Genomic DNA, 144,179 nt, shown 5'->3' on the forward strand with positions numbered 1-144,179 from the left:
TTCAAAGCTCCCTTCATCAGGGTTTAGAGTGTCAAACTTGAAAGGCCCGGGTTCAAATCTAGAATCAACTATGATGCTCCTTGGATGATCTTGGGCAAGCTGCTCTATCCTAATAAAGAAAAAGAGGATAGCTGGGCCTTCACTAGGCTTGCCAGGTCTCCTGAGATTCAAAGGAGGGGCATGATGGGAGCACCTACCTACCTATGTCATAAGTGATGTAATGTGGAAGCAATGGGTCAAATCAAGGGCTGATTTGGTAAAAAGCAGCCCCCAATCTAGTGCTTGGAGCCAATTTTTATCAAATTGGCCCCTGGCACGACCCCCATTTCTGCATCACACAGAGCAACACGGAAACATTCTGGAGCATGTGAAAGCATGGCCTGGTGGTATCTTGGCCCACTTCCTTGCCCCCTACCCCCTCCAGCCAAGTGAGAGGTGACTGGGGCAGAGCCTGGGAGCGGAGATCCCCCATCCCCATCAGGGGCTGGTAGCTTTAGTCTTCACTTCATTCCTCCTTTTCCTTTGCTGGGTTTTAACTTTTTAATGACCTTTATAGCAAATTTGATTTGCTGTGCTATATCCTCAACACATTAGTAGTGGTCAATATTTACTTTTATGTTCAGCTGAAGTTTTTAGTGGGCATCTAAAGTAGCTTGCTTAAGCACCACAGCTGTTGCTGGCCTATTCTACTTCTACTTCTCTCCTGACATGTCCTCAGATGCACAGAGTCAGAGAGAGGGGGGGAGGGAATATAAAAGCACCTCATTTTGATTTTACTTTTTTGCTAGCTATTAAGTAACAAGCAGACATCACCTTTGCTACTGATTTGCCCCAACATCTCAAATAATGATGATGATGATGACGACGACGACAACAATAACATTTGATTTATATACTGCCCTTCAGGTCAACTTAACACACATTCAGAGTGTTCTACAAAGTATGCTATTATTATCCCCACGACAGTCAACAATCTCCACAACATTATTTTCCCCACAACAACCACCACCACCCTGTGAGGTGGGTGGGGCTGAGAGAGCTCTAGAAAAGCTGTGACTGACCCAAGGTTACCCAGCTGGCTTCAAGTAGAGGGGTGTGGAGTCAAACCTGGTTCCCCAGATTAGAGTTTTGCTGCTCTCAACTACTACACCAAAATGTGACATACCCAAATGAATACACAGACACGGTTATGTGGGGTCAACTACTTGTTTATTTATATTCATATATTTAATTATTTAAACAGCTGATCTATGTCATTAATTATATGAACATAATCTGACTATTTTAAGGGCAGGCTGTGCTAGGCAGCCTCCTTAGGTGCCCATCAGGCAAGTCCACCCTGGGTCCAAACTTGGGTGGTGTTTTCACCAGCCTTGTTTATCCCAGCCTGCACAGTCAGTCTATGCCCAGAGATGCCCAGTGTCATCTGCTTTCCCTGACGGGCCACAAGGTTCAAGAGATGATGCTCAATACCAAGGATGCAACTTCATAGCACCACCCAGCCACATAGCCTGTGATGGCCTGTTCTGGACATGCCACCATCACTATGATGCCTCTGGGTGTTTGACGATTAACCATACCTATCCTGAACAGCCCACCCTTGCCCTTTCAATTAATTGTGGCCTAACCAGTAAAAGGATACTAGACCTTTTTAGACAGCTTCCACCATCCAAGAAAGCATGGAGCAGGCAAAAAAAGGGGTCACACTGCAGCCAATTAGGCACAACCCCCCCCCCCAAATTCCTGCTTGGCCCCAACTGGCAACCAGCCATTCCCATGTTGCTCCTTAGGTGGGAAGGTGGGTAAACCACAGCAAAATGCCTGCCAAGGGGAAGGCACCGTGTAGCAAGTAGCTCCCGCTGGCTCCTCTCTGATTGGCTGACCCTAATAGTTACCTTGCCTATGTTGCCTTGTGCCACATCTGGGTTAAGGTGGGCTGAGGCAAACTGGTCCCATGGCTCTTAAGGCCATGAACCCCACTTCTCCTAAAAGTGTTTCTAACCAGGGAACTTTGAAGCTGTTCTGACTAAATATAGGCATGCTACCTCAGAAGTAAATCCTATTGAATTTAATGGGGCTGACTCTCATATAAAGGTGCTGATAGGACTGCCACCTTGAACATGGTTTCAGTTACACATTATTCTCAACCCCCTTACCAAAGATAAATTTATGTGGAGATGAGAGATTCTCACCTGAAGCATGCTGTACTGCTAAGCTGCCCCACTCGCAGGCTGGAAATACTTGCCACCAAAAATATTAGTCTTAAAAGGTTTCAAGAACTCCTTGTACTTAGAAAACCTGTGAGTCCTTTTAACTTTGGTAATTCTTTTTGGTAGGAATTTCCAGCAAGAACTAAAAGAATGCAGGTGACAGCACTGCAGTTTATGGGTGCAACTCATATACACAGCATTATCAAGGATTCAGACACTGAGGGCCAAGCTACACATGACGAACGACACTTGAACGGCAAGTGGATTTAGTGGAGGGCAAGTGAACAGGGAGAAATACACTTGCTGTTCAAGTGTCATTCGTCATGTGTAGCTTGGCCCTAAGAATAAATTCTTAAAAACTATTCTTGACCTCTTTGCCATATTTGTGCCTTCTGAGGGTTGGTAAGAATTGCCAGTGGGTGGGGGTGGCTTGTATCAGCAGCCCATGTTTGCCAGGAGCATTGGTGAGAGTGAAAGAGATGACCTCTGTAGCTGAATATTAGGAGAAGCTTCATAAATGGTGAACAAAGGGCCAAGCTACACATGACGAATGACACTTGAACGGCAAGTGGATTGAGTGGAGGGCAAGTGAACAGGGAGAAATACACTTGCCGTTCAAGTGTCATTCGTCACTTGTAGCTTAGCCCAAAGTGTGAAACCAATTAACTGAGGGAACCAATTAACTGAAGGGGTTCTTCACTGCTAGCAGTTTTCAAGCTGAGATGGGGCAACGGATTGCTGAGAATGTTCTAGCTTTGGACTTCCTGCATGGAGCAAGTGTTTAAATAAACCAGAAAATGATTGAAAAATAGCTGTTCTCAAAAATTTGTTTAAAATCCAGTACTGACTCTCATGTCCCCATTCAGGGTGTGTGGGAACATTTGATGCAGTCGTACACAATAACACATCAAGATTTTTAAAAGGCAATGTATTCATAGTTAGTATATGTCATCCAAGTTGGAGGAAGATGCATATGAACTTAAGGGACTCAAAGAAGTAGCAGGAACCTCAACTCAACCATGTGTAGAATTAATATTAGATATTTTTCCAATTAAGCCAAAATTAAGGTGGAATGAAATGAAGATCAGAGTGAACTCTGAGCACGCAAACACAATGGAATGGGAGAAATCCATTTGTCTCTACCAATTCTGCACTCGGGTTGCCAAGCTCTAGGTGAGGCTTGGAGATCTCCCAGAACTGAGATCAGTTTCCCTGGAGAAAATGGCTGCTTTGGAGGGTAGACTTCATGGCACTATACCCCTCTGAGGTCCTTCCCCCTCCCCAAACTGCACCCCCAAATCTCCAGGAATTTCCCATCCCAGAGTTGTTAACCCATGCTGCACTGAGAGCTTGGATGTGCAAGATCTGGACAAGACCCGTTTCCCTTTCCACACCATTTAACCAGGTCACGTTAATATGTGCCAAGTTGGCATTCTCATTCGAGGTGAAATTCTGGATGAGGGCGGTGGTGTATTTGCATGTGACAATGGCCTGCCAGACTTACCTGGGGCTCGGATTGCAGTCTGCAGGCGGCGGAGTGGATGAGGCATGGTGGCTGCCATGTTGGTAGACTCGCCCAGCTCCTGGGGCAAGCCTGCAGCCAGTCACTTTGAATTTCCTGGCTGTCTAATCAGAATGGCCAATGGGAAGGCATGCAGGGGGCAGGCCCCTGGATCCAGGCCAGAGGGACACAGTCTTCCCTCCAGCCCAGTAGCCACGTGTTTAAATGGCTACTGGCCTGGCCCCACATTCTTCACTTCTGCCAGCAATTCCTGCCCGGCCATCCCTTTATTTTGTAGTTGGATTCGCTGATGTTCAATGTATTTCATAATTTGCTATCTGTCAAAAGATCCACAACTTTGTCTGGTGGTTTGTCATGGAAATTCCCATAAGGAAATTTGGGAGTGAGTTCTGGTAGTGCATGCCCAGCTTGGGGGCTGCTGGGGCATATTTACTTCTAGGTGGCAGGGGAATTACACAGAGGTGTATACCCAGGTGATCTCTCACTATCTGTCACTCCTTGGTTCCCCTGCTCAGCTGCGGTCTGAGGGGGCAGGGGGTCATTGACTGGCAGGTGGGTCAGCCAATATACAGGATCTGACCCACATGTATTCTTCCAATCCACTGTGTGTGCCTGGATTCTGCCACTTTGACCTTCTCCCCTCCTCTGCCATCAAAGCTGGTCCGCAACCGATTGGCATTTTAACATTTGACTGTGTACCCGTATGGCAGCCCTGCTTTACTAAAGCTCAGTGCCCTATTAAACAGAGTATCAAAAAGGAGCGGAATCAGAAATTCCTGGCCAGGTTATCTGAAAAAATCCACTTCCTGACATACACACATGATTGGCAATGGAAGTTTAATGTTGTCTGTGACAGGCACAACTCTTCTTCTCTAATAATAAAATATCCCCCAAACGCTAGTTCTTGAGAGTGAGGGGTTACACAAGAACAAGATTTGGGAGGTGGGGTTCAGACTGACATGAGAAGAGGCAAGTGGAACATTCTGGGTGCTTGCAGCAGAAATACTTGCACTCACAGAAATGTTAGTCTGGATGCAACCCAGGCATAGGTTTACCATTTCAGGGGGAGCTAGGCTGCAAATACAGTAGTTAGAAGGTTTGTTTGTTTTGTTTTTATATTACTAAAAGATGAGCATTTCTTTGAAAATTCCATAGGAATAAGCTGGGAGTCTAGCACTGGGAAGGCCATCTGGGTAAATTCTGAAGTATATATTCTAAACCAGCTTGATAACTGTGCTTCGCTACAGTATTTAACTACTTTAAATCCAGTTATAATACTTACAAGTATGTAACTTTTTTGCAGCCATGTATCTTGCATGACATCATCCATGAGGCGTCTTGGGGGCAATAAGGTGATGGCTGTGAGAGGTGTGAGGTGGAGTTGGACTGAGGGAGGGTTGGTGGGGTGGATACTTTGGCAGGTTCATGTGAGAGGTTCACATTGAAATGGCCCCTAGAAAGGTCATGCACCATCTCCTCATGCACATTTAAAAATCCAGTTGCCATACTGACTTTTATATAAAGTCTCTATTTCAGGCGTCTTGTAACATCTTTCTTCAACTGTCTGCAATTTCCTTTACTTGATTTTTACCTCAGAACACAGAGTTCCGCAGCTGACTAATCAGAGAGAGGGGGTGCAAGCAGGCAGGAGCCTGCTAGCCTCACAGGAAAGCCAGGCTCCACAGGGAGACTGGCAACCCTAAATTTTAGGGGAAGACTGGGAAGTGCATTTTACCTCAGGACACATTCAATGACTCCCAATAGCAACTGCATATGGTTTAGGCCTGGTTTGATTTCTCCGCAAACCTGAGGCATTGCATCTTCTCTTTACAGAATCCTGTTTTGTTGTTACATCATCATCCAGACTGTGTTTCCTTTCCCTTTAAGGCAGCATTGATGTCCTTACTGTTCCATGGCATAACTCCATGCAATGAAAGGCTTACCATCAGAACAAAGAATAATTGTAATTATTGCATTGAACCAGGTTGAACACACGATGGCAGTAAATGAAAAGAAATCAAAGCAAACAACCTGCCTTGCAACTCTGATGATTAGATTGTCAGTGAAGCTGTTGTTAGCTCAATTTCTGGATGCATCCTGTGCCTTTATGCTTCTGTTAGCCCATGAGCACAAGTACATAAGTACTTGTGCTCATGGTCTTCTGGTTCAGACCGAAGGTCGGACTCCAGTCAGATATTTTTTTTCTAGGAAGCCTATACACAAGACATGGAGGAAATAGTTTTCTCTTATTTCATTGAACATGGAAAAAACATTTTTTTAAAAAAAGTTAAGATGGGTAGCCATGTTACGCACTGGCCTCAGCCCATGAGCTGAACCCAGTATAGGGTCTGTCAAACTGGCAGCTGTCATTCTCCTCCTACTCGGGCAGCAGAACAGGGCAGCCCTGTTCTGCTGCCCGAGCGGGAGGAGAATGACAGCCGTCAGTTTGACAGAGCTGGCAAGGGGTTTGTCAAATGGATAGCTCTTGTTCTCCTGCCACTCAAAGGACAAGAGAAGAGGCCTGTCAGTTTCACTCACCTCACAGGGGTTCAGCCAATGGGCTGAGCCACGCATGGGGTGAGTGAAATTGACAGCCCTGTTCTGCTGCCCAAGCAGGAGGAGAACAAGAGCTGTCAGTCTGACAGACCCCATGCTGGGAACTCCACATGGGGGGGGGGGTCTGTCAAACTGACAGCTCTTGTTCTGCCATCCGAGTGGGAGGAGAACAACAGCTGTCAGTATGACAGACCCCACATGGGGTTCCCAGCATGGGGTCTGTCAGACTGATAGCTGTCGTTCTTCTCCCACTCGAATGAAAGAACAGGGCTGTCAGGCTCACCCTGCGCCAGGTTCAGCCCATGTGCTGAACCTGGCATGGGGTCTGTCAAACTGACAGCTGTCGGTCTCCACTCACTTGTGAGACAAGAGAACAGGGCTGTCAGTTTCACTTCACCCATGGGCTGAACCTGACGCATGGGGTCTGTCAAACTGACAGCTGTCATTCTCCTCCCGCTTGGGCAGCAGAATGAGAGCTGTCAGTTTGACAGACCCCATGCGGGGTCCCCGGCGTGGAGTCCATCAAACTGACAGCTCTCATTCTTCTCCCAATCAGGCAGCCAAACAGGGCTGTCAGTTTGACTCACCCTGTGCCGGGACCCCTGCGCGGGGTCTGTCAAACTGACAGCTCCTGTTCTCCTGCCACTCCCATGCGCTGAGGCCAGCATGGGGTCTGTCAGCCCTGTTCTGCCACCCTGAAATTGATAGCCCTGTTCTGCCGCCCAAGCCAGAGGAGAATGACAGCTGTCAGTTTGACAGACCCTGCGCCAGGTTCAGCCCATTCTCCTGCCACTTGGAGGACAGGAGAACAGGGCTGTCAGTTTCACTCAACCTGTACTGGGTTCAGTTGATAAGCTGAAGCCGGCACGGGGTGTGTGAAACTGACAGCCCCATTCTCCTGCCACTCACTGGCTGTAGGAGAATGGGGCTGTCACGAACTGCTCATAAATCGCATGAACCTGGCCAAAAAAGTCGTGGGGGTTCGTTAACATGTGGTCGCATGAACCGCATGTTAACGAACCACAAATGGGCCAAGTTCATGCATTTTTTTGGTTTGTATTGCAGTTTGTGCCCACCTTTAGTGACTGTAAAGAGTATGTTAAAATAAGTGTATGTCTGTGTAGAAAAGTATCATCTAAAGGTGCCCTCAGATTGCTTGCCAAGTTCCTTCTGCATTTGCCACAAAACCCCACAGTGTTATGCTCATGGACTGAGCAGAAAAGGAACAAAAGTTTTACCATCTGACGAGGTTTACCATCTGACACCTTAGCTAGATAGAGGGACTAGGGAAGCCAAACGCTCAATTGTAGCTCTTCCATTTGGGCCTGGAAGGAAGGAACAACCCCAAAGAGAGATTACAAATTCTCTGGAAAAAACAGAGAAGGTTCTCTTCTGTTCATTGATGGGAGCATCTTCAACTTGCCCAGCCATGAAAGGCTAGCTTTTACATCTTGACCACAGGTCAAGGGACAATGGGAAAAACTCCTAAACTGGAGTACAGAGGAATTAAGGACTTTTAAATTGCTGTAACTTCAGGATTAAGTAGCCTATCCTAATAAAACATTGTTAGGATATGTGTAAAGCATTAGGGTTAGAAGACTGCATGTTTTTGCCTTTAATATGCATTTTTAATGTGTATTATTTTCTTATAATTTGAATGGTTACTGCTCTGTGACCTACACACATGTTAAAACTCTTCTGAAGTTTGGGAAGCATGTCAGTATCTAAAATAGACTGAGAGCTTAAAAAAAAAAAGAACGGTCTCAGACCAAAGGACACCCAGCACCCTTCACTTCTCTCAAGGCTTGTAGATACAACTATCGCCCACAAACGAAAGAATCCCCTTGCCTGCTTTAAGTAATATTAAATGTGTGGCAAAAAGAAAGTGGGCAGAGTGAAAGATTTTATTTTTTTAAATGAAAATTAATAAATCCTCTTCATTTATCCGTGGAGTATTGAGAAACCTGCATACTTGAATGACCTCTATTTGAATGCTTGGAGCCTGATCCCTCTGTCCATTCCATGCCTGATCCAATCATTTGATCCAAAGAGCAGTAAAGGGGAAAAACCATTGGTGAGCGCACTATCCCCAAAGAGCAAAGTTGCAAAAGTGAAATAGATTGTCCCAGCGCCACTAGTATGAGTGAAACAGGAGACACAGCAACCAGGCAGAGCCTTTAAACAGCACGATATAAATGAAAATCTACCATCCATCTCTTTTTTTTTTTGAAAAATTTTTATTGGGTTAGAACATTTTTATTTTTACATTACAGTCAATTTTCCCCTAATTTTTCGTTTCTAGCCCCCTCCCTTTCCCCCCCTTTTGTTGACTTCCAACAGCTTTCCCACCCTCTGTCCCTTTTCCCTTACTTCTATTAAATTCCTCTGTCTAAAACAGATATACATTCTCCATTATATTAAGCAGTACATCTTTAACTCCTTTACTTATTATACACCCAAACTATACGTCTTTAGATAAACAATTTATCCCATTTTCCAGTTTTGAATATTTCTATATAAACCTATATATCATAAACCATAAAAATTTCCCACATTTAAATCAAACAATTTGATTTGTTCTCTATATATTACTCATTTCAACTTTTTATGGTAATTCTATATAACTCCTCGCATAATCAATCAATTTAACTCTTCTGTACATTCAGTTTGGTGCATATAAATCTTATCAAAGAAATATTGTTATTTACTCGATCCTCATGTTTAAACCTTATCATTAATTATTCTCTATCAATGTTCTATCAGTTAACCTATACATATCTATATATATCTCAATCAATTAATCTAACTGCTTATAAATTCACATTTCTCTTCCTCCCCCGGTAAAGTCACCCCTCTCTTTTATACTTTTATTATACTTCAGTAGTTCTCAAACTGCCACAGTTTTCCTCCCACCTCCCATTTCTTCTCCAGATATTGTTTCAGCTTCTCCCAGTCTGTGTTAAACTGCCCTGAGTCCAGATCTCTCAGTTTTCTTGTCATCTTGTCCATTTCAGCCATATACAGCAATTTGTAGATCCAATCTTCAATAGTTGGCACTTCTTGTACTTTCCATTTCTGCGCATACAAAAGTCTAGCTGCTGCAGTCATATAAAAGATCAACGTCCTATGATGGGCTGGAATTCCCTCCATTCCCAAGTTTAGCAGCAGGAGTTCTGGGTTCTTATTTATTTGAAACTGTAAAATTTCACTCATTTCTCTTATTATTTCCCCCCAGAACTGCCTAGCTACCTCACACGACCACCACATATGATAGAGGGAGCCCTCATGTTTCTTACATTTCCAGCATTTATTAGAAGTATTCAAGTTCCCTAGCGCAATCTTCTTTGGTGTCATGTACCAACGATAGATCATTTTGAAAATGTTCTCTTTAATATTAATGCATGTCGTTGCCTTCATTGTAGTTTTCCACAAGTATTCCCATGCCTCCATTGTTATTTCTTTATTGAAATTTATAGCCCATTTCACCATCTGTGTTTTGACTATCTCATCCTCAGTATACCATTTCAACAGTACTTGGTATACCTTGGATATTCTTTTCTTGTCTTCTTTAAGAAGGGTCTGCTCTAGTTCCGAGTTCTCTGTTCGTATGCCCCCTTTTGCAAAGTCCGAGTTGTATAAGTCTCTAATCTGTCTATACTGGAACCAATCATAGTTAGGTGATAGTTCCTCTTGCGTCTTTATTCTAAGTTTAGATACTTCAATCTTAGTTATTTCTTTGTACGTTAAACATTGTTGTTCATTATCCACAGCTCTCGGATCTATCACCTCATATGGAACCACCCACAAGGGGGTTCCTTCTTGTAGGTAAGTTCTGTACTTCTTCCAGATTGTATATAGACTTCTCCTTACAAAATGATGCAGGAACATCGAGTTGACCTTTACTTTGTCATGCCATAGGTATGCGTGCCATCCAAAAATTTTTTTATATCCCTCTAGGGCTAATAGTTTCTTATTCTTTAATGTCATCCACTCTTTTAGCCAAACTAGGCAGATTGCATCATGGTAAAGTCTCAGATTGGGCAGTTGCATTCCGCCTCTCTCCTTTGCATCTTGTAGAACTTTTACTTTCACTCGAGGCTTCTTGCCTGCCCAAACAAAATCTGATATTTTCCTCTGCCATTTTTCAAATTGTTTAGAGTCTCTGATGATTGGTATTGTCTGTAACAAAAACATTACTCTTGGTAACACATTCATCTTAACTGCTGCAATCCTGCCCAACCATGACAAATTCAGTCTATTCCATTTGATCAAGTCTCTCTCTATCTGAGTCCATAATTTTTCATAATTATTCTTGAACAAATCTATATTTTTTGCAGTCAGCTCAACTCCCAAATATTTCACCTTACTAGTTACTTCACAGTCCGTTGTTTCCATTAACAATTGTTGTTTCTGCTTAGTCATGTTTTTACATAGTATCTTTGACTTCTTTTTATTAATGAAGAAACCTGCCAAGTCACCAAACTCCTTAATCTTATCTATCACTTTTGGCATGTTCTCCAATGGATCTTCTACAATTAACATTATGTCATCTGCAAATGCTCTAACCTTGTATGAATAGTCCTTTATTTTTATTCCTCGTATTTCCTCGTCTTGTCGTATTTGTATCATCAGAATCTCCAATACTAATATGAACAACAATGGAGATAACGGGCAACCTTGTCTTGTTCCTTTACTAATCGTCAATTTCTTGGTCAGTTCATCATTCACTACAATTGCTGCAGTCTGGTCCCTATATATTTCTTTAATTGCTCTGATGAATCTTTCTCCCAATTGTAGCTTTTCCATAGTGGCAAACAAAAAATCCCAGTTTAAATTGTCAAACGCTTTTTCAGCGTCTACAAAGAAGAAACCAACCTCTTTATCGCAACGCTTGTCATAGTATTCAATAGCATTGATCACTGTCCTTAAATTGTCTCTTATTTGTCTGTCCGGCAAAAAACCTACTTGTTCTTCCTCTATAACTTCCGAGAGCCACCCCTTCAGTCTCTCCGCCAATACCTTTGCAAAAATTTTATAATCATTATTAAGTAATGATATAGGCCTGTAATTTTTCACGCTAGTCAGATCTTGGCCCTCTTTTGGGATCAATGATATATTCGCTTCGCTCCAGGTGTCTGGAATTCTTTGATCCCTAAAAACTCCGTTCATCACCTCTTTTAGGAATGGTGCCAGTTCATTGGCCATTGTCTTATAAAATTTAGCCGTAAGTCCATCTGGCCCTGGCGCCTTTCCTAGATTTGCGGATTGTATTGCCATGCTTATTTCCTCGTCAGTTACTTCACTGTTCAACTTATTTCTCCAAGCTTCCGAGATCTCTGGAAGTTTGGTTTTCTCCAAATATGATGCTATTGATTCTTTGTTTACTTCTTTTTTATTATACAACTTAGCGTAAAATTTATAAAAGGCTCTGCTAATGGTAGTCTGCTCCAAATACGTTTTGTTGTCTTCACAAATTTTATTTATTATTTTCTTTTCCCTTTTCTTCTTTAATTGCCATGCCAAATATTTCCCAGGTTTATTAGCACCCTCAAAAGCTTTTTGATTCAGTCTTTTAAGGTTCCACTCCAATTCTTTATTACTCATTGCTGTTAACTGTTCTTGAAGAATTTTGATTTCCTGATATATTTTCTTTTTCCCTGGTCTCTTTTTTAACTGTACTTCTTTGGCCTTTATTTTCTCCTCAATCTCTTGTCTTTTCTCCTCTTTCTTTTTCCTTGCTCTACCATTTAAGTCCATTAGTATGCCCCTTACAACCGCCTTATACGCGTCCCAAACTTTACTGGTTGGTACTTCTTTATTCACGTTGTATTGTATAAAAAACTTAGTCTCTCTTCTCAATGTTTCCATATTCTCACTTTCCTGTAACAAGTCCTCATTTATTCTCCAGGCTTTCCTTTTTCTCCTTTTTCCAAATTTCCACATAATTGGGTTGTGATCTGAGCCTACCATCGGCATTATTTCTACCTCCTTAGTCCATAACGCTAAGTCCTTTGAGGCCCAGATCATATCAATTCTTGATAATGTAAGATGCCTTGCAGAATAAAAAGTAAACTGTCTGGATTTAGGATATTCTCTCCTCCATACGTCTTCGAGAGTCTCTTGTTGAATCAACTCAAAAAAAAAAGCTTTGGCAATAATCCTCTTTTCTTTTGTGCTTTTGTAGTCTTTTTGTCTAGTTCCAAATCTGTCACTCCATTGAAATCTCCAGCAAGAATTATCTGGTCATATACAAGATCGTCTAAGTGCTTCCTTAAGTCCTCAAAGAAGCTTTCCTTTGCACCATTAGGTGCATAAAGTCCGACTACCAACACTCTCTTTAAGTTCCAATTACATTCCACTGCTACAAATCTGGCTTCCACATCTCTCATAACAAATTTTGGCTGCAGCTCCTCTTTTATATACAACACCACTCCTCTCTTTTTCTTGTTGGAAGCCGCTACAAATTCTTTGCCCAATTTTCCAGATTTTAAATATTTTACATCCTGTTTTCTAATATGGGTCTCCTGCAAACAAACAATATCACATTTTTGTTTTAGTAGCCAATGAAAAATATTTTTTCTCTTATTCGGTGAGTTTAGTCCATTTACATTCCAAGATAATACTTTACACTCCATATTCATGGTTTTGTTGGTAAGTCTTTTTCATTGTCCTTAATAAATCTCTCCATCTCCCGCTCAGATCTGATACGCTTTTTTGCCCCTCCAAACTCAAAGGACACTCCTTCCGGTAACTCCCATCTGTACCTAATGTTCATGTCCTTCAAAGTCTGAATTAACACTCTATATTTTTTCCTGTCCAGTAACACTGATCTGGGCAATTCCTTCATTATGATAATCGTCTTGCCATCAATCTCCAATGGATCTTGAAATTGTTTTGTCACAATCCTCTCTTTCATATTTCTAGTTGTAAACTGCACGATCACATCCCTTGGTAGTTTCCTCTGGGTTGCAATTCTCGAGTTCACACGATACGCCACATCTAGGATAGCCACAATTTCCTCCTCCTCCTTCCCCAGGTATTCAGCCAACACCTCAGTCATCTGTTCTTGCGCTGACTTCCCTTCAACTTCTGGCAGACCACGAAAACGAAGCTGCTTCTCCATGTGTTTAGTTTCTGCAACTGACATCCTCCCCTTTACCGATCTCATCTCTGTTTGTTGCGTTTCTATTAAATTCTCCATCGCGTCTTCTACTGTTTTGACTCTCTGTTTCGTTCCTTGTAATTCACTGCTAATCGTTTCCACGCCTTTTTTCACTTCTGACAGCTCCGACTTTACTGTCTGTGTAACTTCTTTGACCTCTTTAATAAGCTCCAATTTCGTGTCCTTAAGTTCTTTCATCATGTCTATAAGTTTTTTGTCCAAATTTTCTATTGCCGATTGCCACTCTTTTTTCGACATCGTGGGGCTTGCTTTAGCTCGCTCCCACGAATCTGCTCTCTTCCTCAGCTCCGTGGCGTATAATTAAATGTTTTCCTTTTTTTCAAATATCCCAATCTTTGCCAAAATTAATTTTTTATATCCAAAATGTCGGGCGTCTTTTCTCTATGGTTTCTCTATGTTATTATAATCCAAGATGGCCTACTTCCTCTTCCGCTGAAGCCACGACCCTTCCACTTTCAAAAATGGCGATTCCCCACTTCCTGTCCCTTGGCAAGGGCCGCTTCCCTCCAGCCACTCTATTGTTGTTACGCACTTCCTGTCTCCCGTCTTCCCACAGCAGGTCTCGCGATGGTGTCTTTTTCCCACAGCTCCAAAACCACAGGTATTCAAAACAATAGTCCGATTTTTGTAATAACTTCTTTAAACTTAGTCTCTTTTAAAATACAACTCCTGCCGAGTCTTCACCTCCTTTTCACTAGTCTGTTGCAGTTTAAAAATCTACTTTCTTTCCTCTCTGTTTTTGTCAATCTGTCCCGTTTCAAGAGATAGCGATCTTTACCTTCTCTTCAACTTTCTCGGGTTGTAATCGCTGTTTCGATCTTAAATTTTCCTCTCGACTTCCCTCCCCGATCGAAGCTTGGGTATGTAGGTCTTATGCCAGCCGAATTGGCCCCAAAATTGCCGCAGAGATTATAGCCGACCCGTCGCAAGGTGGGACCTCAAGGATCGGGGGGGAGACTCCTTGTGTAGAGCCCCCCCTCGTCCGAGATCTAGCTCACCCTAGGGTCTTGAGCGTTCTTTGCCTGCTCCCCGCCTGAGAGCAGTCGGCCGCGGGTTATTTTCACCCCTCCGGCCGGTTAAAACGGCAATCCGGTCAGCTCCGCAAATGGAGCTGCGTTAGACCTCCATGAATCCCAAACCGGAAGTCCAAAATCTACCATCCATCTCAATGTGGTATAAGAGGCTATGGGATTTTCTTATTATGGATAAGATCTTGGACCATCTCCATCAATATTTCCATCAATAGTTCTCTTAAAGAGCAACCTTTTCCTTGACACCTTTGAAATGTATATGTTAAAATGTTATATTAGTTTGATGTTAGTGTATTCTTATAAGGGTTATAAAAATAAAGTTTTTTTTAAAAAAATAAACAGCACTTTACAGTGTTGAGAGTATATATCTTCCATCGAGATATACCCTTTCAGATTTGTTGCTGGCAATAGTTACTACACAGAGAGAAGTAGATGACTCCTCCAGGAGTAAGGGGAAAGGAAAGGCAGTGGCTTGTTGGGTGGAGAACTAGGGATGCTGCAGAATTCTCCAAACTCCAAGAACCATGCAAGTCCATTCCTCACAGGGTCTAACCAGGCAACTACTTAAATAATCAAAGTTTTCATTAAGATCTTCATAGGCACTGTGGAACAGGTTTATAAAGGCCATTCCCTTTTGGTTAATCTAGAAAAGGAACCCCAACATTTCTGTTCAGTTAGACCCCAAATAACCAGCCAATCCCACATTGCCATCTCAGATATGGAGGTGTGAGAATACAGTATCAAAATGCTCGCTTAGAAGGAATAGTGTTGCTTAAATACAGTCCCAGGACTATCTCTAATTGACTTAGGTACTCAAGGGGTTTTTAATCCCTCAAAGAGATAGCAGCAAAAATTCCTTCTTCTCCAAGCTGGGGGCAGAAGTGGGCTTCAAGTTTGTGATCTGATATATGTAGGAGTAACTTCTTTTGACCTCATTTCTGAGCATAAATGCAAAACGCGAATCTTTCTTTGGAAGCCTGAAATGGCTGTTGGCAACCCTGACAATCAATTAATTGTTAAACTAAACTAAAATGGTTTTAACCCAAATACCCATATGGGAAAAGAGCTTTAAAGAACTTCCTAGAAGCCATGAAGAAAATATCTGAATGATCCTCGCTAGGTAGTAAATTCCTTAGTCTTCTTACTGCCTCCAAGAAGTCTTGTCATTTGTGTAGCCTGACTATCCATTGTAAATATTGTTTATTAATCAACTAGGATTGATTGTATGAGCTTGCTTTGCCCCACATACCAACCGTCCTCAGGAATGTGAATAAAGAAACTAATGGATGATTCAATGCATGTGGATTTGCTCACAAACTCAAAAACATACACAAAGTTGAACCATATCTTGATTTTTAAAAATTTAATCTAAAAGCATTATAACTAGAAACATATCTCGCAAATGCACGGTGTCATAGCTTACATCGTCATAATACAACATAAGCAGCTAGCAGTTATTACATACAATATTGCATGAATGAAACCAAGTCTCTTCATGATGGAGTAATAAATCCCTTGGGCTATTGCTATGATACCTATGTTTTACAAAAAAGTTCATGATTTAAATACAAGAATGCAAAATCTTGCCCATCCTTCAGAGATAAGCTGTTCGAAACATATTTGAACATATCTTTTCCTGGACAGCAGCAACAAAATCTCGTCTACAGGGCCATTTGATCATACTTGTACTAAATTACAGTCAGCATAAAAGTACATTATTAGAGCCATTCAACTTTTTCATTCAATTCTCCTCCATTTTACAGACCCCAACCCACTAGGTTTTTTCTATGCAAGTCCCATGATCCCCACCATAGCTTTAGTTGGTCAGAGGGGATCCTTCCTTCCATTGACGCCGGCTAAATCCAACCCACAATGTGTTTATCCTATTGTCACATATAATATTTCAAGCCTTTGGGTTTAGCTATGTTAATATTGTATTGATGTTTACATATGCAAATAAGACAAAAATGTAGTTTTAGATAACAACTGGATATAGATAACAACTAATCTTTCTTGAAAAGCCAACATTTATCTTTCAGTTTGATGAGAGCCTCTTTCACATCAGTATTTCTCAAAGAATATATGAGAGGGTTGAGGACAGGGGTAACTACAGAGTAAAGAATGGCTATCACTTTGTCTTCTTCAAGGGAATAGGCTGAGGCAGGCCTAAGAAAAGTATAGATGATGGTGGAATAATAAAAACTGACAACCAAGAGATGAGAAGAGCATGTAGAGAAGGCTTTCTTCTTCCCTTCAGCAGAACGGATTCTGAGGATGGTTCTCAGGATAAACCAATAGGAAGCCAGAGTCAACCCACAGCTACCAACTGCAATAATCACAGAAGCTGCAAAGACCATAATTTCATTCAAACTAGTGTCTGAACAAGAAATCTTGAACATTGGGGGCAGCTCACAGAAGAAGTGATTGATGATGTTGGAGTCACAAAAAGACAGCTGGAGCACAAGGCCTGTGTGAACGGAAGAGTTGATCGCACCAAAAAGCCACAGTCCGGTCATGACCCCAACGCTAATGTCTTTCTTCATGATGACTGTATAGTGCAAAGGATGGCAGATAGCAGCATAGCGGTCAAAAGCCATAAATGCAAGAAGTAGGAGCTCAGTTCCCAGAGCCCAGGTGAACAGAAAAACCTGTGCAATACAGCCTGAAAGTGTGATGGTCTTTGTCTGAGCCAAAATAGTTTGTAGCATTTTGGGAATGGTAGTGGAGATAGAACACACATTTATTACAGACAAATTGATGAGCAGGAAGTACATGGGTGTGTGGAGTTTATTACAACTGCTGATGGCAAGGATGATAAGGAGGTTGCCCACTATTGCAGCTGCATAGAGGAAGAAAAATGCCCAAAAGATGAACATGTTATGCTCAGGATAACTGGAAAGACCTACCAAAATGAACTCTTGGATGGTAGAATGGTTCTTCATTTTGATGATTCTGGCACTGCTGGCCTAGGCAAAGAAATCACACTCTATGAAGAGATTGCTTCAGGCGTTAGAAGAGAACCCTCACATCAATAAATATTTTTGTACAATGTAAAGAGGCCAGGAAGCATAAATCCTGAATTATGGCAATCAAGATAATCCTTTGAAGCCAATAGCCTGAAATGTCATAGGGAGGGGCATAACCACTCACTGAATGGGGGAGGGATACAATAAGTCAACACGAAACAGCAAAACCTTAAATAAGTCCAATGGGGGGGGACTTCAGTAATTTTATTGAACCGTTTTTTACATGCCAGGTCCCAGCATGATCTTTTACCGATAATCCCATTCAAAACATATCTGTCCAATGAACCATTATCTTTTGTGTGTGTGTATGTACTGTCAAGTCACAATCAGCTTATGGCTACTCCAGCAAGAGGCAGTCAAGGCAAGTGAGAAGCAGCAATGGTTCGCCAGTGCCTTCCTCTCCCATCCAAATACCAACCCTGCTTAGCTTCTGAGATCTAATGATATCAGGCTACACCATGCTGCCTTCCCTCCCATGCCATTATCTTTTGCAAATATAAACATGATAGGGCGAATCCACACTTACCGGCACAGTGCTAAGCAGGCAGAGTGAGAACGCCTTTCTGGCGCGACTTATGACGTCATTGCACCATGATGCCGCTCTCGTGGTGCGATGATGTCATAAAACGCACCAGAAAGATGCTCTCACTCCACCTGCTTAGCGCTGTGCTGGGTAAGTGTGGATTCGCCCATAGTCTTTCTAGTGGGAGGAATAAACTTTCATCCAATCATTTAGAAATTAATGCACTCTAATGTGCCTTTGAAAAAAGATCCAATTATTTAAATTGGTCCAAAATGTAGTGACAAGGATATTAAGGAGGAGAGGTGTAGTCACAGGAATCTTATCACTCCTGTCATGTGCCAAAAGATCTACACTGGCTGTAAATCTGTTTCCAGACAGAATTCAAAGTGCTTATCTTTAAGGCTTAAGCAATTTGTGGGGCAGGGTACCAGTAAGACAGTCTGCTCCCTGATTGTCTAGCCCACTGGTTAAGATTAGCTTCCCTTTTCTCTGTGCCTCCTCTTTCAGAGATGAGGCAGGTGGTGACTAGGAACAGAGTATTTTTAGTGATGGCCCCTCTCTTCCGGGATGTTCTCCCCCCATGGCTGGACTACTATACTGTATTTTAGGTACTGGGCCAAAAGAGGCTTTTAATATAGTTTTTTTTAAAAGAAATATTTTTAGCAGTGTTATTCTATGCTTCTGGTCTGAGGTCTGTCATCTTTATGACATCCCACAAATTGTATGGTTATTGTGCACTGAACTAGACTTTGTCTAGTTGAAGACCTGGCATTCATAAAAGGATTATTGAAAAATTGAATTTCGCTTGGCTTCACTAATTAAAACTAGGTTCCCTTTGCTATTATTCATATTTCAAATGAGGGCAGCAGATGAGCTTTTAGGGGGTTTGTATTCCCCCCCTCAAAACTGATAATAATATCATCAATGCCCTTTTTGTGGTCTGAAGGGGGCTAACCTTCCTCTTTCTCCAGCAGAAAAGCTTGTAGGATCTAGCCCAGTCTTTTTGAAATCCTTCACCTTCCATTTTAAAACCTTCCATTTTATCATCTATTTATCAGAATCCAGAAACAAAGATAAAAAACTCACCTCAGTACCAGTTTGTCATGAGGACATGTTCATTTTTGTTGATTTTTTAGTCCACTCTTCTCCTGAAACGCATCATTGCTCATGCTATGTAAATCTGATGGCTGGAGAGAGCTATGGTGTTACTGATGATAATTTCCACCCTCCTGAAAGCTGGTTCAGTGGATGGCTTATTTGACAAACGAGCAATGTGTAAGAGGTTTCCCAATATGTCTTTAAATGAAGTATTAATCCACTGGGCAAAATACTTTAGAGACTCTACTAAAAAACAAATAATTCTCACCTAAACAGAAGGACGTGATCTGCATAATTTGCATGTGTCAATGGACCATTGAAGTTGGAGTGATTTCATAGTTTTAGATTAGGAAATTGATGAGAGCTGATAGATGAATAGATTGAACTGAAAGATTGATAGATGCGCCACAGTTGATAATCAGCTCACTAAGCAGAGATAATCTCTTTGAGAATAATTTTAAACTAGTCTCTGCAAGATCTTAGTGACATGTTTGAACAGCCAGAGTAAGTGCGACACCCCAGTCATCTCCTAGAATCCATCCTGATGTTTTATTAATTGGAGCTGCACTTTACTCATGCTCCAGAGGCTGCAGTGCTGTTAATAGACTGGCAAAATGAAAGCCATAGGAGATAAGTCCCAAGCACAGAATTTCCCAGCTCAAATCAGGGTGGGAACCTCTGGATCATTAACCAACAGAATCCTATTAGCAGAGGTGTGAAACAGGGTTGTGTGCTGGCCCCTCTACTATTCAACCTGTACATCAATGATATCAATGAGTCTCTGCCAGGCCCCCAATTTATGCCACCTTCTCTGGGACAACAGAAGATTTCAGTTCTCCTTTACGCAGATGACATGGCCCTAACCTCCCTGACCAAGATCGGCTTGAGGAGACTCTTAGACCAGTTAGGCCATTATTGTAATGAAGAAGCTCTCACTGTCAACTACACAAAGACAAAAGTAATGGTCTTCAGGAGAAAGCCAAAAATCTCCCGCTGGAGCATCCTTGGCAACCCAATCCAACAATGCAGATCCTTTAAATATCTAGGGGTAACCTTTAAAGAGACACTGAATTGGAAGATACATCTTGCGTCGGTTAAATCCTCAGCATCAAGGATTGTAGGGTCAATCATACATTTCTTTTATACAAAGGGGGGGGTCGACTGATAGATCCAGCACTGAAATTATTTAAGAGCAAGGTAGTCTCTCACCTCCAATATGGAGCTGAAGTGTGGGGTTGGAAGGAAGACATTCTAACCAACCTTGAGGTAATCCAAAACCAGTTCTTGAGATGGATTTTGGCTTTACCCAAAGGCACTCCTGCCACCCTGATGAGGGATAAAACAGGACTCCCCTCCCTTAGGGCGCAGGTATACCTTGCAGTTTTAAAATACTGGAAAAGGATCAAATTTTCCAGTTCTGACTCCTTAAGTTGCCAATCAGTAAATTACTTACTGTCCAAAGACCCCACACGGCCTGGCTTTCTATCCACCATTTGCCAAAGGTATACCATCCCAGATGACCTGTTAGGGGTCTCAGCCAACAACCTCCCACTTAAGGAGTGGATCTATAAGTCAGATGCAGGACTTAGAGAAACAACTAGATGAACTGTCCTATGATCACGTAATTTTGGCGGGTGACTTCAATGGAGTTACAAACTTGGAGAAAGACAAGCAGTCTAAAGTTGCTCACAAAAAAAGAGGACTACTGCCAAAGGCGTTTTTTACGCTTAAGGAACAAGAAAGCTTAGAAGACGTGTGGAGGAGACAATATCCTAAAAACAGACAATATACATTTTACTCTGCAAGGCATTTCACACTATCAAGAATAGACAGGATCTGGGCCTCTAAAGAACTGGCACTATGGACTAGAGATGTGGAGATAATGCCAAAGGTAGGCTCAGTTCACAATCCAATTATGTGGAGGTTTGGGAAAAACAATAAAAGAAAAGGATGGAGAATAAATGAGGACTTGTTACAAATAGAAGAAAATATCGCGTTGCTGCGGAGGGAGACCAAATTTTTTATACAATATAATTTGAACAAAGAAGTGCCGACTAATAAAGTATGGGATACATATAAGGCGGTGATAAGAGGCATACTAATGGACTTGAATGCAAGAAGTGGGAGGAAAAAGGAGGAAAAGAGATCTGAAATTTTGGATAAAATAAAAGCCAAAGAGGTACAACTTAAGAAAAGATCGGGGAAAAAGAAAATATACCAGGATATTAAAATTCTGCAGGAGCAATTGACGGCAATGGACAATAAAAAACTAGAGTGGAATTTAAAGAGGATGAATCAGAGGTCGTTTGAAGGTGCAAATAAGCCCGGGAAATATTTGGCGTGGCAATTAAAAAAAAGGAAGGAGAAAGAAACTAAGTAAAATTTTAGAAGATGACAAGGTGTTTATGGACCAAGCGGCCATTAGTAGAGCCTTCTTCAAGTTTTATGCAAAACTGTATATAAAAAGAAGAAGTGAGTAAAGAGTCAATAGTGGAATATCTAGAGAAGGTGAAAATCCCGACAATTTCTGAAAAATGGAAAGAGAAAATAAATAAGGAAGTGACAGAAGAAGAAATAAAGGAAGCTATACAATCAACAAAAATAGGAAAGGCGCCAGGACCAGATGGACTAACGGCAAAGTTCTACAAAGTGATGGCTAATGAACTCGCACCTTTCCTGAAAGAGGCAATGAATGGAGTGATGCAAGATCAAAGGATTCCTGATTCATGGAATGAAGCCAAAATATCGCTGATTCTGAAGGAAGGTCAAGATTTGACCAATGTTAAAAATTATAGACCAATCTCGCTGTTGAATAATGACTATAAAATATTTGCAAAGGTGTTGGCAGAGAGGTTGAAAGGATGGATGTCGGAATTCATTGCTGAAGAGCAGGCGGGATTTTTACCTAACAGACAAATTAAAGACAATTTGAGGACAGTAATAAACGCTATTGAATATTATGACAAACACTGTGATAGAGAGGTTGGTTTTTTCTTCATAGACGCGGAAAAAGCATTTGACAATTTGAACTGGGATTTTATGTTTGCTACCATGGAAAAGTTGCAAATGGGAGAAAAGTTCATACAAGCAGTTAAGGAAATTTATAGAGACCAAAGTGCAGCAATTATAGTGAATGAGGACTTGACTAAAAAACTGAAAATCGGCAAAGGAACTAGGCAGGGTTGCCCTTTGTCTCCATTGTTGTTTATTTTGGTTTTGGAAATACTGATGATTCAAATACATGAGGATGATACAATTTGAGGTATGAAAATAAAAGAGTTTTCCTACAAGGTCAGAGCTTTTGCGGATGATATAATGTTAATAGTAGAGGATCCAATTGAAAATATGCCAAAAGTAATAGAGAAAATAAAACTATTCGGAGATTTGGCTGGATTTTATGTGAATAAAAAGAAGTCAAAGATTTTATGTAAGAATATGACTAAACAGAAGCAGCAAGAGCTAATGGAGATAACAGACTGTGAGGTAACTAATAAAGTAAAATACCTTGGTATTGAACTGACTGCAAAAAATATAGACTTGTTCAAAAATAACTATGAGAAACTGTGGATACAAATAGAGAGAGACTTAATAAAATGGAACAAACTGAACTTATCATGGCTGGGAAGAATAGCAGCAGTAAAAATGAATGTCTTACCACGTGTGATATTCTTGTTGCAAACTATTCCAATTATCCGTGACTCCAAACAATTTGACAAATGGCAAAGGAAAATCTCATATTTTGTGTGGGCAGGCAAGAAACCACGAGTGAAAATGAAGGTCTTGCAAGATGCGAAGGAAAGAGGCGGCTTGCAACTGCCCAACATAAGACTGTATCATGAGGCAGTATGTCTTGTATGGCTGAAAGATTGGATAACGTTAAAAATACCACAAGTTGCTGGCCCTGGAGGGACACAAAAAAATATTTGGATGGCGTGCATACATGTGGTATGATAAAGTAAAAGCGGACTCTATGTTTTTGCATCACTATATTCGGAGAAGCCTCTTCACGGTCTGGAAGAAATACAAGGTGTATATGGAAGATGGAATTCCTTCATGGGTGGTTCCGTACGAAGTAATAGATCCGAGAACTGTGGATAACGAACAGCAATGCTTAACATACAAGGAGATCACACAAATACAATATTAAAAGCTGAGAATAAAGACAGAAGAAGAATTGTCTCCTTGTTATGGATGGTTTCAGTACAGACAGATCAGAGATCTTTATAATGCAGACTGCCTGAGAGGAGGTACAAGACTGGAAAACTCGAAACTAGAGGAAGTGATACTACAAGAAGGCAAGAAGGAAATATCTAAGATCTATAAATTACTTCTAGAATGGTTTACGGCAGACGAAACAGTAAAAGTCCAGATGGTGAAGTGGGCAATAAACTTTCATAAGGAAATAACAATGGAGGCATGGGAGTACCTATGGAAAAAAACAGTGAAGATTTCAACTTGTACGGACATTAAAGAGAATGTGTACAAAATTATTTACAGAAGGTATTTAACACCAAAGAAAATTGCACTAGGAAATACTAATATGTCAGACAAATGCTGGAAATGCAAAAAACATGAAGGATCACTATATCATATGTGGTGGACATGTGAAGTAGCTAAGCAGTACTGGGGAGAAATAATTGAAGTAATTAATGAGATTTTACAAATACAAATAAATAAGAATCCAGAATTGTTGCTACTGAACTTGGGAATGGAGACTGTTCCAATGCAGCATAGAACATTGTTATTTTACATGACTGCAGCGGCAAGACTTTTGTATGCGCAGAAATGGAAGACACAAGAAATACCAACTGTAGAAGACTGGATTTATAAATTGCTGTACATGGCAGAAATTGACAAAATGACAAGGAAACTCAAAGATCTTGACCTAGGGCAATATATTGTTGATTGGGGGAAATTGAAACAATTTTTGGAAAAAAAATGGGATGTAAAAGGAGAACTGTGGCAGTTTGAGAATTTTTAAAGAATAATGTTGGAAAGGGGAGAGAGAAGGGATCTTACCATTTAGGGGGAATGTAATTACAATCTAAGCTAGCATAATATTCAGGGGAACTTTACATAGAATATATGGGATAATGAGAATGGTTAAATAGATATATTATTACTATATATGTATATTATTACTACTATATATTATAGGTATGTTATATACAATATAAAACGATGGGTTAATGGATCAGATTTAATACAATATCAGGTTGCTGTGTTATACTATGTTGTGTGCTGTGTTACATTGGTGGCATAGCATACAATATATGTTTTATAATCAATACTATATTGATAGTATATTTGACGGAGTATATGTTTAAAAGAAATAGAACATGTTTAAAGTAAGAGACACTGTGATCCTTGCTATATACTAAGCTATATGGTTATGCTTTATTGAAACGATATATATCATATGGATAGTATGCTTGATAGAGTCTATGTAAAAGAATCAGAATGTGCTTAGAGTAAGAGATATTATGATTTATAGAGGGTAGGAAAATGTAAATGAAATAGATTTAAGCAATAAGAAGGGTTAAGAGTTGGAAAGCTGTTGGAAGTCAATAGGGAGGGGGGAGGAAAAGGGTGGGGGACAGAGGGGGGGGGAAATGGGATTATATGTGTTAAATTTGAAAATTCTTTTCTTTTTTCCACTCACCAATAAAATTTTATTTAAAAAAAAGGATAAAATGAGGGAGAAGAGAACCATGTGCACTTGCCTGAGCTTCGTGGAGAAAAGGGCACAGATAACAATGTGATCAAGGCAACATAATTTCAGCTTAATGAATCTTCCAGGAAAGAACACAATGTAAGTGTAATCACAATGAAAGCGCAGATCACATTTAGCAATGTGTGTTGGATTCAACCAGATTTTTCTCTGGTAAAAAAGGAAGGAGGGATCCTCTTTGGCTATCTTAAAGGGGCATGGGTACTAAGGGGCAGCTGACTGAGACTGAGTAAAAAAGGATCCCACCTAAAATATCTGTGAGAGAAGAACCAGATAGTATCAGGTCCAGTGTGTCTGGATTTGTTCTGTTTTTTAAACAAGGCAGACAAGCTTTTGCATATAAAGTTTGGAATAATAAAATTAAAAATTATTTATTTAATTTAATTACATTTCTAGACTGCCCTCCCCATCAGACAACCTTTTCCCATTAATTTCAAATAGTTAGTGAACATATTAAAATACAAGACTCCACATATAACTATTTATTGCAAACTTATCAGAATATACATTCAACAGATAAATATTACATCACAGATATTTCACATAAATTGCATACAATGTTCTTCTCATCACTGTTTCAATTTCTTCTCTAAATAACACTACATTATCATCTAATGTATCTCCCAATACATTACATTTTAACCTTAGTGTAAAGCAGTTAATTTGAGCGTGTGTAGCATTTATTAACCACTCTTGTTTATAGGGTATGAAATTAGTATTCTAATATTTAGTATACCTTTCATGATGATACAACCAATATATTCACAACATTTCATGATAGGATTCCTGAACTGTTTTTAGATCATTTAGTTAAAAAAAAACAAAACAAGGAATTCAATTCAATAGAAAATCCACTGAAAGAGAAGAACTTGGGGTTATAGAAAAAAAATTGTTTCCTCATCTAGATCGCATCCCAGATCACGATGCGATTTATATATATGGTTTTTGAGTGAGGTGGCATCACAATTAAACACAATCAATAAATTGTGGATTTTTTAAAAGTATCTCTTTTGTATGTGTTACAAACAACTCTCAAAAGTAGTTGAGTCTCTCCTTCCCTTTCTAATCTGGGAAATTCAACAACTTTTCAGCAGCATAAATTAAAGATACTTATTTTCCTTATCAAGATGGGTAGCCAACCATGGTATTCTCTCTCTAGCAGTGGAAAAGCACAAGAGCCCAGTAGCATCTATAAGACTAACAAAATTAGTGGTAGGGTATGAGCTTTCATGAGCCACAGCTCCCTTCTTCAGATACCTCTTTTCCACTGTTATTTTCCTTATGTTCGTTATGAAGATATTTTCATAAGAAATTACCTTATCACTGTTGATAAGTTCAACATATCTAACTGTACTAATTTTGTCTCATTCCATGAATCTGCCCATTGGGTTGGATCCTCCTGACAACTTTTTATCTATCCTGCCCAATTCCCCTCTTTGTTACAGCCCCCATCCTGCATTACTTTTGTCCAAGCATAACCCAGGTTGCCTAACGTAACTTATGTAGGGTGGTCAAAGACGACTCCTTCCTCCCAAAGAAATGTGTATAGGGGCACTCCCACAAACTCCTGTTCCATTGCTATTCTCCTGCTTTTAAATCCATTTCAATATCCACATCCTTCTTACTGCAATGTTGTAGGTCTGGAAGTTAAGCAAATTATGTCCTACTTTTTATGCCTATCTTGTAGAGTTTCTGTTTTCTCCTGAGCTTCCTTTCTTCCCAAATAAACTTGTTGGCCATCTTCTGTCATGCTTTTACAATTTGGTACAAAGTATATGTGCATATATTTGTCAATAAATCTTAGGAAGAACCACCATTTTATTGCATTTATGCATCAGAAGTAAGATAACTTTACAGCAGACCAAAATCTCTAAAAATTTATTTTAATGTTATTTATTACTGATCCTTTACCTCTTTAGGAATCAATACTGCCAAGTATCTAATACACTTCAAATGAATTTTGTAGTGCACAGTGACAAGATTTGTTTTACCTTAGATATATCTCAGGTGATACACGTGTATTTTGTATGAAATATATTACAGGTGTATAGCTAGATGTACCCTTCATAATTAGTCCAATGCTATATTGCGTGCATTTAATATTCTGGAAATGGATGCCTCAATACAAGATCATCAAATGAAACACTAAGGGCCAAGCTACAAGTGACGAATGACACTTGAACGGCAAGTGTATTTCTCCCTGTTCACTTGCCCTCCACTCAATCCACTTGCCGTTCAAGTGTCATTCGTCACTTGTAGCTTGGCCCTAAGTTATCATTAACATTCACCAGTTTTGTAAAGTACTTAACAGTGCAATCCTAAGGACGCTTTCCTAAGCTATTGAGTAGACTTAAGCAGGATTCTGAGCAGAGTTTAGGATTGTACTGTAAAATAATTAACTATAATCTGGGTTTTCGTTATTATTAAAATTTGAATAGATCAGTCTTGCAGTCCTTGAGGGAGTCGGCCTCTCAGATTAAGTTTCTTGAGTGCCTCTTTAAAGTCTTTGTTTCTCAAGGTGTATATGAATGGATTGACAACTGGGGTGACCACTGAATAAAGGAGAGAAATCATCTTGTCTTTGTTCAGAGTGAAGACTGAAGCGGGCCTAATATATGTGTAGATGACAGCAGAAAAGTAAAACGTAACAATAATGAGATGGGAGGAACATGTCGAGAAAGTTTTCTTCTTTCCTTCAGTGGAGCGGATTCGAAAGATAGCTCTCAAGATAAACCAATATGACGTTAGAGTCAGTCCACAGCTACCAATTCCGAAGACTAGATCAGCCACAAAAGCCATGATCTCATTAAGGCTGGTGTCTGAGCAGGAGAGATTTATAATTGGGGGCCAGTCACAGAAAAAATGGTTGATAACATTGGAGCTGCAAAAAGACAATTGCAATAAAAGTCCAGTATGAATTGCAGAATTTATCATTCCGGTAACCCAAACTCCAGTCACTATTGTGATACACACTTCTTTCTTCATGATGATTGTGTACTGCAAGGGGTGGCAGATAGCAGCATAGCGATCAAAAGCCATGAATGAGAGAAGCAGAAGTTCTGTTACTAAAGCCCATACAAAGAGATACATCTGAGTGATGCAGCCGTAAAATGAGATATTGTTTTGATGAGCCAAAAGAGTCTGGATGAGTTTGGGAGTTGTAACTGAGATAGAAAACACGTTCACTATGGACAAATTGATGAGTAAGAAATACATGGGACTGTGGAGTTTTCTGCAAGTGCATATGGTAAAAATGAGAAGGAAATTGCCAGCTAGAGCCATAGCATAAACAAATGTGAAAACCACAAAGAGAAGCATCTGTAGTTCAGCGGAATCGGTTAGGCCAACCAGAGTGAACACTGTAACGGTGGATTGGTTGCTTGGTTCAGTGAGTCTGATATTGGTGACCTGGGTAGATACATGCTGTTATTTTCAGTTAATGATAAATTTATAACTTTACATAACTTCTCTCTCTTGGCAATGCATGATTTCGCTTAACTGGTTATTGGCTGACTTGATTTAGAATATGGCATGATAAACTATTTGGGGGGGGGGAATAGGGAACCTGTTAATTTTTGAGCCCACTTCTGTCTTTCAGTGTTCTCACATATTTTGACTTGTGTTAGCATCTAACAGGCCAAAAAATTTTTTTGATGCTAGTAGAGTCTGACTTAATATTCCCTCTCATTTTTGACAATCTTTGTGATTAGAGTGCTTTCATAAGAGATGGTTTATCAGCTAGCAGAACAGGTTTCAAAGGAAGGGACATAGTTGATGTGATCTATGGATGGGTATGTGTGTTTAGACTAAAAGACTGCAGATAGTCAATGTGGGGTGGAGATACGTACTATAGGCCTTGACCAAAAACAGAGGAAGGGACTGGGTGCATCTGACAATTTGCATAGGGATACAAGTGACTTGCAAGTCATAAGAACTACTGGTTTTCAGAGAAGTGGTAGAACAATCATAGTCTATAGAAAATATGCTAATCACACTATGGTTTTCAGTGAAACTACTTTTTTGCATTTTGGTAGCAGTACTTCAGAGTATACCATGGAAGAGGCAAAATGTACCAGAATAGATCCTTTAAAAAGTCTAGTTATGCCAAATCCATGACTACACAATTGAACAAGGGAAAACAGAAGTAAATTACAGTCAATGCTAGATTGCATACTTTGTTTAAAAATGCATCCAGCTCATAACAACACTTTCAGGATGCTCTCAAGCAGAGAACATTTTCAAACAGATATTGTGGCTGTAGTTTGAGTGCTATCAAATCAGTAACTCATGTTTTATTTGAATGTCCCTGTTACAACAAGGCGAGACAAAAATGAATTAAACCCCTGACATGACACTGCATAGAGTCTACAATAGCTTATTTTACTTCCTAAACAGCTAGCAGAGTCAAGAGTATAAAATGTACTCATTTTAGCCAAGTTTTTAGTTCAGGGCATGAGAACTTAGGCAATTTATAAGAAATTAGCCTTTTTGTAGTTTACGTATTAACCCTCTGGCCTGAATTATTTTTTCTTCTTCATATTTTCAGTTATGATGAACTTAAGGCCTAAGACTCATATGTCAGAAGAGTAGATTTTAAAAGAAAGAAGAAGAAGGAATCTGTCTAATCCCCTCTTAAAGCTGTCTACACTCATGGCTTTAACAACTGCCCCAGTAGTGAATTCTACGATTTAATTGCCTCTAAGTGCAATAAAAGAATCAGAGCAGAAGTAGATAGAGGTACGCACAGTACCTTCTCCCCTCAATGCATCTTCCAGTTAGACATGCATTAGAAGCTTGTGTCATAATGATGATGGTAAAGAGCAGCACTTTCTATTGAATGCAGGGAAATTGATGCGTTCAATTCAGGAAATCTCGATTACGAGGTCAATTGATAGTCTATACATCATGTCAGTCCTCAAAGCATGGGAGACCTCCAGCAAAGAACAGAATCACAGAGGCAGGCAATGGAAAATCACCTGTTAGTCTCTTGCCAGGAAAACCCCATAAGGGGTCACCACCATAAGTACGCTATGACTTGAGGGCACTCTCTACCACTGTTCCTTTTAGCACTTCCTTTTAACACCATTCCTTTTAACATGTTTTAATGGTGAGAAGTATGCCTCTAGTTTTACTCCTAAGGATAATATTATTGATGCAAATGTTTACAAATGAAAACAATGGACCACAGTTTAACAGAACTGCATCCACTCATTTTCATTTGTTTCAACTGAAAAATTAGTCTTGGGTACTATTCCATAACGATGATTTAAGTGGAAGATCAAACTTCATTTTTATTTTTAATAAATATATTTCAATGCATTAGAATCCAAATATTTACTACCTCGATCTTCTAAATGTCAGAAGGAAGGGGACCAGGTAGAAAGATGAAACAAAATACTTACATTCATTTCCATTTGTTGTTTTTTTCTTCTTGCTGTGTTCCCTTCCCCCTAGTTCTTAAGGCTTAAAAATGTAAAGTATTTTGTCATCTGAAAGAGACAGCCAATTTTCTGAACAAAGCAAATGGTTAGCTTTTGAAATATTCCTTTTAACAAAGTTATAGCGCCACTGGGAGAAATACCTCTGAGGTATGTCTAGGAAAATTCTGATTCATATTATTGCTGAAGCTTTTTTTTTTTTTGGCACAGAAAGACATTGGACAGATTCATGGAGGATAGGTTCATCAATGGATACTAGTTACAATAACTAAGAGAACATTCAGAGAGGCAACCAACCTCATTGGTTGCCTTTGGCAGCCGTTAGTCAAGCCAGACAGTCTGGCACCTGCTGCAATCAATCCCCTTGGCAACCGGAGGCAGGGACTGAACTCTGTCTGAACTCCTTCTGCCTTTCCTTCTGGCTTTAACCCTTCAAAGTACTTCCAGCAGAGAGTCCCATTTTTGCCACTGTGAAGAGAAAATGACAGCCAATGGGAAGATCCATGGATCATGCCTTTCCTGGAGTGCAATCTCTCTGAAACTTGGGGGGGGGGTCCTTCAGAGGAGAGTGAGGACTATGTCTCCTGCAAATTTGGTGGGTATTGGACATTGGGAAGGTCAGATGGTAACATCTCAAAGTGGCTGCCAGCAGACACTGCTGTTTTTGCCAGGACAGGGCCCTTTAAACTATCAGCTGGCAGGCAGCAGGGGGGAAATCCCCCCCTGATGCCTACCAGCTGATAGTTTAAATGGATCTTTAAAGGGTCAGGTAAGTGGGTTTGAGGGGAGGGGGGCTAAGTCGGGGGGTGGGGGTAGTTCTGGCCCCCATGAACAACAAACATGTCCAGGAACAGTTCATGTTCATCCATGTTCGTTGTTCGTTGTTTGTGGATGGCAATGAATGACGAACAGGGTGTTCAGGGTTTTTTTTTTCCATTCGTGCCCATGTCTACTTAGGACATTCAGTGAAAGAGTTATAATATGTTAAGGTAGCAGACATTTGAAGAACAAGCATAAAGCTGAGAACAAAGATGAAATTTTTCTGAAACAAAGTATAACTAATCTACATGGCACATTTAGCAAAGTGATGACTCCCTGGAAGGTGCATATCTACATCAGCAGATAATACCCAACAGAGTAGCATATAGGTTGTCGGAAAAAATACAAGGGGCACTAGAAGGGAGAGAGCGGGCAGGAGGGCATTCTCTTCTCCACTGTAACTGATCCCAGCTGGATGAAGTAAGGGGGGCAGGCATGGCCACCTCCTCTGCACCTGATCTCTGCCAGGTGAATGGGCGGTGGGCATTGCCTCCTGCTCCACACCTGATCCTGGCTGGGTAAAGGAGGGGGGGCAGGCATTGCCACTGCTCCATTCCTGATCCTGGCCAGGTGAAGCAGGAGTGGGCATTGTCACCTGCTCCACTCCTGATCCTGGCTGGATGAATGAGGATGGGCATTGCCACCTGCTTTGCTCCTGATCCCAGATGGGTGAATGTGGGGGGTGGGCATTGCCACCTGCTCTGCTCCTGATCCCAGCTGGCTGAATGTGTGTGTGTGGGGGGGGTGAGCATTGCCACCTGCTCTGCTCCTGATCCAAGCTGGGTGAAGGTAGGGGGCAGGCATTGCTGCCTGCTCTGCTTCTGATCCTGGCCTGGGCTTCCCACCACAGCATGCTCTCTGGAGGTCTGGCTGCCTCATCTGAGCTTCCCTCACAGCAGCACCCTCTGGTGGCTTCCTACTAGGGTAGGAAGTGAGTTGTCCTGAATATGCTTAGCCTTTTATATAGTAGGATGGTTTTCCCTTCAAAACCTGCAAGTGTCTCACAAAAAGGCACCACATCTCACTAGTACATATTTTGAATGAAAAAGTAATTAATTATATATTTGTTTAGTGGCTCTTTATAACTTATGCTATGCTGAATGCATGTTAGATTTTCCGAATTTGATAACTCAGTACAATATAGCTTATGAAACATGTCCCCTCCCCACCAGTCCAGTAAAATTCACCTGTGCTGCCAATAATTTGTATCAGTTCACTATTATTGGTTTTTCAATTATTAAAATGCCCATACATCAATCTTGCAGTCCCTGAGGAAGCCTGCCTCTCCCAATAAGTTTCTTAAGAGCTTGATTAAACTCTTTGTTTCTCAAAGAATATATGATTGGGTTGACAACGGGCGTCACCACCGAATAAAAGAGAGAAACTAGCTTGTCATTGTCTATAGAGGCAACTGAAGTAGGCCTGATATATGTGTAGATGACAGCAGAAAAATAAAAACCGACAACAAAGAGATGAGAAGAGTATGTAGAGAAAGCTTTCTTTTTCCCTTCAGTGGAGCGGATTTGGTAGATCGCTCTTACTATAAGCCAATATGATATTAGGGTCAACCCACAGCTACCCATCCCAAAGAATGCATCTGCCACAAAAATTAATTTCTCATTATGGCTGGTGTCTGAGCAGGACAATTTTAAAAGTGGGGGCAGATCACAGAAGAAATGGTTGATGATATTGGAGCTGCAAAACAACAGGCGCAATATAAGTCCAGCATGAACGTGACGGTACATCTTTAGGGGTCCATCCCTTTAAGAAGCCAACAGACCGCAACTCCTATTTACATTACTCTTCCTTTGACCCCCCTCCCCCATCTGAGGAACAACATCCCGGCAGGTCAATACCTCAGAATTAAACGTAACTCGACTGAATCGAGGCATTATGAAGAAGGAAGTAGGGCTCTTGATGCATCCTTCTTAAAGCGGGGCCATTCTCGAGCTATATTAAGCAGGGTGAAAGATAAGGCGGGCGACTTCCCGCGCAGCCAATTGTTAACACCCAGGCATAGGGAACGAGATCAGCATTTGAGCTGGGCGTTAGATTACACCCATTTGGCTCCTGCCATTGTAAAAATCATTCGGAGACATTGGCATTTAGTATCCAGCATAAGGGGCTGTGAGACCGCCCCTTGGATTGGTTACTGGAGAACCAGGAACTTGAGGGACTTTTTAGTCCATTCAGAATTTAAACAAGAGAGTACCACCGGAGTTCTCCCGATTGGACATTTTTCTCGCGGGGACTGTAATGTATGCCAAAATATGGTTAAATTACAGGACATTGCCACCCCAGATAGGAAGTGCCCTTTGTTTGCTAAGTCCTTTTCCACCTGCAGAACGGCCAATGTCATTTACATTATCCAATGCAACTGCCCTTTGTCCTATGTGGGGAGCACCAGCAGACCCCTGAAAGTAAGAATTCAAAAGCATCTTTCGCGCATTAGAAATCAGGTCAGAGAAGCCCCTTTGGTAGATCATTTCCTGCAGAATAATCATCGCTTTAAAGACCTCAAGATCTCTGTTTTGGGGACGATTGACACTACAGGGAGAGGGGATGGGGAGTAGGCACTCCTTAGACAGGAAGCGTCCTGGACCTTTCGTTTAAACAGCCTTGAACCTTATGGGTTAAATAATGAATTAGACTTATCGTGTTACGTTTGAAGGGAATCAACATCAGGTTTGTGGTATTGGAAGCTGTGGTTTGAGGTGTATTTATTATATTATGTAATATTGAATAACAATGTGTATCTGGGTAGTTTAGTTTTGTGATTTTTGGCGATTGTATGTATGTATTGCTTTAAAATTGTAACACAGTGTATATCTCTTTAAGTAATGTGAACCACTTAGTTCCAGTACCTATATTAAGTAGCGTGATTGGCAATTAGTCCCGACACGACATTGTTCGTAGATGAGACTTTGGGTCGAGTAAGAACTAGAAAATGAAGCACGTGGTGACCAGTAAGTTGCACATAACTTTATTGTATTAATTTTATTGTTATTAACTGTTATATATTTATTAAATGTTTTATATATATATATATATATATATATATATATATATATATATATATATATATATATAATATTTATTATATATTTATTACAATGATTATGATTATACATATAAATGATTACAGTCCAGTTGGATTATTAGCCTGATGAAGTGACCAACGAAGCGGGTATTGGTAATTCTGCTGGCTGAAACGCGTAGCAGAGGAGGAGACCCAGCTTGATGGCAGTGGAGGAAACCTGCTTGTCATCTTTCATTACCTCTGGAATACGCCATCTCCACTTGGACTACTGTGCAATAGACTTCATGTTGACCCTGCCATTGTGCATATGAAATATTGGGTATTTCTGTTCTTCACTCCATTCTTGAATTTTTGACTTATGATTTGTACTTCATTTACATGTTCATTGTTATATTTTGCATTTTGCACTTTGCTTATTTAATAAATTTCACAAGATATGATTGTTGATTTTTGATTTTTGACTCCTTAGTCACTGGGTTCTAGTTGTGTTGTTCCACTCCTGATCCTGGCTGGATGAATGAGGACGGGCATTGCCACCTGCTTTGCTCCTGATCCCAGATGGGTGAATGTGGGGGGTGGGCATTGCCACCTGCTCTCCTCCTGAGCTGCAAAACAACAGGTGCAATATAAGTCCAGCATGAACTGCAGAGTTGACCATTCCAATTATCCAAACTGCAGCTACCATCCCTATACACACTTCCTTCCTCATGATATTTGAGTACTGCAAAGGGTGGCAAATAGCAGCATACTGGTCAAAAGCCATGATGGAGAGAAGCAGAAGTTCTGAGCCCAAAGAAAATATAAAGAAATAGGCTTGGGCGATGCAGCTGTAAAAGGAGATGGTCTTTGTGTGAGTTGATAGTGTCTGGAGCAGTTTGGGAGTAGTAACAGAAATAGAGAACATGTTCAGTAGGGACAAATTGGTGAGCAGGAAGTACATTGATTTTAGTTTTTGTTTTTATCGATTTTAACTGTTCACCGCCCAGAGCCCCTGGGGATGGGCGGTACATAAATCGAATAAACAAACAAACAAACAAACAAACAAACAAACAAACAAACAAACAAACAAACAAATAAATACATTGGAGTGTGGAGTTTCTTGCAACTGGCTATGGTAATTATGAGAAGGAAGTTACCATCTATGGCCATAGTATAAATGAACGTGAATACCCAAAAGAGAAGCAGTTCAGGGGAATTCGTTAGGCCAACTAGGATAAACTCCATAACTGCAAACTGGTTTGTTCTTTCAGTGAATCTTAGCATTGATGACCTAGGTAGAGAGATTGTAACATTTTGAGTTTAATATCAAACTAATTCATTAATTTTTCTCCTCTGCCCCACCTCCCCCCAAAAGTTGGCAACACTTGACTTAACCAGTCATCATGCTTGCTCAGATTGGAATGGACTTTATAATCCTAACTGGGGTGGGGGGGCATTGCTTTTTTTCCAAGTATACAGTTGTGTTTCACATCTTTCTGAACTCCCAATGCATGTCAGCATTTCTTAGTCTGATTAAACATTTATTTCCATTTTGTGGTCAGCGTGGCTGTCTAGAAACTAGTGTCTTCGCTAGCAGAACTAGTTGCAAAGGTAATCAGTCACACATGGGAAAATGTTTCTAGAGAGTCAGTCACAGTTTAGGTGGGGAGATACTATCAAGAGCTTTTATCAGTTTGGGGCCATCTGACAACGTGGATAAGGCTGGACACCTCTGTGTGGGGCGACTGTATTTTCAAATACATGGGCTGCAATCCCAAAGACACCTTCCTAGGAGGAACATGGTACTTTTTCTGAGGGCCAAGCTACACATGATGAATGACACTTGAACAGCAAGTGTATTTCTCTCTGTTCACTTGCCCTCCACTCAATCCACTTGCTGTTCAAGTGTCATTCGTCATGTGTAGCTTGGCCCTGAGTAATTTAGGGTTGTTGCTATCGTAGGGTCCTCATTGTTCCTGGAAAATATGATAATCTAATCATGAACTCTGTAGCAGTATGATGGAAAATTTACCAGGATACATCTAGCCTTGCCAAATCTACCACTATATCGATTCATCTGAGAGCAGGAAAATCAGCTGCAAATTATATTCAGCACTAGATGGTAAACTGTTGATGGGCTTTTAAAAGAAATGTGTATGGCATGTAGCATAAAATTGTGTATGACACAAGGAAAATAGAGCAAATGGACTAACCATTTAGTTTGGGTTCTTCTTTCATTGTATTTGGTTTATATTTACCAAGTTACAGCGATGGCTCAGTGACAAAGCTGTCACAGCAGAGAGAAAAAACCCCTACCCTACCCCTTTCTTTATGCAGCCTTAGATGCAGAAGACTCGCTGCAGAAGTATGAAGCAGTATGCCTGCCCATTTACCCTTAATGTATCTTCCAGCTAGACATGATGTTGGTTCCAGCCAGTTTTTCACTCAATCTCACCCTATCCCCCCCTTATTATAGATATTGCATCACTGTTTTTTGCTTCAGATCCATCCCACGATGGCCAGCATAGTCTGTTTGAGTAGTCAGAGGACCCCACATTTTTTTGAGTAAAAAATTGGGTGAGAAACAACCCACAGACTTCTGTGGTCATGTCCATGGTGGTTAGAGACAGCATATTCTCGTATACTGATCCCACCTCCACAGATCCGCTTAATTCCAACATCAATATTAGAGAAGTCTACTGGTGGTCCATTGGTCAGATCCAGTCCCCAAAGCGATGTTACACATTCATTACCTCTTACTGCTTACCACCTCTTAATAAAGTCATGGTAGGATTATTGAATTAACTTCTTATAAAGGGTAACCATGTGCCAGACTTTTACAGAACTTTATTCTCCCATTGTGTTGCACGCTTCAGTTATAAATTCAGTCTTGTGTTCAGTTCTTTAATTTTGATTCAAGTGAAGAATCTAATTTCAATTTTATTTTTAAACAGATTATATTCAGTCGAAATTCAACAGCTAATACCCAGATCTATACACACACACACACACACACACACCAGACAGAAGAAGGGAAGGACAAGAAATGAAAGAAAATGCTTACCTACCTTCATTTCTATTTGTTGCAAGTTTTTTTGTTGCTTCCCTTCCCCTTGCTTCTTACAGCTTAGAGTTATGAGCTATTTTGACATGTGGAAAACTGCCAGTTCTCTTTCATATATTTGCTGCATGGAGACCATTTGTTCAGTCGTGTTGAAAACTCACTTTATCAACAACAGTGAACAACTTGCTCTGAACAAAATATTCCTTTTAACAACGTGATGCTGCCACTGGGAGAAATACCTTTGAGGCATCACTAGGAAGAAGATAATGATTCATTTTATTGCACCTGAGTGGACTGGTAGGATATGATCCATGGCGTGGTTCCAAAGAACCACAATCCCCTTCCTTGACATTACCTTATACTTGACCTCTAGGGTTGCCATTCCCTCAGTGGGGGGGGGATCCCCTGCTCCCACCCTCAGCCCCCCACCCTCACTCACCTGCCCAGTGGGGGAGAAAGGCAAAGGAACAGGCCTTCCAGGCATGCTCCCGGGGAGGCTTAACAATGTCATTCCTGGGACTGGCATAGCACTGCCCTGAGACTGCTGATTTGGGCCCCAGATAGGCTGAATAGGGCCTGTTTGGGGCCCAAATAGACCTGGTGCGAAGCATGCATATGTTTCCATGCATGTGATGACATCACTTCCTGGAAGTTGCATCATTGCATAGGTCCGGGAGCACACAAAGCACTCACGCAGTGCTAAAGAGTAAGGCGAGTTCTGGGTCCCCTCTCCCACCAGGAGGGTAAGGGGACCTGGAAACCCTAACGATCTCATACAGAAGGCAAAACTCTCATTGCAGGGCATCATAGATGTCCATAGATGTATATATGACAGTGACAATTAAGGCAGGAGTCCCCAATGTGGCGCCTGCTGAGCTGACACCTGTCCTGGTGCTCACGAAACATTTTTTAGAAATGGTTGTGGTTGGGTAAAGATCTTGCCCAGTTCAGCTTCTGATTGGCTGTTGGAGATCTGATTGACGATGCAGATTAAAATAATGTTTCAGTAGCAGCTACTATAACCACATTGATTTTATTCAGCAAAATGCTACGAAGAGTTACTCAATCAATGGGCTTTGACTGGAGAAACTCTTCTTATGATTGCACTGCTTCTCTCTCACTCCTTTTTCCCAATGTATTTTTTTTTAAATCCCTCTTCTCCCTTACATTTTGGCTTTGTCTGTGTTTGTTGCTCTACCTCCTGTGGCAGCCATGTTGTGGCAGGTTCACCACCTGTGACAGCCATTTCATACTTGCACCTACCACCCTTTGTCAGCATTCCAAAAGTTCCCATAGGCCCAAAAAGATTGGGGACCTGACATAAAGTATCAGATTATTAGGTTATAGTCTTGTTTTAGTCTCTCTATAAACACCAGTATTTTATTTTTATTTTTTTAAAAATGTTATTGGATGGGTTAACAAACATAAACATAACAATCATTATCATTTTCTACCCCATTGCATTTCCCCCATGCTTTCCCCCCTCCTTTATCTAATGACGCTCAACAGTTTTCCATACCCAACTTAGCCTAAAGAATATATACTATAAACTCTTAAAATCTATAATAATATGTATAATATATATCTATATAATACATACTAATCTACTCTATTTAATTGTATTAACTATGTTAATATAATACTTATCTAAATTAAGAGTGTAAAATATATATAAGTATATAATTGGTACATATACTAACTACGAAAAAAATATTTATAATATACTAATCTTTAAATACCTATTATCTATATTATAAATCTATTACTTCTAATACATCACTAAAATATTATATATACTCCCTATTACCTATTCAACCTTGTTATTCAACTTTATTTCTTCCCATATAAATACACTGTCTTACTCTTAACTTTATAATACCATAATACTATAATGCTATACTAATCCAATAAAATATAATAAAATATACCCCCTTCTAACCTTAAGTAAAGTTCTATCTCCCCCTTAACAACTATCCAAAGACCACAATTTCCCCTTCATGTCCCACTTTTTCTCCACATATTTCTTGAATTTTTCCCAACTTAATGTATATTCCAATACTTCTTGCTCTTTCAATTTCCTCGTTAGTTTGTTCATTTCTGCCATATTCAGAACTTTCAAGATCCAGTCTTCCATAGATGGTATCTCCTGAGTCTTCCACAACTGTGCATAACACATTCTGGCCGCCGTAATCATATAAAATATCATAACTCTATTCATTTTATCAAAGTCTTCTAGGTTCATACATAATAACAACAGTTCCGGGGTTTTAATTACATTCCTTTGTAAAATATCTGACATAACCTTTACTATATCTCCCCAGAATTGTTTTGCCTTGTCACAAGACCACCACATATGATAAAATGAACCTTCATGTTGTTTACATTTCCAACATTTATCAGACATCTGACTATTACCATTGGCCAACTTCTTCTGTGTTAAATACCATCTATACATCATTTTATAAACATTTTCTCGCACCGTGGTACATGCTGAAATTTTAACTGTATCTTTCCATAACTTTTCCCAAGCTTCCATTGAAATCTCCCTATTACAGTTTATTGCCCATTTAACCATCTGAACTTTAACAACCTCCTCCTCTGTAAACCACTTCAATAATATCTAAACACCAGTATTTCTTTATTTAGAGAATTTATATACCACCTCTTCAGAGATCTTCCCAAGTATAGTACAAGTGCACCGATTAGGAAAATGGTATGGGTTGGACCTATGGGTTCTCTCAGTAGGAAATCTTCTATTGGAAAAATCATTTTCTTAAGGGTCTTCTTCCTCCAAATAAAGGACTCTTCCTTCAATAGAAAATGTTTTTCATAGTGGTAGTGAGTGTGACCCACTGGATCTATATAGGGCCAGGTCACCACTCATCTGTGACATCCTTTATTAACAATGTTCCTTCAACTTTACAAGCAGTACAATATTTTTAAAATCATATTTATAAAATCATATATCAATAACAGAATAACAAATAAAGAAACTTGTACTGGCAATACATAATGATCGTGTTAATATATAGCAAAGGAATGTCTCAAAGGTACTACAATAAATAAAAACTTGGCTACAGATTGCGTAAATTCAAGGTTAACAGCCAGCAAAAAGGATACTACTTGACACTCAGTAACAAGTTAGTTTCTACTCAAAATAGGAAGGAACCAAAGGTCCTGAAATTAAAGTTCACAAAACAACAGAACATGATCGTGTCAGTAGCACAGGAGAAAAGGCAGCCAGAAAGTGGAATGTGTGTGAATCGTCTCTTCCATTCAGCTGTGGGAAGAATGTTCCATTTGCCAAGCATGAATGCACAGCAGTTGCTAGGAATAGTAAGATATTTTAAGAATAGAGAACAAAGACATTTTAATCAGATCTACACAGATTCCAGTTGAGGTCTGTTCAGTAGGCCATATTCCTAGGAAAGTTTTCTTAGAGTTGTGCAGCAAATGACACAAGCAGCAGTTGGATCACCAAATCAGTGGAGGGTGTTGGTGTGAAAGGTGGGTCCTGGTGTGGCTTTTGTTTGGTGTCACCTCCCAGTCCCACTGTAGTCCATCCTGGCTGCAGTTGTTGATGACCCTTCCTCTGCAGACCATCTTGGATTTGCTTTGCAGCTTGGGAAGAAGAACCATCCCACATGTGCTGCCATCACCAGAGCTCAGTGAAGATGCCTCTGGAACCCCCCTCAGTCCAGAGGTGGAGCACAGGAGGAGGCACCTGCTACTGCATTTGCTGCTGCTTTGGAGCTGATAACTGCTTTAACCAGCCTTGGATCAGTCCTTGTATTCTATGACTGTGAGCTTGCACAGAAAAGATGGTGATGCCCTGAAGAACTGCTTGGAAAGACTAATTCACTGTACACAGTTATTTGATTTCCAAAATGCAGCCGCTTTAGTTGTTTTCATTTGACAATGTCCCCCAAATTTTATTTTTTTGCAAACACAGATTATCCTGTGGGGTTGCATGTCTTTGTAATTTGATGAGGCATTGAAGTGTTTACTTGTGAAAAAAAAATGACAGTTAAGTGTGCAGATTTCTGTAACTATTTGCAGTCCTTCTTGCTTGGATCCAGCTTAAGGTTTCTGCAGGTGCAAGGTTTTCGGTCCGCAGAGTGGGATTCTCTTGCCTCTTCCTTCCCACAGCAGACTGAAATGCCTTACAAATCCCTGGCCTCTAGAAACATAATTCCAGGGTGAAGTAAAGGCTTCTGAGGGAGAGGGAGTGAGAGAAAGTGGCACTCTGAGAGTGGAAACCCTTGCAACCAGTTTCAAAAATCCCATTTTCAATATAAGAAATGCTTAGCCACATCATTTCCTGTTTTAAAAGACCTCTGATAGATACTGGAAAAGATCTTTGTCTGCTTGAGACCATGGAGCACCCCCCCCCATGAACCAATAGAATAAGGAACCAACACAATACAGAAATGATGTTTCTTTTAGAGTTCTTCTGTGTTTGAATTCATTTTTATGCCAAATAGATTGGTTTTAGAGTAATCATTTTTCCATATTTAGAGCTTCCACCATGAAATTTAGCATTTCCTTAAGTGTAAATAGCCTCAGCGCCTTCTGTCACTAAGAGAAAATTTGGTACTTAGTGATTATCTCTTTTAAAAGTCAAAATACCACTGAGCACAATTAACCAACGTACAGCCAGCAGAACTGCAGGATACAAAAGTCTACTTCTTAACACACACACACCCCTAATTGAAACAAATTGGACAAACTTTTCTGCCTAGGGTTGCTCTAGAAGTAACATTTAACGTGTCCTTCCTTCCCCCCCCCTCTCCCCGCATGTTCATATTTAAACAGGCTGGGACTAGGCTGACCAACTGGACTGAAGAGGGGTTCTGTTAATCTGTTTAGAAATAGGAATCCATATCAATATGGCTGAAATAGAGGATTAGGATGTATTTCATAATCAAATCTAACCACCACCACCACCCCACTCTCCACAGACTAGCCTCAATGTGAAATCCTGACATACAGGTGATCCATGGTTGGATCCAGCTAGCTTTATCATGGGTGGAAAAGAAAAAAAAATGGTGGGCAGGATGGTAGTGGTTCTGGTTTAACCACCAAAAAAGTTATGCTAGAGATCATAGGACATGCATGAACAAAAGGCATGTGGGAGGGGGGCCCTGATAAGGAAAGGAACTCAGTAAGGGGTAAGATTGTGCAGAAAAACCCAACCCAAAATCTGGCTGTATCCATTCTACAATGAGCAGTTTGTACTTTGGTTTCCTGCCCCCCTTCATCCCTCCCAATGTTTGAAGAAACTGTAGCCCTGTTCACAAGGTCCAATAACACAGACATTCATTCTTCAGGTACCAGCATACATATAATTGTAATAAAGAGCCAAGGATCTGATTAGATGATACGTTAAACACAAGTTTGGTTGGGGTTTCCCAACTTGCGTTTAGTGTGTGACCTGGAGCTTATCTTAAAAAACAGAGTGTGGGGAGAATTAGTTCCAAGCATGGTGCTCATCAAGAGGGGCTTCAGTATTCCCTCCTTTCTAGCCAGTGTACTTTCACTAGGAGAAAATATCCATAGGAGGCTGTCTCACTGCTGGTTCTATGTGTCTCCTAGGCTGACATATGGAACAGAATGGAGGACCCATCCCACAGAATGTGGGAATGTGATGGCTCATGATCATCATCATCATCCCTTATCTGATTGTGAAAGTACACCTGGTGGAAGGGAAGGAATGATGGTGCCTCCTGCCACTGTGTTCGGGAACTAATTTGGCTCCCACACTATTTTTAAAGGTGAGTCCCAGGTCACATGTTAAATGCAACACACATTCCCTTTACAAATGAAACCAGAGAGCAGTATCTGGGGTTTATATCACATATTTAGTATAAGTGTAACATGAATGTAACATGAGATTTACTCAATACATGTAGAAATAAAAACCAAGTGTATGCTGTACATGGGTTGTATGTGTATCTACTGTTATTTGTGAACAGGATCAATGAGCCCCATGATTCTTTGGTCTCTTAAAGCTATGCAGATGCACCATTGATTTATGGAACCCTTAAAAAGCACATCCAGTGTGCTGCTGTAGACACAACAACAAAAAAGATAACAATCCTTCTATAAACAGCTCTTTGTGTACTGAAAGAAATATTTATTTGTAGAAAGCTAATGGGTATTTTAGAAAGGATCTTCCCTCTTTTTCTGGGAGATAGATCAAATCTCTATTCAGCCATGAAACTAATATGGTCTGTTCTCTCAGATACTAACCTACTTTATAGAATTGATATGAGGCTATAAAATGGAGGAGGGGAAAATCATGTACACTGTCCTGAGCTCCCGGAAGGACGGACAAGACAAAAATGTGATAGAGAACAGCATGCATTCAACTAAAGGGCTTTTATGAAGGAAAAAAATATACATGTGGACAGGGCTTTTTTTCAGGGGGAACAGAGTTCCAGCACCTCTTGAAAATATCAGCAATAGTGCTTGAAAATAATATGATTTCAAAGAATCCCATTTGTTTCTTCCTCATTTTCCTCTTGAGAGTTCCGCCACCTCTTTTCCCAGAAAAAAAAACCCTGCATGCGATAACCACTTATGAATGGTACCTATGAATTGTTTTATTCTCTTCAAAAGACCTGCAAATGAAGCACCGAAAGGAAACAAATGAACTTGCACATATTTTGAATGTAAAAGCTTATTATTTTATACATGTATTGCTATTTTTCGTAACAAGCCTCATGCTTTATCTATATGTTTAATAAGATTTTTTCTGCATTTCTATGAACACTAATCAATATTGCCAATCCATTTAACCAGTTAACTATTTTACAGTTTTTATCATTATTAATATTTATATAAATTAGTTTTGGGATCTTGGAAGCAGCTTTCCTTTTCTGGTAAGGGTTTTGAGTGCCTCTTTAACTTCCTTGTTTCTTAAGGAATATATGATTGGGTTCACAACCGGAGTTACCACTGAATAAAGGAGAGAAACTAGCTTGTCGTTGTCTATAGAGGAGACTGAAGTAGGCCTGATATATGTGTAGATGACAGCAGAAAAGTAAAAAGTAACAACAAAGAGATGAGACGAACAGGTAGAGAAGGCTTTCTTCTTCCCTTCAGTGGAACGTATTCTGAAGATTGCTCTCAGGATAAAAAAATACGATGTTAGAGTTAACCCACAGCTACCCATCCCAAAGAACACATCAGCCACAAAAATTAGAGCTTCATTGCGGCTGGTGTCTGAACAGGAAAGCTTTAACATTGGGAGCAGATCACAGAAGAAATGGTTGATGACATTGGAATTGCAAAAGGAGAGTTGCAGCATAAACCCAGTGTGAAGTGCTGAGTAGACCATCCCAATTACCCAAACTCCAGCTGCCATCCCTATACACACTTCCTTCCTCATGATGTTTGAGTACCGTAAGGGGTGGCAGATAGCAGCATAGCGATCAAAAGCCATAATGGAGAGAAGCAGAAGTTCTGAGCCCAAAGCAAAAATAAAGAAATAGGATTGCGCAACACAGCCATAAAAGGAGATTGTTTTTGTGTGTGTTGAAAGCGTCTGGAGCAATTTGGGAGAAGTAACAGAGATAGAGAACATGTTCAATAAGGACAAATTAGTGAGCAGGAAGTACATGGGAGTGTGGAGTTTCTTGCAACTGGCTATGGTAGCTATGAGAAGGAAATTACCAGCTATGGCCATCGAATAAAGGAATGTGAATACCCAAAAGAGAAGCATTTGTAATTCAGGGGAATTGGTTAGGCCGACAAGAATGAACTCCGTAATTGCAGACTGGTTCGTTCTTTCAATGAATCTGGCATTGATGACCTAGGTAGATAAATTATATCATTTTGAGTTCAATATCAAACCAATATCCCACCCATCCCCCACTATGAGAATTCTCTGCTTAACAATAAAACTCAGACAATTCTTGATTATAACAGTCATTGAGCTGGCTTGATTTGGAAATTGGCAGCACTTGAAATTGCATTTTCAAGCCCATTTCTGTCAGCATTTGCTAGTAGAATCTGATTAAATATTTTATCTCATTTTAAAAGATCTTTGAGATTAGAGTGGCTTTGCTAGGGCTAGCTGGTAGAAATGGCTGTAGATATAGTGACATATATATATTGTGTGACATGTGCATGTTTCAACAAAGGTGAGGTTAATGGCTTATGCCATGGACCAGTTTGCCTCAGCCCAATTGATTAAATGTGGCATACGAGTGTAAACTGACTTCCCATCCACCGAGGCTGGCTCCTTTGTTAAATCTAGTGGATATTTATCAAGTTACCAATGCTGGATAAGTGATTGTACCACCAAAGCACCAATAAAAGTATCTCTCATTTTGTGTTCAGCTCTATAATGATGATTCAAGTGAAGGATTGAAATCCCCCCCCCGAACAAGTATCTTTAAATTAGTAGAAACACATTCGCTAATTTCCATATCTTATACATATCATAAGGAAGATGACAAAGGGATGGGGTGAGGAGATGAAATACAGTACTTACCTTCATTACTATTTCTTATTATTTCCTGCTTTCTGCACTCTCTTCTTATGGTTTAATGTATCCATCTGGAAAACAGCCAGTTGCTTTTGGCTTTCCTTATATTTCCTGCATGGCTACGTCAGTCCTGCTAACCTTTTGAACAAACCAAATATCTAGCTTTGAAAAATGAAGCAAGTGATGGAACCACTGGGAGAAATACATTTGAGACATCATTAGGAAGATAATGGTGACTCATTCTCAGTGCCAACCTAAGCATTGCTATACCCTTCTAAGCCCATTGCCAGTAATGGATTCAGAAAGAAGGCTCACTGACTTAACATTGGGCAATATTGCAGCTGGGGGTGAGCCTGGTGGGAGGAGGCAAAGAGCTGTGGCTGGGAACACAAGGGGAGGAGTGCTGATGTGGCTGTGCTCCTCTCCTGCAGCCCACGTGGTCGCTGCCATTCCTCAGAGTGGCAGCCAAGGAAAAGGAACAATATTCCTCCCCTTCCTCCCTCCCCTGAGGTGCCTGTGCACTGGGGGGCAGGGCTTGCCACAACTTTAGGCATTTTTGAGGCATTGGGCCAGATCTACTGGGATGAGTGTTGCAGACTGGGCAACTCACCCTGCCTCTTTAGGGGTCCCCTAAAGGAATCTGGGGCAAAGCCAAAGGGCATGCACTTGGGCTGCCCATTGCAGGCTTCATCTTGGGTGGCAGAGGCCATTTGGCCATGCTGTATATCACATACCAGCCCACAGTGTCCAGAGAATGTGCAGGGGAAGGAATTATCATACGGTGGTGGTCCATTCAATGCAGAGAATCCATTGCCCTATGCCTTTCTGATGCTCCAATGGCTGCAATCCATAAAGTTGTGTCCCATTACATCCAACAATGCTACGTGTTATGTATTCTTTGCCCAAAGCACCACCCTCACCATCGCCATACAGATGCAAAGGTGTATCTCTTCTTAGGATTACACGGTTTGTAGCTGAAACAAAATTTTGTTATGGAACCAGCCCTGCATTCTTTGAGATAACACTGTCATGGTGAAAGAACTATTTTGGAAAGATTTCCAAAACAAACCATTTTAATTAGAAAAAATATATAAGGAATTATGACAATTAATGTTTGCAAACACAGATGGTCCTGGGAAGTTATATGCCTAATTGGATGAGGTGAAAGGTGGAATTCCTCATAAGGCACAAAGATGGAAGCATTCACTGGTAATATTTATTTGATTTTCTCTGGCGAGTGGGGGGAAAGAATGACAGCATATTTATAATTCCTACATTCCCTATAATTCCATTTTCAGGATGTAAAATGCATATCTTTACTAGAGAAAAACCTTCCACAGGATTGTTTTTCATTTGGGGGTCAGAAACAAAAATTTAAAAAACTGGAAAGTGAGGACTCACTTTCCAGAGTACTGGTGCCACCTCAGCCTCTTTGACTAATCCTCGAGACAGAAAGAAGGAGGAAATAACAGGTTAATCAGCTTAACTAACAAATCGAGTAGAAACCTACACGTAAAGGAATAAATGGGAATAATCATATGTACTCAAAGTATCAAAAGGCAGTTAATTTGACCTTGTTCACATATGGATAATTGCATGTATATATCAGTAGACAATCAATATAAGGCAATCAATAATTCATATACAAATCAAATTACACAATTCAAATTCCCATGGCAATGGTCAAGATCAGTACACATTAGATTCATATAACAATCAATAAGTCATATACAGACAGTGCTCACTCTCCCCACCAGTAAATATTTTATGAAGATTGAAATTTCATATCAAATGGGAGGAAACACCTCACTGTATAAAGTCAAAACAGAGAACGTTCACTGTTAAATCTCCCAGATAAGTATTTGAATCTCCCAAGTAAGTATCACAGGAAAGTGTTCCAAGAAGTACTCAATTAACGATGTTTATCTTATAATTTCTTTAGAATGAAAGATGCAGAAAACACATCGGACGCCCCCATGGCGTCCTTCGCCCAACACTCAGGGCCGGCATCTGTATCCTGATGTTTCGTCCTATAACTAGACATGGGCACAATCTAAAAAAAAATACCGATCAAGCTGATCGTGGATCTGCGCTGGCGACGACCCCAGATCACCTATTTACTCCAATCAAGTCCCGTTTCCGATCAGGGATCAGTAGGCCAAAGTGGAGGGGCGCCCCCCACACACACAGAGCAGAGAGGGCGAGTTTTTAACCCGGTGACGAGCAACTTCCAAATAGAGAAAGATGTTCTCTCTCTCTCTCTCCCTCTCTCTCTCACACACACACACACACACACACACATGCACTTAGAGCAGGGGGGGGAGTTTTTAACCCGTCCCTGCCTCTCCAAATAGAGAGAGTGAGAGACACCCCGTCAACAAGTTTCGGCCAGCTTTTTTAAAAAAGCAGGGATAGAATCCTCCATTCATCCCCACCAGATTTTAAAAGCAATCAGCCAGTCTTCCAAACAGGAAGAAAGTAAAACCAGGATCCACACGGATCCTCGCAGATCCTATGGTTTTTTTTAAATAGGAAAAACACAAATGAAACATCAAATCACATATCACAGCCAGGTCCACAGACTGAAATATAAAATACACAGATCCAAAAATATTTGTTGCTGCCACAGTGAAAAAACATGAATCTGAGACACGGATCCTCATGAATTCATATGATTTTTACATTGAAACAAAACAGTGTTAACTCTTTCTTTTTAAAAAAAAAAAACAATTTTTATTGGATGGGTTGACATACAATTCATTCATATCTTACAAATACATTTCCCCCTTTGTCCCTAATGCGGCCAATCACGGCAGCCACAATGTGGCTTTAGCCGTGAGGGCCGAGTTTTCTCCTCGGATGGAGGAGGGGACTGGCTTCCCGCCCATCCGGGGATTGCAGGAGGCGGGCAGAGACAGAGCCGTTGGGTATCTCCGCCCCCTCTCTGCGCAGTTGCTCCGAGCGATCGGCCCACCCTCCTCACCCTGTTTCAGTGCGGGATTAGCCGGTTGCTTATTTGAGCCAGGTAGGAATTTTTTCCTGCTCCCCCTGATTGGCCTAGGTGGGGACAGGTTTTTCGCCTACCTTGTACTGAAGCAGAGGTTGATTGTATTTCAAGGGTGGTGCCCTGTAGGCTCCCCTTGGCAGGAGAACGTTGGGAAATAGGGAGCGGGCTGGTGAGCACCCCCTTTGGCAATTCCCCATCGGTGGGGAAATGGGGTCTCTCAGGAAGGATGGTATGCTTCATGGCTACCACCACCTGTGTAGACTGCCTCCAGGGAACCCCAGGTGCAAGTCCTTCCCTCATGCTGTACGGCTGAGGCTTTAGGAGCTTGAGGGGGAACTAGGGGTGTGCAAGGAAAAAACTTTCGGCTTTCTTGTTTCGGGATTACCCGAAACAAGATTCTCTACCGTCATTAGCCGAAAGCCGAAACAAGAATCTCTTTCGGGATTCGGGATTCGGCATTATTTCGGCATTCTTTCGGGATTCTTTCGGGTTTTTTTGTTGGGAAAATGCCTCCGTCTTTCAGGACGCCTGGAGGAGGCATTTTCCCACCAAATAAGCCCAAAATTGGTGGGGACCTTCCTCTAACCCTTCTCTAACAACTACCCAAGTTTCAGACAGATTGGACTTTGGGGGGGCCATGTTATGGCCCCCCAAAGCAGGTCCCCCCATCCTCCCATAAGAAAGCGAAGGAGCAGCATATTGTTAGCATGCTGCTGCTGATCTTTCTTCATTATTTCCTATGGGGAAAAAATGAAGAGGCAGGCTTCCTTTGCCAGGGGTGGCATTTTGCATGCAAAATGCCCCCCAGCCCTCAGGGGCCCTTCTCCCACCCCTCCTCAAACCCCCCACCAAGGCTCAGCCTGCTCCCACTTGGGGGGGCCATTTCATGGCCTCCCCAAGTAGGTGCTCTCAGCCCCTAAAGTCCACCCCTCACAGCCCCACACAAACCCAGTTCCCCCACCCCAGCTGCCACACACAGACCCAAATCCCCCCAGTAGCCCCTCACAGACCCAAATCCACCCCCACCTGCCCCACACCCACCATAACCCCAGGAACAGGCTGGCCTGCCCTCCCCTTTTGGGAACCCCTAAACTCTCTTTCCCAGGGCAGTTCTGCACAGACAAGGGGTGCCACAATGGTGGCAGTGCCAAATCGTCCCTGGGAAAGAGCACCTGCCCTGGCACACAGACAACCACCCCCCTGACCCCCCACCACCACCCGCAGAGAAGGCTGGCCAGCCTGCCCCATTGTTCCCTATGCTGGGAACCAACCTCCCATCAAAGAAGGGAACACAGACACACAATCATTAAGTTTAAAAAACCTTTATTTTCTCATTTTCAAATTACAAGTGGTCAACAAATCACAACATATTACACTTATTGTCCCTCATAGCACAACACAACACAATTAACTACACATCAGAGAATCTTAAACACAATTTTTTTTTTGAAATGGACAAACAGTAAAGTTTTGAACATTACAACAGGTCACAGAGTGAGCGGGCACAACAGGGCATGGAAACAGAAGATGATCATAATAACTACCAGCCTAATACAACTCTCCCTCCATAACATGACTTAATGGGGGGGAACCACTGCAACAAAATCCCCCCCCAACCCTCTGGGGCCCTTCTCCCACCCTTCCTCCCATCCCCCCACCAAGGCTCAGCCTGCTCCCACTTGGGGGGGCCATTTCATGGCCTCCCCAAGTGGGTGCTCTGCTCTCATCTCTACCACTGACAGCTGGGAGAGGCTTGTCTTGCCAGGGGTGGCATTTTGCATGCCAAATGCCACCCTCACCCTCAGGTGCCCTTCTCCCACCCTTCCCCCCACCCCCCACCACATGCATTCCTTGACAATCAAGAAATCTGGAGTTAAATATAATGTGCATGTAAGTCCCTCAAAGACAGAAGCAATATGGAGGTAATGACCCAGTTGATTTCCACAACCTCAGACACAATTAGGGATCCGTTTCCCCTTGGTGGGGGATCCCCCACTCTCACCTATCACCCCGAAGGGGGAAAGTCAGTGAATGAGCCTTCAAGGTACGCTCCAGGGGCTGCTGCCGTGATGTCACTGATGTCATCTGGCTGCCCTGAGAGTATGCCTGTGCTTTGCAGTGGGCTGATTTGGGCCCTACAGGCCAAAGCAGGATCCCTTGTGGCCCAAATCTGCCTGCTGTGAATTGTGCGTGCTCCCCAGCCTTGTGTGATGATCACATCACCTCCTAGAACAGACATCATCATGCCAGAGCATTGCCATTAAATGATCATGCGTGTGTGAACAGACCCTAAGTATCCTGTAGGCTTCAGTGATGGTATAGTAATGTTTTCACTCACATTATAGAGAGAGAGAGAGACAGAGAAGGGGGGGAGGCACTGAAACTAGATTATTTCTTCTATTTTACTGTCCCCTTCCAAAGCCAGGGTGGCATTGGCACAATGCCCCCCTCCCCCCGGCCAGAGCCTTAGTACCAGTATGCATTGACAGGCCCATGCATCATAGTCCTTTTTGAGACCCAGCCAAGTTGTGCCTTTTGGAGAAAAATGTTCAAGTTGCTGGTGGGGGTATGAACAATTTTTAGATATCCACTGTAGTGCAATGGCTAGAGAGTTGGTCTAGAATCTGGCAGACTCTGATTCTGTGCCTTGTAGGCTTGATGGATGTTCTTGGCTCAGCCTAAGTAAACAATTGTGTTGTGTTTTCCAGAGGCAGTCTAGGTGATTTTGGGGCCCTGGACAAATGTTCTGGACGGGGCCCCAGAACCAGTGCCGCCCCACCACTGGCTCCTTGCCAAGGCCAAGCAATTTGGTCACCTAGGCCCCAGATAGAGTGGGCAGGAGTGCGTTGTTTCCTTCCTCCCCCCCCTCCACCCCCTCATACAACTAAGAAGGCCATCGGTGGAGTCACTCCAATGTGAGGCATGGAGCAGCTGTCTATTGTTAGCCTGGTTGTGATGAGGGTGAAACAAATCAAGGGAGAACAGCAATGTGTAAACCACTCTAGGTTCCCATGGGGGAGAAAACCGGGGCATAAGATAAACCTTTAATTTGGTGGGGAGGGGGTATATACATTTTATGTGTATGTGTCTGTATGTTTTATGCATTCAAATCACTTGTGGTGTACTTTAGAATTATATTGAGCTCCACAGTATCCCAAAAACCTTGTCCATGTATTGCAAACCGAAGTCAATCTACCACATCTAGGGTATTCTTCTTTTCCCTACTGCCTTCAATTTTTCTTAGCATTATTGTCTTTTCTAGTGAACCTTGTCTTCTCATGATGTGACATAAGCACTATCATCAATTGATATCTTCAAGGGAGAAAGCAGGCCTGATTTGGTCTGGATGCCACTTACATGTCTTTTTCGGAGTCCATGGTACATGTAAATTGAAACTTTCTTCCCACTTCACAGTGTGAATGCTTTTTCCTCCTATGAGCTTTGTCTAAATTTTACTGTACTGATACTGCTCATTTGGCCAAAAGGCCTGCCCTTGATCAATGCCACATTAAATACTTCATAATAAAAATATGTTTTTAGAACCATTTAAAAGTGTCCTTAAGTGCCATACGCTGATTTAAAAAAACATAAGCTAAATGTTTGGGAACACAACCAGATATGTGAATGACTGAAATGCAGCCCAATCCCACTGCTACTTAAAATCCATTTTTGATGGAGGTCTGGATTGTCTTACATTGGTGTCATTGGGCTTGGAATCAGGAACCTGGAAGCGTTCCATGGGGGCTACAACTTTCATGCCAAGGCTAAGAGGGTGGGAACAGGATCTCTCTGGGGTGGCAAACTCTGGCCTTGGAAGTTACTGGCAATTTGGGGGTGGGACTTGTGGAAAGGAAAATCTGAGTAGGGATCTCCCCCAGAATCCATGGTCCGCATTTGCCCTCTAAAGAGATTGCCCTTGGAAGCAGCCAGTTTCTCTGTAGGGAACTACTCTCTCTAACCTGAACTCAAGCCCAACCAGGAGTTTGGCAGCCCTAGGAAAATTTCAGAAAAAGATGGCAAAGGAGGGCCAGCAACTGATAGAGGCATGGAAGCCCACACCAGGACAGTAGCAGGGGCCTACTTGGGCACAAGGGACAACCAGTGCTCTCATCCCCCATAGTCCACTCCTTACAGCCCCACACAAACCCAGTTCCCCCACCCCAGCTGCCACACACAGACCCAAATCCTCCACTCAGCCCCTCTCAGAACCAAAACCACCCTCAGCTGCCCCACACCCAGTACCCCAGGAACAGGCTGGCCAGCCTGCCCCATTGTTCCCTATGCTGGGAACCAACCTCCCATCAAAGAAGGGAACACAGACACACAATCATTAAGTTTAAAAAACCTTTATTTTCTCATTTTCAAATTACAAGTGGTCAACAAATCACAACATATTACACTTATTGTCCCTCATAGCACAACACAACACAATTAACTACACATCAGAGAATCTTAAACACAATTTTTCTTTTGAAATGGACAAACAGTAAAGTTTTGAACATTACAGCAGGTTACATAGTGAGCGGGCACAACAGGGCATGGAAACAGAAGATGATCATAACTACCAGCCTAATACAACTCTCCCTCCATAACATGACTAAATGGGGGGGGAACCACTGCAACAGGGTCCAGCAGAACCTATGTCATTTCCTGTGGCTGTGCTTTCAGTTCAGACACACAAAGCTGAACTGGGCACTTCCAAGGCACTGGACAATGGTATTTCTGGAGCAGTTCTGCAGAGGTCTCCCCCCACCCCCACACCAGCCTCAGAATTTACCTGGGAACATCTGTGAGAGATCATCATTGGCCGGTGCCCATCCACCACTCTACCCGCATCCCCCAACCATGCAAACCCAACATTAACATCAATTTTTTTTTTTTTAAACATGAACATTCAATCAACTTTTAAAAAACATAATCACAACATTTTTTTTTGGTTTTTTTTCCTTTTTTTTACATGAACAGAACATCAACTTTTAAAAAACATAATCACAACATTTTTTTGGGTTTTTTTTTTTCATGAACATTCAATCAACTTTTAAAAAACATAATCACAACATTTTTTTTTGGTTTTTTTTCCTTTTTTTTACATGAACGGAACATCAACTTTCAAAAAACAGTACAACAATTCTTCTACAATTTTTTTTTACAAGGATTTCATCTGATAAAAACACCTAAGCAATCCCTATCTAACCTGTTTCTCCCTCCAGTAGCAATCCATGTTTCTGGGGCATTATTTTTCATAATAAATTTGGTCCCACAGGGTATGTCTCAGTGATGGGAGATGTTTTGAATACCCTGGGGGGGGGGCTTTCAAATTGCTGGGTGTTTTCCCTTTGCCACTGGTTCCTAACCACCCTCCCTCTACTGGCCGGTTTTAACTGTATATACAGGGTTTTATACAGGGGAGAGCGCGATTCCAAAGGATTGGACTCATAGAGGATGCAGGCCACAAGTTGGGCTCACCTCAGTCACTCTGGAAGTCCAGTCCTGAGAAATCGAAGAGGCGAGAGTTGACCTTCAGGAAGGTCAACTGCTCGACTCTCCATGGGAGAAGGCGAGTGCGATGTGGGCCGACAATGTCGCCCGCATGTGAAAAGACGCGCTCGCTCTCCACGCTCGTCGGAGGGCATGAGAGCAGCCGCTGCGCCTCGAGGGAGAGGTCCGGCCAGACCGACTCCTTCCTGGCCCAGTAGCTGAGCGGATCGGTGGAGAGCGACTCGCAGGGCTCCGCGAGGTAGTCCCTGACCATCGCCTCCGCCGGATCCTCTCTCACGGTCCTCACGACCCCAGAGGGGACGAGGGCCCACCGGAGCATCTCCATCTCCATCGGCACTCCGGTGGTGGCCTCGGGGGGGGCCTGCGCAGAGGGGGCGTCAGAGGGACCCGCACGGCAGGGCCCCTCTTGCGTCCCCCCTGTCGACAGGCGTCCCCTCTTGGCCTGCCTGCGCCTCACCCAAGAGCAGAGCCCGTCTCTGGCTTGGGTGAGGTTCCCGTCCCGCTCGGCGAAAGTGCCCTTTATGCGCGGGTCACACATGGTCGCCAACATGTATGACTCTTCCTTAGTGAGAGGAGTTAGCCTGGCAGCTATGCCCTGCTGCAGCCTTCTCACTAATGCGCGCACCGCTGGAACAAGGTCAGCACGGGGCGCGACCCGGTCTGCAAGGGTGGCCAGATTCCTCTGGAGCGTGTGCACCAGGGGAATGACCAGACCGAGGGTCGCCGTGTCTGACGAGACCGCCACAGTGAAGTCCTTGAAGGGCTTCAGGACCTCCACTGTCTGGGTGATGGTGAGCCAATCCTCCCGGTTGAACTCACCCACCTGACTCGCACCGCGGTGCTCGGAGAGCCACGCGTGGAGTGCGGCCTGCTGCTCCACCAAGCGCTCAAGCATGGCGCAGGTGGAGTTCCAGCGAGTGCTGACGTCAGTGATCAGAGCGTGCTCTGGCACACCTGTCCTGACCTGTGTCTGGCGCAGTTCGTGCGTGGCCTTCACGCTGCGCGAGAAGTGACCCGTGAGCCTCCGACATTTCTGGACAAGTAACTGGAGTTCACGGGTCCGGGTATCCACGGGTTCCTTCGAGGAGCCCAACCCCAGCGCATCTCTCACCACTAGGTGAAGCTTGTGAGCGGCACAGTAGACGCTCTCTCGGCTCACTAGATGCGCCGCTGCCCTCATGTTCTTGCCACCGTCCGTCACCATGCATCCCATGGTGGCGGGTCCCTGGCCTATCCACTCGTCCAACTGTCTCCTTAAGGTGGCAGCGATGTTCTCCGCCGTGTGGGACACGTCGAGCACCTCGGCGTGAAGCAAGGCCTTGCAGTAGCCGGCCTGGCGGTCTCGCATCCTTCCCTGTCTAGCTGTGCTAGGCACCTCCCCCCGGCCCCCACCCAGAACCGACTCGGGTTCCCACCAGTGAGCAGTAAGCGAGAGGTACGCTTGCTGCACACTTGGGCAGGTCCAGATGTCCGATGTGAAGTGCACAGTTCTCCCGGCAACCCGGGACAGCTGTGCCTTCACATGATCCCTGGCAGCCCTGTAAAACGAGGGCACCACCGATCTGCTCAACGACGTGCGAGCAGGGACGGCGTACCAGGGAAAGCAATCTTGGAGCAGCCCTGAGAAGCCGAAGTCTTCAACTACGGAATACGGTTGCCCATCCACTGCTATCATGTTGACGATGTGGCGCGTGATGCGCCTGCTCGCCCTCCGGATCCCCTCTATGGGCACACTAGCGCCCTGCATACCAAGCATCTCCGGGAGAGAGGCTTGGCGTCCCTTTCCTGCAGGTACCCTTGGGGGGAGAGCACCAGAGGAGCCTGCCTCCTTCTGGCTAGCTGGCGGCCGTGCGGCGCCACTAGAACCCTCCTCCCGAAGAAGCACCGCCTGGTGGTGCCTCTTCATATGGTACCTCATCCCAGACATGGAGAGATGCCACACATCTTTGCCACGGCTGACGCGCTGCCTACAATGCAGGCACAGGGCTGCTCGGGGATCCTCCGTTGTCTGGAAGTGCTTCCAGATTTCGGAGGAAAAGGGCATCCCACGCTTCCCAGGAGAAGCGCGTTCGGGACCACCCTGCGGCACCTCCTGTGAGGTGCTCTGGCCGGACACACCGTGTCCCACTCTCGGCCGGGCAGGTGGGGATGGACGAGGCTGAAGGGGCAGAGATGTGGGCTCTTCCACCACAGTCTCTGCCTCTTCCTCCCGCGTCCTCTCCTCCTGCACAGCCGCGAGAGGCCTGCTGCTGGCCTCAGAGGAAACTGGGGTGGACCGCCCCAGGGGGGGTCTCACGGGCAGTTCCTCCAACATCCTCCGGGTTCCTGGGGTGAGCGGGAGCGCAGGGAAAGTCATGTGCTCCGCGCCCATCCCAGGAGACACCACATGCTGCCCCTCCTCCAGCAGCTGGCTCGCAACCACTGGAGGAGGAGGAGCCTCAGCAGCAGGCCTCTGCCCAGTGCCAGCCCCTGCCTCACGCACCCGGGTTGGGGGTGGCCCTCCAGCAGCTGCCTCAGGAAAGAGAGTCTTGCGAACCCTCTTCCTGTCACCAGAAGCCAGGCTGGTGAACGGCAGCAGCGCAGGGGAGGGCCTCCTCCGCTCAGATGGAGGGGCTGCCGCAGCAGTCCCCCTCCCCCTCCCCTCCTCCCCTCTAGATTTCTCCCTAGCCTTTCCCCCGGGGCCCCTCTCTGCTTTCCTCTCCGACATACTTTCCCCTCCCAAATTCAACCCTAACTAATCAGAAAAGATTTAGAAAACAAAGGTCAACTTTGTTTTCAAGACCTAACTAACCTGCTCTAAATCTGTGCTTCTAGTGGCTCTGTGACTTGGAGATGAACAATCAAGTGCCTTTTTAAGCAACCCTATTTATGTCAGGGAACCTGAGCCTGCCAATCAGCTGAATTCCTCTGGAATTGAGCTGGCCCTAAACCCCAATAACAGGTGACAAAGCCTTAAACACTCACACACTAGTATGCCCGGGCCGGCCTGGCACCACCACGGGTGCCAGAGATGGGCAGTGGAACCCTAGTTATGGGGGCACTAATGGGAAGCCTATTGACAGCTATTACAAATTTTTATATATATATATATATATATATAGAATTCAAACCTAACACTCACTCACTAATGCTTTCCCTGCTGAGTCCCTATTTAGTTTTTTAAAAAAAACTAGGCTCGGTTTCCCTAATAATTATGTTGAGGGCAATTATCCACTGATCACCTACCAACTGGCCTACCTACCTAAGAGACACTATTTAGCGGGACCGATGTATCTGTGGTATGTCGGTGTGGGGTGTGGATGTGGTGTTTTGAAGATGAGCCTCCCCCCTCCCAAGCTAGCAAGAACCCACCCCCAAGGCCACCCAAATGTGAACCCGGACTCGCTCACAGTAACACCAGTCCTGCAGTCCAGCGATGTTCAGGCGGTCTTGCAGCTGGTCCTCCTCTCCTCCACGATGCTGTCAAGAAAATTGGAAATGTTAGCAGAGTCAACACCACACGCCGCACACGCAACCCCAAAATTCAAGGCCCCGTTGCACAAGCCAAGTCAGCCCCCCCCCTTAAAGGCTAGGGCCAACCAGCAGCAAAACAAAACACATCCACCCAGCAGAGCTTCTGGCCTGTGCAGGCCAGAAGCTGGCACACTCATTTTTTAGTCCTGTGAAACAGCAGTTCATGCCCACCCCACACTCAAACTTGAAAAATGAAACATGAAAGAAAGCAGGCACTGCGATCAATGCTGGCCCCCCTAACCCCCAAACAATATCCTCTTGCCCAACCAGAAAATGCCCCCCCCCCGGCCCAAGCCATAAAGACAGAGCCAAAGCATATGCTCGCAGGTAGGCACAGCAGCAGACATAAGCTCAAAAACCAAATTTAACAACAACCCTACCAGTCCACCAGTGCAGATGTCCAGCAATGTTGATCCTCCACGCAGAGATCTGCAGGCCGATGTCCACCAAGTGCAGTCCAGTCCAGAAGAGGTCCACCAACGATAAACAACCTGAATGTGAAGCAAAACAGTGAGTGCCAGGCCAGCAAACGGGAAGGGTTACCAAAGCCGGAGCAGCAGGCCTGTGTGTGGGCCGAAGGCTGGCACAGTTGATCAGGACGGAGCCTGTTGGGAATCCTTGCAAGCAGGGGACCAGACACAGAAACGCAAGCCACACCATTCCAGATTGTGGAGCACAACTGTGAGTGCCAGGCCAGCAACCAAAAAGGGTTACCTTGGCCAAAGCAGCATACCTGTGTGTGGCCCACAGGCTGGCACAGTTGATCAGGACGGTTCCTGTTGGGAATCCTTGCAAGCAGGGGACCAGACACAGAAAAGCAAGCCACACCATTCCAGATTGTGAAGCACAACTGTGAGAGCCAGCCAGAAGAAAGGCTTCTGGCCTGTGTAGGCCCAAAGCTGGCACACTCTTGTTTTAATCTTAAAACAGTGGATCAAGCTTAAAGAAGGCAAGCACAACAACCAATGCTGAACCCCCCCCCCCCCACCATCAAACATTGTCTGCCCAACCTGTCCCCCAGGCCATACCTGTGTGTGGCCCACAGGCTGGCACAGTTGATCAGGACGGAGCCTGTTGGGAATCCTTGCAAGCAGGGGACCAGACACAGAAAAGCAAGCCACACCATTCCAGATTGTGAAGCACAACTGTGAGAGCCAGCCAGAAGAAAGGCTTCTGGCCTGTGTAGGCCCAAAGCTGGCACACTCTTGTTTTAATCTTAAAACAGTGGATCAAGCTTAAAGAAGGCAAGCACAACAACCAATGCTGAACCCCCCCCCCCACCATCAAACATTGTCTGCCCAACCTGTCCCCCAGGCCATACCTGTGTGTGGCCCACAGGCTGGCACAGTTGATCAGGACGGAGCCTGTTGGGAATCCTTGCAAGCAGGGGACCAGACACAGAAAAGCAAGCCACACCATTCCAGATTGTGAAGCACAACTGTGAGAGCCAGCCAGAAGAAAGGCTTCTGGCCTGTGTAGGCCCAAAGCTGGCACACTCTGGTTTTAATCTTAAAACAGTGGATCAAGCTTAAAGAAGGCAAGCACAACAACCAATGCTGAACCCCCCCCCCCACCATCAAACATTGTCTGCCCAACCTGTCCCCCAGGCCATACCTGTGTGTGGCCCACAGGCTGGCACAGTTGATCAGGACGGAGCCTGTTGGGAATCCTTCCAAGCAGGGGACCAGACACAGAAAAGCAAGCCACACCATTCCAGATTGTGAAGCACAACTGTGAGAGCCAGCCAGAAGAAAGGCTTCTGGCCTGTGTAGGCCCAAAGCTGGCACACTCTGGTTTTAATCTTAAAACAGTGGATCAAGCTTAAAGAAGGCAAGCACAACAACCAATGCTGAACCCCCCCCCCCCCACCATCAAACATTGTCTGCTCAACCTGTCCCCCAGGCCATACCTGTGTGTGGCCCACAGGCTGGCACAGTTGATCAGGACGGAGCCTGTTGGGAATCCTTGCAAGCAGGGGACCAGACACAGAAAAGCAAGCCACACCATTCCAGATTGTGAAGCACAACTGTGAGAGCCAGCCAGAAGAAAGGCTTCTGGCCTGTGTAGGCCCAAAGCTGGCACACTCTGGTTTTAATCTTAAAACAGTGGATCAAGCTTAAAGAAGGCAAGCACAACAACCAATGCTGAACCCCCCCCCCCCCACCATCAAACATTGTCTGCCCAACCTGTCCCCCAGGCCATACCTGTGTGTGACCCACAGGCTGGCACAGTTGATCAGGACGGAGCCTGTTGGGAATCCTTGCAAGCAGGGGACCAGACACAGAAAAGCAAGCCACACCATTCCAGATTGTGAAGCACAACTGTGAGAGCCAGCCAGAAGAAAGGCTTCTGGCCTGTGTAGGCCCAAAGCTGGCACACTCTGGTTTTAATCTTAAAACAGTGGATCAAGCTTAAAGAAGGCAAGCACAACAACCAATGCTGAACCCCCCCCCCCCACCATCAAACATTGTCTGCCCAACCTGTCCCCCAGGCCATACCTGTGTGTGGCCCACAGGCTGGCACAGTTGATCAGGACGGAGCCTGTTGGGAATCCTTGCAAGCAGGGGACCAGACACAGACAAGCAAGCCACACCATTCCAGATTGTGGAGCACAACTGTGAGAGCCAGCCAGAAGAAAGGCTTCTGGCCTGTGTAGGCCCAAAGCTGGCACACTCTTGTTTTAATCTTAAAACAGTGGATCAAGCTTAAAGAAGGCAAGCACAACAACCAATGCTGAAACCCCCACCCCACCATCAAACATTGTCTGCCCAACCTGTCCCCCAGGCCATGCCAAGAATAAACTGCAACACCTTTTTGCAGAGGCAGGCCACAGCAGCACATTGCCCAGCATGAAAATTTACAAAAATTTTAAAAAGGCCTACCAGGTGTCCTCTCAGGATGTCCAGCACAGTTGATCCTCCAGGCAGATGTCCTCCAGGCTCCAGGTGCAGTCTCTCTTCTTCTCCTCTCTCGGTCACAGCTCAGCAGCAGCAGCAACAGAAGTGTTCCAGACAGTCTTGCTCCAAATTTAAATCCCCTGCTGCAGCCTCAGCCAAAGATTTAAATCTATTGGCTGGCATGAGAATGCAGCAGTGGGATTGGTGACTCCTAAAGTCCCCAGTCCCCTGCCTTTCCCCACCCACACTCCAAGAGCCACCCTCCTCCTGCTCCCCCTCCCCTACCTGTTAGTTTTGGCGGGAATCTCTGCTGCTTTGCAAATGCAAAGTGCAATGCAATGCTTGCACCTTGCATTTGCAAGGCAAAGCAGGATTCCCTATCCTCCTTTGCAAGAGGGATGGGGGGTGACAGAAGGAGTGAGTGATTCACTCCTTCTCCCCCCCTCCCCTCTTCTAAGAGCCTGCAGGAAGCCTTTGCTTCCAGCAGGATTTTGCTAGCCGCTTGCTAAGGCAAACGGCTAGCAAAATCAAAATGGCGATTCTCGAATGCCGAAAGAATGCCGAAAGAATCCCGAAACGTTTCGGGTTTTTCTTTCGGCAATCCCGAAACGTTTCGGCATTCCCCGAAACGTTTCGGGATTCTTGAAGAATGCCGAAACACTTTTGTTTCGGCATTCTTTCGGCATTCTGAATGCCGAAACGCACATCCCTAGGGGGAACCCTTTGCCTGGCCGGCCGGGCTGAGGCCATCCCCTGGATGGATTACGCCCGGGGCAGCGGGGCTCGCCCATACAGGCAAGGCGGAGGTCAGAGGTGACCCCGTGGCTTGACCTGTACCGCATAGTTTGCCCTTGCCGCAGTTTAGTGTTGATGTTATGTTTAATAAAGCGGCCATTTATACCAACAAATTGCGTATGTCTCATTCTTCCAACTGAGGGGGCAAATGCATCCCAACCCCTACCCCTCCCCCCCTTTTCTGTGCAGACTCCCGACAGCACTACGGTCCCGTATTTTCTTATCATTTGTTCTATATTACTTTTCCTTTATCCCTACTAACTAGAGGTAAAATCCTAACTTACCATTACTTAATACAATTCTACAACTATTAATAAGCTATTAAAAAGCCATCAGAACATATTTCTTTTGTACATATATATTTCTTCAAACCATTCATTTATAATTCCCATTTTTTTAAATCTAAATACATTTAGCTTAATATTTTCCCATATAACACTATAGACTAAAATTAACAATTTAACTTTTCTCTTAGTTCCTTCTACAGTTATATGTTAATATGTTGCTTAATATCAATTTGCATAGTTAACTTTCCATTACATTTCCCAATTTTTCCATTTGTCTTAATTTGCTAATTTCTTCATTTAGCTCATGACATTTCAAGCCAAAGGAGGCCAAAGGCTTCCCCTACCCAGCATCAACCTTATCCAGGCTATTTTGGCCCCAATTCTGGCAAAAAATGCCCCCAAACTGCCAAAAGTGGCCATTTGGGGCCTTTGCGGCCAGGATTGGGGCCAAAACAGCTGGAATTGGGTTGGTGCTGGGTGGGAGAGGCTTCTTCTGCCTGACACCAACCGGATCCAGTTCATTAGGGGCCCAATCCAGGACAAAGCGACCCCAAGTGTCCAAAAATGGCCATTTTGGGCCCGTTTTGGCTCTGATCAGGGCCAAAACAGCCCAGACTGTGTCCATCTGGGTGAGGGAGGCTTCCCCCACCCGGCACCAACCTGATCTGCGTTGCTTTGGACTGATACAGGCTGAAATGGGCCCAAAATGGCCACTTTGGGCCCATTTCGACTCCAATCAGGGCTGAAATGGCCTGGACCAGGTCAATGGCAGGTAGGGGGACACTTCCCCTGCCTGGCACTGTCCTGATCCAGGCTGTTTCAGCCCCAACCTTATCCAGGCCAAAATGGGCCCAAATTGGCCGGAAATGGCCATTTTGGGCCCGTTTCGGCTGGAATCGTATCCATGCTGGGTGGGGAAGGGTTCTCCCACCTGACACCAACCCAATACAGGCCGTTTTGGCCCAAATTGAGGCCTAAATGGCCCAAAAGATCCTAAAGTCAGGTGGGCCACCTGACTTGGGGTTACTGCCGGAACAGCATTCCTGGGCATTCTACCTCCAAATGAGCCCTGGTTACACCCAAATCTGAGGCAAAGGAAAAGAACTGGGTGCCTTCTCCATATTGTTTTCTTTTCACTCAGTAGAGCAGATGTCTCTTTCTAGTGCTTTCATGAAGGTATTAAAACGCAGGAGACAAAACTGAATCCCTTGGAAACCTGAAGGATGGAATGACATACCCAATATACCCCTTAATTCCAGTAAACACTTCCTTTCCAAAGCAGGCTCGCCACAAAGGAAGGCTTAATCCCGACATTCTTCTTCCCCCATTGCTAGTCACAGAACTGCCATGACTTTGAGTGTATCCAAACATCACTTACTTACTATACTAATTAAAGACTATTTGATATTTTGTTACATTGTATCTTTAATTAGTATGGTAAGTAAGTGACAGTTTACGCTTGTTTTGGATACACTTTTCCCATGACTCTCTCTCTGTATTGGATGAATTTGAGTGTGGCTTAAATTCTCACCCATCCACACTCCTCTTTTATGTAGAAAGCTAATATTAGTGTGTAAGAATCCTTTTTTTGAGGAACAGGGAACATCTATTATATGGCCATAAAGGTGCTATAAATGAAAATCTGGTCTTAGTATGAAAATTGAAACCATCTACAGTAAGAAGCCTGGGAGAACTGAACTGCCTCAAAGACTACTTCATTTGGCTCAGACAGGAAAGCTTTGTTTAATAATATTATGTTCCATCTTTAGGACCCTTCCACAAATTATCTCATCTGATACATAAAATCTTAAGAGTCATGCAGGAAAAAGTTTTATTTTATTTCCAAAATGCCGTAACAGAACATGGGTTGCAAGAAGGACTGTCCCCTTCTTTTCTAGTCCATCTTGGATCTTCTGATCATCCTGAAGATTCAGATCATTTCTTCCATGATTGAGCCTTTGGTAGGCTCATAAGCTGGTTCATACCTAAAATAAGAAGTGATTAACGGGATGACCCCATATCACACAGTCCACTTACATCTAGAAGTCAAATAACCCATTCTCACTGTATGATTAATTTATGAACTGACACAAAACTTACATAACACCCCCAAACACACAGTACAAATGTAAGTAAGAATTCCAATTTATCATCTCTCCTGATGGTAACACCAGCAGAATACCACCAGCAGTGCTGTGACACCAATTTTGGGCTAGTAGCAACCCAACATATAACATGTTCTGAAATGCAAATGGAGGCTTCCTGGTTGATGGCAGGAAGCTCTTAAAGATTCCAGGCAAGAAAATGTTCATTGACAAAGGTGTTTCTCACAGGACTGGAATAAACCCTCCATCTTAAAAGACAGAGACACTGAGAGATCTCTGTCTTTTGGTGCTACACCTCTGAAGATGCCAGCCACAGCTGCTGGTGAAACGTCAGGAACTACAATGCCAAGACCACGGCAATACAGCCCAGAAAACCCGCAACAACCAACCCTCCATCTTCTTGTCTTCTTGGAATCTCTGGCACTGACATCTTTTCACATCCATCTTTTACGCCTGTGTATGGTTTACTCCCATTTCTTCTGACATTTGTTTGGCTTTTCTTAGAATCTAGCAGCTACTATATTCTGCTCAGTACTGGCTTCTAGCTCTAGGGGTCTTAGAACACAGTGGGTCTACTAGATGTGGACTTTGCAAAATTCAGGTTCTCTCACAGGAAAAAAAAGAAGGATACCAAAAGCAATGTGAGAATGGTGACAGTATTGAGTCCCCTGGAAATGTTCTGCTTCGGCTACTTTCAATGTCAACAATTACAGTGACTGTCCTCCCTTTACAGGGGTTTGTTCATTGATATTCTCCTCCAGCTTATTCACATTATCATCAGCGAACAGAAACAAAAAATAAGTTGTGTAGGATATGCCAGAAGATCAAGAGGAGAAGAAAGGACTTTGGAGGAAACTCAAGAGAACAGTTAAACCTAAATTGTCCCCTTAGTAGTCATTAACTGATAAACATAACACCTCTAAGCTCACTATAAATTCGTGATAGAGAGTGCCCTCAAGTTATAACTGATTTATGGTGACCCCTGGTGGGGTTTTCTTGGCATGAGATAGACAGAGGTGGATTGCCATCCCCTGCCTCTGCAACCCTGGTCTTCGTTGGAGGTCTCCCACCCAATTACTAACCAAGTCTGACACTGCTTATCTTCTGAGACCGGATGAGATCAGGCTCACCTGGGCTATCTAGGTCAGGGTTCACTATAAATTAAAGTGGCAGAAATCCATTACAAATCATTGTAGGATTAGAATACCTTAAACAGATATGGAGTACAACTCAAGTAAGTTCAAGTCTACTGAAAACAAAGCACCAATATTTTGAAATCAGTTGATTGTCAAAACATTTATTTATTAGTGTCTTTTTATTGATTTGGTTACTATTTAATAACATTTTATGTAACATGAGACATCAATGATTTGCAACCCATTAACTTCTTTAAGATCTCTCTGATTTCCCTGGTTCGCAAGCTGTAGATAATGGGGTTCAACATGGGTGTTGTAATGCTATACTGGATAGAGAAAATATCATCCAGCTACAGCTACCTCCTCTCCATTCCCTCAGTAATCTCTGCTCGATGACTCGCTGAAGGCAAACATGTCCAGGATTCCTGGCCAGTTTGGCCTGGAGGAAAATTCCTTCCTGACCCCAATGTGTTGAGCGGCATTGCCCTGATCACATAAGGCCACAAGTGTCAAGTGCTGGCTCATTCCTTTTGCTCTCTGTCCAGGGTCAGTTTCCCGGTGCTCCCTGGACTCCAGCTTACCACCACACAGCCCAGCAGGGGAGCCCGTCCAGCGTCAGCCCAAGAGATCCCAGCAAGCTCTCATTTGAGGCTCCCTCAAGATGGCTGCAGGAGTCACCTCCACCTTGAGATGCCCAGTGCCAAGGCATGATGACAGCAGCAGCAGCAGCAGGAAGCTGCCACCTCTCAAACCCACTGCAAGCTCCGTCCTGGTCTCAGTGCGGAGGGCCCACCCTCGAAGCCAGGAGTGCAGAGCCCAGCCTCACAGAGGATGTGATTTACCACCTGCTGGTCAATCCCAGGCACAGAGGGGCAGGATAGGAGTCTGAGCAGAGGAGCAGGAACAGGCTCCTGTGAGCTGAGGGGGCCACAGTGGGGCATAGAAGGCTGGCCACACCTGGCTCTGGTAGTGGGTCTCACTTTGGGGGTTGGCTCTTGGTAGATTGGGTGGGGATGGCATTAGAGGGTGAGTATATAAGTAGTGTTCTAGACCCAGACCTGGGGGGGAAGTGCTCAGGTCTATCTCTGAAGCTAAGGGATAGCCTTGCTGGTGGAACACGACAACGTTGAATCTTGGTACGCAGAGACTGTCTGACTCTTTCTGAGGCCTAAGAAGGGAGAGCCCTTGGGAGACATGAGGCCACTGTAGTTGGGCCAAGCAGGTGGCAAATTTCAGGTTCTCTTGCACAAAAAAATGATACGAGAAGCAATGTGAGAATGGTGACAATTTTGGGGCCCCTGGAAATGCTCTGTTTCTCCTCCTTTCAAAGCCAACAATTACAGTTACTTTCCTTCCTTTACTTTGGCTTGTTCATTCATATTATGAGGGGAAAAGTTGTTTTAGGATATACCAGAAGCAATCTAGAGTAGAAGAAAAGGCTTTGGAGGAAATCTGAGAGAACAGTTAGACCTAAATGGTACCCTTAGTAGTCAGTAACTGGTAAACATATGCATAGACCGCTAAGCTTGCTATAAAGTGACAGAAATTAATTAAAAATCATTCTACGATTTGAATAGCTTAAAAAGATATGGAGTACAATTCAAGTAAATTTAAGTATATCAAAACAAAGCAACACTATTTTGAAACCAGCTGATTGTCAAAAAATTTATTTATTACTGTCTTGAACGTCAATGTTTTATCAGCTTGGTTACTATCAAATAACATTTTACATAGCATGCGACATCAATGGTTTGTACATCGTTAACTTCTTTAAGGCCTCTCTGATTTCCCTCGTTCTCAAGCTGTAGATAATGTGATTCAACATGGGTGTTGTAATGCTATACTGGATAGAGAAAAGATCATCCGGAATTGCTGAGGAGGCAGAGTTTGGCCGCAGATACCTAAAAGAGCCTGTACCATAATATAGCACCACAACAATAAGGTGGGCACTGCAAGTGGAAAAAGTTTTCTTTTTCGCTTCTGTTGACTGCATCTTTAGGACAGTGGAGACAATGTGGACACAGGAGAACAGAATAACTAGGATTGAAAAAACAACTGTAGTAGATGCAGAAATGAAGAAAGTAACCACATTTGGGAAAGTTTCTGTGCAGGACAAAGCAAGTAAACATGGGTGTTCACAGCTGAAGTGCCTGATAACATTTTGACCACAGAATGTTAGTTTTAATATAGGTAATGAATTCACCATAGCACACATGTATCCAATGACTCATGCAGCTCCCACCAGCCATCTGCAAAACACTCTGTTCATTATTTGCATATAATGCAGGGGCTTGCATATGGCAGTGTATTGGTCAAAAGCCATTGCTGCAAGAAGCTAAATTTCAGTGCACTCTGTCTGGAGGATTAAGAACAGCCGCTGTATGAAATTGTCTGGCTTAAGTAGCAACTTTGGCACAGTGACTGAAGAGAAGCAGATATCGAGGAAAGACAGGTGACAGAGGGCCAAGCTACACATGACGAATGACACTTGAACGGCAAGTGGATTGAGTGGAGGGCAAGTGAACAGGGAGAAATACACTTGCTGTTTAAGTGTCATTCGTCATGTGTAGCTTGGCCCTCAGGAAGAAGTACATGGGGCTCCGGAGGTGATCGTTGCTTATTATTATTGTCATAATCACTGTGTTTCCCAGTAAGGTTGTTGCATACATAAATAAAAATGTCAAAAAGAGGGAAATGGACTGATGGGTTGTATGAAAATCCCAAGAGGACAAAATAAGTCACTGTGGACTGATTTTCCATTTCCAAGCTGATGGGTGAGTTATTAAGTAAAGCAGATGAGATTCTTGGATTGGAAATGGACAAAGGCATCATGAAAGATACTAAATCAGAAGAAAATTTCAAAGGGACAGACTTATCTGAAAGAAAATTAGAGTGGAATGATGAAAAGCTCAGTCTACAAAATGGAGGAATATACCAGTCTTTCTTTGTGAAAATAAAAGGGACAAAGAAGAACGGGGAAGAGCAACAAAGCAGAGCTGTGGGGAAGAAACCTAGCATACTGAATGAAAAAAAAAAGTATGCAACGTATATTTAAAAAGAAAATAAAGCAGAGAGACCACTGCTTGTTTACTGACCCCTTACAGAATTGGCTAGAAGATAAGAAAAGTCACCTTTGGATTTATAGATGGTATTTAACACCAAAAAAAATTAGCAAATGCAAATAGTGCAATGTCAAATAAATGCTGGAAATGTAAAAAACATGAGGGCTCCTTTTACCATATGTGATGGACCTGTGAAAAGGCCAAAATGTTTTGGTCTAAGATTTAGGGAGAAATGCTGATAATTATGAAATGTTAAAGAGCCCGGAAATACTGTTGCTAGGATTGAATATGCAAGAAGTTAACATGAGGGATAGAACCCTGTTATATTATATGACTGTTGCAGCAAGAATTTTGTATGCACAATACTGGAAACAAGAAGACATACCAGAAGTTGAAGAATGGATCCAAAAGCTGTTGCATATGGCAGAAATGGACAAATTGACAAGGAAATTGAGAGAGCAGAATCCGAATGAATTTTTAACTGACTGAAAGAAGCTTAAGGACTATGTGGAAAATAAACGGGATGTGAGAGGACAACTGTGGACTTTAGATAGTTATTAAGTAATATGAGCCATGAGAATGAACATGAACTTTACCTTAGATAATAGGGACTACATAGTAATTAGAGATAACGATAAGAAATTAAGGGGTTTTAGTGCTGTTGGAAGTCAAAAAGGGAAAAGGGGGAGGGGGAAGGGATGGGGGCATATACTGTAATTATAAGGGTAAATGAGTATGTATTGTGTATTATGTAATATGTTAACTGATTCAATAAAATTTCTATTAAAAAAAAGAAAAGTCACCTTCAGCTGAGCACTGGAAAGGAGGACTTATTCTATCACGTTAGAAGAATTAAGAAGAAAACCAGAATGAAATTCAGATTATGATCCAATAGTACAAGCTTAATACAACGTCCTATGTGTATTTTTCTTTCTAACTTGTTATACTGTTTATGCGCTCTGAAGGTATTAGAAAGTGGGGGATTGATGGGTCTTTAGAGCCTTCTGTCTTCACTATTATTTTTTGAAAGAGAGAAAGAAGAAGAAACATAATGAAATTCAGATTATGACCTAGGGCTTGTTGCCTCTCTATGCATAATGATGTTTACCATAGACTTATTGGAAGTTTAGATGTTTTATAACATGTTAGATATTGTATATTCACTGTGAAAGACTAGAGATAATGTGACAACTGGGTCTTTGGAGTCTTCTTCGATTATTCCTATTTCTTAGTTACTCTCCCTAGAGCATAAATTAGTGTTTAAGCCAAAGTCTTTTACATTACTTATTTGGTTTTTCCAGCCTCATTACAATGAAAATCCAAATATATAATTTTAGATGGCTTGGATCAAACAGATGAAAGATTGAAGGAAGACTGGTACAAAAATGTCTTTTTATATTGATATATAGAAATGGTCATTTATCTTTCCTCTCATATCTCTGTCCTTTTTTATATTCAGTTACTGGAATGATTAAGGGATTAACACCCTTGGCTAAAAATTCAAGGGACTGGAAATGTGACTTAAGATGTATAATATATTTGAACTGCAAAACACCAGCTTCAGTAAAAGTAATGTATTCAACAAGACATATATCTTGTGGGAATTATGGAGTTTGGTTCTGAAAATCCCAGGCCATTAACAGTGTTCAATCCAGGCCTATGAGAAAAAGGGTTTTAAAACTCTTAAAGCAGAGGCTTTTCACCTCTGCCCTCCTTTTCCTTAGCTTTCGTTTCCATCCGACTCCCCCAAAAGCAAGCCAGAGAAAGAATTTAGCACACTGGGACCTTATGACACCCCAAGGTCCTTTCGCTTTTACCTGCAGAGCACATCAGGTTCTTTCCAGCCTGAAGCCTTTCACTTTCTGCTGAGCACACTAGAACGAGTGCCAAAGGCGTCTGCCCTGCAAAGAAAAAGCGACAAGCAAGAAGGTAGGATTCATGAAATCCTTGGCACAAGAACACTATGCCAATGAGGGGACACACCCTGGAAAACATCTTTAAAATGGGGTACCTGCCATTAAAACCCCACTGATGCCCTGGCCGAGAGAGGTTTTCAGCCTGGAAGCCGCCTAGCCTGGCTGAGCTCCATCCAAAGGGACCCTTGCAATGTCATGACTTAGGTTAAGTATTATTGCGTTAAGTGTGCCTTATATCCATAGAGTTAAAGTGTTAACTTGTATTCTGACTTATAACATAGTGTTAAGTTTTCATCTGTTTATAGAATTGCTTTGTGGACTTAGACTCTGTAGAAATAAAACTATTTCCTTTATTAAACATATTAAGTGTGTAGCCTCAAGTTCTTAAGGGAAGGAGAGTGAGCCTGCACCCGTAGTATCTACTGGTCAACGGCACAGCCATAGGCCATGGGAAGGGGGGCAGGCTGGGTGAAGGTGGGGGGCTGGCATTGCGACCTGCTCCACTCTTGATCCCAGTGGGATAAGGGGAACAGATGTTTCCACCAGCTGTGCTCCTGATCTCAGCTGGTTTAAGGTGGGGGGGCATTGCTACTTGCTCCGCTCCTGATCACAGCTGGGTCAAAGTAGGGTGCAGGCATTGCCACATGCTCTGCTCCTGATCCCTTCCAGAGAAACAACACATTCCCATATACTCTAAACACAGTAATGCTAATTTCTGTTCAATTTTATACAATTAAAGTGTAAGTGTGCAAAATAAACAGTGCATAAATTATTATGTAAACAATAACAATTTCAACATCAGCCACCAGTACACATCAATTTTAACTCCTGTCGGAGGTAGTATTGCAGACTACCTATATTGTATACAGTCACAATTAGTCATACATATACAGTCAAGCTCTTTGACAAACAGTATTGATATACATAGTCAATAAATAATAAATATGAGAATAAATAGGACAAAATGTATTCTACAAAGTTATAAAAATAGGTATCGAATAATGAGGCTGCAAATTAATGTTGGGGGTGGGGGCGGGGTAGTCACACTATATGATATAAGCAATTCTCCAAGGATGTGGTGCTGCACTTGTAGCACTATTTATCTTCACAAGTTAAAGTAACGTTGCAATGTCCCTCCAGGTTCTTCAATACAAGAGTGTCACTCTACTCTAGGCTGTGAGCCTCCAGTTGCCAACCATTCAATCTAAAGACTGTTGTGGGGCGGGTGCTTGGTTCTTCCCACCAGCCACCAGTTGCTGTGGATGAGAAATTTGGCCCTCTGCAGGTGTGAAATTCATCCTGATAGGATGCTAGTTACTAGCCTGTTTCATGATAACTTTCTCAGGGGATCATATCCTAAATTACAAAAAACACACCACTAATATCTAGCCTTATTTCCTATAAAGTTATGTGGAATCATAAAGATTATTATTTACTGGTCTCAGTTCTTTCTTGTTCTCTACTGTAATCCTTCTCAGTCAATGGGGCTTTTTCTGCCCCAGCCCCGGCCTGGTGGCATGCTCTCCCACTGGAGATCCGGGCCCTGTGGGCCCTGTTACAGTTCTGCAGGGCCTGTAAAACGGAGATGTTCCACTTTGGCTGAATGCCAGCAGGTGTCCCTCTTCTTCCATCTAAGACCACCACTTTTTCTGGGGCCACCCTTGGCCATCTACTATGCCCATATACAAACAGACTCTCAAATATTTATTTAATTCAAACTAAATTCAATGATCTCGATAGAAACAGCCAAGTAACTCCCCCAAATTTAGATGGCTGCACCAGCGTGGGTCCCTCTTATCAGGAAGAGGCAGGTAGGTTGTTTTTTTTCACACCCATACCTGGCTAGAAGCCCAGAGGCAGTCAGCTGAGGAGTTCTTCAAAGAAGCTCCTATTCAGGCACCATCTTCGAGCCTCCTCTGCAAGGCGCAATCTTATCTCCCATGTTATTCAACCTCTATGTAAAGTCTTTAGGAGAACTCATTGGCAGCTATGGAGTAGGATGTCACCATTATACTGATGACACCCAACTCTGTATCTTGCTATCCAGGTCTCCACAGGATACAGAATTTATCTTAGATTGCTGCCTGACAGCCAGAGTGATATAGCTGAAAAATAAAAAAATGAAATCGAACCCAGATAAGATGGAAGTGATGCTTGTTGGGAAGGCAGAGATTTTGAAGGACATTGTATTTCCCACTTTCGAATGAGTTTGCCTGACCCTTGCAGACTCGGTTAAGTCCCTAGGGATTATACTGGATCCAGCACTACCACTAGAAAAACAAGTTAAGGCAGCCATAAAAAATACTTTCTACAACCTCACTTTAGCCTAGAAGATGGCTTCTTACCTCAATATGGCTGACCTAGCCACCTGGATCCATGCTACGGTAACATCAAAACTTGACTATTGTATAGTTCTACCATCTAAGTTAACTAGGAGGCTCCAATTAATGTGAAATGCTGTGGCTCAACTGTTATCAGGAGTGAGCAGGAGCATGAACATCACCTTCATTCTGCAGTCACTCCATTGGCTACCTATTAGTTACCGTGCTCAGTAAAAGGCACTGGTTATCACATACAATGCCCTTCAAGGCCTATGGGACCACCTACCTCCCTATGTTCCTCCATGGCAGCTTCACTCATCTGAACAGTCTCTGGCAGGTGCCACCCTGCACATGGATGAAATCAACAGCAGCCTGTACACAGGCTTTCTTGGTGGTGGGTCCTATCCTGTGGAACAGCCTGCTTGAGAAGGTCAGGAGAGCCTCCAGTCTCCTGGCTTTCCACAAACGATGCAAAACCAAATTATTCAAAAAGGCTTTTTACTTAGATAGGAGGGCTGCATTGTAGGGAGGTAGTCTCAAATGCTTCACTAATGAGTTAGGAACCACAGACCTCCCCATTATGTTCCCTTACATATTAGGCCACTTCGTGCTTACTCATAATTACTTCAAATTTGGTGACAACCTATATCTAGGCACACCCATAGGCACACACATGGCACCACAGTATGATAACATATCCATGGCAGACTTGCATATGGATCAGCCACTGCTGATTCAGCCACTGAACATAGCCTAACTCAAACAGGGCACAGTATCTTATTCCAGGACACCAAAATACTGGACAACACTTCCAACTACTTTGTCAGACTGCACAGGGAAGCCATTGAAATTCACAAGCATAAGCAAAACTTCAACAGGAAAGAAGAAACCTTATGAATGAACAGAGCATGGTTTCCAGTTCTGAAAAACACCAGGCTAACAAAACACTCTACACCCGAAAATAGCCCTCCAGAGAAGATTAGCACATCAAGCACCAATCCATATGCAAAAGAACCTCCTCAGGATACAGTGAAGCCTCCCGCCATTAGCATTCCACACCCTGGGAAACCCTTACAGGATGACTCAGCTCAACCCCACCCCTCCTGAGTAGATACAAATGACCTGCCAAGATCTTGTCCACACTGTGACACTGAGAGATCTCTGTCTTTTGGTGCTACACCTCTGAAGATGCCAGCCACAGCTGCTGGCGAAACGTCAGGAACTACAATGCCAAGACCACGGCAATACAGTCCGGAAAACCCACAACAACCATCGGTCTCCGGCCGTGAAAGCCTTCGACAATACATGGAATGGGCAAGGCTTCATTGTAGATGGAAGTGCTCCATTTTGAAGAAGGGAAAGGGCAAGATTTCAAGGTAGAAACCATAGAGAAAAGACGCCCAACATTTTGGACGATATAAAGTGTTAATTTAAAAACACTGGGATTTTAACGGATTAAATAGTGAAAATAAAGTGTTTGAACCACGGAGCTAAGGAAGAGAGCGGACTCGTGGGAGCGGAGCAAATCAAGCCCCACGATGTCGAAAAAAGATTGGCAATCAGCATTTGATAATCTGGACAAAAAAAAGGCAGAAGGTAATAAAGAGTTAAAAGAGACGATGCAGGAGATGTTGAAAGACCTTAAGGATACAATTAAATCTGAGGTGGCCGAATTGGCGAAGAATATGGAAGATGTTAAGAAAGAATTACAAACGACGCAGCAAATTGTCAAAGAAGTGGAGGAAAAGACAGAAAAATTAGCTACCTCCCTCAAGGTGGAGACTTCAGCGTTAAGTGACAGAATGGCGGTGATGGAGTGTAAACATATGGACAGGCAACTCCATTTTAGAGGCGTTCCGGAAGAGGAGGGGAAGACTGCCCAGGAACAGATATTGGAGATATTACCAAGATTTTTGAATAAAACACTGGAAGAGATCGCAAGTAATGTGGATGTGGTATACAGAATTAATTCAAGATATGCAGCCCAAAAAAATTTGCCTAGAGATATGATTGTACAGTTGGTGACAAAAAGAATGAAGGAAGAAATTGTTAGCAGACAATTCCAAGATCCACTGGTGATGGAGGGGGAGAAGGTGAGAATAATGAAAGAATTGCCTAAGAGGATTCTGATGGAAAGAAAAAAATACAGAGAACTCACTTTGATTTTGAAGGAGTTAAATATAAGGTACAGATGGGAGATCCCAGAGGGACAGAGCTTTGAATTTAAATCGTTTAGAAAAACTATTAGATCACGTCATGAGATGGAGATGTTCTTCTTGGACAATGAAAAAGACTTACCTAAGAGACCTAGATTATAATTATGGAGTGTAAAGTAATTTTGTGAAATGTAAATGGACTAAATTCACCCTCCAAATGCAAGGCTATTTTTCATTGGCTATTTAAGCAACAGTGTAATATAATTTGTTTGCAAGAGAGCCATGTGAAAAAACAAGATTTAAAATATTTGAAGAATAACAAATTGGGGAGAGAATTTGTGACTGCAACAAAGCAAAAGAAAAGAGGAGTTGTTTTATATATTAAAAACGAATTGCAACCCAAGATGATATTTAGTGACTCAGAAGGCAGATATATGGCGGCGGAATTTATTTGGAACTCACAAAAGACATTAATAGTGGGGATTTATGCACCAAATGGGGCGAAGGACAATTTTTTCAAAGAACTATTGAAGCAATTAGACCAAGTGACATATGCACAGATAATTTTGGTGGGTGACTTTAATGGAGTGGTTAACTTACAAGAAGATAAAAAAAATGAAGGGAGCACAAAAGAAAAGGGGACTACTGTCACAATTGTTTTTGGAAATACGGAATCAGGAGAACTTAGAAGATGTTTGGAGAAGAAGTAATCCTAAGACTAGACAATATACCTTTTACTCTGCAAGACACTCATCTTTATCGAGAATAGATATGATTTGGGCTTCCGAAGATTTAGCGATATGGACTAAAGACGTTGAAATAATGCCTAAAGTAAGCTCAGATCATAATCCAATCATGTGGAAATATGGAAAATGTGTGAAAAAATTCAGATGGAGACTTAATGAAGATCTACTACAACAACAGAGCAATTTGGACTTGTTACAGAAAGAAACCAGATTCTTTATACAATGTAATTTAGACAAATCTGTTTCAACGCATAAGGTATGGGATACCTATAAAGCGGTGATGACAGGAATTCTTATGGACTTAAATGCAAGAGACAAGAAAAGAAAGGAAGAAAAACGGAAAGAAATACAAGAAAAAATAAAAGCTAAAGAGACGCAATTAAAGAAAAGACTGGGGGAAAAGAAATTATATCAGGAGATACGGATGTTACAAGAGCAAATAAAAGTGATGGAGAATAAAGAATTGGAGTGGGAACTGAAAAAACTAAAGCAAAAGTCATTTGAAGGGGCCAACAAAACAGGAAAATATTTAGCATGGCAATTGAAAAAAAGGAGAGAAAAGAGAATGATAACTAAGATTGTGGAGGATGATAAAACGTTAATGCATCAACCAGCTATAAGCAGAGCATTTTACAAATTTTATGCTAAATTATATCAGAGTAAAATGGTGGATGTGAATGCTATTAACCGATATTTGGACAAAATTAATTTACCAGCGGTACCAGAAAAATTAAGAGAGAAATTAAATGCAGAGATTACAGAAAATGAGATCGCAGAAGCAATACAATCGACAAAGCTGGGGAAGGCACCAGGGCCTGATGGGATAACGGCCAAATTCTATAAGGTAATGATTAAAGAAGTGGTGCCCTTCCTGAAAAAAGTGATGAATGGAATCTTAAAGGGACAGGAAATACCAGAAACTTGGAATGAGGCTAATATAACACTGATTCCGAAAGAAGAGCAGGATTTGTCTAATGTGAAAAATTATCGACCTATATCTTTACTTAACAATGACTATACAATTTTTGCTAAAGTACTGGCGGAAAGGTTGAAGGAGTGGTTGTCAGAATTTATAGCAGAAGAACAAGCAGGATTTTTACCAAACAGACAGATTAAGGACAATTTAAGGACAGTGTTAAACGCAATAGAGTGTTATGATAGACATTGTGAAAAGGAAGTTGGTTTCTTTTTCGTGGATGCAGAGAAGGTATTTGACAATTTAAATTGGGACTTTATGTTTGCTACTATGGAGAGAGTCCAGATGGGAAAAGGTTTTATTCAAGCAGTGAGATCAATATACAAAGAACAATGTGCAGCAATTGTGGTAAACGATGAATTAACTAAGTGATTAGAAATACGAAAGGGTACAAGACAAGGATGCCCACTGTCTCCATTGTTGTTTGTTATGGTATTGGAAATCTTGTTAAGGCAAATACGAGAGGATGATGAGATAAAAGGCATGAAGATTAAAGGACTGACATACAAAGTAAGAGGATTTGCAGATGATGTAATTGTCATAGTTGAAAATCCGATTCAAAACATGAATAAGTTGTTGACTAAGATAAAAGAGTTTGGCGATCTGGCAGGATTTTTTTGTTAACAAAAAGAAGTAAAAGATTCTGTGTAAGAACATGACCAAACAAAAACAACAAGAATTAATGGATATTACTAGCTGTGAGGTAACACATAAAGTGAAATATTTAGGAATACAGTTAACTGCAAAGAATATTGATTTATTTAAGAATAATTATGAGAAGCTATGGCAACAAATAGATGGAGATATGATTAAATGGAATAAGATGAATTTGTCATGGCTAGGAAGAATAGCAGTGATCAAAATGAATGTGTTACCAAGAATTATGTTCTTATTGCAAACGATACCAATAATAAGGGACAATAAACAATTTGACAAATGGCAAAGAAAAATATCAGAATTTGTATGGGCAGGAAAGAAACCCAGAGTGAAAATGAAAGTGCTATGTGATGCCAAAGAAAGAGGAGGACTGCAACTACCAAATATAGGATTATATCATGAAGCAATATGCTTGGTCTGGATTAAAGAATGGATGTCATTAAAAAATCTCAAGCTTTTGACACTTGAATGTTATAAAAAGCTCTTTGGCTGGCATGCCTATTTGTGGTATGATAAAATTAAAGCCGACTCTATGTTTTTGCACCATTATGTGAGGAGGAGTCTTTTCACCGTCTGGTTGAAGTATAAAAAATATTTGGATGAAGGTATCCCGATGTGGGTGGTGCCATTGGAAGTGATTGATCCGAGAACAATTTATAATAGAGATGAATGTTTGACTTATAAAGAATTATTGAAAGTGTAACAAAATAAGATAAGGATTAAAACGAATGAGGAGTTACCTTTTCAATATGGATGGTTCCAGTATAGACAGATTAAAGATTTGTATGACTTGGATGCTCGGAAATGTGGATTCAAATTAAAAGACTCTGAATTGGAAAAATGTATACTGCAAGAAGAGAAAAAATTGATATCTAAAGTTTACAAGGTTTTGTTAAAATGGTATACAGAGGACGAAACTGTTAAAGTCCAGATGGTGAAATGGGCTATAAATTGTAACAGAGACATAACAATGGAGACATGGGAATATTTGTGGAAAAATACGTTGAAGACATCTACGTGTACAAACCTCAAAGAAAATATTTTTAAGATGATGTATAGATGGAACTTAACGCCAAAGGAGATAGCAAATGGGAATAACCAAATGTCAGATAAATGTTGGAAGTGTAAGAAGCATGAAGGGTCGTTTTACTATATGTGGTGGACTTGTGAAATAGCAAAGCAGTACTGGGGGAATATTATAGAAGTTATGTCAGAAATTTTACAAAAGCAAATAATTAAAAACCCAGAATTGCTGTTGCTAAATTTGAACTTGGAAGGAATTCCCATACAAGACAGGACATTAGTATTTTATATGACAACGGCGACAAGGATTTTATATGCTCAGCTTTGGAAGATGCAAGAAGTACCATCCATAGAAAATTGGATACAAAAATTGCTGTACATGGCAGAAATGGACAAATTAACAAGGAAGTTAAGAGAACAAAACTCAGAAGAATTTTTAATGACTGGGGGAAATTGAAACAATATTTAGAGAAGAAGTGGGACGTGAAGGGGGAATTATGGTTGTTAGATAACTATTAATTGGACAAAAAGAGAGGAGATACGGGTCTTTACAAGAAATATAGATAAGTTAGAAAAGTAATTTATAGTTTAGGAAAGCATTTTATTAAAGAAGCATTTAAAGAAGTAGCTAAGGATATAAGAATTAATTAAAGAAGTTATTTAGAGATTTAAGAGGTAGAGGTAGACAGTGGGTTGGAAAACTGTTGGAAGTCTAAGATAAAAAGCGGGGAGGGGAAAGGGTTAGGGGGAATAAGTAAATGAGGGGATTATTTGAAAACTTGTAAAATCATTGTTTTTTTATTTCTCACCCAATAAAAATCTTTTTTTTTAAAAAAAAGGAAACCACTGGCCTCCTCTGCTCTTACATGGCCAGCCTGGGTCAAGCCATCTCCCTGATACGTGGGCTGGACCAGGTGCTGGCTAAAGAACTGGAGCAGGAGGAAGCCCTTCTCCCCAGGATCAGGGACTTGTGAGGAGGATGCAAGCAGGTGTGGCCACCCACTTGCATCCTCTCTGCCAAGTGGGGGTGTACAGACTGGCCTGCATCTGCGACCCCTGTATAAAGGGCAGCATCATCATGAGCAATACTGAGCTCCAGCTATGGATACAAGACCTCTCAGGAAAGGTGTGCAGGTTCCAGGCAAAATGATCTGGCCAGAGGGAAGAGGGCATGGAAGAGGAATTGTTGGTGGCAGCAGAGGAGGAGGAGGAGGCTGATCAGCCCAGCACCTCAGGCCATGAGATCCCACCCAACAAGGCCCCCCACTACTGGTCCTCGATGGTGAGATAGGAGGACGGTCGCATCGGGGAGCCCATGTGTGCTTTTGTGGAGGACTTGGCGGAGGTGATGGTGTGAGAGTACCTTGCTGAGCCTCCCCAGCCCCCTGACTTCAATCCTCTGGAGTACTGGGCATGCAAAGCTGCCATGTGGATGGACTTGTCATCTGTGGCCATGAACTTCCTTTTCTGCTCCCCCCCCCCAGTGTCCAGAGCGAGTGGGTATTCTCCCACCTGGAAGACCTGCTCTGTGCCCACCGCTCATGCCTGGACCCATCCCTGGTGGATTAATTGGCCTTCATAAAGGTCAACCTCCCTCTGCTGGACTACCCATGACCAGACCTTGTGTATTGAAGATCCAGGCTCTCCCATATTGGAAGTTAACATTTCTCCCCAAACAACTGCTGTCTGGGGGTATTATGACTCTGACCCCACCCCAGTCTCTGGGCCACTGCCAGGCTCAGGGGCTCCTCATTATAGAATACAATGTTGTTTCCCTCCAAGATTAATCTCCCCTCATAGATCACCTTTGTCCTTTCCTGTCCAAGAATATCCTGTCTCCCCAAAGAACTTCTCTTTCCTCCAAAGATTAACCTCCTCTTAAAGATTGTCTCTTTTATCCTCTCCTTTAAAAGAATACTCCTGTGTCCCCAAAAACACCTCCTTGACTGGAGGAGGGTGCCAGGGGGGGCCTATAAAGGTAGGCAGGGACAAGGAGCCAAAGATAAGTAGTTGGAAGTGAGTGAGTTGAAGAAATGAGAGAGTGTGGCAAGGTCAGAGAGAAAGGGAGCAGCATTGGCCATCCCAATAGAGGGAGAGAGGGATTTAGGATTTTTCCAACCCCGTCATCCCTCCATATCTGAGGCTTTCCTTGAACCCTAGCCACTGCCCAGGCCAACCTGGAGGGTGTGCCACCCTCGAGCTCTGACAAACCCAGACAGGAGCCTGACACAAGTCTATTGGCATTCGTGGCTGGCTTTCATTATATCTAATTGAACTTTCTTGGGGCCAACCACTATAACTATAACTCAGAGATCCAAAATGCTATCTTTGGCAAACTTGGAGGGTGGCTGGAGGAGAGCCGGCTGAAGAGTTTCTGTGAGTTTGGTATCTCTAACTTTGAAGGGAGCTGTTCTAGGTCCTCAGGAATTGACAAACCACAAACCAAACAAACTGGTTCATGAACTGGGTCAAGTTTATGAAAGTTCATGGTTCATGAAATGTGATGAACCACAAACCCCACAGTTCAGAATTTTCCTGGTTTATGTCCATCTCTAATCTATATGTTATCTGTTGTTTTAAATATATACTCCTATATACTACCTGTGCTTCCTGTTGTCTAATGTCAGTCCTAGAAATGATTATGTTTTGTTTCAGCATTTCTTCAATACAGTATTGGATCGTTGCTAATGCTCTGCCTGTGTAAACTTGTATTTATTTAACCTATAGCGTTGTGTATGGAAATATCCTTGATACGGATTGTACTAATCTCACACTATGTAATCTGCCTTGAGTCTCAGTGAGAAAGGCAGACTATAAATGACATAAATAAATAAATAAAATATCCACTTAGTATAGGCCCCATTCCCTTTTACCAAGACATCTCTATGAGTCATTACCTCACAGTACACCCTCATGACTCATGTAAAAAAGCCCTCCTGAATAATTCATCTTTGCATAGTTTGTGGAAACTGAGGAGAGTGGGAGCTTTCCTGACGTCCTCAGACAGTGCATCCCACAAGGTGGGAACCACCCCAGGGAACATGTGTGTACAGGCAGCTATAGATTTTGCCCGTGACCAGAGTGGTAAATGCAGAAGGCCCTGTTCGGAATGTTTTGCCTGGAGACAAAGCTATCTATATTGTGATATATATATAAATTAAAGACTTATAGGCTGGATCCAGCTAACTTTTCCACTGGTGGAAAAAGGATGGAGGAGTCCACTCCATCCACCAAAAAGCTATGCTATGGATCATGGAACCCTCATGGACAAAAGCGAAATGCAATTTTGGCTGTAATAAGGAGAAGAACTGGACAAAGCTTTGTGAAAAAGTTAGGTTGTGGCCAGAAAAGAATCAGCTAGTGTTTACATGCTTATTGACTGGTGTATATCATGACTCACCCAACCAACTCTAAAAACTATCAAGGTTATTGGAAGGGGGAAGTACTATACTATGGTTGTGGTTGTACATTTAAAGAAAAGAGTAGGATCAAGACTGAGAATCTGGCACCTGGGAATACCAGTCATAGTGTCTATAATGAGATCATCTCTGAACACAACAAAGTGTAATGGCTGCTGGGGAAATTAGATCTGCAATAGTCTCCAGGTCATCATCTCATTCACCCTGCTCTGCTACTAGATGCTGGATGGTAGTAGTGGATGAGGAGAAGTTTGGAACAAGCAGAAGGTGATGGAGTATCTTCACTTGGGCTTAGCACTATGGATCATAAGCCTTGCTATAAGGAAAAAAGCAGCAGATGATTCGGTTTTGTTTTCGGATTTGGTTTTGTTTTTGCAGCCATGTCGGACGCTCCTCTCGGCAGGTCCGAGAGGAAGCGGCCGAGCCGCCTGGCCGGGCGGCTGATCTGCAAAGGTTAGCCCCCAGACTCTCAGGCAGGGAGTCTGAGTCCGGGACGCGGCGGGAAGAGCCCTCTGACAGATCGAGGCAGGGGGTAAATCGCCCGTTTGTCCCTATGGAGGCTGGCAGACGAGCGCGGCACCCAGTGTGCTGCCGGGCTATGGAAAACGGCAAGGAGCAGGATTAGGCGAAAGCCTGCAAGTAAGCGAATCCCTTTTGTTACTACAAGCACATGTGAGGAGTGGTGGGGTCTGAAGGTTAGAAGACTCGGATTTTTCCCCCCTCATAGAGTCTCGGAAGATTGGCGGTTCCCCCCCCCCTAAAATGGCAGCGAAAAAGCAGAGTCCTTCTCTTGGCAAGTCAGTTACGGCAGCCTTGCAGAGGGGCGAGATGCTTGAGGAACTGGTTAAAAGAGCGGTTATGGAAGCCATAAAACCCTTTGTTGACAAGCTGAATGAAACAGATCAAAGGGTGGGCTTAATTGAAAGTGATGTGAAAGCCATTAAAGAAGCAGCGGGGGGGGGGCAGAGAAGTCTGCCCGGGAAAGTGCGTCACTTACGAGAGCAACGAACAGGGAATTAAAGTTGGTGGAAAACCAGCTGATCGGACTGCAAGTGGAGCGAACACAAACCATTTTGCGTCTCCAGAATGTTAAAGAGGAGGAAAAAGAGGATTTATGGGATCTCGCCTCGGAACTTTTAGCGACACCCGCGAGGGCAACTAAAGAAGAAGTGAAAAGCGCCATTTTGGGAGTCCGTCGGGCATCTTCAAAATATGCAACGAAGCAGCAGCTGCCTCGCGAGATTGTTATCGAGTTTTCATCTAGGAGGGTCCGGGACAGTATCCTATATAATTCATACAATGCGGAATTGGACTTTCTGGGAAATAAAGTCAAGATATTGAAGGACGTTCCATTTTTAGTGCGGAAGAAAAGATTTAAGTACAAGATGTTGGCAGCTCTTTTGAGGGAACGGGATATAAAGTACAAATGGCTACTCCCGGAAGGAATCGGGTTTAGTTATAAAGATAAAGCTTACAAGATTAATTCGGAAGATCAGCTAAGGGATTTTGTGGATAAAAATCCAGAATTTGGACCAGACACCAAGCAAAAAGAAGAGGATCCGAAGCCTGAAGGGAGGGGGGAGGCAATGAGCGCTCCGGCGGTAGCTGCGCAGAGGGAATTGCACCCGAGGCCCAGGGGAGGGAAAAAGATTTAATTTGAACTGTAATTTGTATGATCAACCACTCCGTCACTATTTTATTAAGCTATTTTTTACTATGGCAGTATGAAGGGAAAGCATTGAAATGTAGTGTTTAGTGTTTGTAGGTCACCTTCCCCTTTTTTCCACCCCTCCTTCCCTTTCTCTTTTTTCTCCCTTCTTTCCCATCCCTTGTGCTATTGTAGTCTTTTGTAGTTACTGTCTTGTAGGTTATGTATGTATGTAGTAGTTTTGTATGTTAGACATTGAAAAATAAAAAATATTATTAAAAAAAAGGAAAAAAGCAGCAGATTATAAAGGAAGTGCTTTCAACAATGCAGCTTTTTAAGAAACATACACAATAAATACAGATTGCCAGTTATGAAGAGTGCTGGTGTGTATTAGATCATATGGAAGGGAACATCCAGAAGGACTGAGGTTCTACTTGTATGAAAAACCTATGATCTTTGTAGAATTACAGGAATATATCATGTCAGGTGCTATTCATTACCAAGTACAAACTGTATCAACAGAAGCCCCAGAAACATTACCACAATGGCTAAAAGTTAACAGTTTGCACCTTACAAACTTTTTTCTCCGTCAGTGAGTCAATTTGAGTATTTTTGAGTTATCAATAGATCAATGTGGAAGCAGCCTATCTCTTCCAGTAAGTGTTCTAAGTGCCTCTTTAACATCTTTATTTCTCAAGGAATATATGATTGGATTGACAACTGGGGTCACAACCGAATAAAGAAGAGCAACAACCTTGTCTTTGTCTAGAGAGTAGACTGAAGAGGGCCTGATATAAGTGTAAATGACAGCAGAAAAATAAAAACTGACAACAAAGAGATGAGAAGAGCATGTAGAGAAGGCTTTCTTCTTCCCTTCTGTGGAGCGGATTTGGAAGATAGCTTTCAGGATAAAAAAATATGATGTCAGCGTCAATCCACAGCTACCAATCCCAAACAACAGATCTCCCACAAATATCATTGTCTCATTAAGACTGGTGTCAGAACAGGAGAGATGTAAAAGTGGGGGCAGGTCACAGAAGAAATGGTTGATGACATTGGAATTGCAAAAAGACAACTGCAATAAAAGTCCAGCCTGAACTGCAGAATTGACCGTTGCGGTAACCCACACTCCTGTTGCTACCATGATGCACACTTCTTTCCTCATGATGACTGCATATTGCAAGGGGTGGCAAATAGCAACATAGCGATCAAAGGCCATAAATGTGAGAAGCAGAAGTTCTGTTACTAAAGTCCATACAAAGAGAAACACTTGTGCAATGCAGCCATAAAAAGAGATAGCTGTTTCATGGGTCAAAAGAGTTTGGAGTAGTTTGGGAGTTATAATAGAGATAGAAAACACATTCACTATGGACAAGTTGATGAGTAAGAAGTACATGGGAGTGTGAAGTTTTCTGCAAGTGCATATGATCCAAATGAGGAGGAGATTACCAACTACGGCTGAAGCATATATGAAGATAAATATCCCAAAGAGAAGAACTTGTAGCTCAGGGACACTGGTTAAGCCGACCAAAATGAACTCCGTAACAGTAGACTGGTTCTTTGGTTCAACGTTTTTCATACTCATGATCTAGATACATAATAGGGTTACATCCACTTAGTTATGAACATAGTTTGTTTCTATGTCATTCCATCTCTCTTCCTGATAATATATACAACATTTAGAATCTTTTTTAAAAACTATGTGGGAAATCATGAACATTAATAAAATCATTTATTTACCAGTTTACTGTTGAATTCCATGGTCAACTAATTACTTTTGATAATGACTGGATCACATCATTTACAAGTTACTATTACTGTATACATAAGTTAAAAAGGGCTTCATTTTAAAAGAAGCCCCAAAGAACCAACTGCAACTTAAAAGTAATCAGAAAAGATGGAAACTCACAATTGTGGTCCTTATATAATCTTAAATATTTATATAAAGTACAAAGTGCTACATATAATTCATAAACAGGGAAGGATCCACATTACAATATCTCTATTATGGGGTCACTAAGCATTGGTTCCTCATGTAATCACTCAAGGTAAGTTGCAAGGTCAGTATCAATAGTTAGTGATTGTATCTCATATGACCTTTACTTTATATCCTTCTGGTGGAAACAGCAAGATCACTCCACAGCCTTGCCACTCGCTGTACCACTCCGACAAGATGCCAGCTTTCTTTCCTTGTTTCGCAAAGTTTCCTCAGGAAATACATATGGCATGAATCTTCTTGCTGTGTGTTTTCTCTCATAGCTCACATCGAATCCAAATCGTTCATGGCCATCTGGGCCTGATGGCCATGAATAATTTGGTTCCAATGTGAACACACACTTTATATAAAACAATAATATCCCAAATATGGAGGGGTGGGGATTTCCCCCATTTTTTTAGAAAAAAGAAGAGAGGAAGCTAGGGCAGAAGAGAAAAAAAGATGAAATTAAATACCTTCATTTCAGTATTTTTAATGGCCTTTTCTCCCCCACATGGATTATAGTGTCATTGCTTTTCTTTATTGTAGCAGAGGTGTGGAAAATATTAGAGACAAATGCCTTCCATGGGTCTGATGGTTGGTCATAAATCTTACTGAGATTCTTAACATAGTAAGCATTTGGTTTTTGAAATCTTCCTATATAGGAAGTGATACCACTGAGGAAAAGACCATAGAGACATCATTATAAAGATGATGATCTCAATCTATGTTTAGATTTCCCCCCAGTGTATAATAGACTTTTGAACATTTTAGATGTTTTATTCATTTGAGCACTTATTTTCCTTAATGACATTAGTCATAGTTATTTGTTAGTAGTTAAATGAAAGTAAGATCGAATAAATATAGAATCTATTATCTGCTACTCTCTGCTACTCTCTGATGCCATAGCATCTGAGTTGAAGACCATACTCAATATTATAAAGCTGGAGATGAATCCTAGCATTCTGCTAAGTTATAGATGGAGCTTTCTTCCAGTATAAGGTGGATTTCTGTGGCAGAAGAAGCTGTTCCTTCAAAGAAAGTTTCTGCTTGCTGGACACAGCCAACTCCTGTTTTCTAGGGACACGTGCTATCCTATGATAAACAGACCTTTCTGTAACTAGTCAGTCCACTATCCTGCTCAAGGCTGAGGTCCACAAGTCAAAGCATAAGTCAAAGTATGTCGTGGGTTGGTCCAGTAGCGAGGTCAGAGTCCAGAGTCCACATAGCAAGGTCAGGCAATCCAAAGATCAGTTAACAGCAAGTTCTGAGGGCTAGGCAAAGGCAGAGTCAAGGCCCAGTCCAAAGGTCACAATAGTAAGGCAAGGGCAAGGCCAGGTTCGATGGCATGGTTGCAGCAGAAACAAGATTCCAACGTGGCTATCCGTGGCAGACTTTTATAGATAGGCTGGGATGGCAGCCAGCTGCTTGGGAGCTATCCTGTGCTTACTTCCTCATCACTCTCAACAAGCAGCTGGTGTCTGGCCAGGAGGTGTGCACTTTGCCGCCTATGTTGCAGCTCCACTCATTGCTTTTGTCTACAGTGCTCTCTAGGTGAAGCTGGTGGTTTGGGTACCCTTGACAGTGCTTCATCAGTGGTGTTGGAACTGGAGGGCAGTGGTGCTGCTGGCTCAGCTGATGACTGAGGGCTTTGAGTAACTGTTGGCTGGGCTGGGCTTCACCAGTGGTGTTGAGGCTGAAGGGTGTTGGGGCTTCTGGCTGAGCTGCTGGCCGAGGACTCTGATCTGCCAGCAGCTGTTCCTCCTGATTGCTGGATTCTGTTGTATTGGAGATGGCTTGGCTGATTACACAAGGCTCCTCTTCTCCCGAGGAGTCCTCACCTTCACTGAGCCCCATGACAAAGTACTGCAACTGAAGCCAATAGTGAATAATGGATGTTATTCTAGCAAATGCTGAAAATAAACTGAGTCTTTTAACACTCTTTTAAGGAGATGAAGATATGGAACCCTTCTCTCCAGGAATAAGCTGCCAGTAGTTAAAGAACCTGCACCCAGTTACAGAGGAAAGCTTTGGTTCAGCAGCAGGCTTTGAGGTGGAAGGTCCATGATCCATGCCTGAATCAGAAGGCAGAGCTGTATCCCAGAATGAGTGGGCTGACTCAGAGTCTTGGGCTTCCTCTTTTATGTCAGAGGACACTCCTAGAGTATTCTGAACTGCCTTCTTCTGTGGTAGTGTTAGGGGCCCATATTCATTCTCTTCTGGGTCTTCAGCCTCTTCAATTGATGAGGAGAAGCTCATACTCTGTCACATGACACATACTGAGCAGCACACATTATCAATACGTTTGAGTTGGAATTGAGGTTGTTTTTTCACCCCTTATCCAGCCCATCGCTCACTCCTGACACAGTCAAAGAAGTCACCATCACACTTGAATCTGAGGTAAACGAAACTTAGAACTCTGTGTCTTCACAATATTGTTCTTACTCCATATACCCAGATGACCCTTACTAGTGCCTTTATGAAGGTGTTAAAAAGCAGCAGACAAAGCTGTCTTGGAAGCCTGAAGGATGGAACAACATACCCACTATCACTTTTTCAGGTTTGTTCTCCAAGAAGCAGCAGTCAAAGCAATGCCCCCAATCTCAATACAGAAAGGAGGACCAAACAGATTCAATGGACTGTCTTCTGCTGTCATTCAGATGCACTTCTCAACTCTGCTGAGATCTTATTTCAATGGAGATTCCATATTTGTTAGCTTTTCCATGTAAAACTAAAGCTCTGCTTCTGTGATACAGTGTCAGTGAACTGTTTCACTAAACTTGATATCAAGTTTATAGATGACAACTTTGTCTCCAGGCAAAGCATCCAGAACAGGGCCTTTGACATTTACAATCCTGGTCATGGACAAAATCTACAGCTGCCTGTATATACATATTTTCTGTGGTGGTTCCCACCATGTGGAATGCAGTGCTTGAGGAGGTCATGAAAGCTCCGAATCTCCTGGCTTTCTCCAAACTACTTAAAACTGAATTATTCAGGAGACCTTTTGAAATGAGTAGTGGGGGTGTGCTGTAAGGTAACGGCTCAGAAAGATGCTTCAGAATAAGGGAATATGGACTATACTAAGTGGATATGCCTGTTGATGTAGGTATATTCCTCCTAGAAAGCCTATATATCTTATTATATAAAAAAGCAAGTGTGTTTCAGACAACTCACCTCCTACCCTGGTGCAACTCCAGAGGCCGCTGCGGTGGAGGGAACACCAGGCGAAGTAGCCTGGCCCACAAGAGAGCATCCCGCAGTGGGAAGCCCAGGCCAGGATCAGGAGAGAGCAGGTGGCAATGCCCGCCCCCTGCCTTCACCCAGCTGGGATCAGGAGCAGGGCACGTGGCAATGCCTATCCTCCACCTTCACTCAGCTGAGATCAGGAGTGGAACAAGTAGCAATACCCCCCTTCACCCAACTGGGATCAATAGCAGAGCAGATTGCAATGCCTCCCCCACCCTTCACCTGTACAGGATCAGGTGCAGAGAAGGTAGCAATGTCTACCTCCTTCACCCAGCCAGGATCAGGCATGGAGCCGGTAGCAATGCCTGTCCCCTACCTTCACCTGGCAGGGATCAGTCATGAAGGAGTAGGCAATGCCTGCCTGCCCTCCTCTTTCTAGAGTCTGTTGTATTTTTTTCCCAGTGGACCTTCAAGTTGCATGTTGTACAAGGATTGGATGTGGGCCATACTAGGAGTTCCATTACATGGATTTTTCTGACTTTGTACCCAACCCTTATATAGGAACATAAGAACATCCCTTACAGATCAGACCAATATAGTCACAATGGCCAATCAGATGCCCTACAAATTAAGGCACAGAGGCAAAACCTCATTTTGTTTGTCCAGCAGCAATTTGTATTCAGAGATACACTACATGTGAGCCATTTGGCCATTATGGGTAATAGTCTTGCTCTTGATCCATCCATGTTTCCAATGATAGATCAGTTCCCCAAAATTCAGCCAGCATGCCTCCCCCAGTGATAATTGTAGGGGGCAGAGGCCCTCCAGGAACAACATTTGGGGGGAATTTGTGGTTGCAGTAGGAGATAGGTGAAAAGGTCACTTTATTTTGGTAATCCATGCAATCCATGCAAATTATCCAGGGATTCAAGCCAGTTAGACTACACTCCATGAAATTGTCTACTTCCCTTTTGAAACCACCTACGCTAAGGATTCTGATAGACTAGATGAGCCCAATCTTGTCAGATCTTGTAAGCTAAGCAGGGTAGGCCTTGGTTAGTAATTGAATGGGAGATCTCCAACAAAGACCAAGGTTGCAGAGGCAGGCAATTGGAAACCACCTTGGTTAATCTTTTGCCATGAAACCTCCCTAGGGTTTTACATAAGTCAGCTATGACTTGATGGCACTCTCCACCACACCACCAAGCTAAAAATCATCACTTCATCTTTCTGCAATGATTTCTCTTCTTAATTATACATTTTGTGAAGAAGTATTTTCTTTTGTCCACTTAGAATCTGTTCAATAGGTCCAAGTTAGGTATTCCTTAGTTCAATTATTTTGGAATAGACAGAAAAGATTTACTTCCTCCACACTGTGCAGTATTTTAATTGGTTCTGACATTTGTCTTGGAAGGAGCCATGCCCAGTGTTTCCATTGTCAGAGTAGGGGAAAATAACAAATCAAAACATCTTTGACTATCAGTTAAAGACAGCTTATTTTTTAAAAAATGTATATGGCATCATCTTAGATATTCAGAATTTTAATTGTTCCTTCAGGGTTCACAGTGAAGACATCACTGTACAATGCTTTGGGGATTGTTGTCCCCACAGCCACCTATATAATATCCTGCATATTCACCTTGGTATCACCTCACCCGATGCACACATTATATGCATACTCAGTTCATTACCCACACACTCTGCACATCACACTCTTTACATTATGCCATTACTGAACTAGCCAAACAGGTATTAACAGATTTCTCTTCTCACCCACATCAAGGAGATTATTTTTCTGGCTTTAGAGAAAGGATCACATCCATGGAAAAGCAGTACTTTGATTATATGTAAGTATGACATTTTTAAATGCGTTTGTGGGTAGAGAGGGAAGAGAATGCATGTTGATCACCTTCTACATGGGGAAACAGCAGAATGAATCATGTAATGAGATGTATATGTATGGAAATAACATGCTTGCTTCAGTGTATTACTGCAATTGAACTAAATCCTAGGAAATCTCATTTCAACTTTCTCAAGGGGAGGGTTCATTCTTTAAAAAAAAAAATCTTGAAACAGTACTCAAGCTATGAATATGGTGTATCCTTAAATGTTAATTGCTTTTGGCTGCCATCAATGGCATTTCTAAAAATACTATTTCTTTTCTTTGTTTGACCAAATAAGCTGTCCATCAATGAATTTTTATGATGATGGAAAGTTAACTGTGTATGTTTTTATATTTGTATAATGACCCATCCAATAATTTTTTAAATTTTTTTTAAAAAAATTTATATTAATGATGGAACAAAAGATGACAATCATCATCATCATCATCATCATCATCATCATCATCATCATCATCATCATCATCATCATCATCATCATACTGGGTGCGGTTGTGAAGATTTTTATATTATTGCCTGGTAAATTATATTTCTACTAGCAAGTTTTCTAAAGAAAGAAGAAAAAAGTGTATAATGTCGAAGGCTTTCACACCAGAGAATGTTAGTTGTTGTAGATTTTCCGGGCTGTATGGCCGTGATCTTGGCATTGTAGTTCCTGACATTTCGCTAGAAAAAAAAAGTTTCTTTCTCTTAAATGAACAGTGACAAGAAGCAGGAACATGGTCCTAAATTATATTTGTTCCTGACTTTAAAAAAAAAATCTCTATCCTGCTTTTCAGCCAATAACTGGCATTACAAAAGGTTCACAGAAATCCAAATCTAAGATAAATTGGAACAATAGAAAATGGTAATTTGATTGGGGATTTTTAGGCACCATCCACACTTCGCTGGTGACCACATCATCACAGTACTATAGCAAGCATTTGGGATAGAATTTTCCTGTGTGAACAAAACAGTAGAGTTCCACATTACAGCAATAACACAACAATAGTGATAGCACACTGATCCTGCAACATGTGTGATAGCACAATCCAGTGATATGTAGATGTAGTCTTATGTGAGTTGAATTCAGGCATGGTAGAGGTGCCCACAGCTCGTTCGCATCCTTTTCAGGTCTTCATTGGTAGCAGTTGGAAGGTGGAGGAAAGTGGGTCATAATCTCAGTCTTAAAATGTATTTGTGAGGGAGTCAATTTCATTGTAGAACTCCAGGGAGAAAGTTAGATGAAGAGAATGTTGGAAAAATCTGTATTTTATTAACAGTTTGCTTTGTGATATGAAGATCTGCTACTCAATGCTGGGCATGCCCAATTTCTTGGCTACTTATGAAGTAAAAATTCAGGTCCCAGCTTAAATGAAGTAGGTCATAAGAAGTGGTTGATGTGATGTGAGCTACAAAGCAGAGCTCTGTAAATAATAAGTCAATTTGTTTACATAAATGCTTTTTCTGCAAATGGAAGAGTACTTTCTACGTGCATAAATGAGGTGATTTTAACTTCCTATCACAGACTCCGACTCCCACATTCTACCTTATACTGTTCCTAACAGTCCTCTAACCCTGCAAGTCACCCTTTAAGGAATATTGGGGGAGGGGCTCCACTAATAAGAGGCAGGTAGGGAAGGACTACTGTGTGAGCAGAGCTCTGTTCATGGCCCTTTGGATGAAAGCCAATACTTTTCTCTCAATGCTGGTATTTTAAACAATGGTTGCAGTTGTGGAAAACAGATACATTAAAAATCATTTTGTTTTATTCCTTAGAATGAACCCTTGTAAAAACATTTCAGGTTCTGGAAGTGTAACAATTTTCTAAAACAAGTCAGTTTGGTGTAGTGGTTAAGAGTGTGGGACTCTAATCTGGAAAGCTGAGTTTGATTCCCCACTCCTCCACTTGAAGCCAGCTGGGTGACCTTGGGCTAGTCACAGTGAGTCTCTGGGACTCTCTCAGCCCCACCCACCTCACAGGGTCTTTTGTTGTGAGTATAATAATGGCATACTTTGTAAACCACTCTGAGTGGGCATTAAGTTGTCCTGAAGGGCAGTATATAAATTGAATGTTGTTGTTGTTATTATAATAAAACAATTGAATGAACAATCACAATTATTATCAATGATTAAACAACATTTATTGGTATTAATTGTATTGGTGGGAGAGTTATGAAAGTGAAAAATTAACATTGTTCCAGTATAGCATTTATTTTGAAAAAAGGAGAAACAGAAGTAGGAATGAAAGATGCAAATGGCTTTCTATTAAATCAATGAATAAACTGCACTGTGTTCTGCTTTATGACTATGTGTCAGTGTTATTGTGATCATTAGAGAGAAGCTGTAACAAATATTCATTTGAACTGACAGATCATGTGGCAAAGTTGCCATGAAGAACTCCAGCTGTGTGACCACCTTCATGATGATGGGCCTGTCTGACCATCCTAACCTGCAGGTCCTACTCTTCATTCTCTTTCTTTGTGTCTATATCGTCGCCCTGGTTGGAAACCTAGCCATCATTGCTGCTATCCTGTCATATCCCAAGCTTCACACACCCATGTATTTCTTCCTGTTTCACTTGGCTGTGGTGGACGTAATCTGTACCTCCACCATCATTCCCAAGATGCTGGGGAACATAGCAATGGTCAGTAAGAGCATCTCCTATTCTGGCTGTATAGCTCAGCTCTATTCATTCACATGGTGCTTGGGTGCAGAAATGGTACTCTTCACTGTCATGGCTTATGATCGCTATGTAGCTATCTGCCACCCCTTGCGTTATACCCTCATGATGAACAAGAAGGTATGCATGTGTCTTTCCACAGTGGTGATCCTTATAGCCATTAGTAACTCGTGGGTTCACACTGGCCTGATTATGAGGCTTACCTTCTGTGGGCCTAATGGTATCAATCACTTCTTCTGTGAGATTCCTCCACTTCTGGCTCTCTCCTGCAGCCCAGTAAGAATCAATGAAGTCTGGGTCTTCACAGCAGACATTTTCCTAGCTATGGGAGACTTCTTGCTAACATGCTTATCTTACTGCTTCATTGTTAGGGCAATCCTAAAAATCAAGACTTCTGAAGGAAAGAAAAAGGCCTTCTCCACCTGCTCTTCTCATCTTATAGTTGTGTCCTTATATTACTCCACTGTCATCTACACTTACATACGCCCAGCGTCCAGCTACTCCTTTGAGAGGGACAAGGTTGTTGCTGCCCTATACACTCTGGTTACACCAACTCTGAACCCTATAGTGTACACTTTGAGAAATAAAGATGTAAAGACAGCCCTCAAAAAAGTCTTCTTTATAACATGAGAGAGAGAAAAAAAGATCTGCCAGTTAAGTATTATGCTATGAGCTCTGTGGGGGCATGGGTGTGTGTGAATTGGATCATTTTCTTTTCACATTTTTGCCAAGTCCACACATGGAGAGAGTGTCGCTCTCTCTCTCACTCTCTCACACACACAACTCTTGCTTTCTTTTTTATTGATAGCTTTCATTTAAGTGACTGATATGGCTCCATTGAAATTCACTGTCTCAGAAATGATGTGACGTTATATATAGGTTACATCTGTGGTGGCCCATTCTCCTATGCAGGTCAATATCTGGTACTCTAATAGTTAAGGAATATATATGTATACACAAACCAGTTATATGTAATACTGAATGGATATTGTGAGGTTACAAAGAGTAATTTCAATGAATAAAATTGATTTTAAAAAATCAACTAACTTCTTGCTATTTTTATGGCCCTAAAGTAACAAATAAAATTTAAACAATCCTCCATAAACTGAATGTAATCTATCCCTCAGAAACCTGTGAGAAAAAGTAATTGACTCCTGAAAGGTCCTCAGTTGAAAGTGGCAGGTAGTAGAAACCATGACGGTGGATGAAGCAAAGAAGAGAGTTAGCAATGTCATCATAAGTTGCCCCATATAAGAAGGGGAAGAAAATTCACATTGAGAATCCTGGGGGATGATTATGAAACAGGAAGGCTGATGATGAACTAGACTCCTTCTTCACTAGTATTGGAAAAGGTGATTATGAATAAAGCTTAGGGATGTCCACCTCATCTATGAGCCTGTCTTTCATATTATGACAGTAGTGACTCAAGGACGTGGATGCTCTGTGATTTCCCTATAGCCTTCTTTCCTTCATATCCATGAAACAACTTACCTTTTATCTGCCTTTCATATCTCTTTATTAATTTACTTCATTTATTCACTCCCTTTCTCCACAATAGGAACCCAAATCAGCTTACATCATTCTCCTTGCCTCCATATTATACTCACAACAATTGTGAAAGGTAGGTTAAGCTGAATGTATGTGACTGGATCAAATCAACCCAGTGAACTTCCATATCAGAATGGTGAGTTGAAGCTCGGTCTCCTAGAACCTAGTTGGAAACTCTAACCAATATACTACACTGTTTGGGGAGAGGGCTACTGTTAAAGAGTAGCAAGCAGCTGGGCCTGGGGAGGTCATGCAAGTCATGTGGTAGCAAGTCTTTTGGTGGTTGCTTCTGGCCCTGGCCCCAGTGAGTCCTTCCTCAAAGGCCCAAATAGCTCTGGAAAGGTCCCTGCCTCTCCCTTTGCCTTTTACTGACAGAAACCGAGCCTACAATAGTGGATAAACTGTTATGGTTGCCTAGCAACAGCCACTGAGTGTATCTGGTTAAAGCTGCAGGTGCTCCTTTTATTTTTGGGGGCTTTTTAATACCCTCTTCTTTTTCTTCTTTTTTTAGATTTCTGTTTTTTCTGCAAACCCGGGGCATTTTTTCAGGTGTACAGGAATATCTGTCTTGTCTGTACATGGCTCTAATCTCTGGGTTTAAGTATCCACAGTACATGTTTGGCGATTAGCATATAAGATAGACAAACATTTTAAAGGTACTGGAAGTGGATTTGACAGTAATTCACTGCATTCTGAGAACCTAGCAGACAAGTTCAGGGACAAAAGGGACCTTTTAGTCTTTTGAATACATAGCTCATTGTTTAGCAAAAAAAAGGAAGGAAGACAAGCACTTAAAGAGCAAACAACTTTATTGCCCTATCCAACATACCAAAAAGAAAATGCAGGAATCAAGATAAAATCACAAGACAGAGAATTGTAATAATACCAGAGCAATTTATTTAAGCCATACAGTAAAACCATTAACATATGCACACTCCTAATGTCCAACTCTCTCACTTTAAAGCAAATGCCCAATTAATGCTAATTTTAATCAAGATTGTGTTCCTCCTATGTGGCTAGTCTAGAGCAAACCAACCCAGAGATACGAGATAGGTGAATAGTTTCCCAGAATGGAATTAGAAGGTGTGGTGAAATAAGTGGGAACTCTTGTGTGAGAAGCACCACCACTGAAAGTTCTGTCACAAAAACTGTATGTCTTTTTGCCCACCAAACCAATATTTGTTACCATGGGATTAACTAATTGCCATTGGAATAGGGTTGCCAAGCCCCCTTGATCTCCCAGCGGGAGATTGGGGGCCTGGCTCTTACCAGGAGGAGGGGTGCGTGCGTGCGGAGCGCGCGCACTCGCGCTCCTGCAAGCGTGATGACATCACTGACATCACCATGCAGCTGTTTGGGCACGGATTGGGCCTGTTGAGGGCCTCTGTGGAGCGCAGGAGCGTTCCTGCACTCCGCAGGGTCCCACAACGGGCCCGATCTGCACCCAAATGGGCCCAATCCACGCCCATTTTGGCACGGATTGGGTCCGTTTTGACGTGGATCGGGCCGTTTTAGGCCACTGTGGAGCGTGGGAGCGTTCCTGCGCTCCGCAGAGGCCCTCAACGGGCCCGAACTGCACCCAAACGGGTCCAATCCATGCCCATTTTGGCACGGATTGGGTCCGTTTTGGCGTGGATTGGGCCGTTTTAGGCCCCTGTGGAGCGTGGGAGCATTCCTGCGCTCCGCAGAGGCCCTCAACGGGCCCAATCCGCGCCAAAACAGGCCCAATCCGCGCCAAAATGAATCAGGCCCGTTTGGGCCCAGATTGGGCCCGTTGTGGGCCCCTGCGGAGCGCAGGAACGCTCCTGCGCTCCACAGGGGCCCCAATCCAGGCCAAAACAGGCCTGATCCTGGGGCTGCTGTGCACGGGGGCGCGCAGCACCGCAGGGGGGCGTGGATGGAAGGTGCACGCCCCCCTGCTGGCCAGGTAAGTGGGGGTGGGAGGGTGGGGTGGGAGATCCCCCGCCCCTACCAGGTGTCTGGCAGCCCTACATTGGAACCAAGTAAGAAGTTTTAGGATCTCCACAGACTGGTTCTTAGAGGGGGTGGGTAGTTTTTAATTGTTTTTTATTTTTATTTTGTCTTCTTGCTTGCTTCATGCTTTCCATAGTTGTGATAAACAGACCTGGTTTTGTAACTGATCAGGCCATAACTTGGTACAGCATGCACAGGGCATGTTTTTTGGACAGGTAGGTCTCTATGAAACATATATAAGGATGAAGAGCTATGCTTAAAACAGCCTGTTAATCATTGGGCTGCAGGGTGTGGTGGTTCAGGATACACCCTTGCTGGTGAACTGTATTGTAATGGATTGCTTGTTTTTATTTTTTTTTGTCTGATTTTTTTTTCTTTTGAACCTTTAATCTAGATTCTCCTTATTCTACCTTAAATTTATACTTCAGGAGGTCTCTGGTCACAACAAACATTCTTTTTAACATACAGTTTCAGGTGTTCTCTACTTTACTCAAGTTTTTACCTTGAGTACACATTCTCTTTTGTGTTGGTTTTGGTGTGTTGGTGTAACCTTTATAATTTTGTCTCCCTTAAAAACATTTTTCTGCCACCAAAGGTTTTTGCCTTAAATCTCTTCAGCTTAACTGGTACTACAGGAAGGCTTTGTTAGAAACGGTAGTTTAACAGAATGGTCAGTATGTGTGGGCGGTTATGACGTAAAACAATATTTTTTCTTAAACAAAAGTAGAATGTATTTATAGATACAAAAGCATACAGACTAAACTTTGTTCCACAAGCCCTCTGGAAAGGCCTGAATGAACGTATGTCTGTGTGGTTGAGATGAACGTTTATTCTGTTAATATATATCTGTTTGGGAAATTAGTCTGTGTGACTAAATCTGTGAATATATCTTTAAGAAGAAATAATTATTTGTGAAACAATCAACAATTAAGAACTATTCTGAAACCAATACACTTATCAAAACCCTGTAAACAACTTGCTTATAAACTTATAAATAAATTCTACTTTTTTTTTTTTAAAGATCGATATAAGTTTCAAGAACATCTTACATGGGCCTTCACTTGAAGTTACCTTGGTTACATAAGCACAAGCTTTTATTTCTGCCATCAAAATCAGTAGATATTCAGCCTTTGCTTTTGGCTGGATAGCTTAAGGTCTCCAAAGGCTGAACATTAAACGCTGGATGTGAAAATGTGCTTAATGTTGAAATTGGTTCTTCAGCAATGGAATGGATCATCATCATCCTAGTGGTGTCTCAAAGGGTTTTTTTTTCCCCCCTGCGGCATCTTCACTTTGTTAAAAAGGATATTTCAAAAACTGGTCATTTGCTCTTAATTTATTCCCAGTGTGAATGTGCCTTGGCCAGGATAACACCAGTTATCACCAGTTCACCAATATATGGAAGGCATTGTGATTTGGTATTCTAAAAAAGCCCATGGAAAATAATTCTAAGCCATGAAAAGGAGATAATGAGAACAAACACCAAGAAATTGGAAGCAATGAAGGTAAGTATTTTATTTTGGTTTTCTCCTCTCCTGCAATCCTCCTTATATTTGCAGCATATGAGCACTAGGTATTTGGAGTTACTGAAGTTAATGTGGGCTTCCCCCCTCGCCCACTTTAAAAATGAAGTTCATTAATTTGAATCATGACTATATAGTTGACCTGAAATTTTAATTTCAAATAACTTGAAGAGTAACAAGAATGGGAAAATAATGCTCCATAAATGTAATGACTTAAGGTTTGATCCAATTAGCTTTTCATGTGATGAAAAAAAACCCAGGAGGGATCTCCTTCAACCATCCCAAAAAGTGATAGTGGAGGGTCATCTGAGCTGCATGAGCAATGCCCATGTGCGACAGGGACTGTAGTAAGAGGAGGAATGGGTGAAGAAACTGGCTGGCTGCAACTTGATAGCTTTTCATTATGTATTATTCTCTCAACTTTCACCCACGAAATCCAGGATTGATATATGTGGTTCATTTACACATTTTATCCTCACAGTAAGTCAGAGAGGTAGGTTGTGCCCACATATAATGAGAAGTTACCCACTGACCTCTGAGGCTGAGCAATGATTCAATCAAGGACTCCCACCATACTGTTTGTCTCTTATTACTTGATACATGTACAGACATAATGAGAGGAGCATTGCTAAGTGAGGAATCTATTTGCTCTGTTTCTCTAATTTAAAGTATAATCTTGGTTTGCTAGGTACTATACAAGAGTTTTTACCCTGACCTGGATGGCTCAGGATAGGCTGATCCCATCAGACATCAGATACTAAACTGAATTGGCACCGGATATCCAAGTTCTCTAGTTGGATATCCAAGCCCTCCATGCAGAGGCAGGCAATGACAAGCCACTTTTGTTTGTTTCTTGTCTCCTATGGGGTCATCATATATAGGCAGCAACTTGACAGTACCTAACACACACACACACAATTTTTAAAATGTGCTTTTTACAAGTTCACATTTTCAACACAGGGATGAAATCCCCACAAAAATTCTCAGAAGCCTCTCAAAATTAGCCATAGGTATGCTGAAAAATAGTCCTTTTTAAATTATGGTATTTTGGTAAGCAAAAGGCTAATTTAGAAGTGGGACTTTTTTTTCTTTTACATTTCTATGTATCATAGAAAACAACAACAACAACAAGGAAACTTTCAAATTAGTAATCTATGTTTCAAAAAACTAAGAAATATAAGCTATATTTTCAGCACACAAAGGATAGGGTTTGCTATCTTTCTTGAAGGTTCATTGCTTTCTCTTTTTTTGTATAACAGCATGTACATGTTCTTTTTCTACGACCTCTGAATCTCAGACTCATGGTACCACAAATCTTTGGAACTGGGGTTCAAAACCACTATAAAGAGGGAAAGGTTGGGGAAGCCTCTATGGGAGAGGAGAACATCGGGGGAACTCTCAAACTTCAGGCGGCACATTGGCTCTCCCATAGATCAAATTTTAGTTTGAAAGACAGTTAGGGATGGGATTGACAAAGATCCTAATCAATAGTAGCTATTTAGGTTTTTAAACATAATAACACACACACACATGTCAGTTCAATTTTGTCTGGTCAAGCGACACAATGTTAATCTCTCTAACTGGTTGGGGATGGCTGCCTGACTGTACCCAGAGAACAGAGTACCTTACATTTGCAATCACTTCAACCAGCCAGGTTCTCACTCAATACTCTGAATAAGAAAAAAATCTTTAATTAGATTGCTGTAATGAATGGTTATATTTATCAATAAATGATGAAAATGGTGGTCAGTTTCGGTCAATGTTGAAAGCATTTCATGTTCATGATCGAGCTATAGCAAATATTGATTGGGTCAGATGGTTCTTCACTACATGAACAATGAAGATATAACAAGCTCCACTTTGGATGGGGAAAAGAGTGCTTATGGTAAAACAAGTACGTATGGTTGACCAAGAGATTCAACAGTAAATTTCAGAACTCTTTTTGTGATTTTTGGTGGAATTTTATAATGTTACAAAGGACTGATGAAGCGAACAGTTTCCAAGTTCCTTACTTGTACAAAAAAGGAGCAAAAGAGGGTGAGGAACAAACTTATGATTCTAGTTTGATCATTATTAAGCATAACATTATTTACTGGTCTATGTTAACAGCATCAGATACACAAAAGAGCCAGTTGCCAGATTTCTGACATATAGAACAAGAAAGGGAGTGAAAGAGATGAAATATCTGTTGACTGATTCTTAAAAGCAACTCAGAATAATACTATTTCTTGGTCTAGATCAACAACATCAGAAACACTGAAATAAAGAACCAGACTGTCATTACGGAGTTCGTACTAGTTGGTCTAACAGATTCCTTTGCATTACAAACACTTCTGTTTGGAGTATTTGTAGTCCTCTATGCTATGGCTCTAGCTGGCAATTTCCTTCTCATCTTAACCATATGGAGATGCAGGAAACTCCACACTCCCATGTACTTCCTACTCATCAATTTGTCTTTAGTGAATGTGTTTTCTATCTCCATTACAACTCCAAAACTCATCCAGACTCTTTTGGCCCATCAAAAGACCATTTCATTTTACGGCTGCATTACACAAGTGTATCTGTTCATCTGGGCTTTAGGAACAGAACTTCTACTTCTGTCATTTATGGCATTTGACCGCTATGCTGCTATCTGCCACCCTTTGCAGTATACAATCATTATGAGGAAAGAAGTGTGCATTGTGATAGCAACTGGAGTGTGGGTTGCCGGGATGGTCAATTCAACAGTTCATGCTGGACTTATGTTGCAGTTGTCATTTTGCAGTTCCAACATCATCAATCACTTTTTCTGCGATGTTCCACCACTTTTAAAGCTCTCTTGCTCAGACACTAGCCTTAATGAGACTATGGCATTTGTTGCAGATGTGTTCTTTGGTATTGGTAGTTGTGGGTTGACCCTAACTTCATATTGTTTTATTCTGAGAGCTATCTTGCAAATTCGTTCCACTGAAGGAAAAAAGAAAGCTTTCTCTACATGTTCTTCCCATCTCATTGTTGTTAGTTTTTACTTTTCTGCTATCATCTACACATATATCAGGCCAACTTCAGTCTACTCTTTAGACAACAACAAGCTAGTTTCTCTGCTTTATTCGGTCATGACACCAGTTGTCAACCCAATCATATACTCTTTGAGAAACAAAGAAGTTAAAGAGGCACTGAAAACACTTACTGGAAGAGGCAGGCTGCTTCAGAGAACTGAAAACTGACAGACTGAAATTTCTAGAACACATTTCAATACATAAGTACAAAATCTCAGAATAGATAAGTGAGGGGGAGGGGAGACACAAAGTGATAATAGTTAAGGCAGTTGATGTTCAGAAGAAATGTTACAAATTTAGGAATACAATTTATAGAATAAAATCCATGCACAGAGTCAGTTATGATGTATTTGTATGGAAGTCACAGTTTATTCACTCACCTCTTCCACTTCATCACTGGTAGAACTGTTGTTGATGAGTCCCTCAGAACTGATCCTATATGTTTATCTAATGTGCATCTCTGTGTGTGTTTCTATCCACCTTTTCAATGCCTGGTGTGGGGCATAATTTAAATCTTGTGGTATACACCAGGCAGTTGAGGAGGGTAAGAAAGCAGATGATAAGAAACTCAAAAACAATAAAGCTAATATTTCCCAATTGTTATTATCAGTGCTGAACCTTGACCTGGATAGCCCAGGTGAGCTTGATCTTGTCAGATCTCAGAAGCTAAGCAGGGTTGGCCTTGGTTAGTAATTGGATAGGAGACCCTCCAACAAAGACCAAGGTTGCAGAGGCAGGCAATGGCAAACCACCTCTGTTAGTCTCTTGCCCTGAAAATCCCAGCAGGGGTTGCCATAAGCCAGCTATGTCTTGAGTGCAGACTCCACCACCATTATCAGTGATGACCTCCTTTATGGGAACAATATGTAGCATTTCCAGATGCCTGACATTCTTTTCACATCCTCATTTTGCCATTAAAAAAACATTTTCTTATCTTGTCTAAGGCTGTGAAGTCTAAAATGAAACAATAAAATGGTATTGGAATTTTGTATATCACCAGTGTTATTTTTCTTGACCAAATAACAGATAGGTCTCATAATGTCAGGACATTCTAGAGGATGATTGAGAATAATCCCTTGAATTCTTGAGTGGTAAATGTAAATCACCATCCTCTCCTCCCAAACCCTTTTTTTACAAGGACGACCACCTCCAAATTGTTACCTGAATGGTCTACCCATATATATGACCTGAAACAAAGAAGGGTCCTCTGAGAGCATCAAAAGTGTATTCAGATCCAAACTTGAATATCCTATCATGATTTTTTTGCCTATTCTATACCAGGGTACCAGAGCTGAGATGGCACTTTTCACTTTAAACGGGCCAGTCCCCAGAAAGGAACTGTCAAGAATTAAATGCAAAACAGAGGATCTATTGTAATCAAAGGAATAGCAATGGTTACACAGACTAAAAAGAACATGACTATGAAAATGTAGAATTGTGAAATATCGACAGAAGCACACTCCATTTTCAAGAGAGGCATATATAGCATTAAACATGAGAGGCATTAAACACAGAACACTTTACGACTTCCTGTTGTGTACTATGTATTTCTGTCCTAATGATCTAAGTATGTAAATTGTATATAAGATAAAACATACACACCTGTCCTGAACATCAGTTTGTCTGATGGTAAAGACAGCAGAGTGAAGTGTTATGTGTCTCAGGGTGCATCAGGACAAATAGGTGGCATCTTAGGAACCAAGATTCTCACAAATCGAGGGAACACAAAGGAGAACCAAATTGAGCGAGTTCTGGGGGCTATACTTATACCCCAAAAGTGTGAAAAAGGAGTAATTTTTTTTTTTGAAAAATTTTTATTGGGTTAGAACATTTTTATTTTTACATTACAATCAATTTTCCCCTAATTTTTCGTTTCTAACCCCCTCCCTTTCCCCCCCTTTTGTTGACTTCCAACAGCTTTCCCACCCTCTGTCCCTTTTCCCTTACTTCTATTAAATTCCTCTGTCTAAAACAGATATACATTCTCCATTATATTAAGCAGTGCATCATTAACTCCTTTAATTATTATACACCCAAACTATACGTCTTTAGATAAACAATTTATCCCATTTTCCAGTTTTGAATAATTCTATATAAACCTATAAAAATATATAAACCATAAAAATTTCCCACATTTAAATCAAACAATTTGATTTATTCTCTATATATTACTCATTTCAACTTTTTATGGTAATTCTATATAACTCCTCAGATACTCAATCAATTTAACTCTTCTATACATTCTGTTTGGTGCATATAAATCTTGTCAAAGAAAGAAAATATTGTTAGTTAGTCAATCCTCATGTTTAAACCTTATCATTAATTATTCTCTATCAGTTGACCTATACATATCTATATATATCTCAATCAATTAATCTAACTGCTTATAAATTCACATTTCTCTTCCTCCCCCGGTAAAGTCACCCCTCTCTTTTATACTTTTATTATATTTCAATAGTTCTCAAACTGCCACAGTTTTCCTCCCACCTCCCATTTCTTCTCCAGGTATTGTTTCAGCTTCTCCCAGTCTGTGTTGAACTGCCCTGAGTCCAGATCTCTCAGTTTTCTTGTCATCTTGTCCATTTCAGCCATATACAGCAATTTGTAGATCCAAAAAGGAGTAATTTGTGAGGAAAAGAAGCATGTGCTTCCGTAGTGACTGAGTGTAAACCTGATAGTTTGACAGTTATTGTCTGAGTCCTATACCTAGGGCTTGGTAGGAAAAGTAGGGTATGAGGAGGGGGGAGTCTGAGATGTCACTTTTGAAAAGGACAGCTTGTGACATGAATAGTCCTTGTGCAACCAAGGCCATGAAAAGACCCAACTAGCCGAAGCAGAGCTGGCACTGTAAAAAAAAGTGTGTGGTGGGGTGGAGTGGGAGTGGAGCTGGCTAGCTCAAGACTTTTCCTATAGCTGAAGGCCATGATGCGTTTTAATCTGCAGGATCAATAATATAAGGAGATGATTTCCCCGTACCTCTTGGAATCACATAAATGATAACTGCCTGCTTGATTCCTATTCCTATTAGTTGAGGCCAAATGAAGAAATAAAACAATATAGTGCATTCTCATTTCAGAGGACTTTATGTTAGGGGTCTCAACTTCCTTATCAACGTATTGATATGAAAACATGGCTTCCTGCCACAAAACCCTTTTGTTCCTATTTCAATCGTAACCAAAAATCATCTTGGACATGAAATAAGTAGCAACATGCAACCCACTTAAGGAGGTCTTAGTAAATGAATCCCTCTAAACCAATGTGGGAACTGATATTTGAATAGAGCCTGCCTTTCATGAGAGGTTTCAGAGTTATATGGGTAAAAGAATAAGAAACCATTGGAGCTGAGAGAAAGCTACTGAAAGAAAACACATTTAGGACTAATTGTGTTGTTGCTGGAGATCACTGGTTCCCAAACTTTTTTGGGCCATTGCCCCCTTGGTTCCATAAACTCATCCTCACTGCCATCTACCCTATGCTATAAAAAAACATGATTGAGAATAGCAGTTTGAATGACCAACTAAGGAAGATAGTAACAATAAAACAGTTACATTTCATTGCATATTTGTTCAAAATCCAATTAAATTTGTTTTAGTTTAATTCATTAAACAACATTGATTAACTTGATCCAATGATATCAGCTTTGGTGGCATACTGGTCTGACTGGAGCACTGGTGGCATGCTTACTAAAAATTCCAGTGTTTTCCACCAGATTTCAACTCCATTCAAAGGTAAAAAAACTTGAAGTAAGTAAGATGTTTCGCTCTAGGCTGATCAATTGTAAAGAAGTGAACAACGTACTTGAAGGGGTCCACGTCCATCACCCCCTGTCACCCCCTCGTCTTAGCACCCAACTAGGTAATCCCACTGACTCCCAGGGGGTGATCTTGCCCACTTTGGGAACCATTGCTATGGATCATTTCACTGGGTTTTTTAAACTATTAAATACATCTCATGGTATTCACAGCAGCATTCTTTCCTCATTGAAATTATCTGGGAGGCCTTTTGCTGCTAGAAAGGCAGCACACACCTACTTTCAATAAATATATTTTTTTCTGGGACTAGTTTATGGAGAATAGCTCTAATCATTTATGAGACCTCCTAGATAAAGTCTTACATTTCTGTCATGGCAAATGGAAGACTGGAATAGTTGTGAGTGTAATATAAAAGAGAGAGAGAAAATTGTATGATACATGCCCGTGAAACCCCTCATACAGCGCAATCAAATACAAAATTTCTCAAGTCTAAGTAGGGGAACTGGTATCCTGATATAGAGGTGGCAGAGGAAGGGGCAAACAGGGTCCTCCAGCACCATTTCTGGTGGCAAAAATGCCACTGGAGGGAGGCACTTTGTGGTGGCATTCTATTGGCAAAAATGGCGCTAGGGGAGGCAGAAAGTGTCTCCCCTGCCCACATCCCATTTGCAGTTAAAGAGAACAAAAGAGAGGTGTTTGATGGTGAGGCTGTGATGCCAAAAAAAAGCAAAGAGGATATTAATTATGCTCCCAAGAAATCAGACCTGGAAAGACGCTCTTTTCCCAGAAAAAAGAAGCAATAAAACGCTCAAGTTTTCAACCGAGCAGAGAGGAGTTTTCTACTGTTTATCCTTACTGCTAGGAAGGGCCAGATCAATAGCAATTTGTGTGACCTACACTGGGCCATAAGTGAGAAGCTATGCTCAGCCTATGCACTTCAGTATGATTGGAGGGAGCAGGGGTCATTTCGTAGAAAAAGAGCTGCAGGAACTCATTAGCATAAATCATGAGCATATGCCACACCCCTTCATCAGGCTAAAATGGCCGGAATTCAGCTGTTGCCAGACAGGGGAGTGTTTCACCATCTGTCAGTGGCCTGATCAGGGCCATTTTGGCCCAAATCCAGGCCAAAATGGGCCGAAATTGGCCATTTTGGGCTTGTCTTGGTCTGGATCTGGTCCAAAACAGCCCAGATTGGGTTAGTGCCTGGCTGGGGAGGGGTCCCCGGCCAGGCACTGACCCAATCCTGGTGGTTTGGACCCTGATCTGGGCCAAAAAGGGCCATTTGGGGACTGTTTGGGCAAGGATCAGGGGCAAAACATCCTGGACCAGGTCAGTGTCAGGCAGGAGAGGGTTCCCCTGCCTGGCACCAACCCGATCCCAGCCGTTTCAGCCCTGATTGTGGCAGAAATGGGCTCAAAACAGCTGTAAATGGCCATTTGGGGCCTGTTTGGTCCCGGATTGGGGCTGAAACAGTTGGGACTGGGTTGGAGCTGGGCGGGGAGGGTTCCTCCACCTGGCACCTATCTGATCTGGGCTGTTTCACCACCAATCCAGGTGGCCATTTTGGGCTCGATTAGGCCCAGATCAGGGTCGATACAGCTGGGACTGGATCGGTGCCAGGCAGGGGAACCCTCTACTGCCCAGCACTGATGTGATCCCGGCCATTTCGGGCCTGATCCCGGTGGAAATGGGCCCAAAATTGCCCCAAATGGCCATTTTGTACCCGTTTAGGCACGGATTGAGGCCTAAATGGCCAGAATTGGATCAGTGCCAGGCAGGGAAGGGTTTGCCCACCTGGCACTGACCTGATCTTGGACATTTTGGCCCCAATCCAGGCCAAAACGGGTCCCAAATGGGCAAAAATGGCCATTTTGTGCCTGTTTTGGCCTGAATCAGGGCCTAAAATGCCAGGATTGGGTCGGCATCAGGTTTCCTCACCTGGCAGTGACCAGATTCGGGCCTTTTCAGCCCCAATTCAGGCCCCTTTGGCCCCCATTGAGGCCGAAACGGGCCCAAAATGGTCACCAATGGCATTTTTGGGCCCGGATCGGGGCCAAAACAGCTGGGATTGGGTTGGTGCCGGGCAAGGGAGGGTTCCCTCTCCCGGCATCAACCCATTTGGGCCATTTTGGCCCCAATGCGGGCCATTTCAGCCCAATTGAATCCTAAATGACCCAAAATATTCAAAAGTCAGGTGGGCGGGGCCTCCTGACTATTGGGGGAACTGCCGGAACGGCGTTCCAGCACATTCCCCCTGGAAATGAGCCCTTGGAGCAAGGCTTTTTTAGGGGACATGAACAATGCAATTTCAGTATTAGGAGGGGGAATTCCACCCATCAGAAGAAAGTGTTAAAAATCTGAACATCTTTTTTTCTGAGTGTGTGCAAGCCATGGGTCTTGCCCACCTGCAAAACATGGTCTTCATACACTATATGGTCTACTCAGGAGTGAAAAGACTTGATGAACTTGTGATTACCTTTGGCAACTTCTGCTCTCTACTCCTCCCACAACAGAAATATACTAAGCTCAGGGCTCATTTTGAGGGGGAACGTGCAGGAATGCAGTTCCAGCAGTTCCTCAAAGAGATCACACGTCAGGTGGCCCCGCCCATCTGACTCTCGGCCATTTTGGGTCTGTTTCAGCTTAGATTGGGGCCAAAACAGCCCAGATCGGGCCTCAGATGGGTGGTGGATCACTCTCAGCTGCGGCCCGATCCTGACCATTTTGGGCTCCTTTTTGGCCATTTTCAGCCCCTTTTTACCATTTTGGGCCCAATTTCGGCCCTGAATGGCCAGGATTGGGTCCAAAACAGCCAGGATAAGTGATGTCAGGGGGTGTGGCACATGCAAATCAGTTATGCTAATGACACACTTCCGGTGATGGCAAGGGGCATGGCATATGCTAATGAGTTGTGCTAATGAGTTCCTCTAGCTCTTTTTCTACTAAATGACCCCTGACTAAGCTTGTTTTGTATTTAAAAAAAATGTTTTGGAAAATGACTTGTGTGAAGTAGCAGACTCTCAAGCTTGTTTCCCTCATGTTCTGGGAGTTCAAAAAGGCCCCACAGCCATCCCATACCTCCATGCAGGAGTACCAATCCTTACTCTCAGGAGGTACCAACACCTCTGTCGCTAAGTAGTAACCATCACCACCCCCAAATTGGAGAAAGAGGTTTGTACATCTAACACTCTATCTGTATTGCTGATCAGAGGCCCCATCTGGTTGCTGCGTCTCCCACTTCACATCAATCACACTCAACAGATAGTGAACTCAACTGATGCCCCTTTACCACTCTTGGGATAGCAAGACTGCATAGGCATGGTGTGTTTACAGATATTAGGCTTCAAGTGTTAAACATCTTTTAATAAAAAAAATAAAAGCATAAAAATGGTCTCTTTGAGCATCAGGCAGAACAATTATACAAATAAAAGTGAAAACATGCAATCTTCTTGCCGTATGCTTAGTAATTATCCCACATGATGATTAATTAGGTTAGATTAATAATTCTTGAAGCTGCAGCATTTAAAAGGCCATCATTAGCATAGTTATCAGAGCTGGAACTTTCCTCAATTGTCCCTTATTACATGATCAATATGGAGTCCCGAGATAAAGTCTTAGTCCATGGCTTGCACTAATTCAAGAAAGACAACCAAGGAGAAAAAAAAATCCTTCTCATGTCCTGAGAATTTATAATCTCCCTTTGAGAGTCCATTCCCCTCTAGAGTCAGTTCTGATCTTCCTACTTCAAGAGGAAGAAAATACTATCTGGCATTATCCATTTGCATAATTAAGAGCAGGGATGCTTTGTGCTTGGGACAGAGATGACTCATCTCCTGTAACTTTCCTTTTGCTAGTCTATTACCAGCATTGCAACCTCTTGAGGATGCATCAAGCTCAGCCCCAATTAATAAAACATCAGGATGGGATTCTAGAGTGGAGGGCTGGGATGTAGCACTTCGGCTGTTCAAACATATATCAACCATCTCATGGAGAATAGTTTAAATTTATTCTCATAGAGGTTATCTCTGCATGGTGAGCTGATTATCAACTGTAGTGTACCAAACTTTCTATCAGTTCTCATAAATTTCCTAATCTAAAACTATGAAATCACCCCAACTGCAGTGGCCCAGTGACACATGCAACTTATGCAGATTCTGCCCTTGTGTTAAGGTGATAATTATTTGTTTTTAGTAGAGTCTCTTTTGTCTAGTCATTTAAAGACATATTTGTACATGTTTGTCAAATACGCCATCAGTTGTTCCAGCTTTCAATAGGGTGGAAATGATCATCAGTACCATCATAGTTCTCTCCAGCTGTCACATTTACAGAGCATGAGCACTGATGCTTTTCAGGAGAAGAGTGCACTAAAAAATGAACAAAAAGTCAACATGAGAAACTTCAACTAAGGTGAGTGTTTGATCTTTCCTTCATTTTTGGATCTAGATATAGAAGGTTGCCTCATTTTGAGGTTTCAAAAAGACTGCAGGTAACAGAGTGGATCTTATAAGCTTTTCTGCTGGAGAAAGAAGGAGAGGTCCCTTCTGACCACCAAAAAGGCTATGCCAGGAACTGTGAGATCTGCATGGACAAATGTCACATGGGATGAGGGCTACTGTGTGATTCGCCTCCATTTTAACCTCACAAAGGCCCTATTAGGTAGTTTAGGCTGAGAGTATGTGATTGGTCCAAAGTCATCTAGCAAGGTTTCATGGCAGAGTGGGAATTCAAACCTTGGTCTCCCAGATCCTAATTCAGTGGTCTAACCACTACACAACACTTGTTCTCTGTAGACTACAATGAGTTGCTGCAAGGTCTTTTGTTCTGGCCAAGATGGACAAACAGATGGACACAAAAAATGTGTCAGATTTTGACGGAATAACCGCCTGTAATTAGTGCTGCCAAGTGACCCGCTTTGCCCAACAACAAAAACACTGGAGCCAAGACGTTGTGATGAAGTGCAGATGGTGTATTATACAAGTCCATATATTACAGGTGCAAAAGTGCTCAGCATACATACATACAGAGAGAGCAAAACCAGAGTCCAGTCCTTAGGTCAGTTACCAGAGTTATCCAAGATTGTTCTGAGCGACAAAGGTTTGCACCAGGCACCAAGCTGAGCAGATCAGCGATGCACAAACCTTTGGCTGGACTTTTAAGTGTCCACTAGCCTATAGGGTGAGTTGGAGTCAGCCAACCAGCACACGGCTGATGCAATCTTGCCGCAATCCCAGCTTAATTGATCAGGTGTGAACTGTCAGAGAAATTGCTGACTCACCCTATGCTCTATGTTAAAGGGCACAACAGCCTTTACACATGTGCAAGTGAGTTTATATTCTGACAGATTTGTATTTGGGCTGCATGAGGAGAAGGGATTTAGCTGTTCCAGTCCTACTCAGTTTCACCAATGGAAACCAGGCTTCCTATGCTATTATTATCAGTTTTAATGGTGAAAATACATATCCCATTAAAAGCTCATCTCTTGCCCTCTTTCAAAATACAAATAGTAGCAAAAGGTACTTCGTTTTCATTAATGAAACCAAGTCAAAATTCCGCTTTCCATAATCATTATTTTGAATGCTAAGTCTTGGCACAATTCTGTTCCTCCAGTACACAATAACCATATAATGGTTGGATCCAACCAGGTTTTTTTCATTCACTTTCTTCCAGTTTTCTTCCTTACAACAGCTTCCATCTCACATGACTTGTATCCATGTAGTTCTCACGATCCCTATTATTGCCTGTTTGGATGGACAAAAGAGATCCCTCTTGCTTGTTCTATAAGTGGAAATGCTAGCTGGATTCCACCCATATATACTTATCCATACCTATATATACACAGAAACATCATAAAGATAAGACAGACTTCTGACCAGAAGCAGGCCTGTTTTGGACTGGTACCTAAAATAAAGTGTAGTAGTCCAGCCATGGGGAGAGAGCATTCCAAAAGAGAGGTGCCATCACTGAAAATACCCTGTACCAATATACCACCTGTGTTGGCTCTATAAAAAGAGGCACAGAGAAAAGGTCCTGGGAAGCGAATCTTAACCAGTGGGCTGGACAGTAAAGGAGAAGAGAGTCTTACTTGTACCCTGCCACCAAACTGCTTAGGACCTTGAAGGTAAGCACTTTGAATTTTGCCAGGAAACGGATATAGCCAGTGTAGATATTTCAGCACAGGGACGATACGAATCCCCTCCCCCCAAATTAATATCCTTTCTACCACATTTTGAACCAATTTAAACTTTTGTAACATTTTCAAAAACAGCACTACATTATTAGATTGTTGGATGAAAGTTTAATGCTTCCACTAGAAAGACTATCATTTTTATATTTGCAAAAGATAATGGTACATTGGACTAATATGTTGTCAATGGAGTTAATAAAACATCACCCAAGAATCTATATGATCATGTGGGTACCTGGCGTGTAAAAAACAGTTCACTAAAATTACTAAAGTGAGGTTTCTTCATATTGGACATATTTAAGTTTTTGCTGTTTTGTGTTGACTTATTGTAGCCCTCCCCCATTCAGTGAGCTGTTATGCCCCATACCTTGACAGATCAGGCTGTGGACTTCAAAGTATTATCTCAATTGCCCTAATTCAGGATTTATGCCTTCCAGCCCCTTACAAAAACATTTGTTGTTGAGCATGAGGGTTCTCTTCTAACACCTGAAGCAATCTCTTCACAGAGTGTGATTTCTTTGCCTAGGTCAGCAGTGCCAGAATCATCAAAATGAAGAACTATTCTACTATTCAAGAGTTTGTTTTGGTAGGTCTTTCCAGTTCTCCTGAGCATAACATGTTCATCCTTTGGGCATTTTTCTTCCTCTATGCAGCTGCAATAGTGGGCAACCTCCTTATCATCCTTGCCATCAGTAGTTGTAGAAAACTACACTCACCCATGTACTTCCTGCTCATCAATTTGTCTGTAATAAATGTGTGTTCTATCTCCACTACCATTCCCAAAATGCTACAAACTATTTTGGCTCAGAGAAAGACCATCACACTTTCAGGCTGTATTGCACAGGTATTTCTCTTCCTCTGGGCTCTGGGGACAGAGCTCCTGCTCCTGGCATTTATGGCTTTTGACCGCTATGCTGCTATCTGCCACCCTTTGCACTATCCAGTCATCATGAAGAAAGAATTTTGCATTGGTGTCATGACCGGACTGTGGATTTTTGGTGCAATCAATTCTTCCGTTCACACAGGGCTTGTGCTCCAACTGTCCTTTTGTGACTCCAACATCATCAATCACTTCTTCTGTGAGCTGCCACCAATGTTCAAGATTTCTTGCTCAGACACTAGTTTGAATGAAATTGTGGTCTTTACATCTGCTGTGATCATTGCAGTTGGTAGCTGTGGGTTGACTCTGGCTTCCTATTGGTTTATCCTGAGAACCATCCTCAGAATCCGTTCTGCTGAAGGGAAGAAGAAAGCCTTCTCTACATGCTCTTCTCATCTCCTGGTTGTCAGTTTTTATTATTCCACTATTCTATACTTTTCTTAGGCCTGCCTCAGCCTATTCCCTTGAAGAAGACAAGGTGATAGCCATTCTTTACTCCGTAGTTACCCCCGTTCTCAACCCACTCATATATTCTTTGAGAAATACTGATGTGAAAGAGGCTCTCATCAAACTGAAATATAAATGTTGGCCTCAAGAATAACTGATTGTTATTTATTTCCAGACTAAAACTTCATTTTTTGCCTTATTTGCTCATGTAAACATCAATAAAATATTAACATAGCTAAACCCAAAGACTCATATTATCATGTGACAATAGGATAAACAAATTTTGTGTTGGATTTAACCAGCTTTTCTAAGAGTGTCAATGGAACGAGGGATCCCCTCTGAGTACCAAATAAAGCTATGGTGGGAATCATGGGACTTGCATGGAAAAAGCCTAGCAGGTTATGATCTGTAAAATGGAGGAGAAATGAATGAAAAAGTTGAATAGATCCGATATATTTAGATTTTTATGGTGACAGTAATTTAGAATCTCTTTACAAATCATCTTACACAAGTAGGTGTATATAGTAAATACACAGGCATCACTCGGAGACAGAGTACACTTGAATATAAGACCACATAGAAAGTAAGCATCCCCTTGTAAGATGTCTTGTGTAGAGATACTGGTGTGATCAAATAGCCTTGTACATGAGATTTTGTTGCTTCTGCTGAGGAAAAGATATGCCAAAATATATCTTGAAAAGCTTCTCTCCAAAGGATGGGTAAGATTTTGAGTTCTTGTATTTAAATCATGTACTTTTTTGTAAGATATAGGTATTATTGCAAGCAATTTATTACTCCATCATGAAAACACCATGTTTCATTCGTGTAGTAGTGTATGTAAAAACTGCTAGCTGCTTTTGCTGTTTTATGACTATGTAAGCTATGGCACCATGCATCTGTGAGATAAGTTTCAATTACGAAGTTTTAAGATTAATTTTTTTAAAATACGGGTATGGTTCAACTTTGTGTACGTTTTTGATTATAATTGTGAGCGAATCCACATGCATTGAATCATCCATTCATTTTATGGGATCATTTAAAGAATACAAAAGTCCAGCATTCTTTTTGCTTGAAATTCCTGTCAAAAAGAATTACCAAATTTAAAAGGACTCACAAGTTTTATAAGTACAAGGAGTTCTTGGAACCTTTAAGACCAACATTTTTGGTGGCAAGTATTTTCTGAAGTAGGACATGCAGCCAACAGCTGTGGTGCTTAGGCAAGCTACTTTAAATTTGTTTATCCTATTGTCACATGATTGCTGCTTCCTTGCCTTGCAGCTCTTGGGAGAAAAATGCCTTCCCCCTTCAGCGGGAGGCCCAGCCTCCTTAGTGCTAATTGGCCGTCCTTTGCCCTCCGATTTTCCCTTAGGTCAGTCCTAAAGCAGGGAAGGATCTTGGGCTATGTAGGCCTGCAGGGGCCTACTGGAAATTTACTCTAGGCCTCAGGCCTACTGGAAATTTACTCTAGGCCTCAGGTTTCTTTGAGTCCTACAGGGCCAGGATTGTGACATAACTTATAAGCCCTATGCTTCCTACGATTTCCTGAGATAGACTATTGCACAAACCTCACATATAGATCTATATTCCCTTGCACTTCACTAAACTTATGAAGTCTGAATTTATGGTGACAACAGTACTTGAACAGAAGTTTAAAGCACAACCAGCTCTCATGAAATTCCCTTCCTTTCTCTTAAATAAAATGGCAGAAAAAGGTTACCATAACAAAGAATGGTTTAAACACTTTAATATAAGCAGCAAGTAGACAATTTTTAGGATTGCCAGCTTCAAGTTGTGAAATTCCTGGAGATTTTGGGGGTGGAGCCTGGAGAAGGTGGGGTTTGGGATGGGGAGAGACCTTAGCAAGATATAATACCATAGAGCTCACCCTCCAAAGCAGCCATTTTCTCTGAGGAAAGTGAGCAGTCTCTAAGCCTTGTTTTAGACCTAAGGTCATGTGATCTTAGGGAAAGACTACCAATTTACAGTTCCTTAAAACTGTAAAATATATAGGAACTAGAAAAAAAGCCAGTTGTGCAAATAAATACAATGGGCTCTAGAAAGCTGGGGCTGGAGAGGGCTGGTGTGTGTGTGTGTGAGGGGGGGTTGCTAGGAAGTGCTGGCAGGCAGGCAGGGGGTCTGGGAAAGACTGGCAGGCAGGCAGGGGGATCTGGGAACAGCTGGCAGGCAGGCAGGGGGTTCGGGAAGGGCTGACAGGTAGGGAGGGCAAGCAGGAGGGCTGAGAGGCAGGAGGGGTCTAGCAAGGGCTGAGATGCAGGAGAGGCCAGGGCGGGTGGAGCAGGTGAGCTTGCTCTTCCCACCGCATCCCTGGCTCCAGCTGGGCTCTCATGGAAGTGGGTGCATCACTCTCACCCCATCACTCTGGCTCCGCCAAGAGCGGCACAGCCCGGCTCCAGCAGGGCTTGCAGGTGTGTTGCTCTTACTGCGCTGCCCTCCCCCTCCAGCTGGGCTATGGCTGTGGCAGAGGCACGGGCAGGCTCTTCTGGCCGTTCACCACCAACAGCGCCCTCTGGAGGCCGTGTTTGACCACACACTTTTTATCCTGGTGCTCCCACACAGATACACCAGGATACAATGTGAGTCATTGGAAACCCACTAACAATTATATTATAGGATGACTCTAAATTGTAAATCATCTCCCTACGGCAGGTAGATTATGATGAGTAGTTTGTAGTTTGTCTGTAGTAGTGGAAAAGAGCAAGAGTCCAGTAGCACCTGGGGAGCATTTAGGAGGTATCTTTTTATTGAGCAGCTGGAGTGGCTGCTACACTCACTCACTGCTGGCCGCCTGAACGGGTGCAAGAGTGAGCCGGGAGCCTGCCTCCTCTCCCACCTCGGCGCTCACAGCTGGCCGCCCCAACGGGCGCACAAGAAAGACGGGCGCCTGCCTCCTCCCCCACCTCCGTGCTCCCAGCTGGCCGCCCCAATGGGTGCATGAGTGAGACGGGTGAATCATAGAATCATAGAGTTGGAAGGGGCCATACAGACCATCTAGTCCAACCCCCTGCCCAGTGCAGGATCAGCCTAAAGCATCTCTGACAAGTATTCATCCAGCCTCTTCTTGAAAACTGCCAGTGAGGGGGAGCTCACCACCTCCCTAGGCAGCTGATTCCACTTTTGAACTACTCTGACGGTGAAAAAGTTTTTCCTAATATCCAGTCGGTACCTTTGTGCATGTAGTTTTAGCCCATTGCTTCGCGTCCTACCCTCTGCTGCCAACTGGAACAGCTCCCTGCTCTCCTCCAAATGACAGCCTTTCAAATATTTAAAGAGAGCAATCATGTCCCCCCTCAACTTCCTCTTCTCCAGACTAAACATTCCCAAGGCCCTCAGCCTTTCCTCGTAGGGCTCAGTCTCCAGACCCCTGATCATCCTCGTCGCTCTCCTCTGCACCCTCTCGATTTTGTCCGCATCCTTTTTGAAGTGAGGCCTCCAGAACTGCACACAGTACTCCAGGTGTGGCCTGACCAAGGCAGTATAGAGAGGAGCTATGACCTCCTGCGATTTCGATGCTCTGGCCCCTTTGATAGAATCCAGGATTGAATTAGCCTTTTTTGCCACTGCATCACACTGACTGCTCATATTCAGTTTACAGTCCACTCTTACCCCAAGATCCCTTTCACATATACTACTGCCCAGAAGTGTATCCCCCATCCAGTATTTGTGCTTCTCATTTTTGTGGCCCAGATGTAATACTGTGCACTTGTCTTTGTTGAATTGCATCCTATTCACAGCTGCCCACTTCTCCAGAGTATTCAGGTCTTGTTGAATTTTAATTCTATCTTCTTGGGTGTTTGCTACCCCTCCCAATTTGGTATCATCAGCAAATTTAATGAGCAGCCCTTCCACTCCTTCATCCAGATCATTGATAAAAATATTGAAAAGTACCGGGCCCAAAACCGAGCCCTGCGGCACCCCACTGGACACCTCCCTCCAATCTGATGAAACGCCGTTGACCACCACTCTTTGAGTGCGGTCCTCCAACCAGTTCCCTACCCACCGAACTGTCCTATAGTCTACTCCACAGTCTTCCAGTTTGCCCATCAGAATGTCATGGGGGACCTTATCAAAAGCTTTACTGAAATCCAGAAAAATCACGTCAACAGAGTTCCCTGATCCAGCAAGCTGGTCACTCGATCAAAGAAGGAAATCAGGTTGGTCTGGCAGGATCTGTTAGGAACAAAACCATGCTGACTTCCCCGGATCACTGAGCGGTCCTTCAGATGCTTACAGATTGATCCCTTTAAAATCTGTTCTAATATCTTCCCAGCAACAGAAGTCAGACTCACTGGCCTGTAGTTTCCCGGGTCATCCTTCCTCCCTTTCTTAAAGATTGGGATAAAATTCGCTCTTCTCCAATCTTGTGGCACATCCCCAGTCCTCCAGGAGGCCTTGAAGATGATGGACAGGGGTTCTGCAAGTTCTCTGGAAAGTTCTTTCAGCACTCTTGGGTGCACCCCATCCGGCCCAGGGGATTTGTATTCATCCAGTGCAGCCAGATGCCTCTCCACTACCTCTCTGTCAATGTCAATTAGCCACTCAGGTGTCCTGCCACATTTTCTACTATCTCTAGATGTGCCTGAGTTCTTCAGGGAGAAAACAGGGTGCCTGCCTTCTCTCCCCCCACGCTCCTGGCTGGCCACCCAAATGGGCACACAAGCAGCCATGTGCCTGGCTTCTTCCCCTCCTTCCACATTCCCGGCCTTTCCATCTGCCTGGGCCAGTGCACCTAGCCCCCTTTCCCTCAGAGACCAGGTCTACCTTCTCCTGCCTTGGCTAGGCTGGTAGACCTGGCCTCTGAACCCACAGAAACCAGGTCTTCCTGTTATAACTGCTGGCTGGGTAGACCTGGCCTCTGTACTCCCGGAGGCCAGGTCTAACTCTCATTCTTTTACAGGGCTGGACCAACAGAGGCCAGGTCTTTTCCCCACCCCCCAGTGCTCCTCACATTTGCAGGTGCCCAATTTGGCCCCAATCAGGGCTGAATCAGGTGGCTGTGGGGCATTAGTGCATGTCAAGGCTTTTGCCATCCCCCCAGCACTCCCCACTCTGCAGCCGACAGCAGGGCACTGGAGTGCACCATAGCCCTTGCCGTTCCCCAGCAGCGCTCCCCACTCTGCAGTTGGCTGCGAGGTGCAGGAGTGCACCAGGCTCTTGCACCCCGCCACACAGTGCTCCCCACTCTGTAGCTGATTGTGGGGCACTGAGCGTGCTGTGTCCCTTGCCTCCCCCCAATAGTACTCCCTGCCTCTGCAGCCAGCTGTGGGGCCAAATTGGGTGACTGTGGGGTGTAGGAGTGCACCAGGTCCCTTACCCCCCCGGCAGCTCTTCCAGCCTCTGGAGCTGCCCAATGAGGGCCATGGAGGCAGCAGAGAGGCCTGGCATGGCAGTACCATCCTCTCAAGGCCCTGCAGCAGGGCCCTGCTAAATCAGTTTTCTAGAGCCCATTGCATTTTTTCCCACAACAGGCTCTGTTGCTAGTATTCCAATAAGTGTACAGAGAAAGTGCAACAGACTGCATTTTTAAGTAGGTTATTTATTGCAATCATTGTATAATGACTGATACGTTCAGACTGTATTTGCAGGTAGGTTATTTATTGCAATCATATTAGCACTGTTGCACTTTAGCTATCAACAGAGACCTTTTTTAAAAACGGCCTTTGAAAACAGAGCGCAGGAACGTGGCTTGCCGCAGCTTGCTGCATCAGCAACCTCTGGAGGGATGGACCAACTAGCCTGCCCTTCCTGCTGTGGCAGCACCTCTGGAGAGATGGGCCGATTACTCTGCAATTGATATGTCTCTGCTAAAGGCCCAACTATGGATGCCTTTAAATAGGTTTCTGGGGCCAGTACTCTTCCACTTTTAATAATTATAAACTGTTGAGCTCCAGCCATTCCCCAAATCCCAGGCTCCACCCCCAAAATCTCCTGATATTTCCCATTCCACAGCTAGCAATTCTTCCCAGCCACCCACGTGCACCTTCCCAACTGCTCATGAATGCATCCTTCCCTATCATCATGTGAATCTTTCCACTGCCCACAATCCTTGCCATATGAACTGTAAGCCCATTTTTCCCCTGGTAGTGCTGGACAGTATACTCAGCCCCAGCTCTCAAGTTGTATTGTGAAAATAACACTGACTTTGTTCACCGCTCTGAGTGGGGCACTAATCTATCTAGAACAGCAGTATATAAGCACAGTTATTATTATTATGTATCTTTCCATGTACTTTTGCTATCTCCCTTTTTGTATGGGTCATCATCATCATCATCATCATCATCATCATCATCATCATCATCATACAGCTGCAAACATAATGGGCAGGAGGACTCATGAGCAGGCAGGGAAAGGGCATGCCAGCAGGTGTCTTTTAAGATTCCAAGATGTCCAACATCATTGTGGATCTTCAAGATTAATCATGCCACACAAACACTGTGCCTCTTAAGCTTTTTGTTAGAAGATGTTATAAATAAATAAATGTGTAGTGTCCAAAGACAGGACTGCAGACTGTGACAGTGCCATGGGATCACTTTCATTGTAATTAGTAGCAGGAAATCACATGATCTGATTTTGTTGTTTCTCAAAGAGACAGATGTACAAGATGATTTAGTTGCTGTTCATATTGTTTCAAGCCATTAGAGCTTCATTAGAGTTTCAAGCCATGCTTCATTAGAATGTTCAATGGAATTGTTCAATAGGAACAAATATTATTTGTTTCTCATCAACCAGATTGGATTAATAAATGAACTTTCTGTAAATAATTGTAACATCAATCCATCAGCAATAAATAGCAGTTGACTATAGCCTACTTTGAAATGACTAGCATTTAATATATTGAAAGAGATCCAAAATAAAAGAAGGTTTTGAATTCTGTCTCAGTCACAATCTATTGACTGATTTGCTCAAAATGTGACTATTTTCCCCAGTATGACCAATCAATGTATTTTTTTCAGCAGCTTCTTAATGGACTCCTTCACTTCTCTGGTTTTAAGACTGTAGATAATAGGGTTTAGCATGGGGGTAGAGATGCTGTATTGGATGGAAAAGAGTTGATCCAAAACTATTGAAGATGATGTGTTGGGTCTCAAATATCGAAAGTAGCCGGTCCCATAGAATAAAACCACAACAAGGAGGTGGGAGCTACAGGTGGAGAAAGCTTTTCTCCTACCTTCTGCTGAGCGTATCTTTAGGATAGTGGAAATGATATAAATATAGGAGATGAAAGTGGGGACAAAGGAAGTTAAACCAAAGAGAAAACTAGAGGCAAGAAGGACAACATAGTTAGTCAAAGTATCACTGCAAGACAGGAGCAAGAGGGAAGGAATTTCACAGCTATAGTGGTTGAGTGTGTTGTTTTTACAAAACTGCAGATTCAACAATGGCAGAACATTCACCAAAGCATAGAAGAACCCCATTGTCCAGGCTCCACCCACCAGCTGTTTGCATATCTCTGTTTTCATGACTATGGTATAATGCAGTGGGTCACATATGGCAACGTATCGGTCATAAGCCATTGCTGCAAGAATGAAAACCTCAGCACAAGCAGATTGGAAAAAGAAGAAGATCTGTGTAATGCATCCTTCCCAGGAAATGGTTTTCTCCACTGTGACGAGATTTCCCAACATCTTTGGGACAGTGACCGATGAATAGCAGATGTCAACAAAAGCCAAATGGCTGAGAAAGAAGAACATGGGGGTGTGAAGGCCAGCCTCTCTTCTGATCACCAGCATGATTGCCAAGTTTCCTATTAATGTCACCGCATAAATAATTAGGAAGACCAAAAAGAGAAAAACTTGCAGCCGTGGATCACTGGACAGTCCCAAGAGTATAAACTCAGTTATTAGGGTTTGATTTTCCATACAGTTATTCAATAAACCTAAAGATCACATAAATTGAAAACAAATTTAGTTAATAATAATAATAACAATAATAATATTCAATTTATATACCGCCCTTCAGGACAACTTAATGCCCACTCAGAGCAGTTTACAAAGTGTGTTATTATTATCCTCAGGATAATTACCCTGAGAGGTGGGTGGGGCTGAGACAGCTCCAAGAAATTGTGACTGACCCAAGATCACTCAGCCGGCTTCAAGCAGAGGAGTGGGGAATCAAAACTGGTTCTCCAGATTAGAGTCCTGCTGCTCTAGTCTTAACCACTACACTAAACTACTTCTCAATTAAGTGTGCTTTGATTAATATGCGTGAAGCCAATAAAGCATCTCAGTGTGCGAAATATTTTATGACCTTATTTATATTTTAGTTCTGGCGGAACTGGAAATTAATGCATAATCTCCAGAAAACATTATAGAACCATATTGCAAGCTGTGCTAGCCTACGTCAATATGTTCTAAGACTTTTTGAAGGGTGGCAGCACTATAATAATGACCATTATACTTCTATGGCACTGACCCAACATCACCCAGTGAGTTTTATGACAGACTAGGGATTTGAACCTAGGTCTCCCAGATCCTACTCTAACAGACTGTAATCACTATTCCACACCAACTGTTTGAAATATAGATTCCTCATTGCAATTCAGTGCAACACTGGGAAAGGGATTAAAGGCAAGTTCATATTATTATCTTCAACACTATGTTTTATTTGCCACAAAAAAGTTTCATGCCAATTTCTGTAAGCATCCTAATGTAGGAATAAAATCATGTCCTAATTCTCATAACCCTCTTTTTTAAACAATTTTCTGTCTACCTTCCTGCTTTCTAATCCTAATGCTCTCCAAGATCCATCTATTTGGGGTTTCATATTTTCTTTTCCTCTTCACTAGAGAGCATATGAAATGGAAGAAACTGGGGAGGAGTCTATCATGAAGTAAACTGGAGTGAAATGTTGTTTCCTTTTGATGTACATTTCCTGTATTATAATCAGAGAAGAGAGCTTACCAAGATAACAGCAAGTAACATCATTCCTGCCTCAGCCAGAAAAAAAACTGATTGGAGAAGATACCACAAAAATATAAAAACTTTTCAATACAAATCATCAAATGAACAAATATTTCTCATAAGTAGTCTCCCATCAGCCAGTAAATTTACATTAAAATATATATTTAATGCTGCCAATCCATCAAACAGCTCAAGGTAGATTTCAACATAAAATAAAACAGCTGACATTTATTATACAACTAAACCAAATAAAACTACCTGGAAGAACAAAAGAATTCTAGTAATCATACAGTAGCAGGAACAACATCAAGATATCAAAGCAGGATAAAAACACCATGAAACAAGCTGGAATACAAGCCATAAAAGAATATTTTCATAGTGAAACAGACTCTGTTTATCACTGTTTAGAGCAATATGGATTATTAACTATATCATCTAAACCCAAGATCTGAATAACTGGATTTAATCTATTTCTAATATATGCATTTGTCAATTCAAGATCACTGCACTTGAATGGCTTGTTTAATGGTTAGCAATTTTACATAACCAAGAAACCAACGTTTTCTACCTCCGTCATTTAACTTCCTTCACATTCCTGTTTTTCAGGCTGTAGATAACATGATTGGACATAAAAGTTGGCATACTATATTGGATGGACAATCATTCCTCCACATTCATTGAGACAGATGTACTGCATCATAACCACACAGAAACCACTTGCCTCCTCAAGCATTTCTCCACTTATTTACTGTGTATTTCTCTGAATTCAGAAGGGAGAGAGGGACTCCATCCTATTATCACATGCCTGAATGGATGTCAACATCAAATTTCTGTCTAATGGGGCCTCTGAGAAAGATCTTTAAAACAATTATCTGTTTTGGTGCTTCATTGCAACAAGCCTCTTCAATCTCATTTAAAACATGATTGTTCCCGAGATTGCATCTGCTTAACTATTTCCTTGGAGACACATTTAACCAAGATTCACAATATTCTCATATAGGTTGAATGACATGCATACAGCACATGCTCTGTCACCTTTCCTGCCTTTTTAAAAAATCTAATGTTCTGGTACTGAATTAAAGAACCAACACACATAAGAAATTTTGGTGAGCAACCAGGCCTTTCAAACTGCTAAGCAATCCTTGGGGGCTATCACTCACACCACCCAGATTTACCCAAATATTATCTGAAAGCAAATCACATGGCTTGCCCACTTCTATGGGTCTCTAGAATGATTTGCATTTTGTTAACCTAGTTTCTACCACAATGGCCTTGAAGTACATTAGAAATATGGGAAGCTCCCTCAAGGAACATTTGTTTCTCACTGAATCCCAACTGTATTGGATTGGTAGAGATGTGGCCACTCCTTCCATGTACTTTTGTTATTTCCCCTTCTTTTTCGGCGATCATGGAGTATCATTTTATCATATTGTTTGTTTTCCAGGGCTTTTTTTCTGGGAAGAGAGGTGGTGGAAGTCACTGGTACCATATGCATGTGCACTTTGCGTGTGTGTGCTCCCAGGACCATGTGATGATGTCACTTCTGGGAAATGATGTCATCGCACACGGTGGAGCCACTCCCCTGAGGACATAGAAACAAAAGATAAGGAGGCCAGGCTTAGCTCTAAAGAATTAGAAGCAAGCTGGCTGGGTTTAAATGCTCCTTTCCATGCCACTATGCAGCAGCATGTAAAGGGACATTTAAACCCTGGCTTCAGCTGCCTGATGGGGACTTCCCTGCCAGGCACCTGAAGCAAGCTGGCTGGGTTTAGATGGTAGCAGAAAGGGAGAAAAACTGAAGGGGTGAAGAGGCAAGGGAAGGAAAATGGGGAAAAGAGACTGAATGGGCTGAGAGTAGAGAGGTAAAGAGATGGAGAATGGATGGGGGGGTTAAGAGGGAAAGAGTGAGAGGAGGTGGCAGAGAGGGAGAAGAATGAAGGGGCAGAGAGAAGAGGGGAAGGGGACAAGAAAGGGTTAATGGGGGAAGGAGACAGGATGGACTGGAAGCAAGAAGGTAAAGAGATTTCAAATGGGTAGGTGGAATAAGAGAGAAAGAATGAGAGGAGGTGGCAGAGAGGGGTAAGAGTGAAGGGGCGGAGAGAAGAGAGGAAGGGGACAAGGGAGGGTTAATGGGGAAAGAGATAGAATGGACTGATTCAGATTCAATTTATTGTATATGGCCATTGACCTCACAATATCAAAACACTCTCAAATATCAGTATGATACATTATCAAAATAATCAGGTAATCAAACACTTCAAAACCATATAAAATGCCCTACTAAAAAAACTTTAAAATTAATAAAACCTCCTAAAAGCAATCACAGCAAATCAATGGCTGATTCCTTTGCTCTGATCTTCCTAGCAGCTAAAGCAAAAAGCGCCAATCTTAGTGAAATAAAAGAATCTTTGTCGGAGAACATCGTAACAATCTTATCAGAATCAGACAGGGGATGTAGAGCAAACAAGACCTTAGCCAGGAATTTATTCCTAGTTTCTGCATATAGAGGTCAAGCCAGGATATAATGAGAGAGGTCCGCCACTGAATGACCACATATACAGGTGCGTTGGTCAACTGGCATCTTTTTATATCAACCCACTAGCATCTCTGTAGGCATTGTTTGAAAGTGCAATGAAGTAAAGGTCCTCCTAAGATTATACGCAGTTAATGTTGGTTAAGTAGGAGGCCTTACAATCATATTAAACCAAGGGGCAAACCTTGATTGAGAAATCATGAGAAGCATCAATTAAGGCATCTTCTCTAAAGACCCAATCGCGAAGATCAAAGCTATTCTCTGAGGGCTGCAATAAATCATCAGGGATAGTATATCTGGCAACGATGTGGTTAACAAATTGAAGGCTAGCATTATCTTTGTTATTCAGTAGATGGAAACTAAGTTTACTGTATGAGTCAGGAGTTTTTAGCTGCCCCCCCCAAAATTTTATAATCATCAGGTGGGCTTGAGCCCTCACTGAAGGGAGTCCCAACTCAGCTCATAAATGGGCAGCCGGTGTCCCTTTAGGGAATTCCAGAATTCGTCTCATAAAGAGATTTTGGATTCTTTCTGACTTTATAAGTAATTGATCTTTCCACCCCCAGATCTCAATACCATACAGAAATTGGGAGATAATTTTACTAACAAAAAGTTTCAGTACTGGGTCTATGAGGAGACCTCCCCTGGTGTAATAAAATCTCATTACAAGGTTATCAGATACAAAGAACTCTTAGATGATAAAGGAGTATTAAAAACAAAAGAGGAATTACAGAACCAAGGTATTAATTTAGACTGGTGGTCAAGAACACAGATTGAATCTAGATATAATAAAGACAAAAAAGGGAGGCTTTTATATGGAACAAAAAGACTTTGAAAAACTGTTATGAGATTCAGATGAAAAATTGATTAAGAAAATGTATTTATTTTTAATGCAAATGAAAGTGAATGAGGGGGTGGAAAAGTGTAAAACTTTATGGGCACAGAATTTAGGAGGTAATATCGACTCAGCACTATGGAATAGGATATGGAAAGTGAATGTTAAAATAACTAAATCTGTCACATTTAAAGAGAATTTATATAGGATGTTTTACAGAGGGTATTTAACACCAGATAGATTGGCTAAAATGTATAAAAATATGTCTAATAAGTGTTGGAAATGTGAGAAACATACCGGGACATTTTTTCATATGTGGTGGTCCTGTAAGAAGGTGCATAGATTTTGGATAATGGTGCATACTTTATTACAAACTATCTTACAGACTTCAATTCCATTCAAACCAGAGACATTTCTGTTAAACTGTACACCAGATATGAGCAAAAAACAGAAACACCTCATAATTCATGTAGTAACTGCAGCTCGAATTTTACTAGTGTCATGCTGGAAACGCCAAATAATACCTCAGCAAGAGGAATCAATCCTGAAGGTAATGGAAATTGCAGAAATGGACAAATTAACTTCATTAATGAAGGGACAAATGGAAGCAGACTTTTCTGTTTCTTGGAATCCCTTTTACAAGTGGATAAAGAATAAATATAGAGACTAAAATGTCTCTATAAAATAAGGCAATATTGTATGAAATATTAGAATTCACAGTCAAAGTTGTGTTAGGATAAAGTATAACATTTGGAGAACTAGAATGTTGATATAAGCAAGTCTAATGAAAATTTGTATAATTTCTCTGTTTCCTTTTCTACTCTTTTATCGACTTCTTCATCCCTTCCTACTTTCTATCTATGTGGAAAAAAACAATAAAATATATATAAAAAGAGGGAAAGAGTGGGAGGAGGTGGCAAAGTGGGGGAAGAGTGAAGGGATTTAAAGGAATTAAGAGACAGAATGGGTTCAGGGCAGGGAGGTGCAGAGATGGAGAATTAGTGGGTGGATTAAGAGGGGAAAAGTGACAGGAAGTGAGGGAAGAAAGAGAGGGAGAAAGAGTGGTGGAATAGAGGAGAGAGAGAAGGGGTCTTAAAGGAGGAAAGAGACAGAATGGGTTGGAAGCTTCCCTCCTCCCAATCCTTTCTGTCTCCTTTCCCCTTTAACACCCCTTTTCTCTTTCCTCCACTCTTTCCCCCTCTCTTCCCCTCCTGTCACTCTTTCCTTCTTAATCAATGCACCACCCATTCTGATTACTTACCCGCTCTTTGCCTCCTTGCCCTGTTACTCCCCTTCACTCTTTCCCTCTTAACTCATTCTCCATTTCTTTTTCTCCCTGTTCCCAGCTCATTCACTCTCTTTCCCCCATTACGCCCACTCTCCTTCCCTCCACCCGTTCAGTCTTTTTTCTTTTCCTTCACCTCCTCTCACTCCTTACCCTCTTAATCCCCCTCACCCACTCTCTCCCTTTTCCCTCCCTCTACTCAATCCATTCCATCTCTTTCCCCCTTGCCTCTTTCCTCCACTCCTTCACTCTTTCTCCATTTTCTCCATCTCCTGTCACACTCTTTCCCTCTTAACCCACCCACCCAATCTCTTCTCCTCCCTGCTCCCAGCTCATTCAGATTCTTTTCCCCATTATGCCCCCTCCCCTTTTCTCTTCTGCTGGCCAGGCAGCAGAAGAGCAAGCTGGGTTAAAATGCCCCTTTCCGCAGTGGCATGGAAAGGGGCATTTAAACCCTGGTGTCAGCTGGAGCAAGGGGGGGGATTTTAAACTTTAAACTCTCTCCCTTGCTCTAGGTTACTGTCAACAGTCAGTTGGAACAAGGACAGGGATTTAAAAGTTTAAATTTTAAACTCTAAACGCCTTCCCTTGCTCCAGCTGATTGTCAGCAGTGAGCTGGAGCAATGGGGGAGTGATATTTTAAAGTTTAAAGTTTAAACTCCCTCCCTTTCTCCAGCTTGGTGTACTCCTATTGGCACATGTGCTCCTCAGCCCGTGTGCCCTTTTGTCTTCTTCGTGAAGCGTGGAGGGTCACCTGTGTTAATTCATTCATGTATGAACATTCCTACACACCATGTTGAAGAAGTTATTTATAACTCAGTTATTTCCACTAATTTATGTGGAGTGTCTGCAACCGTTTACATTAAGATTGTTTATGTGCAGTGACTGTATGGTGTACATGCCAAAGAGGTGGTTTTTGTATGTTCTTGTATGTCTTTGTAGACATTTGATTATTTTGTCATTGACTTACTTTACATGAATTTTGCACTTAGCACTTTGCCTTTTGATTCACAATAAATTTTGTATACTAACTCAGCCCTTTTCCCTGGAGACAATGTGCGGTTAACTTTTCCAGAGTTGCTCCTTTTCGGCTTGAGAGGGTGCAATGATGAGGTATACTTCCCCTCCTTCCACGAAGTGGGACCCCACATAATCCCTAACAGCATCCAGGTGCCAAAGTCAGAGCGGAACCACAAGTGACAAAAGGCACAGGTTGGACACTTGTCAGCTTCCCTCAAGTTTTGATGGGAAATGTAGGCATCCTAGGGCCAAGCTATACATGACGAATGACACTTGAACGGCAAGTGGATTGAGTGGAGGGCAAGTGAACAGGGAGAAATACACTTGCCGTTCAAGTGTCATTCGTCACTTGTAGCTTGGCCCTGAGACTGTTAATGTTTGGCAAGATATACACAATCATTAGTGTTCCATAGAAAATGGAGACCACAATGAGGTGAGAGGAACAAGTGTTCAAGTGTCATTCGTCATGTGTAGCTTGGCCCCCAGTCTTGCAGCTTGGCTCTCTGACTGCTGTCCAATGGACTTTTCAACTGTCACTTGTCCAACATTCTGCCAAGCTGCCTACATTTCCCAACAAAACTGAGGGAAGCTGACAAGTGTCCAACCTGTGCCTTTTGTCACTTGTGGTTCCGCTCTCAGGCACCGTGGCATCTGACACTGCAGCGCCCGGGAGAAAACCTGACAGAAACCCTCAAGCACACTGCTATGCAAAATAAAGTTAAAGGTTACAAAGGAAAAAACACTTTAAAAAACAAATATATTTTATTTCATTTGGAGTACATAAACAGAATTTAGTATAGTGAAAATTAGGAATTATGGATTAATAGTGCAATGCTAAACAGAGTTACTTTGGTCTAAGCCCATTGACTTGAATGGGTTTAGAGTGGAATAGCTTGGTTTAGGATTGCAATGTAAATGAAGGGAAGCAAACTGTTCCAAAAAACAATACAAGTCAGAGAATGACACTTCACAATTCTAGATGGTGCTCATATGAATCCATCTGTAATGTATCCTTAACCATACAATAAGTGATATTCCATGCACATTTAACCAAGTTAATCTTTAACATTAGCCCAGATGCAGGTGATACAAATCTATTAACTTTAGTTAGTGGCCACTCACACTGAAGCTCAAGAAAGATTATGGAGGGCAATTGGATGGAAATACATTATTGGACTCTGACCAGTGACAGAGTAGTTTAAGAGGCTGTTTTATTTTAACAAAATCAATGTTTTTGTCTTATTAGTTTCTTAATTGCTTCCTTCACCTCTTTTGTTTTTAGGCTGTAAATAATTGGGTTTAACATGGGTGTAGAGATGCTATACTGAATGGAAAAAAGTTCATCTAGCAAAATTGATGAGGCTGAATCAGGCCTGAGATACCGATAGTAGCCAGTCCCGTAAATTAAAACCACAACAATGAGGTGGGAACTGCAAGTAGAGAAGGCTTTCTTTCTGCCTTCTGCAGAATTAATCTTCAGGATGGTAGAGATTATGTTGATATAGGATAGCAAAGTAAGAAAGAATGCAATTCCGCCTACTGTACCACCACTAATGAAGAATGTAATTTCATTCATGGAAGTTTCTGTGCATGATAAGGTAAGAAGAGAAGGAAGTTCACAGCTGAAGTGCCTAATAACATTCGGACCACAAAATGAGAGCTTCAATACAGATAGCGTGTTTGTGATGGCATTGAAGAAACCAATTGCCCATGAAGCTCCAACCAGCTGCTTACAAAAAGGTATATTCATAGTTTCTACATAATGTAGTGGATTGCAAATGGCAGCATATCGGTCATAAGCCATTGCTGTAAGAAGTAAAATTTCAGATGAAGCTGTCAGAAGGATGAAGAACATCTGGGTAATGCAGTTATTGTATGAAATTGTCTGCCCAGCAAAGAAGTTCACTAACAGTTTAGGCACCGTGACAGAAGAATAGCAAATGTCAAGAAAAGACAGCTGACTCAGGAAGAAGTACATGGGGCTCTGAAGATGACTGCTGTGCTTTATTACCACCATGATGATCATATTTCCCGTCAGTGTGACTGCATAAATTAATAAAAATACAACAAACAGAAAAATCTGGACTGGCAGGTGGTATGAAAATCCCAAAAGAATAAAATAAGTCACTGTTGTCTGATTTTCCATTTCCATTTTTTTTGTAGAACTGTAACCTGTAAGAATAAATTTAGAAACATATGATTGCATTTGGAGGAAGGAAGGAGATATTTAAGAGAGACATTCAAGAAGAATGAATTGCTAAATAATGGCTCAATTGTTTCTTAACGAAGAACAAAAAATCTTAGCAGTTTTATAATCTCTACAGGAATCATATTTTCATTTAATCCATGGATTCAATGTAATGAAATTCCCAAATCCTTCTGAGATCTCTGGTGTTTCTTTCAAGTGAGCATGCAAGGAAGTGCTAAAATGTTATGCGTCAGACTTTTGAAAGGCTGGAGAGACTATATTACACTTTCCTAGCACTGGTACCTAAGGGTATGTGAGGTGGCAGTATGTTTTCCCAGGAATATACTGAGGCATGTTACATCCACCTCTCATGGTCTTTTTGAACCTATGCTGTATATATTCATCTATTTATCCAGTATATTTTATCCCACCCTTCCTCTAAGGAGCTCAGAGGGACATAAATGGTTCTCGCTCCTATTTATCCTAATAACACAAAAAGTGACATGGGCTGAGAGAGCAACTGACCCAATATCTCTCAGTGAGTTTCATGACAGATTGTGGATTAGTACCTAGGGCTCCCATTTCCTACTCTAACATTAGGTTTTCTTGACCACAAGAAGGCTTCGTGCCTATTTCCATAGGGATCCTAATGTAAAAATGAAATAAGGTTTCTAATTTTCTTTAGCCCTTTCCCTGTCCTGCTTTTTGACTCTAATTCTTTTCCCAATCCAACCATTTGTGGTTGCAGACTTTCTTTTAATCTTAACTAGTAATAATCATACAAAAGGGAAGAAATGCGGGAAAGTGTATCATGAACGGCAGTAAAATGTCTTTCTTCACAGCAATAGCTTTCTTTTGGTGTTACATTTTCTGCATTATGGTCAGAGACGAGAGCCTGTTCAGATAACATCAAATAACATCATTACTGTTAGGGCCAGGGGGAAAAATGGATTGGAGACCACAAAAAGACTGCAAAATGTAAAAAACTGCCCAATACAAATCATCAAATGATTTCTCATAAGCAGGATCCCATCAACCAGTAAATATACAATAAAATGTACATTAATTAATGCTCCTCTCCATATAACAATTCATGGTACTTTATAATGTGAAATAAAACCACTAATATCCAGTATAAAACAACTAAACCAAATAAAACTAACTGGGAGGGCAAAAGAACTCTAATAATCATACAGTAACAAGGACAATATCAAGACATCAAAGCAGGACAAAATCACTATAAAACAAGTTGGAATGCAATAAAACCATAAGAGAGCAATCTATCACAAAGAAACAGCTTTTATCACTGTTTAAAGCAATATGGATTTTTAACTCCAATATCTATACCATCTATACTCAAGTATTTGAATAATCTGAATCTGAATTAGATTTAGTCTAATGCCAATGCGTACATTTGTCAGCTCAAGATCAATGCACTGGATGATTTGCTTAATAATTACTAATTGTACATAACCAAGAAACCAATATTTTCTACCTCTGTCACTTAACGTCCTTCACATTCCTGTTTTTCAGGCTGTAGATAACGTGATTGGATATAGGGATTGGCATACTATATTGAATGTTCATTCATAGTGATGGAGACAGTTTTGTTGGAGGTACTGAATCATAAGTAATCAGGTACCACTTACCTTCCCGTGCATTTCTCCATTTATTTACTATGTTTTCCCCTGGATTGAGAAAGGGGAGGGGGAATCCATCCTATGATCAATAGTGCCTGAATAGATGTCAGCATAAAATGTTTCATAGGACCTCTGAGGAAGGCCTTTAAGATGACGATCTATTTTGGATCATTGCAACAAGCCTCTTCAATCTCACTTAAAACATCGTTGTACCTGAGGTCATAGTTGCTTAATTGCTTCCTTGGAGACACATTTAGTCAAGATTCATAATATCCATACACAAGGAATACATAATATCCATGAGGAATACGTTATCACCTTCCATGTAATTTTTTAAAAAGTCAAATATTTTGATATAAAAGAACCAAAACACATGAGAAATTTAAGTGTGCAAATAGGCCTTTGAAACTGTTCAGCACTAGTGCAGATTTGCCATGAATATCACAAACCTTTTGTCCTTACGCATCAGATCAGAATGTTAGTGTAAGTTTATCTGGAGAGAGTTCTCTCATGTACCAACTTTTAAAATCAAGCTATTGAAAGAACGTTCAGTTCTTCAGTGCAGGATAAGGAAAGATCAAGGCTCCAAGTACCACAAAAAAAAAATCTCCCCTTCACACCACCTAGACTTACCCAAATATCAGATGAATGCAAATCACATGGCTTGCCCAACTCTGTGGGTCTCCAGTGATATCTGGATCCCTGCAGTTTTATTGACCTAGTTTCCTCCTCTAATGGCCTTGTAGAACACTCAGAATGTGGGGACCTGCCTCAAGGAACCTTTGTTTCTCACTAAACTCCAATTGTCTACCTTCTTCCTACTGCTTGCTCTTTTTCCAGATAGTCAAAGATACTGGCTGAGACACTCAGCCCTCTCATTTATAGCTACTTGGGCATTCAGACAGGGTAATTTTTGTATATGTCACTCCAACTACTTCCCTACTACCAACGTATTTTTATGATGCCAGGAAAAGCCTCAACTGCCCATGTCCACATATTAAGCCTTTAGTAAAGGAAAAAGACAATTTTCTTCTGTCCAATTGGTAATCCTAACCAAAGGAAAATCTAACTGTGGTGTGTTCAGCTCTGTATCTATATATCTATGTCAGTATGTATTCATTGAGTATAATCAGCCCCTCCCATTCCTAGGAGAAGTGACAACTTCCCATCCTTATCCAATTATGAAAAATTAGTTATTGATAATTTCTTTTGGGGGAGCAATGTCTTCCAAGAAAAGTTCCTTTCTTATCAACCATATGATTTTCAAATAATCTGTTTACCTTCAGTGTAATACAGAATTGTTCAGGAAGGCATTTTTATCAAGAGAATATAATGTAGAGAAGCCATAAAAATGTGGTGAATTGTAAGTACCTCAAAATAAAACACTTTTTCTTAAAGTTCAACCTGTTTGAAACGGCCACAGCAATGGATACCATAAGCATGGATTCAGTGCTTCTTCAGAGATGGCTGCACTTTGCCACTTTCTCCCCACACGCCCCACGCCCCACCCCCCACACAAGGGCAACCTGAGAGAGAACAGCAGCAGCCCACACCGGAATGGTCTTTAGGTGCCCTCTCATTCAGCAGGCTTGTGCCTGGAAGAAGGATTTGCATCTTCAGCAGCTCATTCAAAACACACACCCTGAGGCGCAGCTGTTTCTCTAGGTCCTTCCCGCTTTCTCCTTCCCCTTTGCTTTCTTTGGTCATTATTCCATCCCATCCCCCCCAGTCCCCCAAAAGAAATGTATCAATTTTCCTCTGCTCCTTTCCAGTTTGTGAGGCAACAAGCAGGAGATAGGGGGGAATGCTTGGCGTGCGTGTCCTCCCAGCCCTCCTGCTCAGTTGTTCGGCGGCGCACACACACACACCTGGTGCCCCTTCTGGCACCTCTGCACTCTAGGCGATTGCCGGACCTGCATCCATAGATACACTGGCCCTGCCTAGATCCAGACTATAAAGAGCAAGGAACGAAAACAGATCTGCATTGCTCCAAATTTTGGTTCCCTAAATCTATAATAAAACATGGACTAGTGTCTTTGATATTGCCCTGATATGTACATGATTGGTAGAAAGTAGAGGTGGACATGGACCAGGAAAACCCCATGGACCACCGGCCCATGGTCCATCGATTTTTATGGACCGTGAACTTTCCATGGACGAGCCCTGTTCACAGACTGGATCGTTGGTCCATGTTCTGTCAATTCCGGCAGCTCTGAATCCACCCGCTTCACACCCAAACAGCCCAAACTTGTAGAGAATCTTCAGCAGCCTCTCCTCCAGCCACCCTCCAAGTTTGGTCAAGATTGCCTTTTGGATGTCCAAGTTACAGATCCCCAAAGCAGCTGCCCCCAGGAAACTTTCAGTAGAAACTGAAGTCGCAAATGCCATTTGACTTGCATTGGCTAGCAGCACCAAAAAGTTGCAATGAGGCAAAATCAAACAGAAAGGGGTGGGGGAAGAGCCCCCTCACTCACCACACAAACACCTTCCCAGCTCTTGCCTAGGGAATTCATTCTTGCTCCTTGCTCTCATAGAGAAGAATGGGAGTTCTCTGGTTGGCAGGAAGAGCTTGCCTGTTAAGGTTTTGAAGGCTAAGATTGGTGTTGCCATGGCTGCAGAACGTCCACCTCTCCATTGCCTAGGGAGTTAATTCTTTCCTCTTGCTTGCATAGAACAGAATGGGAGCTGTCTGGTTGGCAGACAGAGCTGCTTATCTACATTTTGAGGACTAAGATTGGTGTTGCTAATACATAGTTTGTTGTTATTATCGCCTTTGATTTCTTATGAAGTTGTGCTTGATATCCCCTGATGTGATGTCTGTGTATATGTATGTATTCTTTTTTAAACTAATAAAATAGTAATAATAATTAAAAATTATTTTGAAGGCTAAGATTGGCTGCAAAATGTCCACCCCTTCCTTGAAGAATGAGAGTTCTCGGCTTGGTAGGCAGAGCTGCCTATCAAGATTTTGAGGGATAAAATTGGCTGCAGAACGTCCACCCCTCTGATGCCTAGGGAATTCATTCTTGCTCCTTGTTCCGTAGAGCAGAATGGGAGCTCTCTGCTCAGCAGATAAGTTTTTAAGGGCTGTAAAACGTCTGTGGACGTTTTCTCTATTGCCTAGGGAATTGATAGATCAGTGTCAGGATGTCTGGACTCATGGACCATGGACCAACAGACCAGCCCAAACGGACCAACTTTTGTGAAAAAGGAGAGTCCCACAAACTGTGTGCTCATGAACCACGAAGCAGGCTGAACTGTGCAAAATTTTGGTCCATTTTCCAGACCGTGCCCACCTCTAGTAGAGAAAGATAAGTGGCCAGTTACGCAAGCTTCTATGTACTTTTGCTATCTCTTTTTCTCTATGGGGGATCACGGACTACCAGTTTACCTTATTGCTTACATCTGCCCTGTGTAAGATCCAAACTACCTTAGTTAATATTCTAATATCTGAAGAAGGGAGCTCTAACTCTTGAAAGTTCGTATTCTGAAAATTCTGTTGGTCTCTAAGGTGCCACTGGACTCAAAGCCTGCAGTTCTAATATTCTGCAGTTCTTGTTTGTTTCCCCCTAGTTACTGATTGTTGCTATGGAGTGAAGATGAAGGTTTTGGCTTTCTCTGCATGCATTGCTGTGGTGTTTGTCATTTCCTCCTAATCATTCATTGACAGAAGATGGCTGTATGGGAGCTTAAAAAGCACCTTCATTTTAAATAATTGCCACTGCGTTCTCGGGACACATAAAATGAGGAAAATATTTTTATTTATTTTTCGGGACACATAAAATGAGGAAAATATTTTTATTTATTTCTCACTGAGACCTAAAGTGGATTCCACAGTGCAAGTGAAATGCAATATAATCAACAACTAGAATATTCACTGAGGAAAATATAATAGTGATCAATAGTACATTCAGTGAACAAATCAATAAGGTATGGTAGCAGAGAATTTGGAAACAAGCATAAAGCTGAGCACAGAGCATCTTTCTGAAACAAAGTGTAACTAATTAACATGCTGTTTAGCAATGTAGAAACTCCCCTGTAGGAACATACCTAGATCAGCGGTCAGTACTCAATAGCACAGTCTATAGCCCCTATCCCTAACAAGGCATCTTCTTATGATGGCATCTTCTTATGGCATAGCCCTATAATCTGAGTAGAAAACCCTCCTGAATAATTCAGTTTTGCATAGTTTGTTGAAAGTAAGGAAAATGGGTGTCTCCCTGACCTCCTCAGGAAAGCCTCAGGAAAGCCATGGGGTGGGGGCTACCACAGAAAAAGTGTGTGTATGGGCAGCTGTCGCGAGAATATTTGGGGAGGCCCCACCTCCTAGGGCCCCGCAACTCCCCTGGTCTGTGCTCAAGTTGCCCTTACCAAGGCTTTTCAACTGGTGCTGAGAATAAATTCTCTAACTGTCCCTATCTAGAAGAAGTGCACTCTGTACAAAAGAACTGATGCTTAACCAAGTCTAAAGCTTTATTGAATATATGGCAAAGGTTATAATTCCAACCACAAAAGAAAACTTAACTCTACAGACTTAATATATGAGATAAAGGTTACATTAATATGATTTCTCCTCCTCCCTTCTGATTCGAAAGCTTTTGGACTACCAAGCTAAGAGCAGAGGACTTTTACAAGCCCAACTGCTGATTAGCAAGTGTACCCAAGAAAGCTTTTCTACTACCCCTTTTTATAGCCCCTAGCCAGGGGTTTTCATCAGGGGGGCTCTTACCAATTAGATCACTCTGTTCTTCTGAAAAGTACAATTAGTCCCATAAATCATAACATCTCCTACGAGTTAGAGAAAGGAATTTCACACTTTGCCAGTCCCAGGCTCCTTCATGTAGATTGCAAATGAGATAAAGGGTAACCTTGAAGTTCCTTATCTAAATGACCCACTGTAATTTAGAGGCAAGGAGTGAAATCCTTGTAAATGCTTTATGTCAATTAGTGCTAATTAACTCAATGTCACACCCCCCTTGAGAAGGCAAGACTTCTGCCAGCCTACAGAGAAAAAAGGACCATACTTACTCTCTGAGGCCTTTAGAAGCTTCCTTAGAAAGCCTGTGCTGGTTCCATGTTACAATGGCCTAGTTTCTGACACAAACCCCAAAATTCTCTCCACAGCAGCTATTTATTTTGCTCATCTACAGGGTAGTATAAGCAGGAGTCCTTGTTCAGTTGAGTGAAGCTGTTGAGGCAGAACATAGGGAGAGAGGTAGTTGCACAGATATGAAGGCCTAAGGTCATGAATGGCACTGGATGAGATAGTCAGGAACTTGATCTCTGTAACTGATGGGCAGACAATGGAATGACTACAGAATGGGAGTGATATGCATGATCTGTCTAGCTCCTGAGAGTAAATGAGCTGTAGAGTTTTGCACCAGCTGGAATCTCCAAGTCAACTTTGAGGGGAGACCTAACTAGAGTACATTACAGTAGTCCAGTCTTGATGTTACCATGGCATGAATCCAGGTGGCCTGATCAGCTGTATCAAGGTAGAGGGCCATCTTCTTGGCTAGTCTGAGTTGGAAGAAGGCAGGCATTGGAATCAAAATCAAATACATATCTTATGCACGCACCTCAATACACAGTACAAAATTATATCTTTAGCAAAGTCGAGCATAGATTCCTGTTTTAAAACCAAAAGGGAAAACTCTCAATCACACTGCTATACAAATCAAAGGAAAACAAATCTTCTCAAAACATACAGAAATCTAATTGGTTCAGAGTACTTGAAGAGAACTTGGTACAGTAAAAACTGGAAATTATGGACAAAATGAAGGGAGACAAACAGTTTCTTAAAAACAAAACACAACACATTAGGGAAATGTCACTCAAAAGTCCTTGGAGGTGCTCATATGAATCCGCCCATAATGAATCCTTTATGAGTGATGTTGTTCATACATTTGACTAGGTTAATAATTAATATTTGACAAGATGCAAGTGATCATGATCTATAGCAAATAGATTAAATTTAGTCTATTCGTCTCTTCAATACACTCAGACTGGAGCTCAAGAAAGATTTTGGAGGACAATTGGATGGAAATACATTATTGGACACTGACCACTGACTGATCAGTAAAAGAGGCTAATTTTTTTAACAAAATCACTCTTTTTATCTTATTAGTTTCTTAATTGCTTCCTTCACCTCTTTTGTCTTCAGGCTGTAAATAATTGGGTTTAGCATGGGTGTAGTGATGCTATACTGAATGGAAAAAAGTTCATCCAGCAAAACTGATGAGGCTGAATCGGGCCTGAGATATCGAAAGTAGCCAGTCCCGTAAATTAAAACCACAACAATGAGGTGGGAACTGCAAGTAGAGAAGGCTTTCTTTCTGCCTTCTGCAGAATTAATCTTCAGGATGGTAGAGATTACGTTGATATAGGATAGCAAAGTAAGAAAGAATGCAATTCCGCCTACTGCACCACCAGTAATGAAGAAAATAATCTTACTCATGGAAGTTTCTGTGCATGATAAGGTAAGAAGAGAAGGAAATTCACAGCTGAAGTGCCTGATAACATTTGGACCACAAAATGAGAGCTTCCATACAGGTAGTGTGTTTATGACAGCATAGAAGAAACCAATTGCCCATGAAGCTCCAACCAGCTGTTTACAAAAGGCTACATTCATAATTTCTACATAATGTAGTGGATTGCATATGGCGGCATATCGGTCATAAGCCATTGCTGTAAGAAGTAAAATTTCAGACAAAGCTGTCAGAAGGATGAAGAACATCTGGGTAATGCAGTTATTGTATGAAATTGTCTGCCCAGCAAAGAAGTTCACTAACAGTTTAGGCACCGTGACAGAAGAATAGCAAATGTCAAGAAAAGACAGCTGACTCAGGAAGAAGTACATGGGGCTCTGAAGATGACTGCTGTGCTTTATTACCACCATGATGATCATATTCCCTATCAGTGTGACTGCATAAATTAATAAAAACACGAAAAAGAGGAAAATCTGGACTGGCAGGTGGTATGAAAATCCCAAAAGAATAAAATAAGTCACTGTTGTCTGATTTTCCATTTCCTTTTTTTATAAAACCATAACCTATAGGAAAAATTTAGAAACATATGGTTGCCCCCCCAGTCGGAATGAAGACAGACACAGGTGTTGGATCTAAGGGCCACTTTTATTAAATAACCTCAACGACAACAATAACCATAACTGCAGCTAGGGTAAAGCGGTACAGGTCAAGCCACGGGGTCCTACCTAGACCTCCGCCTTGACCTGTCTGGGCGAGCCCCGAAGCCCCGGGTGCGAGCCCTCCATGCGGATGGCTGGGAGACCCGGCCAGCCAGGCAAATGGGTTCCCCCCTTTCAAGCTCCTAATCCTCAGCCGTACAGCAGTGAGGTAAGGACTTGCACGTGGGGTTCCCCCAAGCAGTCTGCCCACGCGCGCTGGCAGCCGTCACAAGCAGTACCAGCCGCTCCTAGCAGACCCTTCCTCCCTACCAATAGGGAAACGCCAAGGGTGCTCACCGGCCCGCTATTTCTAACCAAACTCCATCCCGCCAAGGAAACCACTAGCAGGCACCACCACCTGCCAATATCCATCACTCAAGACTAGGTGCAAGGTAGGCGAAAAACCCCCTATCCCATGTCCAATTGGGGATAAGAGGAAAAAATTCCTACCTGGCTCTGCAAACAGCAGCCGGCTAATCCTGCACCAAGAACAGGGTGAGGAGGGTGGGCCGAGCGTTCAGCAAGACTGCGGCTGGGTGAGCGGAGCCTCCAGAAAGAGGCTTCTAGCTCCGCCCACCCAGCTAAGCCCCGGATGCCCGGGAAAGGCTGGTCTGCCCTTCCTCCATCCAGGAGGGCAACCGACGGCCACCTCCCTAAGCAGCTAGGCTGCAGGAGGGTTGGCCGAATTGCCCCCCCAGTCGGAATGAAGACAGACACAGGTGTTGGATCTAAGGGCCACTTTTATTAAATAACCTCAACGACAACAATAACCATAACTGCAGCTAGGGTAAAGCGGTACAGGTCAAGCCACGGGGTCCTACCTAGACCTCCGCCTTGACCTGTCTGGGCGAGCCCCGAAGCCCCGGGTGCGAGCCCTCCATGCGGATGGCTGGGAGACCCGGCCAGCCAGGCAAATGGGTTCCCCCCTTTCAAGCTCCTAATCCTCAGCCGTACAGCAGTGAGGTAAGGACTTGCACGTGGGGTTCCCCCAAGCAGTCTGCCCACGCGCGCTGGCAGCCGTCACAAGCAGTACCAGCCGCTCCTAGCAGACCCTTCCTCCCTACCAATAGGGAAACGCCAAGGGTGCTCACCGGCCCGCTATTTCTAACCAAACTCCATCCCGCCAACGCAAGAGCCAAGCCTCTGCTTAGGCCCGAGCGCCCCACTAATGGCCTAGCGCCAACCTAAGCCCTAGCTGCAAGTCGCTGAGGAATATCTCATTGCCTGCTTCCGACAGGTGTACCCCGTCACCCCGATAGAGGTCGGCAAATTCGGCCCTGATCCTGGGGTGTGGCAAATACACCCCCAAACCCTCAGCCAGAGCTTTCTGGATGGCCCTATTGGCCTTCATGCGAGCCCGCTCAATGGCTGGGCGATTTAACGCCTCACGCCAAACCCTTCGAGGCAACATGGCGGACCACATGACCAGCACTCCCGGCCAATGTCGGAGTATCTCCTGCAAATCCCACTTCGCTTGCAGGGAGAGAGCCCTGCCATGAATAAACCCCAGGTCATTCCCACCTAAATGAATGACTAATATATGGGGTGCAGGGCCCCGCCGTTCCCTAAATAAGAGTGGCAACAAACCGGGCCACCGAAGGCCGCGACGACCCAGCCACTCCACCGTAGCCCATTCAGACAAACCAAGCTGGGACCCGACTCGTGTCCTCCTAGCTTGATGAGCGGCCCAAAACACCATACTGTGCCCGCAGATCAAAATCCGACGTTTCTCCAAGCAGGACACAGCACCTAAGAAAACATCATTAGTAAAACCCTTAAAACCGGTTAAGAGGGCGAACATACGATTGGTAGGCAGATGACCTCCACCTGCCAACACCCTGAATGGCCTGTGCAGAATACCCCATGGCCGCTGCCGTAGAGGCAGCCCCAATCCTGAAAGAATGGGTGCCGAATTTGACACCAGCTAACCCCAATTTGGCCAGTGCCTTTTGAGTCACTGCCCAAAACTGGTAGCGCGTCAGTGGTAAACCATCCTCATGTTGAAACAAAACCCCGCAGCTGGTACCCCGCACCCTCAAGAACCTTCGCAGAGCCCTTACTGGACACAAACCCGGGTCCGCACAGCTTCCAAGGCTAACCACAGCCCCTTTTTGTTTCTGATCAGTCTTAGACCTACGAATAGTGAGGGCAACACCATCCCCCCTAAACTGTACATCCTGGGCCATCAAGGCCCGGCCAGATGTATCCGTCTTCGACTGCACCACCAGCTCACTAACTCTCATTGCACCAAAAAATGCTACCAAAGCAGCTGCATGAAAGAGCTTAGCCTCAAAGCCGGAGGTGCAAATGTCCCCCCAGGCCTTGATAAGCCCCTTCAGGAGTGCAGGAGAGATAGGCTCCCTAGGGTCAGCCCGCACCACAGCTTCACGTGACCAGCCCTCCAGCATTTTGCGCACACGGAAGTCTCCCGTGGCCTCAGAAAACCCCCGTGCCTTGCTTATAAACGCCAAAGCCGCCAACTGGCCGCGAATAGACTTAACCGCTAACCCTCGGCTCTTCTGGTGCACGCAAAATTGCAGCAAATGCTCCACAGGAATAGGCCACAGCTGATGCAAACCCACATCCTTCCTAAACCCACCAAATTGGCCTACCGCTCTGTCGTAGGCACGCTGAGTACTGGGAGCCAATGCCAGCCTTACGGCCCTGGATACCTCGGTCTCCCAAGCTGCCATAACTCCGGGGGCATCTGAGCAGGCACCTTGTCGGCCTCCGGGGCAAGCTGCCAAAACCGCTCCATCTGTTGGCGAGACAAAGCGTCTGCCACACCATTACTCACCCCAGGAACGTGCTTGGCCTTAAACAAAATGTTCCACCGGAGACACAACAACGTAAAGGCTCTAACCAGCCTCATGACCCGGCAAGATTTCGAAGTCAAGGAGTTGACTACGTGAACCACCGCCAGGTTGTCACACCAGAAGTGGACAACATGGTTAGCCAATTCCTGTCCCCACAGGTGGACAGCCACCAGAATGGGAAAAAACTCCAAAAAGGTCAGGTCCTTGTCCAAGCCACAGGCATGCCAGTCAGGTGGCCATTGATCTGCGCACCAATGCCTTCGGAAATAAACACCGAAGCCCAAAGAGCCAGATGCATCAGATGTTACCTGCAGCTCGGCCTCGAGCAGCAGGTCATCCCTCCAAAAGGTAACCCCATTGAAATCCCTGAGGAAGTCAGACCAAACGTCCAAATCCTCACGCATCCCCCTAGTAACCTTAAGGTGATGATGGGGAGCCCGAAGTGATGACATGGCATCACAAAACCTCCTCAGAAAGGCCCTACCAGGGGCAATAGCCTTACAGGCAAAATTCAGGTGACCTACCAGCTGCTGCAACTCCAAGAGTGACACCTTCCGTTTGGATTTGAAATCCAGGAGCCTGCCCCTAAGGTCAGCGACCTTCTCAAAGGGAAGTCGAAAGCACTGCTCGACTGTATCCAGCTCTATACCCAGAAACATCAACACTTGAGAAGGCCCCTCTGTTTTCTCATGCGCCAAAGGAACGCCCAGCTCATCAGCCAAATGGGTAAAGGTATTCAACAGGTGAGCACACTGTCCTGACCCCGCCATCCCAACGAACAAAAAATCATCCAAATAATGAACGGAGTCACGGGTACGCGCCCTACGCTGCAATTCCCATTCTAAAAATGAGCTGAAACGTTCGAATGCCGCACAAGAAACAGAGCAGCCCATGGGAAGAGCCCGGTCCATGTAAAACTTCCCTTCAAAAGAAAACCCCAAGAGTTCAAAGTCATCGGGATGGACAGGGAGCAAACGAAATGCCGACTTAATATCGCATTTCGCCAATTCTGCTCCCCTCCCACAGCGACGCACCACCCTAACAGCCTGGTCAAACGATGTATACCTTACCGAGCACAAATGCTCCGGGATGGCATCGTTTACCGACTCACCTTTGGGAAACGAAAGGTGATGTATCAGGCGGAACTCACCTGCAGCCTTTTTGGGCACTACACCCAATGGGGACACCCGGAGATTGGGAACCGGGGGTGAGTCAAAAGGACCCAAAACCCGGCCCTCAGAACACTCCTTGGCTATCTTACATCTAACTACCTCCTCCATACCCTGGACAGAACGCAAATTATTCGACATAAACGAGGAACGTGGACCCCGAACTGGGATCCTAAAACCCAAACTGAAACCTCTAAACAGAAAGAGGGCATCCTGCCTCCTGGGGTAATTGCGTAGCAGCCGCTCAAGGACCTTCAGCCTTACCGGGCTGGGACCCTTTACCAGAAGGCTGCTGACTGGGAGCACCCCCGCCTCCGGGCTTCCTACCCCCACCTCCCTGTCTAAGTTTGGGGCAGGAATTGTACGAGTGATACCCAGCACAGGAAGGGCACTCGTGCCGGAACCTACAAGGTTTACGGCCGCACTGTCCCTTAAACGCAAACTCCCAGCAAAGCAGCCGGGGTTGAACCTGCTGCCCCGCCGTAGCGCGGGTAGTGGCGGTTGCAGAGGCCGTAGCGGAACGCTGCACCAGATGGCCGCTATCAGAGCGGTCCCCCACACTGGGCTTCGCTGGCGACATCACCTGCAGCCAAAGCTGTTGGTGAATCCGATCCCAAGGAAGATTAGGAGTAAGGGCAGCCCTCATCCTGAACTCCTCATCGTACTGCATCCAAGCAGCACCAGAGAAGCCAGTATAGCCCTTATAAATGATGTCAAGGTACTGCAGCAATGATGCAGCCCTATGAGGCTGAGCCCTAACCAACACCCCTGCATATATCAAAAAACCTGGCAGCCAGTTAGCCCAGGTCCGATCAACACGGCGTCGCTTAAGACGCTCTTTATCCCTGTCATCCAACTCATCTTTATCCTTTTTTTCCAATTCACGAAAAAGAAGGGTAAAGAGATCAACATATTCCCCTTTTAGAATCTTATCGCGGGTGGCCTGAGTTAAATGATCGCCAAGGGGAAGTGCCGTGTCTCCAAAGGGGAGGGCACTGAAAGGCACCTGTCCGTAGGCCAGAGTTGAGTAGGGGTAATAACCCCAAAGCCCACCAGCACCGCCAGGCCACATCCCAGCCTGCCCCTGTCCCCATGGGGCATCAAATCCTACCCACGAGGGCTGAGCTGGTGCTGCCTGGTGAGCCCCAGCCGACCCCACGGCCTGAGGTTGCCATGGATGCTGGCCAGGAACAGGCCAAGCAGACTGAAGCTGCTGCACCGCCCCAAAGGGCGCACCTGAAGAACCCTGTGTAGGAGGCTGCCCAAAGGGCCCCCATGGCCATGACAGTCCATATTGAGGTGTAGGTTGCTTACCCACAGGCTCCACAGGATCCACTGCCACTGCCACTGGCTCAGGGTCCAAGACCACCTCTTGCTCGACGTCCAACTCCGGTTCCACCTCCGCTGCTGGCTGAGCACCACTGGAACTACCTGCTGCAGGACCTGCAACACCTTCCAAAACAGAAAGACGCCTGAGAATCTCCCTATTCGTGGCATCTCTAGACGCCCCTCTGATGGGCCGAGCCTTACCCTTACCAGGCGCAGCCGCCGAAGGTACACCTTTACTCCGTTCCAGAGCTGCCAAACGCTCTAAAATGTTCTGCTGATTAACCAGCTCCCCCTCATCCTCAGAAGAGCTAGCTGCCGGAGCAGCTCGCTTAGCAGGTGCCCGTTTGGCAGGTTGCTTGCCCTTAGGAGGGCCACCACCCTTTTTAGGGGGCATAATACCAGCACAAATGCCAAACCCCAGTAAGCGCACCAAAACAGTTCCCAGAACAGATAGGCCACCACCCCAGCCAGGGATCCGCAAAATGGCCGCCGATCACAACACAAAATGGCCGCCACTCGACCAAGGGGGGGGGAGGCAAAAATTCCCCCCGCCTGAAAGACAAAAAAGACCAGGGCTCCCAGCCCCCAGCCAAAACCTAGGAACGTTGAATGGGTGGGAAAAAGGGGGGGGGGGCAAAACAGCGAGGCTCAGGGCCTAAAGTCCCGACCACTATATGGCCAGGCCCCTTGGATCTCAGCCGCCCACCAGGCACCCAGTTCCTTTAGCGCGGGGGGGGGGGTTTCGGACCACTGGGCCCAATGCAAAATGGCCCCCAATACCGCGGCCCCAATGCAGCTGCCCTGACGGGGTGGAGGCCACCGCCCTGGCGCCCAAAAGGACGCCGCGTCCGCGGCCCGAGGCCCACCGAGCCGGGCCGCCCTAATCAGCGGCGAAACCTCGCCCAAATAGAAAGGCGCAAAAGGCCCGGGCTGCAGCCACTGCCGAGAGGCAAGCTGCCGCCGCCGAAGCCCCCGCCGCCGCCGCCGCCGAACGGCCTGCCGCTGTCCTCGCAGCCTTCTCGAGGCCCGCCGCGGCAAGAGTCGCTGCTGCCGCCGCCGCCGCCGCCGAACAGCCCGCCGCTGCCCTTGCCGTCTCAGCAAGGCCCGCCGCCGCAGGAGCCGCCGCCGCCGCCGCCGCCGCCAAAGCAGCCTCTGCCTCACTCAACGCTCGGGAGGAGAAAAAACACGTCCTCTCCTTCCGAGCGTTCAGCAAGACTGCGGCTGGGTGAGCGGAGCCTCCAGAAAGAGGCTTCTAGCTCCGCCCACCCAGCTAAGCCCCGGATGCCCGGGAAAGGCTGGTCTGCCCT

At 42.8% G+C, this 144,179-nt stretch overlaps 11 protein-coding genes and 1 pseudogene across 11 annotated transcripts; 3 read left to right on the forward strand and 9 right to left on the reverse strand.

Annotated features, from left to right (window-relative positions):
• Window positions 1-16,505: 16,505 nt before the first annotated feature.
• On the reverse strand, window positions 16,506-17,444 carry LOC129339287 (olfactory receptor 13G1-like). Its single transcript, XM_054993874.1, has one exon. It carries the CDS (start codon window positions 17,442-17,444, stop codon window positions 16,506-16,508), a length of 939 nt encoding a protein of 312 aa, XP_054849849.1.
• Window positions 17,445-27,319: 9,875 nt separating this feature from the next.
• Window positions 27,320-30,288, reverse strand: LOC129339288 (olfactory receptor 13G1-like). The gene is made up of 2 exons (XM_054993875.1): window positions 30,283-30,288; window positions 27,320-28,288 (listed from the first exon to the last, which is right to left on the reverse strand). Exons 1-2 carry the CDS (start codon window positions 30,286-30,288, stop codon window positions 27,320-27,322), a joined length of 975 nt encoding a protein of 324 aa, XP_054849850.1.
• Window positions 30,289-32,390: 2,102 nt separating this feature from the next.
• Window positions 32,391-35,326, reverse strand: LOC129339290 (olfactory receptor 13A1-like). Its single transcript, XM_054993877.1, has 3 exons — window positions 35,263-35,326; window positions 34,771-35,119; window positions 32,391-32,832 (listed from the first exon to the last, which is right to left on the reverse strand). The coding sequence occupies exons 1-3, from the start codon at window positions 35,324-35,326 to the stop codon at window positions 32,391-32,393; spliced, it is 855 nt and encodes a 284-aa protein (XP_054849852.1).
• An 8,741-nt stretch (window positions 35,327-44,067) lies between these two features.
• On the reverse strand, window positions 44,068-45,726 carry LOC129339291 (olfactory receptor 13A1-like). Its single transcript, XM_054993878.1, has 2 exons — window positions 45,721-45,726; window positions 44,068-45,036 (listed from the first exon to the last, which is right to left on the reverse strand). The coding sequence occupies exons 1-2, from the start codon at window positions 45,724-45,726 to the stop codon at window positions 44,068-44,070; spliced, it is 975 nt and encodes a 324-aa protein (XP_054849853.1).
• Window positions 45,727-66,679: 20,953 nt separating this feature from the next.
• On the reverse strand, window positions 66,680-79,115 carry LOC129339292 (olfactory receptor 5B21-like; annotated as a pseudogene).
• A 4,390-nt stretch (window positions 79,116-83,505) lies between these two features.
• LOC129339293 (olfactory receptor 13G1-like) lies at window positions 83,506-89,259 on the reverse strand. Its single transcript, XM_054993879.1, has 2 exons — window positions 89,245-89,259; window positions 83,506-84,435 (listed from the first exon to the last, which is right to left on the reverse strand). Exons 1-2 carry the CDS (start codon window positions 89,257-89,259, stop codon window positions 83,506-83,508), a joined length of 945 nt encoding a protein of 314 aa, XP_054849854.1.
• Window positions 89,260-92,313: 3,054 nt separating this feature from the next.
• LOC129340133 (olfactory receptor 13G1-like) lies at window positions 92,314-93,234 on the forward strand. The gene has a single exon (XM_054994729.1). The coding sequence runs from the start codon at window positions 92,314-92,316 to the stop codon at window positions 93,232-93,234; it is 921 nt and encodes a 306-aa protein (XP_054850704.1).
• Window positions 93,235-97,595: 4,361 nt separating this feature from the next.
• LOC129339294 (olfactory receptor 13G1-like) lies at window positions 97,596-100,855 on the forward strand. Its single transcript, XM_054993880.1, has 2 exons — window positions 97,596-97,631; window positions 99,887-100,855. The coding sequence occupies exons 1-2, from the start codon at window positions 97,596-97,598 to the stop codon at window positions 100,853-100,855; spliced, it is 1,005 nt and encodes a 334-aa protein (XP_054849855.1).
• Window positions 100,856-111,176: 10,321 nt separating this feature from the next.
• On the forward strand, window positions 111,177-112,107 carry LOC129339295 (olfactory receptor 13G1-like). Its single transcript, XM_054993881.1, is given in 2 exon segments — window positions 111,177-111,934; window positions 111,936-112,107. Coding segments are annotated over 2 exon segments (930 nt in total).
• Window positions 112,108-118,906: 6,799 nt separating this feature from the next.
• Window positions 118,907-119,839, reverse strand: LOC129339296 (olfactory receptor 8S1-like). Its single transcript, XM_054993883.1, has one exon. The coding sequence runs from the start codon at window positions 119,828-119,830 to the stop codon at window positions 118,907-118,909; it is 924 nt and encodes a 307-aa protein (XP_054849858.1). The 5' UTR covers window positions 119,831-119,839.
• Window positions 119,840-127,769: 7,930 nt separating this feature from the next.
• LOC129339297 (olfactory receptor 5V1-like) lies at window positions 127,770-128,696 on the reverse strand. The gene has a single exon (XM_054993884.1). It carries the CDS (start codon window positions 128,694-128,696, stop codon window positions 127,770-127,772), a length of 927 nt encoding a protein of 308 aa, XP_054849859.1.
• Window positions 128,697-136,487: 7,791 nt separating this feature from the next.
• LOC129340320 (olfactory receptor 5A1-like) lies at window positions 136,488-137,399 on the reverse strand. Its single transcript, XM_054995043.1, has one exon. The coding sequence runs from the start codon at window positions 137,397-137,399 to the stop codon at window positions 136,488-136,490; it is 912 nt and encodes a 303-aa protein (XP_054851018.1).
• Between the last annotated feature and the right edge of the window lie 6,780 nt (window positions 137,400-144,179).

This window comes from Eublepharis macularius, chromosome 12, assembly GCF_028583425.1.
Source record: "Eublepharis macularius isolate TG4126 chromosome 12, MPM_Emac_v1.0, whole genome shotgun sequence".
Lineage (NCBI taxonomy): Eukaryota > Metazoa > Chordata > Lepidosauria > Squamata > Eublepharidae > Eublepharis > Eublepharis macularius.

What these genes read in the sequence shown, in the direction of transcription:
- LOC129339287 (XM_054993874.1), bottom strand. Translation starts at nt 17,444, where the DNA reads ATGAAGAACCATTCTACCATCCAAGAGTTCATTTTGGTAGGTCTTTCC.
- LOC129339290 (XM_054993877.1), bottom strand. Translation starts at nt 35,326, where the DNA reads ATGGCCATAGATGGTAACTTCCTTCTCATAATTACCATAGCCAGTTGC. An exon ending in TTGCAAGAAACTCCACACTC is followed by an intron (nt 35,120 to 35,262) that starts CAATGTATTTAT and finishes AAAAACTAAAAT; the next exon opens with CAATGTACTTCCTGCTCACC. An exon ending in TTTTGCAGCTCAGGAGGAGA is followed by an intron (nt 32,833 to 34,770) that starts GCAGGTGGCAAT and finishes GTTGTTTTGCAG; the next exon opens with CTCCAATATCATCAACCATT.
- LOC129340133 (XM_054994729.1), top strand. Translation starts at nt 92,314, where the DNA reads ATGAAGAACTCCAGCTGTGTGACCACCTTCATGATGATGGGCCTGTCT.
- LOC129339294 (XM_054993880.1), top strand. Translation starts at nt 97,596, where the DNA reads ATGAGAACAAACACCAAGAAATTGGAAGCAATGAAG. An exon ending in AGAAATTGGAAGCAATGAAG is followed by an intron (nt 97,632 to 99,886) that starts GTAAGTATTTTA and finishes TTCTTGGTCTAG; the next exon opens with ATCAACAACATCAGAAACAC.
- LOC129339296 (XM_054993883.1), bottom strand. Translation starts at nt 119,830, where the DNA reads ATGGAAAATCAAACCCTAATAACTGAGTTTATACTCTTGGGACTGTCC.
- LOC129339297 (XM_054993884.1), bottom strand. Translation starts at nt 128,696, where the DNA reads ATGGAAATGGAAAATCAGACAACAGTGACTTATTTTATTCTTTTGGGA.
- LOC129340320 (XM_054995043.1), bottom strand. Translation starts at nt 137,399, where the DNA reads ATGGAAAATCAGACAACAGTGACTTATTTTATTCTTTTGGGATTTTCA.